At 56.5% G+C, this 113,333-nt stretch overlaps 5 protein-coding genes across 8 annotated transcripts in view; 2 read left to right on the plus strand and 3 right to left on the minus strand.

Moving 5' to 3' along the window:
• IER5L (immediate early response 5 like) overlaps positions 1-12 on the plus strand; it is a 1,786-nt gene extending 1,774 nt beyond the window's left edge. The window contains exon 1 of the mRNA XM_044264710.1: positions 1-12. This exon is cut by the window's left edge and continues 1,774 nt beyond it. The gene's annotated coding sequence lies outside the window, so the exon portion shown is untranslated.
• Positions 13-21,125: 21,113 nt separating this feature from the next.
• On the minus strand, positions 21,126-49,999 carry PTPA (protein phosphatase 2 phosphatase activator). Its single transcript, XM_044264711.1, has 10 exons — positions 49,716-49,999; positions 44,674-44,771; positions 41,579-41,665; positions 37,563-37,688; positions 35,777-35,894; positions 33,731-33,830; positions 32,681-32,805; positions 31,478-31,578; positions 26,616-26,723; positions 21,126-22,618 (listed from the first exon to the last, which is right to left on the minus strand). Exons 1-10 carry the CDS (start codon positions 49,744-49,746, stop codon positions 22,541-22,543), a joined length of 972 nt encoding a protein of 323 aa, XP_044120646.1. The 5' UTR covers positions 49,747-49,999; the 3' UTR covers positions 21,126-22,540.
• Positions 50,000-50,490: 491 nt separating this feature from the next.
• CRAT (carnitine O-acetyltransferase) lies at positions 50,491-64,242 on the plus strand. Of its 2 annotated transcripts, XM_044264713.1 has the most exons (15): positions 50,491-50,701; positions 52,263-52,401; positions 53,096-53,359; positions 56,107-56,225; positions 57,366-57,419; positions 57,972-58,137; positions 58,494-58,668; positions 59,482-59,660; positions 60,189-60,289; positions 60,658-60,777; positions 60,939-61,061; positions 61,176-61,311; positions 61,655-61,717; positions 62,447-62,584; positions 63,332-64,242. In XM_044264713.1, exons 2-15 carry the CDS (start codon positions 52,375-52,377, stop codon positions 63,545-63,547), a joined length of 1,881 nt encoding a protein of 626 aa, XP_044120648.1. In that variant the 5' UTR covers positions 50,491-50,701; positions 52,263-52,374; the 3' UTR covers positions 63,548-64,242. The 2 variants fall into 2 exon arrangements, with proteins under 2 accessions (XP_044120648.1, XP_044120647.1); XM_044264712.1 differs by lacking the exon at positions 52,263-52,401.
• A 2,251-nt stretch (positions 64,243-66,493) lies between these two features.
• On the minus strand, positions 66,494-75,837 carry DOLPP1 (dolichyldiphosphatase 1). The gene is made up of 8 exons (XM_044264714.1): positions 75,741-75,837; positions 72,144-72,244; positions 71,800-71,884; positions 71,604-71,703; positions 71,261-71,359; positions 70,601-70,729; positions 70,078-70,167; positions 66,494-68,020 (listed from the first exon to the last, which is right to left on the minus strand). Exons 1-8 carry the CDS (start codon positions 75,814-75,816, stop codon positions 67,984-67,986), a joined length of 717 nt encoding a protein of 238 aa, XP_044120649.1. The 5' UTR covers positions 75,817-75,837; the 3' UTR covers positions 66,494-67,983.
• An 8,211-nt stretch (positions 75,838-84,048) lies between these two features.
• Positions 84,049-110,346, minus strand: MIGA2 (mitoguardin 2). 3 transcript variants are annotated; one of them, XM_044264715.1, is made up of 16 exons: positions 110,312-110,346; positions 106,822-107,036; positions 105,703-105,913; positions 104,049-104,161; positions 102,850-102,967; positions 102,515-102,651; positions 96,388-96,505; positions 94,745-94,845; positions 94,050-94,165; positions 93,099-93,171; positions 92,865-92,951; positions 88,280-88,378; positions 87,833-87,967; positions 87,072-87,125; positions 86,206-86,322; positions 84,049-85,973 (listed from the first exon to the last, which is right to left on the minus strand). In XM_044264715.1, exons 2-16 carry the CDS (start codon positions 106,915-106,917, stop codon positions 85,767-85,769), a joined length of 1,782 nt encoding a protein of 593 aa, XP_044120650.1. In that variant the 5' UTR covers positions 106,918-107,036; positions 110,312-110,346; the 3' UTR covers positions 84,049-85,766. The 3 variants fall into 3 exon arrangements, with proteins under 3 accessions (XP_044120650.1, XP_044120652.1, XP_044120651.1); XM_044264717.1 differs by lacking the exon at positions 110,312-110,346 and adding an exon at positions 109,488-109,534; XM_044264716.1 differs by lacking the exon at positions 110,312-110,346 and adding an exon at positions 109,488-109,533 and having other exon boundaries at positions 106,822-106,990.
• Between the last annotated feature and the right edge of the window lie 2,987 nt (positions 110,347-113,333).

A 113,333-nucleotide genomic window follows, 5' to 3' on the forward strand; every position in this document is an offset into this window, starting at 1 on the left:
AGGGCGCCCGGGCTGCCGGGGCGCGCCGGGGGCGCAACGCAGGAGGGCGCGGGGCGCGGGACGCCGATTCCAATCAGTTGTCAGACCCGGCAAGCCCGGCACTCGGTTCTCCCGAGTCCCTCCATGGGGTGAGGAATGGGTCTTGTGAAATCCTGAGCAAAAACAAAGGCAAACTCTCTATCTCCGAAAGGGACGTTTGGGTCACATTTCCTCTCCGGGGGCGGCCTCCAAAGTTCTCAAAATGAGAAGGCAGAAATGAAAACACTTCAACTTTTCCCCCCACCCCGGGGCGGGTGTCTTGAACCCCTCCTGTCCCCGCCCCTCTGGCTTCGCTCTCTTCCCCTCCTCCACCCGTCTCCCGGATTCGGGGGTGGCGCCCGACACCCCGACACTCCCGGACACCGTTTGGGGAAGGGGTGGGGGGCGGGCACGGCTGACTACATTTCCCATCATGCCCAGCACTGCGGTCCTCACTAAACAAAAAAGGAAGTCGATTCCTTCACCTGGATCCCCCGCGGCCCCGAGGGAGGGAGGGGCGGGGACCGCCGACTGCGCTGGAGACTTTTCACTAAGTTCCCGGTCAGATGTGGTGTTTGTGTGTGTGCTTCTAAGTTGCACCGTCCTGATTGAGGCTTCGGTTGCATTTCATGAAACCAGCATTGTTCGAGGCTGTGAGAACCCTGTCCTGTGTCTTCAGCTCGATAGATTTTGTTTAATTTAAAGCCTTTTGTTGTAAAAAGGTGGGGTTCATCTGCAGCCCCTCTGGTTCTCTGCCATCAGCACCATGTGGACTCCAAAACAAGTTGCCAACCCTTCCTTTCTTGGCCCTTCTCCCTCATTCTTCTGTATTTTTGTGCATACTGAATTGTATATCACCGGGTAAAACTGTTCAGATGATTTGTTTAAATTTATAATCTTAATAAAAAGTCGATTATAGAGGATGGTGGTGTCTTGTTTTCAGATAGGTCTGGAGGTGGTGGGGAGATCAGGGGGAGGTAGGGAGACCCGTACCCGCATGCAAATCTCAGCTCTCTCCGGGGGCCTGGGCGGGCTGGATCTGCCCACTACGGCAGGCCCCGGGGTGGGAGCAGGATTGGGAATGGGGGGATGTTGGTTGCTGGGGATGAAGCTAGTGTTGTGCGCCTCCCAGGCCGTTCTCCCCTGAGAGGCGTGCCCCCCACGGGAACGGCCGCCCCCAGGGTCTCCAGCAGAAAGCCGAGCCTGCCTTCAGCACATTTCCTGCCCAGCCAGGGGCGGAGGGCCTGGTGGGCCTAGAGTCTGAGCTCTCTGCGGCTGGGGAAAGCAGCTGAGGGACGCCGGGGGGCTTCTGGGCCACCCACGCTCCCCGCCCCACGCCTCCGCCCGCTCGTCCGCACGTCTCGGGCTGCAACTTGGGGAAGTTTTTTCCTTTTCCTTTTTTTTTTTTTTTTTTTTTTTTTTTTTTTAAGTTGAGTTTGTTATCACTGCTCGGTGCCACTTGGTGGTGTGCTGGCGGCGTCTCCCTCCCTCCTCGCGCCCCTCCCCTCTCCCTCCCTCCTCCCTGCCGCCCGCCTCTCTTCCCTCCCCAGTGGATGGAGGCAGGAAGGCTCCAGGCGCGCTCTCCCCTCTGACCACCTACGGAATGACCTCAGAGTGGGAGAATGTGCCAAGGCCCCGAGGAAGCTCGCGTTCTCCCCACTGGAACCAAATTCACATCTGGAGCCGCAGCTCAAGCCCGGGGGCGCGCGGGGTGGTTCCAGCTTTGCAAATAGGGGATAGGGAAGAAAGCCTGGAAAAAAAAAAAAAAAAAAAGACAAGAAAGGAAAGGGGGGGGGAAGCAAAGTGGCAGCTTGCTCTCTGTTTGTTTGACAGTATTTCTCGCTGTCCCTCTGTCTCTGGCCGTCTCCCCAGTGTTCTCGCGCTCGCTTTCTCACCCCTGCGCTCCCCTTTCCGGCGCGAGCCACCCCGCAGGACGACTCGCGCCCCCAGCTCAGCCTTCACGCCTCCAGCAGCGACAGGAGGGGCCGCCGCCGAGAGGCCCCACCCCAGACTCTGGGAGGAGGACGCATGCCAGTCCCAGGCGCCCGCTCGGCTCCGGGTCCCCGTGTCGCGCGAGGCTTAGTACTCGGGGACACTCCAGAGCGCGGGGGGCCGCGAAGGTCCGCGACGGGGGTGGGGAAGAGAGACTACGGAGGCGTGAGTTACTGGGAGGAACGGCACCTTCACCCGCCCGCCTCCCCCCCAGGGCTGTTTTCTCGGCCTCCCACGGGAAGAGTCTGGAGCTGCTGGGGAGGGGGAACCGTGTGTCTCCCCGCTCCCCATTTCTTTCCTGCAAGTACGAGGAATAGCTGTTTGATGCTCGGTTTCGCTTCAACCCACCAAGCCAGTTGCCAGAGCTCCCCCTAGCGCCACTTCCCGGGCGCTGCAGCGGCTGCGACTGGGAGTGGGCGAGGCACGGCCCTGGCGGCGGGACTGCGGGGGGTGCAGCTCTGCGCCCACCTGGGGCGCAGCGTCGTGTCCGGACCCAGCCCCGGCTGGAGCTGGTGGCTGGGGCCACGTGCGTCCCCATTCCTGGCCTGCGTCGAGGAGGGGACACGTGGTCTGCCGCCTTTGTTGGGAGCGCCGACCTGGGCACTGGAAGAGACCGGCCAAGGGGCATGGGATTCCCATTACGTTCCCCACCTGCACGCCTAGGGCAGAGAGGTGTGGGTGGTAAGCTGCTCATAAGAGCTCTGAACCCAGCAGGACTCCAGGACCTGCGTTCCCCGCCCTTTTGCCAGGCGACTTGGGCACATTGGGATCTAACTGGTGGAGGGATGGGAATAGAGGGCTCAGAGAGCACCCAGAAGGGAGGTTCCCTTTCCCCCCCACCCCCCTTTTCTTTTCAGGGCCCAGACGTTTGCTCAAAGGGTTAATGCCCTGACCGTTATAGTAGGCAATGGCCCAAAACACAGCCTGCTAGCCATCTACAGCTCACGCAAAGACATTCTCGACAAAACAGTTAACTCAGGCACTTGCTACTATGCTGCATATCACACCAGGGGCCACACCCAGCCACACTGCCCCCAACACAAGACACTCTAAGCAGCATCTTCATTCCACTCAAACCCCTAGGGTATCTCACTGTGCACAGCATGCCTGCCCAGAACATCCTGAGAGACTAATATTCCCGTGCATAGCACAAGGGAAAGCAGGGGCGGCGGGTGTGGGGGAGCGGGGGGCATGACGGAGGATGCGGGCCCTGACAGTCCTCAGAAAGAGGAAAGGGGGCAGGCACTCAGTCCATCCAGGAGTCCACAGACCCAGATCCACAGATAAGCCCTTCTTTCTCCAGTAGAAAGACCAAGCCAGACCCCACAAGAGCCCTGAGGCACGGGTGCTGGAGGTAGGAGAATAGAAGAGATTGGGGGACCCAGGGAGTGAGGAGAGGAAGCTTCCAGAGAACAGCAGCTCTGGAAGCCCGAACTCCAGCAAGCCAGGCATCCCATCCCCCCAGGTTAACCAGCACTATCATCACTACCGCCACCCCTGCCCCCCTACACACACACACACACACACACACTCCCAGAACACTGCGGGTCCTGCTGCCCTTGATACATGATGTAGGGCTGAGCCAGGCTCCAAGCTGGGCTCCCAGCAATGTGGAGCTGCTGGGATCCTCAGGGAGCTGCAGGCTGCCCTCCAGAGAAGCCAGGGGCAGGGGATGCCCCGGGTTCCCATGAGAGTCACTGTGCAGGGCACTGAGATCTGAGTGCCGTTATCCAGTGATTGTGCGTGCACGTGTTGGGGGGGGTGTCCATGGTGTTCCTCTGGTACAGGGTGTGCACACCCAGAGCTGTCTTTCTACATCCCCACTCACTGGCCACATATGTTTACAGAGCAACCACTCGGTGCCTAGCCTGTACAGACTGCTGAGCAGACCCCCGCAAAAGATGCAGCAAATAAAAAGAACAGCAAATCCCTCTTTATGGATTCACTCGTTTGATTTCCTCTGAGATAGATACTATTAGCATCCCTGTTTTAGAAATGAGAAAACTTGCCCCAAAGTCACACAGTTAAGAAGTGGCTAGTCTTCCTACTGAAGTGCAGAATCTCGTAGGAAGGAATTTATAACATATGACACGGGGAGCCAGCGAAGGGCCCTGATGTGGTCTAAAGAGGAAAAGTGAGGGGCGCCTGGGTGGCTCAGTGGGTTAAGCCTCTGCCTTTGGCTCAGGTCATGATCTCAGGGTCCTGGGATCAAGTCCCTCAATGGGCTCTCTGCTCAGCAGGGAGCCTGCTTCCCCCCTCTCTCTCTGCCTGCTTCTGTGCCTACTTGTGATCTCTGTCTGCCAAATAAATAAATAAAATCTTTTTTAAAAGTATAAAAGTGATAAGTTACCGCCGAAGTTCAACTAGCAGGTTGGCAGCAACCCCCCCAACTGCTTCATTGCTTCATCCTCTGGGACCCTGGGCATTGCATCGATGGACACACAGGACCCACGCATAGAAACGGGTGTGTCTGTATCCCACCCCACCCAGGGCAGGGACTGACCTAGACCTGGTATATTTTTCAGGATCATTATGGTAGAGGACAGCAACCTTCCTGGAATCAGCTTGGGCAAAAGGTGGTGGGAGACGGCCACTCCCCCACGGCAGACCCACTTCTCCGAGCAGCTGTGGATGGCAGCTCCTGGCTTCCCATCTCATAGCTTTGCCACCCAACGGGGACTGTCCTTTTCTCTTATTTTTAACTCAAAAAATCTCAGGGAAGGATCCTGTCATGTCCCAAGCATATGTCCTCTGCCAAACCTCTGGCACAGGTTGGAGACCCTTGGTTGCTAACCCAGGGCACAGGCATGGCAGCTTTGGGACATGGTAAGTGCAGCCAGCATAGCTCTGAGGAAGGTATGTTCTCCTTGTTCCTAGCCAGGATTACGAGGCTCCAGGGCCATCTGGTACCTTCTAGGTTTGCCACTCAGGCAAGAGGTGGAGAGGCTGTGGCCCCAGGACAGGGGCGGGGTTCTCCCAGCAGGCTCCGTGGCAGGGTTAGTGACAAGAACAGTAGTCTGGAGCTCATATGTGGCCCCAGAAGGCACTCCCAGACACAACAGCAAAGGCTTTGGGGTTGGGGGGGGCAGGCTGATGAAAGGATGCTTGCTGCCTGGCAGGATGGAGAGGGAAGAGCCATGCCCAGATTATCGTGCCCACCTTTGTCCCCCCGGCTGGTGCAGTCTGGGAACATGTAGGGTATGGGTGACATTCTCTCTCCTCATGTGCAGGTCAAAACAGCTGGCCAGGAGCTCTAAAATGCTAGCGATTGCTACTAGGTGGGAACTTTCCAGACAACCTTTGCTTGATCATTCCTACGTTTCCATATTTTCCAAATTTTCTGCAATGAGCATGCATCACTTTTCTGTTTAGAAGAAAAAACGAACACCATATTTTTTCAGAGAAAAATGTGACGTGACAGGTGCTGTAATCGATGTACAGCCTGCTACAGAGCAGAGAGGGGGAGCCGCTGTGTTCAACCTGTCTGGGGCAAGCTCACCCCCGAGAAACAGAATACACACCGAAAAGCCTTGATTCACCACAATTCACCCTCCTGCGCTCTGTCTTTGTTAAAAGAAGCTTGAGACAAAACGACAGCTCATCTCAAGGATGTTGTTGAGGAGATGTTCTAGAGGGAGCCTGGTTCATTCTCACCTCTGACCCCTGGCCCAGCTCCGCCCAATCCTACCCATCCATCTTCACCGACTGGTTTGCTCCCAGTTGCTAGATTACCTGGCGAGGCGTGGAGGAAGAGGCAAATGGGCTTGAGAGAGGTTTTCAGCAGCTTAGGCTGAAACCAAGAAGCAGGAGGCAAAGCTCAGCCCAGAGAGCACTGGGTCAGGAGTCTGGACACAGAGGGGGCAGGTTCTGGCTCAGCCAGAGGCCGACCTTGACACCTGGGCTGAGTCACGTTCCTAGCAGGCCCACATTCCCACACCTGTTGAGACAGAGCAAGAGAAGAGAATCCCCAAAGTGGAAAAAGCAGCCATTGCATTCAGCCTTCCAATGATATGAGGTTTTATGTCCAATCACAGTAAGAAAAATGCAAGAGTCAATTATCAGGTTCCGGTACCTGCGAGCACGGCCATCTGCCTGTCTCATTCACTCATTCAAGAAATCCACACACTCAGGGGTGCCCAGGTGGTGAGGTCGGTTAAGCATCCGACTCTTAGTTTCAGCTCAGGTCCTGATCTCCGGGGTGGACAGGGGTCTGCTTAAAATTCTCTCTCCCTCGGGCGCCTGCATGGCTCAGTCATTAGGCATGTGCCTTCGACTCAGGTCATGATCCCAGGGTCCTGGGTTCAGACGCCGTGTTGGGCTCCCTACTCAGAGTGATGGCTGCTTTTCCCTCTCCCACTCCCCCTGCTTGTGTTCCCTCCCTCGCTGTGTCTCTGTCCAATAAATGAATAAAAACCTTTAAAAAAATTCTCTCTCCCTCTCCCTCTGTGCCTCCTGCTCATTCTCTCTCTCTCTCTAAAATAAATAAGTAAATATTAAAAAAAAAAGAAAAGAAAAGAAAGAAATCCATGCATTCCAGACATTCAAATATTTATCTAGTACCTCTAGGTGCCAGGCGCTGTGCTGGGCACCAAAGATGCAGCCGTGAACAAGACAGACAGGGGCCCGCCCTCATGGAGCTTACATTCTAGCAGGGACGACGGACAATAAGCAAAGGAACAAATCAACATTAAGTTACATGTCACAGGAACTAGGACTAGGGAGAAGGGGGTGGTCGGATTTGGTGGTCACGCAAGGCGACAATGTTTCAGCTGAGACCTGGATGGCTCAGCGCTCTTCATCAGGATAGGATAGGCTCTGTTGTCATAACAGATTAATCCCCAAATCTCAGAGATTTAACACGATGGAGATCAAGTTCTTGACCAAGCAATGTCCAGCTGAACTGCCAACTCCCGGAGGCTGCTGCCCTCCATGGGGTGACCGGGTGCTTTGGGAGTAGAGCCCTGCAGTCAGGAAGTGACTCCCCCTCACCTCTACTCACAGCCCGATGGCCCCAATTAGTCCCCTGACCTTGCCCGACTGCAAGGAGCCCAGCGGGGGCAGTGCTCTGGGGAGAGGGGGCTGGGGGGCTGGGAAGGAGAGGTGGAACCCAGGTGGGGGCACTAGAAGTCTCCGCCACCAGCAGCTGGACAAACAGCAGTGGAAGAGAGTTCCAGATAGGTGCAGCAGCAAGGGCAAAGACTAAACACGGGAAATCACTTTGGCGTGTTCGAGGACAGGGAAGATGGCTGGTGTGGCTGAGCCAGAGGGCAAGGGGCAGAGCGGCAAGAGATGAGACCAGAAGGGAAGGCAGGGATAGGAAGATGCTGTTATAACCCACGGAAGAACCGCAAGCTGTGTCTGGCACACGGCAAGCACTCAAGAAATGGTAGCCATTACTGGTCTTCTAGAAACTTCCTTCTTTTCCCCAGGTTAGTAGGGGGAGGCTGTCTGGGAGGGGGGCGGGCAGAGGGAGGAGATAAACCAGTACAACCACAGTCTGGGTCAGCTGCCCCAACCAGTTTCCCTGGTCATGCTGGGCAGGCTGGGGCTCCAGGCCAACTGGAGCTCTGTCGCTCTGCCTGATAGATTGAGCCCCACAGACACATGCATCCAAGGGACCCTCAGCTAAGAGCGAGGCTGGAAGGGTCGTCCCAGTGCTGCCTGAGGGGTTGTGTGGCATCTGCTCCCTGGAAGTTGTAACATCAGTTGAGCAAAAGTGGACCAGCACGCATAAAGCCGAGCAACAGAGGGCTCCCCAGGACCGCCCCATTGGGGGTGCCTGTCCACAGCCCAGCCTCGTGGCTCCAAGCTCAGCCTCCAGCGCCACCCAGACCTAAGTGCCAAGTGGACTCTGCTGCTTTCTAGGTGACAACAGGCTTTTCACTTCCCTGAGCAGTGAGCCTTCTATAGCACCACACCTGGCATACAGTAGGTGCCTAATAAATGAGAGTTGTGATATTGTCGCCCACCAGGCAGCTCTGCCCAAATAATAAATCTTCATTGCAAAATACAGGAGCATTTTTCTACCGACCCTCTCCTTTTGAACAAAACTGATGACCAAAAAGGTCAGGAGATGCACCTTCTTCCGGAGAGATCCAGTCAAGATCTTTTGAACTCTGGGACTGGGGGAAGGAGGGCCGAGGAAGCGCCCTATGAGCTTTGTTGAATTTTTTTTTGTCTTTTTTGGTCTTCTTATAATTGGCGCTCATGTTTTCAAAAAGGTTCCTCTCCAGGAACATGTCTGGGTATCTTAAGGGCCTGGCTATGCCTAACAGCCAACATTGACTCAAGGTGTGTTTAACAATTTCATTCACGGGGCACCTGGGTGGGTCAGTGGGTTGAAACCTCTGCCTTCAGCTCAGGTCATGATCCCAGCATCCTTGGATCAAGCCTTGCATCGGGCTCTCTGCTCAGCAGGGAGCCTGCTTCCCTTCCTCTCTCTGCCTGCTTGCGATCTCTGTCTGTCAAATAAATAAATATAATCTTAAAAAAATATATTTCATTCAGGATGTGCACTTGGAGATTGAATGAATGGATGGACAGATGTTGGCTCAGGTCAGGATGCCGGGGTTCTGGGATCGAGCCCCTTGTCAGGCTTCCTGCTTAGTGGGGGAGCCTGCTTCTCCCTCTCCCTCTGCCTCCTCCCCACTGCTTGTTCCTTCTCTCTCTGTGTCAAATAAATAAATAAAATCTTGAAAAAAAAATAGAGGCAAAACAGTTGGTGAAAGTTTGCTTGCCTGCCTTTGCCTAGTCAGGTCCTTCCCACCCCTCTCCCCCTCGATCTCTAACTCCTCCCCCTTCTTTCCTGAAGTTTCTCGAACATTCCCATGCACCCCCTTCCCACATTTATTCTGCCTCCCCCTCCTCCACCGCCCCCAGTTGCTCTCCAGGGCACTACACACACACACACCCACACCCACACACACACACACACACACACACACACATACCCCAAGGTGGAACTTGAAGTTCACCTTCAACACCCACATCACCCAGCCTGGGGAACGCTGGGAAGGCCAAGGAATGAAGCTTTCCCGGGAAAGAACCGGAGGTCTGAGACACATAAATGACCTGACTGAGAACAGCAGAGGTCCACATGGGGAGGGCAGCAAGAGCTCTTACGTGCAGACATTCCAACTGGATGGACAGTTCCAGAACTCTTTCAAGTCCAGACAGGAATCCAGGTGTCCAGATTGCCAGGCCTCGGAACCTCCGCTCCGGCGGCTAGAGCAGACAAGGCATTGACGGCTCGGGAACTGGGAAGTGCACGGGGGTTTAGCTGCAGACCCAGCTGGACCCAGAGGCTCGCTTGATGTCACCAGGGCCCGCCCGCTCTCTCTTGGTGCTTCCTGTCTCTCCTCGGCCTCTCCCGAGGTCTGCTCTGAGGCATGAGCAGGATGGCCACCAGCCAGGCCCAGCTTCACAGGCCTGTGACCAAGGGCAGTCCCCCAGGGCCTCACGTTCAAAGGACCCCATGCTCGGGGTGCAACGCTCTGCAGCTGCTGTCTTGAAATCCGTAACCACTCATCTCTGAATCTGTGTTTTGTACGTGAACGCTGATGGAACCGTGGAGTATGTGGCAAAGACCTGAGCTCCCAACCATGTACTATCCTGTCTCTTGCCACCTCTCTGCCTCCCTGGGATGGCTTCTCAGCTCCCCATCCCTTCCCCCCAGCACCGCGGCCCTGCCTGGCCTCCCTCTCCTTGTGACCGCTGCCACCTTCCACCCCGGGCACAGGCACAGGGAGGGTTGGGGACAGGGATCACAGGGCAAGCCAGTGGCCATCATCCCTGGATTGGCCACACTACTGCCTGTCTGGCGGGCACCCAGAGACCCTGTCTAGGCAGGGGCGAGCCTGTCACCTTCCCCATCCAGGGCCTGAGATCCCCAGATCACCTCTTGTAGGTCTGAGGCGAAGGCCTGTGGGTAAGAAAGGAGCCTGGTCAACTCCTCCAGGCCCCCAACCTTAGGCCAAGGCTAGAGACAGTCTGGTGTTTGGTGGGAGGAGTAATTCAGCAAGTGTCAGGCCCAAGGGAGCCAGAGAGCGTACACTTGGGGCACCCATGGCAGGGGTGGAGCCTGGAAGGTCCGCAGTATGCCCAGGGCCAAAAGCACTCCCTCGGGCAGCTCTGGGTGGGGGGTGGGAGGGCCCACTCCTCCTCCTCCTCTGTGTTTGTCTTCTCTGGCCGGCTTGGGGTACCCTCAGGGACAAGCCACAAAATAAAAATTGTATGATTTGGGGGATTCTGCACAGGAATTAAAGGCTCCGACATTTGCATTTAAAACTGGTATTCACAATATAGAGCGAAGTGGAAACATCCATGCTAATCATTTAAAGATTTTTATTTTTCTTTACTTAGAATGACATTAAGCAGCAAATAAAAAAAACACCATGACAAGCAGAGTGTAAGCCTGCGGAAACAAGTGACAGCATTCTATGTCCTTTTCATGGCACTTTTTCCTTCTTTCTGAGCAAGGGCCCTGCATTCTCTTTCGGCACTGGGCCCCACCACGACGCAGCTGGCCAGGCCATTAGCCTCCCCAGGACAACGCTGTCCCAGCTTAGCAACCCTGGCAGAAGGGGCATCGACCCACAGCTCCCACCCAGAAGTACCGGGGATCACACATCCTAGGCACAGTCCGGTCACGTGCTCATTCCTGAGCCAATCACAGAGGACGAGGAGGCAGGGGCCCTCCGACTGCGGGGGTCTGGGCATATGTCCGTCCCTAAGACTAGAGGGTTGGCCCGCCCGCCTGAGTCCTTTCCAGTGGGTTCTCCAAGGGGAAGAGGGATTCTGTTCCCAGAGGAATGGGGACTGCCTGGTCACCACCCCCCAATGTCCTTCCTCTACACATTCCTCATGCTTAGTTTAAAAAATAAAAAACAGGGGCACCTCGTTGGCTCAGTCACTGGCAGAGCACGCGGTTGTGAGTCCGAGCCCCACATGGGTGCAGACAGTACTTAAAAAAAAAATCTTTTTTTTAAAAAAAAGAGGGGCGCCTGGGTGGCTCAGTGGGTTAAGCCTCTGCCTTCGGCTCAGGTCATGATCCCAGGGTCCTGAGATCGAGCCCCACATGGGGGGGGGGTCCCTGCTCAGCAGGGAGTCTGCTTCCCCCTCTCTCTCTGCCTACTTGTGATCTCTGCCTGTCAAGTAAATAAAGAAAAATTTAAAAAAAAAAAGAAAAGAAAAAGAAAACAGTGGGCCAGAAAGCAATTTGGTTTCACTCTCCTGGCTCTTATGTCCCCAGTCTCCTTTGCTGGGTCCTTCTCCCATTCCACGAATGCCGCGGCGGTCCTGGGCTCTGGCTTTTGTTCCCTTCCCCTTTCCTGCCACCTTCTCCTGGACAGGCTCATGTAGTCCCCTCAACCCCTCCTGACATCTCTGTCCCCAGCTGGGACCTTCATGCTGAATGTGACTCAGGGGTCCCAACCCCACTTGACCTCTCTTCTTGGGGTCCTGGGTGTCGCAGGGCTCGCGTCTCACCCCAGCCCCTGCTTCCCTCGTCTTTCCCATCCAGTCAGTGGAGCACCCATGCGCGATGTCCCGGGACATCGGGACTTCTTTTCCCCTAAGCCCACGTCCAGCCCCGCCCTTGGCCTCCGGCAGCTCTCCTTCGGAAGAGATTCCCACCTGCCCTCTCCCTCTCCTCCCGGTGCCTGGAGCCCAGAGGACTGCGCGAACCTGCTCGCTGCTCTCCCCCCTCCTCCCTTTGGCCCTCCGACTGTCCCGCTTCCGTTGCAAAACCTTTAAGTCAGATCACAGCACCACCCAGCTCCAAACTGGCCGGGAGGGTGATGGTTGCAAACCGGCTGGGGAGGGGGCAGAGTTCATTGGTGCGTCGCTGGCCAACGTCCGGGCTGTGGAAATACGGCCACCCTGGCTGCTCCGTGACATCGCTGATGGCGTGGCAGGAAGGAGTGGCACACTGTCGCATCCCATAAGCCAGCCAGAGGAAGTCCCCCCACGTCCCTGCTCCTGCTCCGCGGGGAGTAGATGAACAGTGCCCCCGCTGGCCTGCGGGGCACCCCCGCCACAGCCTCGCTGGCCTTGCGCTCAGCCCCCCAGTCTCCCGACTCCCGCGTGCGTCGCCAGGATCTTCCCACCCCAAGGGCTGGGCCCTTGCTGTGTGTGGCCTGGGGCGGGGTGTTCTCCTCTCGGCCCTCTCCTGGCTAACTCTCTCTCCCTTGGGTCCCTCTGCCCCAGTGTCACCCTGACTGCCCCTCTAGACTTGTCGCCCTCTACCGCCCTCGCCGGTGTTCTTCTCGTAGCCCTTGTGGCTGGCGGATGTTTCACGGTCCGTTCCTTTGCTCACTCTCTGTCTCCTCACTAGGATGTAAACTCCACCAACCAGGGAGTTCACGGGCTCGCTGCTTCCGGAGAGAACGGAGCCTGGCACACAGTAGGTCCTCAATAAACTTCCGTTGGCTGAGTGACCCCGCCTCCCATGGGGTTGGGCAGGCATGGGGAAGGCAGCTGTGAATGAGCTCTGGCCCCCATCAGGAAAACAGAGGAGGCACCACGGGAAGGCCTCAGAACAAGGGGGACTGACTGTTTCCGGGGGGCGGGGGGGCTTCAGCACCGGGATGGACACTTGCCCTGCTATGTCGGCGGGGGGCATCTCTGTGTCCTCAAAAGCAGGACAGCTCCTGCTCAGTGTCTCTCTTCCTGCTCTGCCTCTCTGCCCTTGGTTGAGGGGTGGGGGGAATGTCCCTTAAATCCAGCCTACCCAGGGCCAAGTCCACATGGTCCACCTCGACGGTGCTGCCTGAGTTTGACCATGAACCACAGGCCTCAAGAGCCTGGCACAAGGCCTCAGAGCCTGGGACACTCGGAAGTCCTCCTGCCAGGCTGGCACTCCATGGGGCCCCAGGCTCCCGCACTGGAGCTGGAAGTTGGACAGCCTGGCTCCCGGGGCTCCATCCAGCTCCTGTCGTCCAGCTTTTTCTAAGATAACTCCAGGGACAGGAAGTCTTATTCCTTCCTTCCTTCATTCATTCAGGTCTTGGGCCCCTGCCCACCGTGGGACATTCATGTTCCAGGCCCTGGAGATTTCTTGTGACCACATAAACCTGCTTCCTGCCCTCCAACAAAGCTTATGTTCTTTTTTTTTTTTTTTAAGATTTTATTTATTTATTTGACAGATGGAGATCACAAGCAGGCAGAGAGAGAGGAGGAAGCAGGCTCCCTGCTGAGCAAAGAGCCCGATGTGGGGCTCGATACCAGGACCCTGGGATCATGACCTGAGCCAAAGGCAGAGGCTTTAACCCACTGAGCCACCCAGGCGCCCCCGAAGCTTATGTTCTATTGAGAGAAGGGATGATAACCAAGTAAGCAAATCAATAAATAATAAATTCTGATCATGATGAGTGTCATAGAGGCAGGTACAACAGAGGGCAGGTTGGGAAATGGCTGTCCTGGGGGAGGCTCCCTCAGCAGCAACTCAGAGAAAGCAGGGAGGGCCCCTAGGAGGTGGCGGCATCTGAACAGAGCCCTGAACAACCAGACAGAACCTCTGCTCACCATGAGACCCAAGCAATCCAAGCAGAGGAAACAGCAGGTACAAAGGTCCTGGGGCAGGAATGAGTTTGGCATGTGAGAGGACCAGGAGAGAGCAGTGTGACTGCAGGGCAGGAAGCAGGGGAGAGTGCAAGGGATCGGAGGACTCAGATGATGTGGGGGACTGCTCCGCCAGCAGTGAGACAATGATGGGAACTTACCTTTGAGCAGCTCAGTGTGGAACCGGCGTTTGGAGGGCAGAGTGGAGTCAGGAGACCAGAGAGGAGGCTGCCACACTGGTAAGAGCTGACTGGCTGAGGTCGAGGCGGCCACAGTGCAAATAAGGGAGAAGTGGACAGATGAGGGTTATACATTGGAGACGGACCCAATGGGACCTATCTGCCTGTTGAATCTGGGGAATGGCGGAGAGGCTGATGTGTGAATTTGGGGACTGATGGAGACTGTCCGCTCTGAGGGGACTTGGAGGACAACCGGGAGCACCTCGGGGCAATAAACAGTTTCTACTGGAGCAGAGAAGGCTTCGTCTTGCCCAGCGGGAAGTGCCTCGTCAGGCTGATGATGTAGGAGCCACGTCTGACAAACTGTTTCCATCCTGACTCACGGGGTGAGCTGGAGACCTTGCGCCATCCTCACCCCCCCCCACAGTTTCCTCTTCCCCGCAGTGGGAAAGGGATGCCATCTTCTCAGGCCAGAACTCTCACGCCGGGTGCTTGTGACCCTGCCTCTTCCTTGTCTTTGTGGGACTGGCCCTGCCTCCCGGAGAGAAATGGGGCTCTGGAAGCAGGTGCCTCTCCCACGGGGCCAGGGTCTGGGGCCCGTCCTGGAGAGACGGGGTCCGCGGTGGGAGGAGGGCCCTTAGGCCACCTCCATGGAAACCGAGCAAGGCAAGCAGGGTCACCCTGAGGTTTCAGGTAAGGCCCCAGGGAGAGGCCACGGGAGCTGCAGCAGGACAGAGACCAGCAGCGCCCTGTCCAGCCAGTGACTTCCCCCACCAGGACCTGTTTTCTCCTCTGTGGAATGGGGACATAGTCGGCCCGTGGTGAGGACGAAGGAGACATGCTTCCAAGCACATCACCCCAGGTCAGACACTCAGGCTGGGCTTAGGAAGCACCAGCTCCAAGGTCTCCTGGGAACACCTCAAGGACAGGCTACAGGCAGCTTCTGGGGCCTAGAGCAGCCGTGGCCGATGAGGACATAGGGGCCAGGGACATGCATGGAGGACTCACCAGGCCCCTCTGGTTGGGCTGGAGGTTGGGCCCGGGTGTCAGCAGGCAGCGGTGTGACAAGCCCCTCTGGCTATACCTCACAGCCTTCCCAGGGGTTCTCATGACTTGGGGTCCTCGTCCCACCCCCAAGGAAGCCTCCCCGCCCCTGTCCTCTTCAGTCCCCTTGTTCCCTAAAGGCTCTCATGTGTCGTCCTAAAACCTCCACGAGCGACCGAAGGCCATCACTGAGCTCAGCAGTGAGGACGTCTGTGTTGGGGCCCCATAGCCTGGGTGGGCATCCCTCTCACCAAAGCTGTCCTTACCCCTCTGTGCCTCCGTCCCCGTGAGCTCACCCCGGTGGCTGGTGAAGATTACATGAGATAATAATGCGAGAGAGAGAGAGAACGAGAATGCAGGCGAAGCCCGGTGTGAGTGCTTCCCCTACAAAGTATCATGTGGTCACCCCAATGTTTATTTGTCCCCACTTAGTACCTAAGGAAACTGAGGCGCAGATAGGTTAAGGAACCGGCTCAAGGTCACACAGTGGAAAGTAGAGCCCACACACACCTTGACTACCCCACTCCCCATGCCTTGCAGAGCTGAGGGAGCAGACTCCAGAAGGGTCGGCCCACAGAGCAGACAAACCCCAAAGTCCCCACATGGAGGTCTGAGCAGTCGGGTCCAGCTGAGGCCAGACTCTGGTTATCTGGGGATGGGGGCGTCTGCACTCGGCCTGCCTTTTCGATGTCCCTTTGGAACAGCCCCCACCTAGTCCCAAACACAACGGGAGGGAAAAGAAGAAAAGATGCGGACATGTAGAGGCCCGCAAAGGTCCAGCTGGAGAGGATACTGAGCGTCGCGGAGCAGTGGCTGTGGACAGGGGTAGGGCACTGGGACCCGAACCCGGGGCACGGCGGGCTGCCCGGGCAGAGGGATGCCCTTCCTGCCTTCTCTCTGCTCATGGAGTGCCAACTTCGGGCCCAGCACTGCGGATGCTATCTCTGTGCCCCAGTTCTGGGCTGCCCCGGCATCAGTGCCCCCCGCTCGGAGGAGGGTGGTGGATAAAGCTGGGACTTCTGCTCAGGCACTCTGCCCCCGTGCTGAGGAGGGAAATCACCTGCCGCAGCATCGCAAGCGTGAGGGAAATGGAGGGAAATGGAACTGTCCCTCCCTTGGTTTATCGGCGGCCACCCGCATTCCAGGCTGTAGGAGGCGGAAAGTACAGCTCAAGTCTGGGATTGAATTCAGGACCCAACCCATGTCTGCTGGGATCCTGAAAGCAGAGGCCGGCTCCCATCGGCTGCGGATGCCCAGATGCCCACCAGGGAACACAGCAGCCTTCCCTTGCCATGTCCAGCCTGCTGGAGTCCTCTTCACTGGTCCTCCGCCCAATACCTCTCCTCCCCCAGGAAGCCTGCCCCCATATCTGTTTAGGGCTTCTCTTCCCTTGGGTCCCTCCTGCCTCCCTGCCAGAGGTACACCAGACTAGGTGCTCTTTAGGGGAAAACCTTTTCTATCAGGTTTTGTTTTTTTGTTTTTCTTTTTCTTATTACAAAGTAACATGTGGGCACTGTAGAATGATTTAAAAACCAACTATGAAAACCAACAAAGTTAAAACTTACCCACAATTACTTTCTCTTTTTTTTGTGGTTCACTAATGTTTAGCATTTTCCTAACTGTTTTGGGGGATCAGGAAAAGCAATAAGGATCCCCACCACCCAGAGAGAAGCACGTCACACCTAAGAAATAGCCTTGTAGCCCTCAGCGCAGGTAGACAGACAGAGAAGGATGGATCAAAAATGCAGATTTTTGCTGTTTTACCAAAAGTTCTCCTTTCCGCACAGTCCTCGGAGCAGTTTTACCTGCTCAGCCACAAACCCGTCCTGAGCATCTTTCCAGAAACATGGATGAGCACGTCCTCTGATGGCTTGTGTACGACTGTGTCATCCTGCTTCTCAGAATCCCCAACTGCTGGACACACGGGGCATTGGGAAGGTTGCATTAGAAGTTGTGCTACACTGTGCTCCCGGAGGAAGGGCCCCGTCCGTCCTGTCACCGTAGCCTCCAGGCACCTGGTGCAGGGCTTGGAGCAGAAAAGGCTCTGGAGATGCTGGCCGAGTGATTGAGCCAACGTCAGCCCCCGGGAGCAGCTGAGCGCCGACCTGGGTCTCCTCGGCCCCACGAGAACTCCAGGGCCTCAGCTGCCGTGGTCTTCAGCTTCCCCAGGGCTTTCCTCTCTCTCTCTCTTTTTTTTTTTTTTTTGTCTCAGCCACTCTAACCACACCCTCACTTCTCCCCAGGCCACCCCACTTCTGCCTCGGCCCCAGTGCTGAGTGGAAGGGGTGGGCCTCCGCCCCAACCACAGAACCCCAAGTAAAGAGAAGCTGTATCTGCAAACAGTCCCTTACCACGCCCCACCTTCCAGCTGGGTGGCCACGCCTCCGACATCCCCCACTAAGCATCCCGGGGCGGCCGCTGCTGTACATGTCGCCCCCATAGCCAGGGCGTGCTGACTGCCCCGCGCAGGGGACACGTGGGTGGCCGCGAGAGGACTCGCAGAGGAAGTGAGGCCTCAGCTGAACTCTGAAGGATGACCAGGGGTTCTCCGTGGGCAGAGGGCCAGACCCTACAGTTGGGTGGTCCAGGGAGTCCAGGGAACGGAATGGAGGCCGGTGCAGCTAGGACCCAGGGTGCAGGGAAGGAGGGGAGCTGGAGCCCCGGCAGAGCCGGGGAAGGGGGATTCCTGGAGGCCCCTGCAGCCCAGTCCCCCTCCCCAGTCCACCAGGACTTGGGCCTCAGCAGCCCAGCTTCACCATCAGCGAGGTCCCAACGTCCGCCCAACGGAGCTCAGCTCAGCAGCCACTGCGGAGCTCGGCCACCCCACCCCAGGCACCGAGGGACAGTCCCCAGGGTCACTGAGAACTCAGTCCCTTCCCTTAGCACAAAACCCTATTTTAGTCTCGCCCTGCCCAGCCCGGGGCTCACTCTCTGCCCTGCACGGAGCCTTCAACACAAGCCCCAGCCAAGCCCCAGCCAAGTCCCAGCCCCACAGCTGGCGCCCAGCTTCTGACCCAGCACCCACACAGCTGTCAGAGTGTCCTAAAACCCAGCCTTGACGTCCTTCTCTCTCTCTCTCTCTCTCCCAACCCCACCCCCACCCCACAGGCACCAGTTAAACACCTTTCCTGGCCACGGATACGTTTACTGGGGCCTGCTGTGTGCCAGTCTGGCTGGCACTGGGATACGGCACCAGGTGGGTCCCTGCCTTCTGGCCGCCCACTGACTGGCGGACCAGACAGTTGTGAAGCACATACATTTCGCATTACAAACCTCACAATTCGGTGAGGTTGTGTCGCATCGAGGGGATGGGGAGTGTTATGGGCGTCTCGGCTCTGAGCTCTCCGCAGCCCAGCCCCCATCTGCTTTTCCAGCTCTGCCTCCTGTGACCCATACCTCCGCACCTCGGCTCACAATAGGCTCCCCCCCCAGGACGCCCTCTGTCTCTGCCCGCCATTCCAGGCCCCACTCAAATGCCAGCTCTTCCCCAGAGCCTTCCCTGAGCCCCTGCCCAGAGTCGATCATCCCGCTTCCCCCCACAGTGGGTCCAAGATCCCTCTGTTTCCACTAAGTTAGAAGTTTCTTTTCTTATTTTTAGGATTTTTAAAAGTCATCTCTGCGCACAGCGTGGGGCTTGAACTCACGACCCTGAGATCAAGAGTCTTGTTCTCCACCCACTGAGCCAGCCAGGTGCCTCTGGCTGGAAGTCGCTTAAAGGCAGGATTCTCACCTTTATTATCTCCACACACCTACAAATGCTGTGTATGTAGCATGTGCTTACTGCTTGTCAGACGCAAGGAGAACATGTCGCCCGACTTGGGTGCAAGTCTTGGGCGCGCCTGGTCCTCCCTTTTGTTCTCCTTCCAACCGCAGTTCTGCCACGGATTCTGCTAGGAAGGGCCTCTCTGTGCCCACCCCACACCCACCGCCACACCCGTGAGCACGACCTCGGCGCCCCCTGAGCCAGGGACACAGGTGCAAGGGCTCCACTGGCTCTCTGGGGCCTCTCCGGGCCAGGATGGTGGGCAGCCGACGCTCCTCCTCCAGAGCTGGGGGCCAGCCCCACACTCGCCTGCCTTAGAGCCCCGGGAGTGACAGCAACGCAGCCGTCCTCCGCTGAGCACTACTCCTCTGCCGTCCCATCAACCGGGCCCCAGCCCGCACTGTCCCCCCCAAGCCCCCATCTCCTGCCCGCCCCACCCCACAGGCAGCTGGGGACAGAAGGCAATCCAGAACAAGGCAGGAGGCACGAGTCGTTGCGAGGGTCCACCTTCCCTCTGCTAAGAAGGGACAAGCAGCCCGGCATCTTTCCAAGGCCTCGCTGCCGTCAGCCTCCCCTCTTCCGCACACAACGGACAGGGACTGCAAACACAACGATCATCACCCCCTTCGAGCCTTCCCTGACCTCGAGCCCCCTTCCCACTCTGCCCATCCCTGCTCCCTTTCCAGTAGAGCTCTGGAAGAGGGAAGTGGGGGCTGTGCGAGAGCGCCCTTGGCTCTGCGGTCCTCCTCCCAGACAGGTGGGCTTGGACCAGAGACCCCACCTCTGCGCTCCTGGGAGCCCCTCATGGGGCCTCAGGAGGACGCGGGAAGTACGTCCACCTCCACGTGTGATTCCCACTCCCGCCCCAGCCCTCTGCCACCCTGCCACCCACCCTGCCCAAGCAGCCCTCAGCAAGGCACAAAGACCCAAGGCTGGTTCCGTCCTCTTAGCCATGCGCCCAGGGCTCAGACCTGAGGGTGCTCCGGCCCGCCCCCTACTGGTCTGCCCAGAACCAGCCCGCCCTCCTCTTGCCTTTACACCCTCCTCCTGCCTCGGTGACCCCCAGGACCTGTCGCTTGCTGATTACTCCCTAGTCCGACAGCCCAGCCCCGCCCTTGGCTCGAGATCAGCAGACCCAGATGCCTACCCCACACCTCCTCTTAGACGCTAACAGGCACCCCCAGGGCCCCCAACAGCAAATCCCTCCTCCACGTCTGCCCCACCTCAGTACATGGCATCAATTGGGCTGCATAAGCCAAGAATTGGGGCTGCTCTGGGCTCCTCTGTTCCCTCTCACACCTTCCTTCCTGTTGGTGATCGCTCTAAACACGGCCAAAACAGGACCCCTCACCACCTGCACACTGAACCCTAACCCAGGCCACCATCCCCATGCCTCCTCTTGCCCCACATACTTCAGGCTCTTCTCACTGGCCAAAGCCTCCAGCAGCCCCCCAGAGCATACTCAGGAGACTAAACCCCAAACCTGGCAGTAAGGACCTGTGAGGACCCTGCCTCCCGACCCCCCCACCCCACCCCGCTCCAGCTTCCAGCTGCTCCCCGCCCCCCACCCAGCAGTCTCTGCAGGATGCACTCACAGTCCTCCAAGGGGGCTTTCCCAACCATGTGGCTCAAGCCGACCCCCCCTGCCCCGGTATCGATTTACCACTGGTTATTTCCTTCCTAATCCCCACCGTCACCTCACATCCCGGTACTTGGGGGCTGACGGCGGTCTTCCGCAAGAGAATGAGGAACACGCAGCCACTGGCCATCTATGAAATGACTGGGTCCTCACAGTCCACGGCCGGAGTGGCGTTACGCCCACTTTCCTGACTAGGAAGCCTGGCTTCCCAATTAGGGTCTCCCAGCTGGTAAGTGGCACAGCGGGCCGTTAGTTGGCTCGGGGGGTGGGGGCCGGCTTGAGCCAGGGCTCCCCACCACCAGGTCGGCAGGGTCTCCGAGGCCAAGAGAAGGGCCAAGGGCTCATCCTCCGAGGAGACTCACCTACAGACACAAGCCCATGAACAGGTGTGTGCCCACATCAGGTACGACGGCCCCCGACTCCCAACTCCGGCTCGAAAGGGGCAGAAGGGTCGGGGGAGGACAATACAGAAAGTGCACTCCACACGCCACAGCGGCATGGCTCGCAGCAGAGTCGGGCCCAAAGGCTCTCCCGTCAAGCCTGGAGTCCAGAAGGGCTGCCTTCTAGAAGGGCCGGGGCAACCACAGGCGTCTGCTCCGAGCCAGGCCCCGGGCTGAGGACCTCACATCCTTCATTCACTCCTGGCCGGCACCCGCTGACAGTCCCCACTGTGCAGATGAGGAAGCCAAGGCTCAGAAAGATTCTGTAACTTACTTCCAGCTGGGGGTGGGGACAGCCAGGACCCGCCAGAGCCTGCTTGGGCGACCGCTGCATGTTCACTGGCTGCCCAGGGAAGGCTCGGCCCAGATGCCGCCGAGCCAGCCAAGCCCCAGACACCTGGGCCTGCGGGAAGGGGACCTGATAGGGAGACAAACAGGCACGTGGAGAAAGAATCAACAGGTGGCACGAAAAGACACACCTCACACGGGTGACAGGTGCAAAACAGAGGCTTTAATCCAAACAGCAATGAAGGCGCATGGGACTGGAGTGGCACAAGGAGGAAGGGCAAGAGGAGCCAGGAAGGTGGTGGTCTGGACCCTGGGAGGGAGGCCAGTACTGGGCCTCTCCTAGGAAAACGATTTCCGTGACTCTAGTGGTTCCCGTCCCGGCCTCTGCCCAGGCCATCGGCCCAGATGTGAGGGTCAAGCCCCTGAATTGTGCTTCTTGGGAGCTCCTCCTTCCCAAAGGGATGTGGACCCGGACAGAGGGTGGGGTAGTGGAGAAAGGCAGGCCTGGGCTTGAGCCAGGGAGAGCCTGCAAGAGGCTAGCCCAAAAGCAGGCCTAGGAAAAAACTCAGGACCTGGCATGCCGGCAACCCCTCACCCAGCCCAGCCCCTGCCAACCCACAGAGCCAAACCTGGGCTTGGGGAAGGGGGGCACGGCTGCCTTGTCCTGGAGAGCCAGTCGGTGAAGTTCAGGGAGAGGAGAGGATGGGGGGGGGTTGCTGCCGAGCGCTCCAGCAGCCCCTGACCCACTGCCCTGAAGGGCAGGGAAACAGGGCCAAAAGACCCTGGAGAAGCAGCAGGGAGGAGGGAGCAGAAGCTAAGATTCGGGAGGAATCCAGGTCCCCCCAGGCCAAGTGGGCCCCAGCCTCTTCCTGTCTCGGCCACCCCCTCCCAGCCTGAGAAACTTCGGAAAGGCAGGCCTCACCGGGTCAGCCAGTGAGCAGGCCCCGTACCCAGTGCCTACCCAAAGGGCAGCTTCCAGAAGCCACCCTGGTAGAGGGCAGCAGGAGTGGTTATGGCCAGAAAACCCAGCAGAGCCAAAGGGCAAAGAACAGAGAAGCCAGGATGAGGCGCTGGACACAGGCACCAGCACGCCCAGGGGCCGATGCTCTTCGGTTCCCAAGCCCAGCCCAGGCTGGCCGCCAGCCTCAGCCTGCAGCCTTCAGAACCCCCAGACACCCCCCCAAACATGGCTTCAGTAACAGACCCACCCCCCGGGAAGCAACCGCTCGAACCCCTAAGAAGGCAACAGGACCTGGGAAAGGAAAGCAAACCGCAACCCCCTTCCCCTCCCAGGGGTGCAGACCAGCCGGGTCGGGTCTCGAGCGGCCCAGATGGGTAAGCAGGAGAGGAAGGCCAAGCGCAGGACTGGGGCCCCAGCACACCCCACCCCCCGCCATGGGGAAACGGGCCCCACTTTGGTCACTTCTCCCTTCACTTTGGGTCCTACACCCCTATGCCTTGAGCCTCCCTCAACCCCGCGCTCACCGCCCACCCCAGCAAACAGCCTCTCAGCAAACAGAAAGAACAGGGGGAGGGGGCAGGGAGTGACTGGAGCTGGGGCACGGGAGGGCAGGCACAGGAACGGTGGCGGGCCCGGGCAGCTCGGGCTGTTCCGCCCCTAGCATGAGGTGACCGGATGGATGGGCAGCAGGCTCCCGAACTTGAAGTGCTGGATCACAGGAAACTTCTCCAGGCACTGTGAAGGGGAGAGGGGAGAACAGAGGTAAAGACGACACTGCACCCATCAAGGGCCCACTCAGCCTCTCGGGCCTCCAAGGGACCCGGGCACAACTCTGGAGCCTCAGAGCAGCACAGTACCCAGAAAGCGTCCACCCAGGGCCCAGGAGGGGGCCATCCAAGGGGAGCTCTCAGGCCTTCAGGGAAAGGCAAGGCTTCCTACCTGCTTCTGACCACCCTCTCCTAGCCAAAGACTGCCCCCCCCCGGACTCCATGACAATCAGACCCACCAAATAATGAGTGAGGGAGAGGGAGAAAGGAAGGGAAAGAGAGGGCAGCCCAACCTCATGGGGGGGGGTATATGGGGGAGGGCAGGAAGTTGGGGACCAGAGACGAAAAGAACCTTCCAGGCCATAAGGGAGCCCCCTAGCCCAGGTCCCAGGCCTGGAGGAGAGGTGTGGGGACATTTGGATACAAGCCTAAGAAGGGTCCAAGACCCATTTTTCTGCAATTTTCAGTTATCTGGACTGAAAAAGACACCTTGGCTGGCACTTCAGAGTTAGAGAGTAAGAACCAGTTAACGTCCCCCAACCCCCAGGGCAATTCCCAGCAGCTCTGTGCGTGGGGCAGATGACAAGAACACCCAACAGGGGAATGGCCTGACTCCCTGAACCCAGGCCACACGGGACCTCAGCCCAGGGCTCCGGGGGAGACAGGGAGGTTGGCAGGGCCTGCCTGGTGCACAGGCAGCTGGTCCTCAAGCCACACACCTCGGCCCTCTCACCCAGGCATGGCTTAGCGCCACCCGGGACCAGAAAAGGGGGGGTGGGCCCCAGCTCCCAGCCTCCCTCCACCAGTCCTGCTGTGCCTCACACAGGCCAGGTCACTGGCTAACTCTCTCAGGCAGCAGCTCCCGGCAAGCGCGGACCGCCTTCTCTCACACCTCTGCCCACGGAAAACCACCAGAATGGCTGGGCAGGAACAAGACTTACAGCTTCAGATCGGCCGCGTCCTGCTCTGTGACTGTGGCCTCAGCCTCCTCCTACCTCAGGGGGACAAAGGTGTGCCACAACTGGCCCAGGTCCCCTCGCTTCAACAACCAGGTGCAGAAACGAGGAGGTCTTGACCAGCTGCGTGTATGTCAAGTGGGGGACAGTCAAGGCCTAAAGGGGGCCCAGGAGCTGAGCAGGAAAAGGACAAGGACAATCTTTCCATGCGACAGAAGAAGGACGCAGAATGAAGTCCAGTGTGGGAGCCGAGCTCCAGGCCACAGGCAGACTGCGGGGGGCCTGGAATGGAAAAAGTGGGGAGCAGGCAGGAGCCGGGTCCCCGGAGTGCGGGGAGGAGGAACAGCCGAGCTCCAGGCCAGAGGCAAAGGCAGCTGCCATTGTGCTTATGTCATCAAGGAAGTGGTGGGAGTTTGTAAAAGGGGGCCCCTAGGGCCCTGGAATTCCAGAAAGGGTCAAAGGTCACCCTGCTTCTAGCTCTCACTCAAGAGAAGCTGCAAAGGCTTAGCAGGAGGGGGCAGGGGCATTTCTCTGCACTTTGCCTTGGGGACCCAGAACAAGTCCCCCCAAGGCCCCAGCACAGGAGAAGGACTGGGCTCAAGGTAAGAGGCTACCTGGGGCAGAGGCAGGCCAGGGCTGCAGGACAACGGCAACAGTGGAAGGGAGCCTATGGGCAGGCCTTCTCCTAGCTAGCCGTGGCGGGGTGGGGCGGTGGACGGGGCAGAAGGGCGTCTTGGGCTCAGCCCACCCAGCATAGACCTTCCAGCTGGAGGCCCAGATCTGGAGGCCCTTCCAGGTGCTGGTGTTTCAAGGGAGAGAAGGGGTTCTCCAGGCCATGACAAGGCCCTCTGGAAGGGAGCGCCAGCAGTGACAGCCTTCGGGAAAGACAGGCCCCGCCACCCGTAAGGGTACCGAACACGTTTCCTCCTCACTTCGGAAAGGCAGGGGCAGAGATGCACACAGCGGGTCCCAAATCCTGAGGCTACCTAATGCTAGGCCTGGTCAGGCCTCTGTGGCAGCTCAGGGGACCAACTCCCCTCCAAGAGCCAGCTCTGGTGGCCCTGACCTTGCTAACCCTGCTCCGGACTTCAAGACTCGTGGGTCCTGCCCACTGACTGCAAGTTGATCTGAAAACACGAGTCTTTTCTCTGGGACCTCTGGGAAGGGAGCAGGCAATCCCACAGGCTCTCAGGGGCCAAAAGACCGAGGGGTACCCACTAGAACCTTATAAACGAGCGCCGAACATCCCAGAGGTGCGGGGTTCCTAAACCCGGAGTCAGGGGACCCAGCGCCATCCTACAGAGGAGTCTGGTCGCCACATAGCCCCCCGCAAGGCTGCCAGCCCACACCACGCCTGCTCGCATGCAGAGCTACAGCTTCCCCCAGGTTTGGGAAGGGCGCGCTGGGGTCCCCTGGGGACCCCCCGGTCTGGGCCTGAGCTGCAGGGCCCATGGTGCCGCAGCCGCAGAAATCCCACAACTTCTACAACTGTTCTGTTTTGCTCCTGCGACTGTGGCGCTGTGTGGAACCCTAGCCCATCAGGCGGGAGCTCTGTGAGGAGAAGGCAGGGGAAGGGGGCAGGGGCTTCTGCTCTGCCCTGAGGGCCACCTACCCCCACCACCCCCATAAGTTTCCAGTGAGTCATTCGAGGGAGAGCCATGCAGGAAGGGTAGCACTTCGGACCCCAAGCAGGAAAGGCCCAGAGCCCTGGCCGCCAGGAGTCCTGGCCGTGGCAGTGGCAGCCGGGAGCAGGGCTGGGAGGCCGGAGGGGCCAGGCGCTCCACTCCCGCTGCACAGAGCCCCCAGCAGTGGGGAGGGGTTCCCCATCGGCACCCACTAGGGGACTGGCGGGGGCAGGTGGGGGGTGTGTCAGGAACAATAGGACACCCAGAGGGCAGTGCCCTGGGAGCTCTCCAGGCAGGGGACAGCCAGACTAGAGGGCCCACTGGGCCAGCCCGGAAGGAGCAGCAGGGCAGCCCGGCCTCTCAGATTAGAGAGGTATGTGGGCTGGAACCTAAACACAGGATGTGAAGTCCAGAGGAAGGGGACCAGAGGGGGAGGGGGCGGAAGGGAGAGAGAGGGCCAGGCCTGGTCAGTTCCAGCACCATTAACCCTTTCAAGGCCATGCAGGGGGAACAGGGCCAACTGGAAGCACCTATACTACCAAACCAGAGCCAAGCCTCTAATGCCCTCTTCCCCCCGCGCCCCCTGCCTCCATTGATGGGGTCTGCGTAAGTGTGGAGCATAATGAAGTAGACCCAGAGAACCAGCCCCCCTCCCTCCATGGGAGAGGAATGGTCAGGAGATGGGCAGGGGACAACATCAAAGACCACCAGCCTGAGGGCGGAAAGAGGGGACTTGGAGAACTCGTGACTCTGGGCGAAGGACTTCACATGGAAGCCCTTCCCTGGCCAAGGTCACACAGCTCTGGCATTGGTGTGCACAGATGTGAAAGGAGCTAGCAAAAGGGACAGGATGGCAAGAAAATGTCTCCTCCCTACTTGGTGCCGAAAAGGTGCCAAAGGGGAACGAGGGCAGAGGACGCCCTCAGGAGCTGGGCAGTAACTCCCAGCGGGGGGAGCTCTGGGAACCCATGTCCTCACGCTGTTTTCCCACCAGAGAGCAGGAGGACCACCTGAAGTGGTTGCCAGAAATGTCAGCTTTGGGCCTTCCAGGAGACCCCCACCTGCCCCGGGATCAGACCCACCAATGCCTGAGGAGCACCAACTTGGCTGCCGCCTCCAAAGCCCGTCCGCCTACATGTCCCCGTGGGAGACACGGCTGTGAGGGGCCTCTGGCCATCTGACAGGACCCTGAGTTGCAGGGCCTTGACTCGGTCACAGGGCAGAGCCAGGCCTCAGAGATTCTCTGGGTGCCCATCCCACAGACGGAGAGAGACACTGAGGCCCGCAGCGTCAGAGAAGCTGGCCCAAGATCTGGAGCAAAGCAGCAGGGTGCGGGGTGCGGTCGGCAGCCCCAGGATCAGGAGCGCCGGCCCACCCTTCTCACCTCGGCCTTGTACATGCGGATCAGACCCTGGTTCACCTTGGACCAGGAGGGCACGGCGCTGATGTTCCACAGCTGGTTGGAGTGCTCTGCAAAGGGGCCTGTCTTCATCTGGAAAAGAAAATCCACAGCTGGAGAGGCAGGCTACCTAGGAGCTCATCCCCAGATCCCAGCAGCAAGGTTGTACACGTATGTGTACACGCGTGTGCATGCACACAAACATGCACACACACTAAAGCACACACGTGCATGCGTATGTGTACACACAGACACGCACACGTGCGCATGTATGTTCAGGGACTTGGCTGCACCACCTGGGAGGGAGGGGACACACACACGCATACGCGTGCACACAGAGGCGCCCTTAAGTATCAGAGACCGACTCTCAGTCTGAAAGACCCACAGGGAAAATATAACCTCCAGGGTCATCCTTTCTTCCATAGCCAAAAAAAAGGGAGCCCGATTCCCACCACCCACCACATTCAGCAGCCTCAGAAAAATAAAATCTCAACCCAAGCCCCAGCTGGGACTCCCAGCAATTCCCCCACAGCCACAGAACGCCCCACCAGCACAGGGACCTGCTCCCGTTCAGATAAAGAGCAGCAGCAGCCTCCCTGGCCCTCCGCGGCCCCACATCCAGGGCAGGCACTGCCCCCCTACCCCAGGACTCGGGCTGTACCTGCCACAGGCGAAGCTGCAAGAGCCAGGGGAGGGGGTGGTTTTGGGCGAAGGGCAAGGTGGGTAAGACCAAACCCAGGCATCCAACTGCCCTCTGCAGGGCAGGCAAAAGGGAGGGAGGAAAAGAGGGGGCAGACATGAGCCCTGAGCCGGGAGCACCTGCAGCAGATTCGGGAGGAACGTCTGTTCTGGAAAGCCCACCCAACCTGGCTGGGAGGTTAGGCAGGGATGGCACTGACAGCAGCAAGGGACAGGCCGGAGCAAGGACAGCTCCATTCCTGTCCCCCTCTTGCCAGAGAGCTTGACCCTCCAGGAAGGAAAGAGACTCTGCAGCCAGCCCAGAGAAGTTCCCACGACACGAGAAACCACAGCCCTGAGACAGCGAGGCCCTCCGCACCAGGCCGGCACGTCTGTAGCTCGAAGGCATTCCAATCCCCCTCAACACTGCCCCCCCAACTCAGAAACGTACTGATGCTGGCTGCGGGAATGGGGCTCAGCACCCTGAGCCCCAGGCTTCAGAAGAAAGAGTCCGAAAAGCAAAGAGGCTGAGCTGGCAAGGAAGCAGAGACTTGGACCCTGAGTGGGTGGAAGGTTCCAGAAGAGGCTGAGAGCAGAGGCGGGCCTGGAGGAGAGCTGTTCCAGGAAGAAAGGATGGACCCAAAGCTCCTCCATATTGGGCATTAGAAGAGGGGCCCAGGAACTCATAACACCCCCCACTGCTTGGCTGTGGACTCCCCAGGTGACCCACTCCCATACCATAAGGCCTTGTGTCAAACTGCAAGATTTAAATCCAAAAAGCTGCCATTTACTGCTGTTACCTCCCTCTCCTGGCTAAAATTCCCCCAAAGCCTGTCTCGACCCCCAGGTTCAGTAGCAAGGACAACAGACCCCTTCCTCCAGCAGTGAGGGCCACAGCCTGAGGCGGGGGACAGAAACAAGACCCACCCTGGTGGCTGCGGGGCTCTTCCTGGGGTCAGCGCCTACACCCACTATCTCCCCCACCTCTATTTCTAAGGCTCCCTCCTCTGGGATAGGGATGGCTGCTGATACCCAGAGCCTACAGCCGGCAGCCCTTCAGGAGCTTTGTACCCCCGCCCCACCACCTACTCCAGCAGGCTCCACCCCCAGCTACCGTCCCTCCCTCTCGCCCCACCCCTTCCCCCAAAGCTCTCAGACCCTTGGGGACCAGCGCTGGCTCCAGTCCTCTCCTGCACACTTCCATGCCCAGAGAAGTTTGGGGACCGCTGGAGTGGTGTCATCAGTTTCACTCTGGACAAGGCCTGGTGACCAAACTGCCCCCGAGGTGCCCTGCTGGCCTAGTCCCACAGCATAGCTCCAGAAGCCTGCTCGGCTAGGGCCCCGAGGCCAGGGCCAGCCCAGGATGCTGGGAAACCAGAGGCTCAGCCTCATGCGCCAGCCTCACCCACTGGGAGCACGGGAGGGGACCCCAAAAGGCCTCTCTGGCCTGCTGGCAGAGCCCCAGTGGCCCTGGCCCTCCCCGTGGAAAAGCCAGAGATGCTATTTCTCGAGAGGGGCTGCCCCACTCCCCCCCACCCCAGGCCTTCAGTGTCCCCAGGTCTCCCTAAGTCCTTCAGAAGGAGACTTTGCAACTCTGGGAAAGGAAAACAGACGAGGGGGATAAAAGGAATCGGGAGCGAGAAGACAAAAAAAAAAAAAAAATTAGCTCATTCTAGCCACAAAGGGAGAAGAGAAAGAGCGAGAACGAGCAAGCAAGCTGCAGTCCCGCAGTGACCCCAGGGGAATCGTGTGAGTCAGAGCAGCCATATTGAGCAGGAAATTACTCACAGACGCTGCGTTCCTGCCTCTCCACTCCCAAGAGAATCGGCCTTTTGTAAATGGTTCCTCTGTCAGTAACTGAGGGGGGATGGGGGGAGGCTCTGCACAGCGCCTTCCTGTCAGCTCCTTCCCTTCCAGCTGAAATCTGATCCCTCCCTTCCCAAAACTCCAAATTTAGAAGCCAGATTGAAACTGAAATTCTTTTCCTGCCTGCCCTGGGCTCTTAAAGGCGCCAGGGCTGCATTTCCTGAGCCGGCAGAAGCCCTGTGAGGTGGGGTCCCTCTTCTGGGATGCCCAGGGTTACGAGGGCAGGCCCCGGGAGATGGGGAGGAGATGCCCGGTTCTACTGCCAACTTCTGGCTGTTCTGCTTTTTCTCCTAGTTGCACCAGCCTCCTGATTCCCCAGTCTCCATGGGCAACACTGCCCCCTTCCAGCCTGAAGCGCACGGAACTCCGCAGGGGCCTCCAGGTCCCCTGTGCCCCACCCCTCAACCAGAGTGAGCCAGGCCAGGTCACTCATTCACGAACTGGGGGAACCAAGGGCAGGGACACCCTGGTGCAGGGTGGCAGGGGGCTTGGGGTGGGCGCAGCCGAGCCTGGAGCAACGGAGAAGCACCACAACGCAGCAGAGTCCGCTACGTGCCAGCCCGGGTGGATGAAAGGGAGCCCTCGGCCCTGCCGGCAGTCAGTGTTTACCACCATGCCCAAGCACCCAGACCCGGAGTGAGAAGCAGGCCTTGCAGAGAGGGTACAGAACAAGCAAAAACTCTAGGGCCGGCCTCTCCGCCTCTCCCGCAGTTAAGGTACGGGAACCTTCTCCAAGTTCCGTGTGCCTTTCGCACCACCTAGTGGCCATTGCAGGGTTTCCTCCAGCAGAGGAACAGGGTCCCAAACTTCAGAAAGCTTGTGGGTTTTTATACCAGTATAACCAACCCAACAAAAAAAAATACAACATTTTAACCTGGAATCAGTTCCCATCTTCCCTGCGACCCGGCCTGGCTTTCTTCCTTGTTAGTCACTGACAGGGACCCAGGGGCTTGGCCAGCCACCAGAGGGAGCCAGAACAGCTGAGCCTTTTATCCCTCCGTGAGCAAAGCAAGGGCTCAGCCTAGAAGGTGCACCCCTTCTCCCCACCCTGCTCCTCCCGCTTCTTCCAGAGGCCGCCAGGGCTCCCCAGACCCCCGCATTCCGCTCTGGAAAGAGCAGCACGTGACTAGCTCTCGAGGCAGTGAGCCAGGCTGCCCTGAGTCCTTCCGACCTTGGGCCTGCCACACTGCTGAAGGCAGCAAATCTGAGACTGAGGCAGCCGCCGCCCAGCCGTCAGTCCCGGCTCCATTTGCTGACTTGGAAAAACGTGTCCATTCCCCTCTGGCCTCTGGAGTTTGCCAGAGGCCCGAGCCGGATGCTGACCGTGAGGAACCCGAGGCAATGGCTGCTCAGCCAGGCTTCTCCATTCGGGGGGCTCAGAACCCGAGCCAAGAGAGCAGCCCCGGTTGGGAGGAGACCATGGCCGGGCCGGAAGCATCACCGAGCCCAGATGTGCGTGTGGGCATTGTTAAGAGAATGGTGGCGAGACCCTCTACAGACAGCAGAACCAGGGCATGCTTTCAAAGTTTGGGGGAAGGGGGTGAGGTATGCAGCAGCAGGGACGAAAGGTCCTGGCAGCTCCTGAGAGAGGCCCTATGAGCAGTGAGTCCCCAAATCCCGTGCAAAAATCACCTGGCAAGTGTATTTAACACAGGTTCCTGGCTCTTGTACCTAAGATTCTTGATTCATAAAGCTGGAGTTGGGCACAGAAACGTGGATTTTAACAAGCTCCCTGGGTGACCTTGAGGAAGCGGGAGACCCAGCCTCAGTGGGCAACAGCACCCAGTTACTAAATACCCCCTTCCCGGTGCGCTGGGGGCCTGGGCCTGCTTGGTTCACCTCCAGCACCTCATCTGGCCCGTGTCCTCAGGCGCTGACCGAGACACATCACCTCAGCAGAACTCTAGCCCTGCCGTCCGCCTGAGTGTCCCCGCCTCCTGCATGGGTTTCATCCTGCACAGCCACATGCGTGTGCCGGACAGAGCTCGTGGGCCCCACCCACCCCCTCAGACCAGCTGCATCAGTCACCAAGTGCACAAGCCACCGAGTCCCAGTCCCTCAGCTCGAGTCCCACGGAGTTCCCAGACCACAGATTTGGGGGAGGAGTCCCTAGACAGTCAGAAGCTGGCTTAACCTTTCACAGGCCTAGTGGGGCTTCCTTGTCAATAATCCCCCTTCGAGGATTATTGACCTGCCATCCTCAAGCAAGAGCGCCAGCTCCTCTGTCCCACTCCAAAGCCATCAGCCTCCGTTGATTTCAGCCGGAGGCCGCCATGGGCTTCTCCCTCACCCCTTCCCCTCACCTCAGTGATAAACAGGATACATTCCAGGAACATGTAGTCCTTGTGGTTCTCATTCACGGCCTTCTCATCGACAAAGTGCCTGGGCTCCAAATACGGGTGGTCTGGGAACAGCAAAGAGCCCCAGGGTTCAGAACGAGACACTCACACCGACAGAGTGCCGCCTCGGCCCAGGGCAGTCTACACCTACCCTGGAGCCATAGTCCCACCAGTGCGCCCTCAACACTTGACCTTGTGGGAGCAATAAATGACAAGTATGTGTATGTGTGTGTGCACGTGTGTGTGCATTGTGTGCCTGTGTGTTCTAGTGGAACGAGCGGTGGCTTTGCCTTTTTCTAGCCATGTGACCTTGACCCAGTGACTTCAGCTCTCTGAGGCTTGGTTTCCTCATCTGTGCAGTGGGGCTACGAACAGCCCCTCCCTCGAGCTGCCTGATGGTTGGGACCACTGGAGAGCCCCGGGCCTGGTGCCCACACAGGTTTACCCTTTACCCCTTGTCAAGGGTGCCTAGTCTCATGCAGGCAAAGACCCTTCCCAGGGTCACTGAGAAGGTTCTGGGAGATAATCTACCTAAAATGCTTAGAGCAGGGCCTGGCACAGAGCAAATGTGCAAACGCTTATGAATATTACCTTGTAGATAGTTCATCCTCCACTGTGGCAGAAATCACCACCGGACCCTCACCCACCGGAGACCCCAGGGAGCCGCCCCCGCCTGGAAAGCAGGGCCAAGTGAGGGGAGCCAGCACAGAGGGCCCACAGGAAGCGGCTCGCTGCCCCGCACTGGGTGGCTGCTCCCTGACGGGCCCCTTGCACACAGCTCGATAATAACGGCGGATGACGCCGGTCACCGAGTCAAAAGAGCCCCTCATTTTCAACATAAAACCCCACAGCTGCTGCCAGGAGCTGGGGCGCATTTCACACCAGTCCATTATGCGCCAGGCAAGCGCCCCTGCACCAGCCCTTGTCACTTTCCATTATCTCAGCACACTCTGCCTCCGCCTCCCCCGGCCTGCCACGCTGGCTCGCAGCACAAGGTCGACAGCAAACAGCCTCCGTCAATAGCCGGTCTAATGCCTGCTTTACAAGCTGTCACTGTCGGCCCTGAGCAGCAGCAGCGAGGCAGGAAGGGAGGGGGACGGACAGACCACACACACCCCACCCCGGGGTGTGCAGGGAAGGACAGGGGAGCAGGCGCCCCTTCAGTACCTATCAGCTGCGAGCTGCCCCAGATGAAGGGCAGAAACTGAAAGTCGTCCAGGCCCCACACGCCCTGGCTGCCGGCTGGCTCCATCCTGTATGTCTTCTGGAGTTTCCGCATAACCTCCAGGTACCTGCGCAGGAGGGAGCGGGAGAAAGAGGTAGCAGAAAGCAGAGAGACAGTCTCAACCCTTCTGCCACTGGGAGCACACGGAGGCCAGAAATAACCACCTAAGAGTGTAACTGGTCCCTATTTTCAATTAAAACCTACATGCGTAAGTTATGCATCAGCTGGTACTCTCAAAATAATGTCGCTTTATTTTTTCCTCCCACACAGCCTTCTTTTGGCCCAGGAAGAAAGGGGGATTTAGCGCCACCAACTCCTGACAACGGAGACCCTGAGCAGCAGCCCCAGGCTCTCTAACTCCGGCAGGCCCATCGGAAGGCTGGTGGGGGTCGGAGCCGATCACCTCCCAGGGCCTGCCGGCTCCCACCTTCTCTCTTCTCGGGGTATGTTCCTGTCTTCGGAAGCCCAGGCATCAACATCACCAGAGCGGGGCCCGGAACGGCAGGGTGCTGTCAGAGGCCTCTGGTGGATGCACACACCTGTGCTGCGGGGCAGGAGGGGCCGGGCGGAGCGGTCAGAGCCCGACTGCAGGGGGGCAGGGTTCAGCTGGCTGTGTGACCTCAGGGATCAGAAGACAGCTGATTTCTCTGGGCCTCCCTTTCTTCATCTACAAAACGGAAATGATGGTCACTGCTGCCTAGGCTGGTGGGGAAATCTAGGGAACTAGACACGCGTGGAGCGCTCGGGACACGGCTCGAAATGGCCAGTGCCGCGGAAGCATGAGCGGTCGGCACGTGACATTTCCTTCGCTTGTCCTTACTTGAATCTGAACCTGTCAGCAGGCTTTGTGTGCGCCCCATCCACAGCCAAAGCTTGGTTAGGACAGGCCAGAAGAAGCGACAACCACTCAGGAGAGTCCTCCGGCACCTGTCCCCAGCCCGGCAGTGAGGAGGAGCAGAGACCCCCGCTGCTCTTCTGGTCTTCCCACTCACCGGTTGAACACCTTGAAGACAATAGCTATTTGGTCATCTACCCGGAGCACCCCAATCTTGCAGAGGCAGCAGAGGAAAGCAGCGAAGGCTGCTTCATGTCCTGGGGGAGGAAAAAACCAGCCAAGGTTGACAGTCTTCCAGAAAAAGGAGCACGACTGTTCTTGGCCTCACCAGAGTCCAACTTACTGAGAACCGCCCCTCTATGGAGGAAGGTTAACATGGAGATAATGGGGCCTCTGCCTCTTCCAGAAAGACCCAGGCCCTTTTGAGAACTACCACTACTATAATTGTAAAAGGCCCAAGAGGCCGAGGCTGTGGACTTCTTAAACAGACATTCTCATTTTTTTTGTAGGTTTAACTCACTCGTCAGTCGCACTCTATCTGTTGGGTACCTATTAAAAGGGCAGCCAGTGTCCGTGTCAGGCACCAGGGAAACTCCACCCATGACTTTGCTTGAGAGTTTATGCTCTGTCAGGATGACAAACATTAAGTAGACAATCACTTCTATAATTCTAGCTCTGAAGGAGGAGGACAGGGTAATAACTGGAGGATATCACGGGGGACCCTGCCATAAGGTTCAAGGAGGTTTCCCTAAGGCAGTAATATTTAATCTGAAAGATGAATTGGAGCTGGTAAGGCACGGGGTGTGAGGGAACCAAGAAGAGCAATCTACCCAGCAGGAACAGCACATGCAAAGGTCCTGAGGTGAGGGAAAAAATGGGTTATGTTTGAAGAACACTAAGAAGGCCGGTATAGCTAAAGCAAAGAGGGCAAGAAAGAAAGTGTAAAGAGATGAGGCTGGTGATCAGACGGGCCTTAACTGCCATGTAAAGCTTAGACTCAGTATCCTAAGAATGACAGGAGCCACTGAAGGCTTCCAAGCAGGGAACACATGGTCACGTTACAGGGTCAAAAGGCAGCCCCTTCCATTGGGTCCCTCGCTGGCTCAGTCAGTGGCGCATGTGACTCCTCAGGGTTGTGAGTTCAAGCCCCATGTTGGGTGTCAAGATTGCTTAAAAAGAAAATCTAAAAAAAGAAAAAAAAGGCACCGCCCTTCCTTTCCCAGTCATGCCAAATAGGAATTCAGCACTACAGACCCTGGACTGAAATGGCATGGTTCATAGTATTATTTAAAAAAAAAAAAGTATTTGGAGGGACACAGGGACTTCCTGTCCCATCTCTGTAGAAAGAAGGTGCCTCCAGGGCCCAGGAAACTTCTGAGTGTTCCTCTCACCTGCGCTGTTTCTGACCTCCACCAGCCAGAGTCCCAGCCACCATCGCTCAGGGGCTCTCGCATACCTGACAGCGGAAGAAAAACCCACCCTCGGCTGACCTGGCCAGTCTCCCTTCAGGGTCCTTCCCTGTCGGTCTTAGTCAAAGCCCCACCCCAGGAAGTCTCAAAACACTTGATAAACTGCTCCCCAGCAACAGGGGAGCAGAAGACAATGCCTCCCCAGGACCCAGGTTCAAGGAGGCCCTTCTCCAGGCCTGCCTCCTGGCCTGTGATCATGTGGAGGAAACTGAGCCCCAGGCAAGGGAAAGGCCTAAGACAGCAGCCAAACTTGCACTTGCCACTTCAGGGCAGGCCAGAAAGGGGAGCCTACAACCGCAGGGTCCTCTCTCAGCCCCCACCCCCGCCAGGCAACCCTTCTCCTCCGAGGTGCCTGCCTGTGCCCTCTCCCAGAGAACTCAGCAGCACACAGACACTGGGCCGGGCAAGGAAATACCACAATGCTGCCAGAAGCTAGGCTCTGGTATGGGGTCGCCTTGAGATACAGTAAGTGCTCAATAAATTACTTTGCTGCCAGTGATAAGTTCACAGAGACTGAACAGAAACGAGCACCGCACAGAGCCACCAGGCACGTGGCATCAGCTCCCCCTGGCGGACCAAGACAGAACTGCAGGAGTGGCACGGGGCCTCCCTGCACCCCAGCAGACCCCAAAAGGCTGCCTGCTCAGAGGGCCCCAAGATACCCTGGAGCAAAGAGGAAGCAGCCCAAGGAAAGTGTGCAGTGGAGCCAAGCAAACGCCGGGAGCGGCAGATACCTGTGCCATAGTCGATGCGGGTGGAGTTCCCCACGGACTCCTTTAGGTAAACAGCCACCTCAGGCACGGCAGCTGCCAGATGGGTGGGGACCACTGTGGCCACCAAGTTTTCTGCTTCCTGATAACACAAGAGACACAAAGTGGAGGCAGCAGATTAGGCAGCATCCTGATGGGCAGGCACCCAGGAGCAGCACTTGGCCGGGGCCCAGCTGGCCACGCCAGGCCAGCCCGGCTCCCTGTGCTGACTGGCTACAGAAAGACGAGGTGGGAGACGCTGACTCTTACGCCACAGAGTGACGACCCTGGGGTGGCTTTTCGTCTGCTGGTCCTTCCTCCGGGGGACAAGAGTCTGGGACAAGACAAGAGGGAACTGCAAAGAAGCCGTTCAACTCCCTCATCTGTAAGGCTGCTGCTGTCCCTACAGGGGCCATCTCTCTCTACGTTCCCAGGGCAGCAAGACCATGTGCCGCATGTCCACCAAAACACGCCGCCCAGAATGCTCGTGGCAGCAGTATTCACAGTAAACAAAATGTGGGAACAGCGCTTCACGGCAGTGCCCCCCGCCCACAGGCCGTGGCGTGGTTAGAAGCCAGGACAGCAGACGGCTACGGAAACGCTCCGCTGCTCCGCACAACACAGGGACTCGCGGAGACAGGACACCGAAGCAGGACACAGCAGCAAGCTGTGATGGATCATTTTCCTGGAAATTCTAACTCAAAAACAATCTTTAAAAAAAAAGAAAAAAAGACCCTGTGCCGCAGGTGGATCTTACGCAGGGACAGCATTTTGCTGGGTCCTTGGGGCTCCCTCTGCTCCAGGTGGAAACACTGGCCCAGAGAAATGAGGATCCAAGTTTCTCTAGGTTCAGTCTACAGGTACCTGGCAGGAAAATCTCCAGACCTGAGGAAAATCTGGATTCCTAGGCCCGACCTTAGACCTACAGACAAAAGGCTTTTCTAAGGACAGGGCCCAGGAGCCTACATTTTTATTTCTTGCTTGCTTTGAACAGGTGTCACTGCTATAGCATTCAAAAACAAAGACATTAAAAAAATAAAAATACCCTGAATTCTACTCCAGAAACCAATACTGCACTGCATGTTAACTACCTGAAATTTAAACAAAAATTAATTAGTAAATGAAAAAAATCAAGAAAAAGAAGCACAATGCTAAATTCATTGGGATTTGCCAAGAAAAATATTGAAAAGTAAAAAAGTAAATAAATACACACATTCCAAAGGGATGCCCTGAGAAGTTTGTCCCTTCCCCACTCTCCCCTGCCCTCAGAGAAGTTACGGCTCTAACTAATATGCCAGGAAGCCTCTGGCATATCCTTCCACTGATGTTCCTTTATGCAAACTGAGCAGCACAAACATATCTTGTCATTTTTCCCTCTTTCCTACCAAAAAGTAGCCCACCATGTGTCAGACCCCAGGTTCCTCTAACCCACCAATAAATCCCAGGCTGCCTCCCCGCAAGCTCCTGGTCTTTCTCCAGCCGCACGGCACTCCGGGCTCGATCTACTAGTTCATCCGACTGACCCCCTGCACACAGACACGTGGGACACTTGAACCTGTCTTTAACGCAAACGATGACCTCAGTAACAGCCCCATGCAGAGGACTGGGCATCCACAGTGGGGATTCCCAGAAGATGGCAGGGGCAGAGAGTAAAACCATTTGTCCTTTAGGTAAGCGAATCATCATGTTAACAAACTCCCCGGTGATTCTGAGATGCCTGAAAGCTCCTGGACCCTAGCCCAGGTCCCAAGCATGTCCTGTGGCGCCTCACCTCGTCGAGTTTGGCATACCAGGTCCTGTAGGCCTTGTTCCCAAATCGAGAGGGCTGGTCCACCGGAGGGGTCTCATCAATCCACCTGTCCAGAGTGTTGAGAAGGGCGACCAGTTTCTCAATGGCCTGTAGCAAGCAAATAGAGGGGCCCAAGCCACAATGACTAGCGGCCCCCAGCTAGAGCCACAAAAGGAAGTCCCAGCTGCTGCTGGACAATGACCCGTAGGCATGGCATTAAGTGGTAAGTGCTGGGGAGATCACACACTCCTACAGGATTGAGTTCTTAAATCCAACTGTCTGGGGGTGTCCGGATGGCTCAGTCAGTTAAGCGTCTGCTTTCAACTCGGGTCATGATCTCAGGGTCCTAGGATTGAACCCAGCGTCGGGCTCCTTGCTCAGCAAGGAGTCTGCTTGTTCCTCTCCCTCAGCCCCTCCCCCAGCTCATGCTCACTCACTGTCTCACAAATAAATAAATAAAATCTTTAAGACACGGGCCCCAGGCAAGCACTGTTTTGTAGCCTGCTCAATTTCCTCATGAGCCTCATTCCATGTCAACGTGCAAACGTAATTCTACAATAGCCTTTAGTAAGTTCATAGGACTTCATCATGCCAACATACTATACTGTTAAATGTTTGGGTTATTCCCAACTGTTCCCTCCCACAAACGATCTGGGCGGTCCCCCTCTGCAGAGCTGCTGGGTCAAAGGTCCGAACCTGTGTAACGCTTTGTAGGGTCACAGTGTCAGGGAACCCATGTCCCTACACCTTTCCCACAGCAGGCAGGAACCAAGGAATGAGATCAGTGTCACAGGCCAGGGCAGCATTGGCACAAAGAATGTTACTCAATGAGGAAATCAGGTGAGGCTGTTGATCCAAAAACACAGGGCAGCTAGGAGAGGACTCCTTCCAGGCGTGGTTTGTAAAAAAAAAAAAAAGCCAGAACGAAAGGCTGGCGGAGGGCACAAGGCAGAGGGAGGCAGCCCTGGAAAAGTAGCCCTTGCCAAGAAGCAGGTTTTGCCCTGTCCACTGGGCACGAGCAGCACAGACAGAGACCTCCAGGAGCCCCTGACACTGGGTAGGGCCCAGCAAGGTGGTGCCCAGGTGAAAAGCTGCGCGGAGGAAGGCGAGGCTCGGAAGGCCGAGGCTCGGGGAGGTACGGGCCAAGAGCTGTGGGGGTAGGGCACACGGACTTGAGCTAATGGAGTACCTGTCAGCCAATGTCCAGCTCCACCACACACAGCTCCGGGAGGCACGAATCGCACCACAGGCCACATAATCAGCAACCCCGGCATTGTGCAATGGGACACTGGCCTTAATGTTGCCATCCTTCGCCTCCCCTTTCTCTGTGCTTGGGGTGTGAGAGCGAGGAAAAGTCACCTGTAAGAGGGGAAAGCTCCCGGGGTACCAGGCTGAGGCAGAGGGCCCGGGTGACAGAAAGCTGCCCAGTTGAAAAGTGCCACCACGGCCCAGCTTTGCGAAGAAGAGCTGGGTCACCAGGAACTGATTAAGGACAGAGCAAGCCCGGCCCCATGCAGCACCCGGGACTCCAGAGCGATGAGGCAGTAATTCTGGCCCCAGGAAGCGCCAGGCAGGCCCAGTTCCCTGGCCGTCTCCGTCTTGGGCAAGGCGCTGAAGGGGATAAAGAAGGTGTGGGGAAGCCTCGGAAGCCGGAAGCCAGCTGGAGTCATGAATAATTAAAAGGCTCCTAGCTTCTCTTTCTGGAGAGGGCTTTTAGAATGCAGGGGCGGCCTCTATTGTCTGACTGGCTGGGGCTGAGGGGTCTGCCCCTCCGCTGGGGGCCCAGCCCTCAGGGAGCACAGACAATCATTTGAACTACCCTCCTGCTCCCTACACCAGTGCTTCCTTTTACATTTCATGGTCCAGTTAAATTTTTCTCCAAACCATGACTTGCAGTGTTTTCTTTCTCTTTGTCCCCCAACTTAAATATCAAACGAACAACAGAAAAAAAGAAAGAAAAAAAAAAAAAAAGCCCCTTATCTACTCACATTTTGCAAAACCCCAAAATATGAACCCAATATAATCTCAAACTCAAGGAGAGTCTTCTAAACATGGGTCTAGATGGTCTCATGGTGCCCTTCTTCGTTTCATTCGCAGCTGGTGGTCTGGAAGCTGCCACCTAGGGCCGCTCTGGCTGCCCCTCGCCAGCTGCCATCCCTGCAGGAGGCGGCAGGAGTGAGAGGAAGCAGGAGCCCCCAGCACCTGGGCCGGGGGCCCTCCCCCATCTGTGGGCTGAGACCACAGGCGGTGAGCCCTGCCTTCCTCGGCCCTGCCAGCTGTGGGCAGAAGCTGGGAGACCTCTGGAGACGAAACTAGTCACTTCTGCCCACCAAGTGATCGCCCTGGCACTGGGATGAACCCCAGCTCTGGAAGCACCCCCAACTGAAGCAATCACACCACTACTGGAGATGAGAACTTAAAAATAGCTCACCCTAACAGAAACTAGTCACCTAGTATGTCTGAGGCACTGTCCTAACAAGCCTATGTGTGGGATCTCACTGAATCCTCCCCAGGGGCTATGAGTCGGTCTGCTGGCTCCTACACTCCACAGATGAGGAAACAGAGGGTCAGAGGGGATGAAGCCAACAGCCTGGAAGGGAGAGGTTATCCAAACCCAGCCAGCCTGACTCCAGCACCCAAGCGCTTAACCATCCTGCAATCCTGTCGAGAGAAGAGCTCCTGAGCTGAGACACCTGGCCGGAGCGGAGTCTACGACAAGAGCGTGAGGGGAAATTACGGAACCTCGGGATCTGCTGGGGTAATTAGAACATCCCCCTGTAATTAGCCTTTCCCCACCACACTCCCTGCCCACAGAGCACAGCCGAGCTTCCCTCCCCACAGGCTCCAGGACAAGCCCTCTCTCCCCCAACCCACGAACTCAGTGGGGGGCCAGCCCCCAAGAGAAGGAGGTCTATCCCCAGCACAGGTCCGGCTTCCCTCTGGTGACAGCATAAGACCTCAGCCACCCCACAGCCAGTCAGGGCCCAGGAAGAGACAGCTCCGCTGGAGCGGGGTAGGAGGGTCCGGTGGAGAGCCCGGGCTGCGACAGGGCCAGGCCTTACCCAACAGGGTGGAATAAGGCGCTGAGAGGCCTCTCAGGCCCTGGTGTCTGAGATAAGAGTCTCAAGGTGACTATGAGCCAACTGGGCTAAGAACCCAAGAGGCCTCTGGAGGCCTGGGACCCAGCCCTGGGGGATGGTATCCACCAAGGGCCAGCAGCCCACGAGCGCACGCCTCCCCACTGCTCTCGTCCTCTCTCTGCCCTCAACTCAGCATCCCCACTTCCAGGAACGACTCCTCAGGAAAGAGTGCCCACAGATCCCTAGGTAAGGATGTGCAAAGCAGCAACATTTAGGGACACGACCTAAAAGTCCACAGTTGGGGCCTGTTGAAACAAATGAGGGCTGCCTCAATGAGGCAGAATTTAGAAGGCGGCGGGGCAGCAGGAGTTGCTCAGAGAGCAGGTCTGGGTGACATTCCCCAGACTATTCCCAGGGCCGCCCCAGGGAGCTGGGCAGGATGGGGAGGACAGTGGGAGGGCGGCTCGCTGTTAACACACTTTTACAGTGATCCCTTCAGTGAAGCCCACTTACTTCATCTGTAATCCTTGTTCATTTAAAAAGGTACATGGGGCACCCGGGTGGCTCAGTCGGTTGAGCGGTCGCGTCTGACGCTTGGTTTCAGCTCAGGTCATGATCTCGGGGTCCTGAGATGGAGCCCCGTCAGGATCCGGCGGACCAGTGGGGCTCTGTGCTCACAGCGGTCTCAGCTGGTCCCTCTCCCTCCCCCCACTCATGTGCGCTCTCCCTCTCTCTCTGTCTCAAATAAATAAATATTTTTTTTAAAGGAAAAGGAATACAAACACCGAAATGTCAACTACACATGTGCTTGGCGATCTTATTTCCTGCCTCGGCCTGTTGGGGGCCAGGACCACACAGGACTCTCTGGACCTATTCCGGGAAGAGCCCTGCTACAGCGGGCTCCCCGCCGGTGCCTACCTCAGAGACTTTGTACTCGAAGGTCAGCTTCTTCCCCTTCACACCTTCATTGAGCGTGAGGATGAATCCAATGTAGTCAGCGTACGCCTACCGAACAGAGCGGGGAGTGGGGGTCAGGAGAGGACTGTCAACCCCTGACCCTCCACACCCCGGCCAGCCCCCAGCTCCACTCAGTTCCCAAAGGGCTCCAAGCTGTCCCTGGACCCTGGCCTGCCAGCAGGAGAAGTAGGACAGTAACGCCAAATACCCAACCCATGCCCTCCAGCCTAAAGAGCTGGCAAGCCAATGACCTCTGTGACACCAGAACCCTCAGTCCTTTTGCTGTGTACTCACTATTCCTGCCAGTGGCTTCTTCTCACAACCTCACAAGGTAAACACTGTCACTATACCCATTTTATAGATGAGGAAACCAAGGCTTCAGGAGAGATGACTTGCCCAAGGTCTCCTAAGACCAACATCTCATTAGACATGGAGCTAGGACCCCACAAGTCCTCCAAGTTACACTACACCACCAGGAGTTCAAGGAATACCAGTGAAGGTTCCTCCCCTGCTAGTCTTCCAGATGTTTCCCCCACCAGACAGGCCAGGCTATCCGCCTGCAGTGCAGACCCCCTGCTCCCAGGAGAAGAAACTGTCTTCTGCCTGTGGCCAGGTCCCCCAGCACAGCCAAACCCAGCTTCCAACTGGGCACTCTCCTCCCTGCTGAGTTTCAGGTTACAACGAGCACAGGGATAAGAAAGCACTGAGTTGCAGGCCCCGGGAGCAAGTGACTTCTGTTTGGTCTTGTTTCTTCCTCATCTCTGTTGTCTCTCATTCTCTTCCTCCTTATCCAAGATGCCAGCAAGAGCCACAACAAGCCCCAAGAACTGACCATTCTGTATCTAGAAGGGACCATTCTTGTACCAAGACCTTCCTACAGCCCATGGAATGGCCCCAAGTGGAAATAAGGGGTCACAGAGCAGGTCGGAGCCGTCGGGCTGCCTGCAGCCAGCGTTCACAGTCATTTCTACCAACTACACCAGGATGCAAAGACAGGAAGCAGCAAGGGGCTGCGTCATCCTCCGTGGTCCGTGCTCCCCGTGGGCCCAAGTCTCTTGGTGACTAAAGCTCAGGTCATTTTTATAAACGAAACTGTGCAAAGGCTCCACCAATGCCACCATCCTCATCCCTGTGACAGTGACAACCATGCCCACAGCTCAGGACAGCTCATGAACGCCTAGCACCGGGCCAAGTACTTTTTGGACTTTGAGTCATTTAAGCCTCCCAACAACCCATTTTACGGTAGAAGAAATAGGATTGGCCAGCGTAGGCACATTGCCTAAGTCACAAGAAGAGAAAATGGCAACCCTGGGCTTCAAGCTTTGACCTCTCTGACCCGAAGTCCATGCTCTCGGTTGCCACGCTCTGCAGCCTAGTGAAACTGTGTGGACCATGGCACTGAGTCACTTGTCGGGCCATGAACTTGAGTGGTGAGCTTTAGAGCAAGTGGAAGTCTTCTGTCCAAAATAGTTCAACATACACCCCATCAGAAAAAGTAACCAACACTTCCCAGAAAGCGTTGGTGCCTACAGCAGGATCAACAAACTGCCTACAAAGGGCCAGATAGTAACTATTTTAGGCTCTGCAGGCCATCAAGCCTGGTCCACAAACTCTCAACTCCACCCAGCTCTGCCAGTTGGTGTGAAAGCAGCCGCACACAATATATAAATGAGCCCTGCTGTGTTCCAATAAAACTCTACTTATAAAAACAGGCAGAAGTCCAGATTAGATGAGCAGGCAGTAATGTCCTGACCCATGGCCTAACACGGCTCAACCCATGGCTATCTAGAGACAGAGGACCTGGGCATGAATCTTGAATCTCATCCCACCCACTCGCCAACTGGGCCATTTTGCTACATGTCTTTATCTCCTGGCCTTACTTTTCTTACCCTCGAAATGGAGATGAATCCCAAGCCCACTTCCCAGAGTTTTTGTGAGGATTTAAATGAGCTAAAATACCTGGCACATCGTAAACACCCGCTCCTCCTAGAAAAGGACCCAGGCGGAAAGCAAGGAACTAAAGCCACGTTTGGATTCAGCCAATCTGCAGGTTCAGGGCAGACTTGTGGTTCTCGACCCAGGCAATCTGGCTCCCAGGCAACTTCCCACAAGCTCTGGAGACATTTTTGGTTCTAAAGGCTTTGCGGGGGGCAGGACTGCTGACATCTAGCCGGTAGAGACCAGGGAAGGCACTACATGTCCTCCAGTGCACAGGACAGCCCCTACAACAAAGAATTAACCACCCCCAAACATCAACAGTGCTGAGGTTTAGAAACCTTGAGGTAGGCAAACCAAGATGAGGAAAGGACTCAAACTGTGTCCTCAGAGCGGCTGCAGGGACTATGGTGTTTATCCTGGGGAAGATTCAGGGAGAGAATATAACTCGGAAAAGACATGATAACCATCTGCAAATATTTAGGAGGCAGGCTTACGAAAGAGGAGCCAGAAAGGCTTGCATGGCCCAGGAAGGAGCCACGGCAATTGCAGGACGTGGGCTCGGTGTCAGCACAGCAGATTCCCTGAAGAGAGGCTGCCCTTCTGTACAAGTGACCCCTCACCGCACCCCAGCCGAGCAGAGCAGGTGTGGGCACGTGGCTGGAGCTGGGACCAAGGCTTTCCCTGGGGTTTTGAAAGTGGCATTCTTTTTCTTGGTCCCAATCTTTCCACAGCCTATGCCAGAAGCCCAAGAGGTAGAAGCTCCTGTTTTCTGCCCGCCATCGGACGGAGCAGCCCGGGAAGCTGGTCTGCACTTCCCCTTGCTCTAGGCCCCAGTTCCCAGGTATTTTTAGGCCCAGCCACATCCTTGGCCTAGGTTTCCATGAGACAGACAACCTCTTCTCTCTCAGACACATTGGCTCCAAGACCAGCTGTAACTCACCCCCGCCCCGCCCCGCCCCGCCCCGAGAGAGGGACAGCAGCTCCCCTGTCAGCTCTCTCCCCAGCTCCTAACAGCTCTGGTTCCAAGAGCAGGAAAGGTCAGGAGCTCACTCACTGCCTATGAAAAAGCCCCAGTTCTTCACCCCCCTGGGGCCCTCCGGTGCAGATGCTACCGGTACCTGAGAGCGCTTCCATTTGCCCATGTCGGGAACTGTGTGGATCTCCTTTTTCGGAATGATGAAGTTCTGAGTGGCCGGAGGGATATCCTCCGAAGAATCTTGACAAAGAAAGTGAAGAGGCAAACAGATAAATAGAATCTTCCCCCCAACCCAACCTTCTGCCCCTCTCTGTCTCTCTTGCCACCCCCACAATGTGTGTGTGTGTGTCTCTCTCTCTCTCTCACACACACACACACACACGTTTAAACCAAGACTCCAACCCCCCAGTCCCTAGGGTGAACCAGACGCGTACCCCCAGGACAGTCAGCCCAAACCCCTCCTGCCTTTCCACCCCCAGCCCGGAGCCCCGCAGGACTGGCGAGCCCCTCAACAACGGACACGGTCAGGTGCTCCGGCTCCTGTGTCCTCACCTCCTGCTCCCTCACCAGAGAATGGTTAGAAAAATAAAACCAAGTTGACCTTTTAGACAGAAGCAGGCAATTCAAAGAGGGGGGTGTGGAAAATACAAAAGGCCACTGATAAACATTGGGAAAAAATTGCCAACCTCTGAATAAGCAAAGAAATGTAAATGAGACGAGATGGCTTTTCCAGATCCAGGTGGCAGATGAAAACCATCTGGCAGGGACTGGGGAGGGGGAAGCCCGAGCTCTCCTGCACCGCTGGTGGGAGACTGGGTAGAATCTGCCGAGGACGCAACTCAGCACTGACTTCTGAAATAAAAAGCCACAGAGACCCACCAAGCCAACAGTTCTACGTGTAGACAGCGACCTTGCAGGTGCCCAAAGAAATACACCGAGATAGATACAAAGGCCCTTACTGAACGGAAGAAAGGTAGAAACCGCGTACGTATCGACTGACAAGGCAATGGGTAGATAATAATATGGCCATTGAACGAAAATCTTCATAGCTTTTTAAGAAAATGAAGCCTAAATTATTGCCATAGGAAAATAGCCCAATTATTAATAAGTGAAGAAAGAAAATGAAGCTATGTTATATATAATATAATCTCATTAGTGCAGAAAGAGCTATACATACTTGGTATAAATAACACGTCTATCAGCATGTGCATTGGAGAAAATCTGAAACCCCAAAGTTAGTTAACAGTCATCTCTAGGAGGTAAGATGTGTAAGAGACTTCCATTCCTAAGCTACTTATTGCTATTAAAAACTAGCATTCAGTACGGGGCACCATACTGAATGGCTCAGCCAGTGCTCGCTTCGGCAGCACATATACTGAATGGCTCAGCCAGTTGGGCATCGAACTGCTGATTTCAGCTCAGGTCATGATCTCATGACCTCAGGGTCATGAGATAGAGCCCCACATCGGTCTCTGGGCTGGACATGGAGCCTGCCTAAGATTCTCTCTCTCGGGGTGCCTGGGTGGCTCTGTGGGTTAAGCCTCCGCCTTCCACTCAGGTCATCATCGCAGGGTCCTGGAATCGAGCCCAGCATCAGGCACTGGACTCTCTGCTCAGCAGGGAGCCTGCTTCCCCCACCCCCGCCTGCCTCTCTGCCTACTTGTGATCCGTCAAATAAATAAACTCTTAAAAAAAAAAAAAAAAGATTCTCTCTCTCTCTCTCCTTCTCCCCCACCAACCCCCCCCCACATTCATGGGCCTGCATGCGCCCTCTCTCGCTCTCGCTCTCATTTTTTAAAAAAGCATACAGTAATTTTGTAATCAGGAAAAAAAAAACCTATTTCAAATGGAGTTTGCATACTTGCAGAAGTTGGGGGAAAGGAAAACAGAGGGCAGTTCCACGTGCTGACCTAGAAGTAAACCTCCCACCAAAGTGGACTGCTTAGTATGAGTGGCCTCCTTTGCCAAAAATATCCAGCACACACTGCAGGATTCCCTTTACTTTGTGACACTAGGAAATACATGCCCTCAGTCTCTTCTCCGTAATTCCAAAATCCAAAAAGTTCTAAAACCCCAAAGTTTTTAAAGTAAGTTTGGCATAAATTCATTTGGTACACGGGGCACCTGGGTGGCTCAGTTGCTTGGGTGACTGCCTTTGGCTCAGGTCATGATCCTGGAGTCCTCGGATGAGTCCCGCATCCCGCTCCCTACTCGGCAGTAGGGAGTCTGCTTCTCCTGCTGACCCTCCACCTTCTCGTGTTATCTCTCTCATTCTCTCTCTCTCTCAAATAATAAAAATCTTTTTAAAAAAAATTCATTTCATACAAAAGTTACACCTAAACCAGCATGAGGACATTTCTATGCTTTGCAGATCCCTCTTAGGGAATTTAGATTTTGCTACAGACGTATTTTTGTTTGATTATGGGGTGCTGCTTTCTGAAATCTGGGAATACTCCGAATTCCAAAATATACCTGGTCCCAAGGGTCTTGGACAGGGGCTGTGCCTGACTCTACTGTTGAAGATCTGTTGTATTAATTAACACCTTCCTTGAAAAGCCCAAACTCTCCAGAAGGAGTCATTCACGACACACGATAAATTTGTCCCCCTGCTGTCTTCCTAAAACCTAGCTGACATTGCCTGAATGGAGAAAGGGGCCAGGGGCCCAAGATGGTTCTGGACCATGTGACATTTGGGAGAACGGAGCATGCCTGGAGAGGCCCTGAGGAAAGGGAAAGCTCTAGGATACCTGGAGACCTGGGCTGATACCTGCTATCTGTGCTGAGACCAAGGCAAACTCTGCCTAATTTAAAATTCAAACTACAAAGCCCAAAACACAAATCAGAAACTCTCTTCCTCCTCCCACCTGTTCTATAAGCCCTGTTCCCAGAACCCAAATTGAGGCCCCTACTATTAGTAAATTACTACTTTAAGATACTATTAAATAGGGGTGCCTGGGTGGCTCAGCCGGTGAAGCATCTGCCTTGGGCTCAGGGCTCAGGTCATGATCTCAGGGTCCTGGGATCCAGCCCCACTTCCAGCTCCCTGCTCAGCTGAGGTCTGCTTCACCCTCTCCCTCTGCCTCCTCCCTCTTGCTCATGCTCACGCTCTGTCTCTCTCTCTTCCAAACAAATAAATAAAATCTTAAAAAAAAAAAAAAAGATGCTATTAAATTAAAAGCTTTATAAGTCAGGCTAGTAACCTAACATCATTGTTTTTATGGGAAAATGTGTTCCACATTCCAAATAATCAACTTGCAAATGATCATTAGGAACAGAGAGCACTTCTGTAAGTTCCCTGCCAGGAGACAGCCTTTCTGAATTTATTTCACAGGTGGGAAACCCTCCAAGTCAGGCCTGCTGCTGAGGGCAGGTGGGGGGGGGGGGGCGTGTAATGGCTACTTTGTAGGAAACACTGCAACAACCACTGATGAAACATACACACATGTTGTTACCAGAATACACAATCTCAAATCAAAAAAACAAGCCTTCAAACTGGGAGCTATGATAACTGAGTTCCTCTGGCCTCAGACTCTTATCTCTGACAAAGGTGCCAGTGGATACCCTATAAACTCACAGTGTAAGATGGAAATATCTAGAGTTTTAGAGATGTTTCCTAACCTCCTCCCCAACAAAAGCATAATGTAATATCATCCGTCATTTGAGAACCAACCTACATGTTCAACCTGTACCACCTTTTAAAAGGACAACAGCAATCAACATTTCCTGACCTGTCCCCCAATGCCCCATGTTTTGCCCTCATCGTCTATGGAACATATACTACAACTCTGCAGAGAAGGTATTTAACGCCCCATTTTCAGAGACAAGCAAGGCTAGGAGAACGGGATCTGCCAGGAAGAGCCAGGTCTGTACAACTCTAAAATCCAAGGTTTTCATCACTACACTGTCTGAGTGAAGTAGTTCTTTCTACTTGTTCCAAAACGTCCTGTTTCAAACTTCAAAGAAGGACCACCTCCTGGCACCTGGCTCTCTCCAGCCATAGATATCCCCCCTGAGCCTTCATCTTTTTCAGTGCATGGGCTGTCTCCCCAGCCACCCAACTCTGGAAACACATTCATCTCACTGAGAATTCTGGTTGGCTTCTATCTCACAGGCAATACCAGAACTTCTGAGGGCACAGGTACAGAAGTTTTGTACTAAATGAAGTAAATGTCTGGTTTCAGATGCCATAAGAGACCGTACCCAGCTCTTTGTTCATCTATTTGATGGGGGAAGAGGGAAATGCTTTTTTTGATCTTCATACTGTCTTCTTCCTGAGACCTCTCCAGATCCCCAAATGCAAGACAGTTAGAAGGGAAATCCAATGCGTTCAAAACATTAGCTGTGTTTGGCCAACCTACTGGCCCTGTCATAATTTTAAAATTATCTGCGGTCAGTCCTTCCTAGTTCGGGTGCGGGGAGGTGCGCGTCAGCAAACAGTCTTCCCCTCCTCCAGGAAATGGGTCTCTCTGTAAGATCATTTCCCTAGTATTTCCATCCCAGTTATTTGAGATGAACTAAAGCCAGGCCACAGTGTAAATAAAAGTTACGGATCGTGATGCCAGGGAGAGACTCATCTTGCACAACCAGCTTTTTAAAATTAGTGGTTTACACAAGCAAGGGCAGTTTCTCTCAATAAATATTCAGCCACTGAAACAAACTGCACAGCCCCGCCTCCAGGAGGGAGAGAGAGGAGGTGGATGAGGGTGGGCAGGGTGCGGAGGGGTCTGGAAACCGGGTGCAGGCAGGCCCAGGCCCACAGAGCAGCACCCCTCACCCCGGAGCAGGGGCTAATAAAGAAGGCAGCCACAGGAATCACTGTCGCCCCCATCCCTAGCAGCTTCCCCAGCAGCTCAAGAGCTGACTTCAGCACGCACAGCCCAGATGCGGAAAAGGCCTCCCCTTCTGGCCACGGCGCTGCCCACCGGGCCCTCGGGCAGCCCGGGCTCCCCAGGTTCAGGTGTTGCGCCCCACCCGCCATCCCTTCGCAGCCCCGGGTCCGCTCCCCAGATCCCCCCAACACGCCCTCCTCCCAGCCCAGCAGCTCCTGCCACTGGAGTTCCTCCACCTCCCGACCCGCCCCCTACCCCGCCGCCGAGCCCCCCACACCACACCCCTTCCCCGCCCCCGCGCCGGGCACCGCCCCCGCGCCCCTACCCGACCCCTGTAGGGCCCGGCTCGTCCTACCTGACGGCGACTGCCGCTCGCCCTCAGCCATCTTCCTCCCGCCAGGAGCCGGCCCGGATGCCTGCAGTCCCCTCTCACCTTTCACCCCCGCACCCCTTCCCTTTCCCCGGCTCCACCAGGCGCTCAGAGCTTTCTGAAAAGAAAGGAGCACCAGCCGGCTATTACCGAAAACCGAGAATTAAAGTCACCCCCGTGAAGACGACCGCCATGCTGGTGCGGGGCACGCAAGGAGCATGCCCAGCAACGGCCGGCTCGCGGCTGCGGCGCTCACGGGGAGCCGGCCGCCATGTTGGTGCGGGGCAGCTGGGAGCATGCGCGCCAACGGCAGGCTCGCCTCCCTACCGGCCCGCGGGCGCCCGGCCGCGGGAGCGCGGCAGCCATGCTTGTGCGGGGCACGTCCCACCTGTCATCTTTGACCCTGTCCCGAGGCACATGAGAGGCCGTTCCCTTATTGACATGGTCGTGTTTTCCTGCCGCTCTGAGAGTAGCGCTCAAGGACACCAAGCGGACTGGGAGGGGTGCATGCTACTGTCTCCAACAGCTTAGAAAGCATTTGGAGGGGGGAGACGGCGAGTTGGACAGGCGCCTCTTTCGCCCCTCTTCCTGGGTTCCACTGCCTCGCGGGGTCTCGCGACCACTAAGCGCGCCCTCGGCCCCGCCCCCGTGCAGCCCCGCCCCACGCTGTGGTCCCGCCCCGCGCTCGAGGCTAGCTGCCCCGGCCCGAGACCGGCTGGTGGCCCCGCCCCGAGAATCCTCCTCCCGGTGGCCCCCAGCCCGCCGCCCGCCCGGCCCGGTGGGTGGGCGCCGGGCCGCCTCTACCGGCCGGTGGCTGTGACGCGGCGACCTTGGCCCGGAGGCACTAACGGGGACCCACCAACGGCGGCGGCGGAGGCGGCGGCGCGGACTTTGCTCAGTGCGGAGGACCGAGCGGACTGTGTGTTCGCGGGCGAGCCGCGGAGATGTTGGCTTTCGCGGCCAGGACCGTGGTGAGTGCGGGGAGGAACCCGGACTGACGGGCCCTGGACGGGGCGGGCGGGCCGAGAGTCGGGCCAGCCAGACACGCAGCTGCGCCGGAATGGAGAAACGGGCCTTGGAAGCGACGCGGCCCGTGGCCACTGCCCTGCCCGGCCAACAGCTGCTGGGGTGGGATCAGCAGGTGGACTAACCTTGCTTGGCAGAGGAGGAGACTGAGGCTCAAGGTCAGAGATCCGATCGAACCCACATCGTGTGGCTCTAAATTCCAACCACCCAGGAAAGATAGCGAGGACCCTGGCTTCAGGCAGCACCTCCACCCTTCGACCCAGGGCCAAGGAGCGGAGAGACCGGCAGTCTCTCCCCGGTTATTTCCTGACTCACACACCTGTTGCATGGTCAGCCTGAGCCCTTTACGCCCAGGCCTTGCCACTTCTCCAACCACATCCAGTTGGTCGGTCTCCTTGGGCTTATCAAATGGCCCTTGGAGAATTTTGTGTGGCCGGAGAAATGCACGTGGAGGCCTCAAGCTGGGCTGCTCTGAAGGTCCTCTGAACTGGCAAGAGGCAGCAGGTGGCAACCCCATACCCTTTGTCCCCACCAGTCCGTCCCCCCCCAGCTTGTCCATGTCTACCCCAGAATCCTCCCCACAGGGCAGCAAGAAGTGCTGCCGCTCTAATACGACTTCCTTTCCTCTCTACTCCAAGCATATCTCTGCTTGTATCTCCTTCTGACTATGCCAAGAAGGATGTTCAAACAGACACGCCTAGCCCGGAGGGCACAGGGTACCCATCCGCTGTCCAAAAGGCTCTTCCAGGTCTCCCAGAACCCTAAGGCTCCACGTCACCCTTGCCACTGACACCCGACTGGTGCCCCCGTCTCACAGACAGCTTCTAGGTCATCCTCCAGGACCCACTTGGTGGCCCGGTCAGTTTACTACCTGGGAAACTGAGACAAGGAGAGACTTGGCCAGAATTCCCCAGATCTGGAAACTCGAATCAAGCAGAATCCCAAAACCAGCCTCCTCCTTCAGTTTATTTTTTTGTGGCCGAAGTCCTTCACTCTTGGCCCCCAGCTGAGTGAGCCACAGCTCAAGAGAAACAGGCTTTGGTGGAAGGGAGGCCCAGAAGGGCTCCAAGAGTCCTGGAGGGAGACGGGATGAGCTCTTAGCAGCCACTGTCCACGTAATGGCTCTTTCCCAGCATCTGCCCTCTTGTATCAACCCCAATTTACAGGACCGATTTCAGAGTTGTGGTATAACCTCAGTAGCCAGGCAGCTTCTGCCTCCAGCCAAGTTTTCCATCATTAAACAGACCTGTGCAGATTCCAGCAGGTGGATTTTTTAATTCCTCCTGGCACCAGGCCCACCCGGAGAAGAGAGAACACATTCCAGGTTTCCTCCTACTCGGATGCCTACTGCCGGCCCCTTCACCTGCTCCCTAATCCTCCACTTCTGGCCGCTAGGGAAGGTGCCTGCCACAGCCGCCACCCAAGATGCCACCCTAGCCACCGAAGCCTTCGGCACTGGCCCCTCTGCCTCCCCCCTGAACCTTGGCTCTTGTCTTCTCTTTCCAGCCCGGGCAAGTGGCTGTCTCTTGCTAGGTTCTGCTCGCCCACTGGGTAGCACAGTTAGGCTTAGAGGCCCAGCCCAAGTCAGACAGACAGGGCTCAGAACCTCAGTCCTGCCATGGAGGACGGGCAGCAGAAAGAGAAGGTATGGAACGATCCTCTGCCACTTGCCTACCCATTACTGTCCACAGCCTCAGATCTCCTCTCTCTCATTCTGTCTACCACCAGAGTCTCCCAGACTTTCTCTCTCTGCCACCTCTCACCCACCTATCAGGCCATTTAGCTCTTGCTTGCCCCAGCGCTGCTCCTATGCTGCCTCTGTCCCCAACCCACAGACAGATACCAAGGCCTGGCCCTCACCCAAAGTTGCTGTCATCTGCCGGCTCTTTCTGACTTTTTCTTTTTGCCTCTTATTTCCCAGCGTGGCAAGGGTGGGAGAAAAGGAGGTGGGGGCCCCTGGGCGGGAGCAGTCGCCCCACGGCTTGCTGGCCAGCTGTTGTGCCAGAGTGAAGAAGGCGGGGCCTTGTTGCATCCAGACAGGTGAGAGGTCACGCTCAGCTCCGCCACCCCCAACAAGTGCTGTTCATCCTGACTTGGTTCCTAGGAGCCTAACTGGGATCAATGGCCACACCTCCTGCCCCTCTCCCTGCCTGCATCTCCAGGCCCCAGAGAGGTGGAGACACCTACAGATTGAGGGCTGGGTAGCCAAGCAGGCACCACCCAAGAGGCTGGCTCTGACCCTGGGGATCGGCACATAAGGGCCCGGGACCCTAGCTTTAGGACTGCCAGGGCCTCCGAGAGCCGGTGAGAGGATGAGCAAGATGTTCTGCTGCCTGCAGGTGAAGCCCCTGAGCTTCCTCAAGCCCTCGTCATTGGTGAAGGTCTCTGGCCGTTTCAAGGCCCACCAGGATTCGCTGCCCCGGCTGCCCGTGCCCGCGCTCCATCAGTCCCTGGACCGTTACCTCAAGGCACTGCAGCCCATCGTGAGCGAGGAGGAGTGGACCCAAACCAAGCAGCTGGTGGAAGAGTTTCAGGCGGCCGGGGGTGTGGGCGAGCGCCTGCAGAAGGGGCTGGAGCGCCGGGCCAGGAAGACAGAGAACTGGGTGAGTTCTGAGAACGGGGCCCTCTCGGAGGCTCAGGTCGGGAGAGGATCCCTTGCTGTGGCCTGCTGGTGGCCTCCTGCAGAATTTCTGGCACATTCTTCCGTGCCACGGGCTTTCTTGAGTGCTTCCTCTGTGCCTCGAACTAGGCCAGGCCCTGAGTGAGCGAGGGGACGGGCCGTGGTCCCTTGGGGCTCACATTCAAGGAGGGTGGGATGCGAGGTGATGAAACAGCACACAGGTGAGTGGATGAGTTTCTTTCCGGTGGTGAAAATTGGCCGGGAGAGAAAAGGGAGGGGGGAAAGGGCAGTGTCTTTGTTCTGCGTGGGCAGAGAGGAGGTGGTGTTGGATCTGAGACAGAGACAGCTGGGGCGAAGGTGGCAAGAGCCTAGCAAGAGCCCAGCAAGAGCCCAGCATGTTCAGCAGCAGAGGTTGGAATGTAGCGCGATGGCCTGGCGCTGGGGTTGGGGGGGTGAGCATCAGAGGAAGGAAGCCGGACTTGAGCTCAGTGGGAGGGGCCGCAGGGTGGCTCCAAGCAGGGCATTGGTGCTGCTCAGTGACAGACCAGACCACCCCCGCCCCGTTCCTTGTCCCCATCTGTCACACAGGTGTGCGCAGCTCATGAAAACGGGTCCCCACGGATGCTCCGTGTGCTTTTTCTATGCATCTGCCACCTCTTGACGCAGTGGGGAAGGACCACCCTGTCTGCTGGGAAGGAAGCGGGCGTGGGGGTGGGAGCCATGGGATGAGACGGGCGCCGGCACTCCAAGGGGGACACCGGCAGGGAGAGGGCGGGTGAGTCAGTTCTGTCTGCCCGGTGTATGTTCTGGAAGCGCCACCAGTGGCCCTTGCTGATGGGGGCCGCGGGGGCAGCTGTCCTGACCTAAAGCAACCGCGTAGCGGGAGGGAAGAGGGAGACCGGCCAGGACAGGAAAAGCCGAGGGGCAGCAGGTTTGTGGGTGAGAAACAGAGCTGGGTTTTGGCCAGATCAGGTGGGAGATGCTCTAAGGGCAGCAGGTGGAGGGTGCGGTCTGCACACAGCAGGTGGGAGTCATCAGCGGGCAGGTGGCACGTCCTGAGCTTTGGCAGGGGCTTAGGGGGTCTGCGGTCTGGCAGTTTGCCAACAGTTTTAGCCCATTACTCCTTCCCATAGAAGGAGTACCTTCTAGCTGAACGGGTAAGGGTGTCCCTTTCTGCACTCACAGGGCCCTGGTGCCCAGCAGATTCTTAGCGGGGGGCTGCCCACCTCTGTAGGATGTACCTTTATTTCCCAGCTCTGGTGAGAAGCCCTGAGATCCCTGGTGGAGTGGGGGCCTCTGGTGGAGGGCGACCCGGCTGTCCCCAAGGGGAAGGAATTCCTGTCTGCCCCTCCCTGATCTATAGATGAGGAGGCTGAGGCCCAGAGAGGTAGACGGGAGGCTCAGAGCCACACAGCCACTCTCAGGGAGGCCCTGAGCTCCACAGGGGGGTCTGGCTGACCAGGAGTGCTGTCCTCAGGCCACAAGTCAGCAGAGCGCCGTTGCTCACTGGCACGAGGGCGCGTGGTCCGCAGCTGATGGCCTGGTGCTTCAGGCCAGCAGTTCCCCGAGCAGAACCCGAGTGGAGAAGAGGCAGGTCCCACTGCTGTTTGAGAGGGGAGAGGAAACACAGTGGAGGTGGCAGGGCCCCTGGGGTGGAGAGACCGGCCAGAGAGGGGTTTCAGGCCTGTGCTTGCGGGGGCGGAGTGAGCGTGTATGACAGTCAGCAGGTAAGGCTCAAGGATGATAGGCGGTGGCAGTCTGCGCAGCCTGGGGACAGGAGCCTTCAACACCCTGTCTGTGGCGGGTCCCCAGAGAGACTGCTCACCCGATGGAAGCCACCCCCCTTGAGCAGAGGACAGAGCACCAGGTGGAGACACAGGAGGTGGCGCCCACGTCTGGGCACTCGGGCAGTGTGATTCGCCCTCGCAGGGGGCTTTCCGCAGATGGCCCTGACCTTGAGACCCAGGAGAGTGTCTGCAGCCTGGTGTGACACCAACAGAACCCAGGCCAGGGAGGACCAGGGTCCCAAGGGCTACACTGCACTGAGCCCTTCTGCTCCTGGCTGCCTGGATAGTGTCTACATGGGACAGTCAAAAACACGATTGTCGGACTTTATAGGGTTTTTTCCTTTTTCCCTTTTTTGTCCACCTGGCATATATATATTTTTTTTCTTTCTGAAAGTAGTAAGATCATTGACCAAAAGTGTGTAAGAGGGACGCCTGGGTGGCTCAGTCGGTGAAATGTCTGCCTTCAGCTCAGGTCATGATGCCGGGGTCCTGGAATCAAGCCCTGTGTCGGGCTCCCTGCTCCGCGGGGAGCCTGCTTCTCCCTCTTGCTCTGCCTGCTGCTCCCCCTGCTTGTGCTCTATCTGTTAAATAAATAAATAAAATCTGGGGGAAAAAAAAGGGGGGGGCGTGTGTAAGAGAAAGGAAAATGATTCCCACTTCTGCCTCCACCCCTCGCCCCACCTACACCCGCAAGTTTCCTGCCCCATCTTTCTCTCTGGAATCTTTGGCTTGGCAGTATTGTCTGATTTCTCTTGCTAAAGCGGATTGTCTCAGGCGAGGGGGAAATGATGGCGTGCTGCCGGTGGGCTGAAGGGGGCGGGGAGGGGGCTCTGGATCTGAGCATTCACTGTGAGGATCTGCGCTCTATACGCTCTATAGAGGGGGTAGGAGGGACCCGGCCAGGTCCCCGCCCACGCCTCATAGGCTCTGGTCCTTTTCCCAGCTGTCCGAATGGTGGCTCAAAACAGCCTACCTCCAGTACCGCCAGCCCCTGGTCATCTACTCCAGCCCCGGTGTGGCCCTGCCCAAACAGGACTTTGTGGACCTGCAGGGACAGCTCCGGTGAGTGGCTCTGGCTGGGACAGGGCTCCGGGCATGTCCAGGGCCCTGATGTCCAAACCCCCCCCCCCACCACCGAGAGTGCAGGGCCCCAGTCCTAGTCATTGTCTTCCATCCGCACACGTAGCCTTATGAAGTCCGGAGTATCGTCCCTCTTTTACAGATGAAAGGACTTGCCCAAGAGCACCTTACAGGATTCGCTGATCCGGGCCAGAAAGCAGGGTCTTCCTGGTTTTGAAGCTTCATAACGGGTCACTGCACTGTGGACCATGTCCCCTCCCTCCCTCTAAACCTGAGGCTGTCCCTCACCCTGGTTCTGACACCTCACCCCCCCCCGTCCAGCTGGCCACAGGGGTGACCTTTATACACAGTTCCCTTTTCCACATTCAGCCATGTCACTTGCCCTGGCCCCTGTGCCCAGACTACCAGGGATAAAAATACCAGTGACAGGGATCTCCTGCCCAAGGACCAGCCACTCGGGGCTACCACGGGCTTCTCTTAAAGGGACCAGGGCACCCCAAGAGTTCTGACTCAGACTCCAGTCCCCAGTCCCCATGTTGGCAGCCAGGGGCAGCCCAGGGGTCAGGCGTGATTGGCGTGGCCCAGACCATCCAAGGAAGAAGATCAGGTTAAGAGAGGTGGCCTGGGAGACACAGAGGCCCTCAAACAGGAAGTTACCTATCAGAGGGGATACCCTGAGCCACTGCCCTCCCATTCACACTCCCTGTCCCGCAAGGTCCCAGCTCCCTCTCTAACTGATGCTTCAGGGAAGGGTGGCCTTCCGGGCTCCAGGCTGTGGTTCAGGCCCTTTGTGGGTAGAATCCGCCAACAGTGACCAGGAAACCAGCAATAATTCATTCATTACACCTACATCTGCCAGAGCTTGGCCGAAGCATCTCCCTGGGCCCTCTAGGAGTCCTCCTTCTAGAGATAAGAGAGTTAGCTCAGAAAGGCAAGCCAGGACTCACGCAAGACTGGTCTTGCACTTGAACTCCTTCAGGCTTACAGCAAGCAGTGAATCAGGAGTGAAGCAATCTGTCTCCTCCCTTAACTAGGCCCCTCCCTTCACCCCACTGGCGTCCCTGAGTGGGGACCTCCGGCAAGGAGTCCACACAGCTTCTGATCGCTCATTGGTCCCCCCAGGTTTGCTGCCAAATTCATCGAGGGCGTGTTGGATTTCAAGGCCATGGTTGACAAGTGAGCAACCCGCCCCTGCCCCGCTTTCATTGCCACGGCCGCTCCAGCCTGGGCCCGGGCAAGTCCAATGACCAGACCCGTGCTGGGGCGGCCCAGAGCGCCTGGCTTTCACTTCCTGTTGGCCCAGACTCTGTAGGGGTTGGGGAGACAAAAGTGTGGGGATTGGGATGCTAGGTCCTCTGCTCCAGCTGCAGAGACCACCGCCTGGTGACACGGTCCCGACAGACCCCCGGAATTGGTGTCCCAGCCAGCCAGAGAGGACCCCAGAGGCAGACTCACCATTTCATCTGTTCTGTGGCAAACCAGAGCCTAGAGAGGGAAAGGGGTTTACAGGACGACCCAGCAGGGCCCACCCAGGGTGGAATACAGGCCTCCCAACAGCAGGCCAGCCCCTGACACACCCCGGGCTCCTACCGAGTGGGGATCAGGACACCACTTGGGTGAGACCCCTTCTCAGCCATGCCTAGCAGCAGTTCCCCGTCGGTGTCATCCTGTCTCCGCTTACTTGCTTGGTGGCCCCCTTACTGTCCCTCTGCCCCCACCCCCCTGCAGCGAGACCCTGCCCGTGGAGTACCTGGGGGGTAAGCCGCTGTGTATGAACCAGTACTATCAGATCCTGTCCTCCTGCCGCGTGCCAGGCCCCAAGCAGGACACAGTCATCAGCTTCAGCAAGACCAAGAAGCCACCCATGCACATCACCGTCGTCCACAACTACCAAGTACGTGGGCTCCCAGCCTGCTGCAGGGGAGGATGGGGCAGGGCCGAAAAGCAGCTTCCCCTCCGCCCGTGCCCACAGGCCCCCAGGAAACTGGGCATCTCCACCGCCTCCCTAATCCCACAAGCCCAGCCTGAGGGCAGCCAGGAGGGGGCCATGGTCCTGTCCAGCCTGGGGGAGAGCCAGGCAAGGTCCTCCTCCGCTCTCATACCCGTGACCTGACTTAACCCCTCGGTGGGGCCTGGGCTGCCAAGGCCAGGAGGAGGCCAAGGGTGCGAGGTGACTGTGGCCAGTCTGAAACCTACCTCCACCCCCGCCCCACCCACCTCCCTTCTCTCCACTTGCCTGTGCCTGGATAGTTTTTTGAGCTGGACGTGTACCACAGCGATGGGACGCCCCTGACGTCAGATCAGATCTTCGTGCAGCTGGAGAAGATCTGGAACTCGTCCCTGCAAACCAACAAAGAGCCCGTGGGCATCCTTACCTCCAACCACCGCAACTCCTGGGCCAAGGCATACAGCACCCTCATCAAAGGTGCCCTGGTGGGGGTGGAAAAAGGAGGAGAGCCCCCCCCCGACCATTCTCACTGAATGCGCTCAAGGCAGAGCGGCTGTTGTTGGCCCGTTTCACAGACCAGGAGGCTTGGATGGGTTTAGTTTCCCTCTGTTAAGTTGCAAAGTTATGGTAACAGTCCGGGTCCTCTGGCTGCGGACCCCACCTCTGCCTCCGTGTTCTTTCCAATCCTGTGTGGGTCAGGCGCATCGCCCCCAGAGCCAGACCCCTGTGCTGGCCCCCTGAGCCACACTGGCCCTCCACATGATCTGGGGCTCCTGTGCCCTCATTTTTTTTTTCTTTTTGGAGATTTTATTTAGTTTTGCACAAGAGTGGGGGGAGGGGAGGGGGGAAGGAGAGGGACAAGCAGACTCCCCGCTGAGCCCTGGGGCTCCATCTCAGACCTTAGTACCCTGAGATTCTGGCCTGAGCCAAAATCAAGAGTTGGGGGCTTAACTGACTAAGCCACCCGGGTGCCCCCTCCTCCTTTTTTTTTTTTTTTTTTTTTAGTTTATTTTTATTTTGTTGGTAATCTCTACACCCAGCGTGGGGCTCAAACTCACAACCCGGAGATCAGGAGTCGAGCCAGCTGGGTACCCCTGTGTTTCCTCGTTTCTAACATGGGTCCGGTATCGGGCCCTGCTTCATGGGGTGCCAGGGGGCTGCGGGGGCCCTGTTGAGTTTGGAGCTCTGACACCCACACGTGGCACTAGGCAAATGCTCTAGAAGCCTCCAAGGCCTCTCTGGGGCCTAACGTTCAGCCCCGTCCCTCCCCCCTCCTGCCTGCCTCTGCAGACAAGGTGAACCGGGAATCCGTTCGCTCCATCCAGAAGAGCATTTTCACGTTGTGCCTGGACGCCCCCATGCCTCGGGTCTCCGAGGACGTGTACCGCAGCCACGTGGCTGGCCAGATGCTGCACGGGGGCGGAAGCAAGCTTAACAGCGGCAACCGCTGGTTCGACAAGACACTACAGGTGGGGGCCCCGTGGGGATGGGACTCCCTGCCCAGGACGCCCACCCAGGCTTGGCCCACTGCAGCCGCAGGACTTCCGGCCCCTCACCTGGGCGTCCCTCGCCTCCCAGCTCATAAAGCAGGCGGGAAGCCAGTAGGGGGATGTGGCTGTAATTACTGGAAGGTCAGCCTGTCATTACTGGGCCTGGCCCAGAAACCGCTGTCACCCCTTCAGCACATCAGAGGGAGCCTGGGCTGTGGGGCTTGGCAGAGCGGCGTGGTCTTGGCCATGACTTTCCTTCTCTGCACCTTTAAGACGACTCCCGGGGAGGGCACTACAGGGACTCAGTGAGGTGTATGGGTATGGGACGAGGGCTCGCTGTGGCCTGGAATGGGCCTGAGGCCCCTGCTGAGCATCAGCTGTTACTAATGACAGTAATAAGTCAGCCTAACCCCTGAGATGGCTTCAGAGAGGCGCTTCCCACAGCCCCAGCCAGCACAAAGTGGCCCCAGGGCCCCGGGCTTGACGGGTCCCCGCTCCCCTCCATAGTTCATTGTGGCCGAAGACGGCTCCTGTGGGCTTGTTTATGAGCACGCGGCGGCGGAGGGGCCCCCCATCATCGCCCTTGTGGACCACGTCATTGAGTTCACGTGAGCATGCTTGGCCTACCCTCCACCCAATTCCCCAGCTTCTGGTGAGAGGTGACACACATGGAGGAATGCCATTTTCCCTTGTGCCTGGGGAATCTGTTTCTTCAAAGGAATCCAGAGGAGGGCAGGCCTGGGCTTGGAGCCTGTCACACCTGGGTTTGCACTGTGGCTCTGCCACTTCCCAGCTACGGGACCTCGGACAAGTCCCTTGCCCTCTGCAGGCCCCTGGAAACTGGAGTGAAGGCAGTTTTCTAAGGAGCAAACCCAGGGTCTCCCTAGGCTGGCTCCCTCCAGCCTTGGGGACCCATGCCCCCCACCCCAGGCCCAGGTACGGACCCAGGCTCCCGAGGCCCCCATGTCCCATGCAGGAAGAAACCCGAGCTCGTGCGGTCCCCCATGGTGCCCCTGCCCATGCCCAAGAAGCTGCGGTTCAACATCACCCCCGAGATCAAGAGTGACATTGAGAAGGCCAAGCAGAACCTCAGCATGTAAGCACCAGGCATGGGGGACTTACGTCAGGTTAAAGGCCCAGGGCCCTGGGGCCTGCCAGGCTCCTGTTCGCAGCTGTCATCCTACAGGGCTGTGACCGAGTGCTCTTGGGCCGTCCCTGCCCTTCACCCACCTCCCTCCTGCTGCCCTCCCGCCCCAGCATGATCCAGGACCTGGATGTCGTGGTCATGGTGTTCCACCACTTTGGGAAAGACTTCCCCAAGTCAGAGAAGCTGAGCCCGGATGCCTTTGTCCAGATGGCACTACAGCTGGCCTACTACAGGTGTGCCCCACCGGCACCCTGCCCGCGGAGGAGGCTCGGGGCCTGGCGGGTGGGGGATGGGTGGAGGCGGGGCAGCCTGCCTGTGGGGGTGCTCAGCCCCCTCTCCCACCCCAGGATCTACAAACAAGCGTGCGCCACGTACGAGAGCGCCTCCCTGCGGATGTTTCACCTGGGGCGCACAGACACCATCCGCTCCGCGTCCGTGGACTCTCTGGCCTTCGTCAAAGCCATGGATGACCCCAGTGTGTCGGTGAGAGGTCTGGGGTAAGGGTGGGCAAGCTGGCCTCCTCTCCTGTACCTTCTGTCATTCCACATCGATCGAGCACCTACTGCCTTCCCACCCTCTGGTGGGCCCTGGAACTCTACCAGGGGTTGGAGTCACGAATTTGGCCCTGAGCTTCCCTGGGGTCAGACACCAAGAGGAACTGCTCTGCAGCCAGCAACTGCCCTGGGGCTCAGGCCTCGGGGGAGGACATAGGAGAGAGGCAGTAGTTCCAGTTCCTGCTCTCAGGGGGCACGGACACCAGTGCTGGCTGGGAAGTGGGCGGCCGGCGACGGGGAAGGAACTTGTACTTCGACTCCCTCACCCCTAGGAGCACCAGAAGGTGGAGCTGCTGCGGAAGGCCGTGCAGGCACACAGAGCCTATAGTGACCAGGTGACTGTGACCGCGTGACCTCGTTTCCCGGATCTCCAGGGCTGCTCACCCTTACCATGAACCCCTCCTCTCCAAACCTTGAGACCTTTGGGGCACCTGGAGCCAGGCTGAATATCCCCCTTTTAAAGCTGGAGAAATCGAGGCTGAGGCCAGTGACTTTGTTGGTCCCGGGTTAACCCCCGGATCTTGGCGTCATGCTCTCTCCTCGATGGCCCCGGAGCCCAGGACGCTGAGGGTTTGCAGGGTCTGGCCAACAGCGCCCGTCCTGCCCTCTGACAGCTTGAGCGGCAGTCAAGGGGGTGAGGCCTGGGTTCCCATCCGCCTCTGAGCACCTTGTGTGCCAGGCTCTGCCCACGTGCCACACAGAGGTCCATTTCGGTCTCAGTGACACCCTGTAAAGGGAACTTCAGCGACCACCCCCATTTTATAGATGAACACACTGAGCCTCCAGGATGTAGAGGAACTGCCAAGGTCCCATAGCCAGAATAGGGCCAGGACACCCAGCTATAGGCCTGTGTTCTTAAATCCTGCCCTGCCCCTCTCTGGGCAGTTCCCTGGGTCTCAGTTTCCCCATCTGTAAAGTGAGGGCTGTCCTGCCTGGACCCTCTGTTCTCATGAGTCCAAGGGACCACTGCATGGAAGAGGCGCTGCGGCCGTAGGCTTTTGAGGAAGGTCATGGGCACCCTCTGGGCCTGCAGCCGCTGTGCCTGATAGCTCCCCCTCTCACAGGCCATCCGGGGGGAGGCCTTCGACCGGCACCTGCTGGGCCTGAAGCTACAGGCCATCGAGGACCTGGTGAGCATGCCCGACATCTTCATGGACACCTCCTATGCCATCGCCATGCACTTCAACCTCTCCACCAGCCAGGTAGGCCACTGCCCCAGAACCATCTGGGTGTTCCTGCCCTCCGGGCCCCTGCCACTGCCGGAGGTGCCCTGGGATGGGACAGGACAGACCCTCGCTGGAGCTGGACAGAGGCTTTCCTGAACAGAGCCAAGGTGCAGAGCATGGCCAGACCTTTGTAGTGGCGTGACCCTGAGAGGGCACCCCATGTCCGCTGCCAAAGCAGCTGAGTTCCAGTGGAAGAGCTGGGGTCAGGGGGCTACGCTGCAGCTCGGGGAGGCTGAGAAGGAGTCCGAGGTCCCCCCGCATGGGAGAATCGACTTCATCCATTCACGGTTCAGACACAAAGGAACGTCTGAGTCCTGCCATCCAGTGCTGGGCACTGGGACACAACAGGGACACATCCCTATCCCTGTCCCTTGGGGCTCACAAAGTAGGCTGGAAGCACAGGGACGGGGACATTGGTGCCCCTCCCACTCTCCCACCTCCACCCCCCACCCTCCTCCCGCCAGGGAGTGCTGGGGTTCAGGGAAGGCTCAAGGAAGGAGCCCTTAAAGCTCCCTCGGGAATGGCAAGGAAGGCTCCATAGAGACCTGATTCCAGAGCTGCACCCCAAGGAGGAGGAGAAGTTAGGCATCCGCTGGAGAAGAGGGGGCATCTCGGGCAGAGTACAGTGCGTGTGGAGATGCAGAAAGGCTGGCTGGTACCCCTGCGGGGCTGGAGGGGAGCCCGTGGGGTGGGACAAAAGCCTTGGTCCCGTGCTGTCTCCAGGTCCCTGCCAAGACGGACTGTGTCATGTTCTTCGGGCCCGTGGTCCCCGATGGCTACGGCATCTGCTACAACCCCATGGAGGCGCACATCAACTTCTCCGTGTCGGCCTACAACAGCTGCGCAGAGACCAACGCCGCCCGCCTGGCGCACTACCTGGAGAAGGCGCTCCTGGACATGCGCGCTCTGCTGCAGGGTCACCCCCGAGCCAAGCTCTGAGCCCCCGGTGCTCAGGCCTGCCGGCGTCACAGCCCAGCCGACCCCGGCAGTGGGCTGCCCACCGGGGTTCCGCTCCCTTGCCCCCACCCCGCGCCAACCCCAGACCCTGTGCATCTGATCACACAGGGGTCAGATCACGCAGGGCCTGCGGGTGTGAGCCAGTACCTTCCATGGCTCATCCCCAGCCTGCACTGGGGCCCAGGGCCTGGGCTGAGCTCCAAGGCTGAGTAGGACAGAAGGCCCAGGTGCCCGGCGCGTTACCCATGAGCCCACCTACAGGGAAAGAAACCAGAAGAGCCTGTCCCTCGCCAGGGGAGCAGACTGGCAAGTCCCTTTCTTGCGAGCTCAGCTCTAGCCAGCCTCCTGCCCTCTACGCTGCTGGGCCAGTGTCTGTACCCCGATCCCCAGGCTCCCGAGGATCTAGAGACAGGACTCTCTAGAGCCGGGGGTCTCCAGGCCTCCCTGAGGCTGAGGCCAGAGTGCAGGGTGTGCCGGTAAGGGAAACCCAAGGCCTTGACTCGGCCCACCCTTGCCTGGCAATGCCGTCTTCCCGGGGTGCTGCTGTGCTCTTTTGGGTGATGTGGCCCGTGAGCCCTGACTCGCTCGCTTCCACTCAGCTCGATTCCTGAACCACATTGATGGTTGTGTAACAGTAACATGCAAGGTGATTAATAAAGGAGAAATTTGTCGGTGGAGATGTGTAGATCCTCTGGCTTCCTCCATTTTGCAGATGTGGAAACAAGGTTAAGAGGTTAAGGTCACCCAGCCACTAAATGGCAGAGATTTCCAGAGGAGCCCTGGTAGCTAAGCAGCCAGCCCTAACACCCCACCCACTCAGACAACCTGGGGCAGCGGGTAGAGGAGAAAGGAGCCAGGGTGGAAACTGGCCCAGACTCAGCCCCACAGGAGGAGGACAGAGGGCCCCAGCCTGGGACGCACAGGAAGGTGCCGGCTGGCCCAAGGAACAGACCGGTGGAACTGACCTGTCCTAGGCACTGGGGACTGTCCAGCCCGAGCCTGTTCACAGCCACACGGTTGGGTTCCTCATTCTCTGATGAAGCCAGGAGAGGGTATGCCCCTTGCCCAAAGTCCCAGGGAACAAGAGATGCGGCCCAGAGAATGGGGCCAGACCACCGAGGGCCCCATACAGGGGGATCCTCCCAAGACAGTGAGGAGGGTGTTTTAGGAAGATGCCGAGGACTGGGTTGAAGGGGGCCTGGCTGGGCTGTGGATGAGGGAGCCATGGGCGGAGGCTTCACGGTCTCCAGGGAGGGACTGGGGGGGCCCTGGACCTGGAGTGGCTCGGCAGGTGGGACGAGCGACATTTAAAAGATGTTTATCATATATGAAGTGGTCAGCTAGGCTTGGGACAAGTTGAGCTGCCTGAAGGTGGGGATGGTGGGCAGGGGCAGGGGACTGCCAATGGGGGTGAAGGCAGCGAGTCTACCTGGGACTCAGGGAACCCCCAAAGCTCACTGGACAGCCCCTTTCCTCTCTCCTCCCTGCCTGCTGGATTTTTGTCCCACCTGTTTAACAGCTCGCCTGTTCTCAACTGCGTCCGGTCTGCCTTACACCTACCTATTCTTTTTCACTTTTGATTCATTTCAGTATCTGCCAGATCTCACTTTAGTTTCCTGTCCCCTACAGATATTTTCAAGATTGTCTTTTATTTCCTTAAAATAGTAGAACAATTTTGTCTGTGCCTGATCATTCCGGTAACGTCCTGGTATTTACGGGTCTGCCTCCATTGCCTGCTTTCTGCTGGCTCCTGGTTACGGCGCCACTTCCTTTTGTACCTGGCCATCTCGGTTTGTATTTTGTGCACTGTGATTTAAAAAACTTTTATAGGGGCACCTGGGTGGCTCAGTGGGTTAAGCCACTGCCTTCGGCTCAGGTCATGATGCCAGGGTCCTGGGATCGAGCCCCACATTGGGCTCTCTGCTCAGCAGGGAGCCTGCTTCCTCCTCTCTCTCTGCCTGCCTCTCTGCCTACTTGTGATCTCTCTCTGTCAAATAAATAAATAAAATCTTTTAAAAAATAAATAAAACTTTTATACATGGCGGGGGGCGGGGCTGGTGGCTCAGTTAGTTAAGCATCTCCTTTTGGCTCAGGTCATAATTTAGGGTCCTGGGATCGAGCCCCATGTCAGGCTCTGCGCTCGGGGGGTGTCAGCTTGTCTCTCTCCGTCTGCTCCCACTCATGCTCTCTCTCTCTAATAAGGAAAATCTTCAAAAATTATGTACACAAATAACTGAAGTCTTGGATGAAGTTTTCTCCAGAGATTTGTTTGCTTCTGCCACGTACCTGGGGTGAGGTCAAAGTGATTGAATGTCAAGGTTCTGTAGACCCAACAGGGATCCAAACCCAACCTCCAAGCTCACGGGACAACAGACAGTTCTGGTTCACCCTGACCCTGACCGAAGGTGTGTTCGTTCTGCATCTCTGCTGTGTGAATCAAGGAAGAAGCCTCCCTACCATGGGCCAGCCCTTGGGGGTGACCTGTGCCCACGGCACTCCCACGAGGCCTCCAAACACCCAGCTGTCTGCAGCTGGATCTCCCAAAGCAAGAAACTCACTGAATTAAACAGGGAGAGGCGGCCAAGGCTTAGGAAGGGCTCGCTTGGTCCTCAAGGGCTGTCCTATGCAGAGTGAAGCTGAGCGCACAGCCAGAGCCAGCCGGACCACACAGGGGGGCAGAGCAGGACCACCGAAAGGGGGAACTTGGAACTGAACAGCAGGCAGCGAGATGTCCTCAGGCTCTGGGGGGAAATATCACAGAGGCTGTTCAAACCCCAGGTTTGGGGGCTGGAATGGACTAGATGTCTTGGAGATGCTCATGATTTTATGGTGTTAACCACATTCCTGCCCCTTAGAGTGGCGTGTCCCCACAGCCACACTCCGCCCCTGGCTCCTCTTATGAGTTCAGGCAACATAGGCTCAAGCCGCCAGAGTTCAAGATTTTATTTTAAAACAATAGTAAACAATTTCATTGATTTTTCTTAAATCAAACCACCTCACACTTGGCTTGTCTCAGGCAAAAAGTAAAAAATAAAAATAAGAAAGGAAGGGGAGGAAAATGTGGGGACTGACCAACCTTCCCCAGAAATAGGCCCCTGGTCCTGGCATCTGGAATGGCTTTTGGACACTGTCTTTAACAAAGGAGAAAAGAAAGCACCGAAATATTGTGCTTCAGCAGCAGGTTAGGAACCTCCACAAAGAAAAAGGGTGGTGGGTTAGGAGGGTGTGGAACACAGGTCCCGAGCAGCCTGGTTCAGTTCTAGAAACTTCCAAAGAGTCTGGAAGCATCTCTTCTCCACAACGCCATTCAAGAGTGACTTAAGAGGTTGGGTCCCCTCAGGAGCAGCTGCCCTCCACACTGGACAGTGGGGGTCTGTGCAACCACACCCCGGACACAGGCTTAAGGATGCCTGAGCAAGTACCCAGGCTCTCAGGAGGGTGTCGAGAAGGACGAGGGAGTGTTCAGAGCACACGGAGGCAAGGGGAAGGGACAAGGGAGGGGAGGACAGTGACGTCAGGCACCCACAGCTCCGCTCCCTCACCCGGCTCCTGGTTCCTCTGCACTGTATTTGGGAGGAGTTGACAACTAATGGCTACGGGAAGGCAGGACAGGAAAAGAGCTGTAAACAGCCTGGGTTCGCTCACCCACATGTGCAGGCTCTTTTGTCAGAAGGGGACCATCGTCTTGGGGACAGGGGACCAGAAAAAGCCCTTGTGGTGCAGGGTCAGTAACGGGTAGAGCACAATGATAGCAGCGGCCAAAAGCGCGCTCTCACGGGGCCCTGGCCCCCAGACAAGGAACACTGAACAAGGTTCTGGAATGGCATCGGTGGCAGGGAGGGCGTGGAGGTGCTCCCCTCCTCCGGGGCCCCCACGCCACCTCTCTGGCCCAGGGAGAGGCGGTGTGTCCCCTAGGCCCCAGGCAAAGGGCCCCCGGGCGGCTGACCTCGGCCCCTCCCTGTATGCAGGGCAACCGCAGCAGGCAGGCAGGCTCCTTCGGGCCCATCTCCAAAAGCCCGTCTGCCTTTGACAAAACCCAAAAATAAATAGTGTGTATTGTTCACGCCACCCGGATCTCCTGGCCCCGCGACCAGAGGTGCAAGCCCTCCTCCTCTACGCCACCCCCCGGTGCCCATGCCGAGGGCACTCTCTGCCCGACCAGGAGCTGGCAGCAGCACAGCGAGCGTCTCTGGCCGTGTGGCCCCCTGGCAGCAGGCCCCCCAGGGTCCTGGGTTGAGGGGCTGCCTCGGCCCTTTGGTCCACCTTGTTCATTAAAATTAAAATAAGAAAAAAAAGGCTCCACTTGGTGACTTGGGTCTGTAGAGGTCTCTGCTTCATCCCTCTGTCTGTCGTTCTGTCCATCCTGCAAGGCATCAAGCAGGCCAGATCTGGAGGCCGGACCCAGCCTCACTCACCGGTCACTGCAGTTTCGTTCCCAGCTTACGCTGTCTGTTCCTACAAAGTGGGGGTGGAGGTCACAGGTCAGGATGTTTGGGGGTCAAATGAGGGGACCCCTGGCATTCATGACCCACGCCCTCAGCTGTCCCCTCCCTATCCACAGTCCCATCAAAATGGGTGACTGCCCACTCCGGTAATGACTACCCATGTAGCAGCCAGTCGGAGCTCCCTGCCCTGGGACCTGGGATTTGGAATCCCAGAGAGGATCAGTGTCTCAGGCTGGGCCTTATCCAGATGTCTCAGTTCTGGAGCTCAGGAACCCAGCCAAGACACTGGGTCAGAGGTGGGCCAGGGATGAAGCCTGAAGCTAGAGGGACCTGGCTAGAATCCAACAAATGCTGCGGATTAGAGATAAGCCAGCAAAAGCAGGGTTCTATTATCACTGACCCAAGCGGATGAAAGACAGCTCTGCACCTGGAGCTATGTAGGCAAAGGCAGAACTACTGACGGACGTTCTACAGAGGATCTGAGTGTCTGGTTGGGGGAATGGCTATATCCACGATGAGCCCTGCAACCTGAGGGAAGCAGGGACAATCTCCCCCATTTTCCAGAGAGGCTGACTGAGGCTCAGAAAGGAGAATTTAAAACTCAGAAAACTGGGGCGCCTGGGTGGCTCGGTCGGTTAAGCATGTCTGCCTTTGGCTCAGGTCATGATCCCAGGGTGCTGGGATCAAGTCCCACATCAGGCTCCCTGCTCAGCGGGGAGTCTGCTTCTCCCTCTCCCTCTGTCTGCTGCTCTGCTTCCCTGTGCTCTCTCTCTCCATCAAATTAATAAGTAAAATCTTTTAAAAATATTAAAAATAAAATACAGAAAACTCACTGCGCCCACACGTCCTGCATGATGTCGCCCCAGCCTCATCCCCTGCTCTGTCCCCTCGTTCCTGGGCTCCAGCCACACCTGCCTCTGTCTGTTCAGTGGACTCCCCCCGCTTTGCCCTGCCTTAGAAACTTCGTGGGTGCGGTTCCCTCTGCAAAGGGCACACTCCCTGCCACCTCCACTTCATCAGGCCCACTCTCTCCACACTCAGGCCTGCCTCCCCACGGCAGCCCGCACAACTAGCCTGCCCCCTCCCTCCCCGCTCAGGACCCTGCCATGAGCTCTCAGACCCAGGACACACACCACACAGACAGGCGCTTCACTCCTCACGTCTCCCCTGCCTGCCGTGAGCCGCTCCCTCGGTGCTACCCCCCAGCACACGGGCTGGCCCAGAGCAGATGCACTGGGAAATTCTGGTTGATGAGAGCAGGTGGGGGCCAGCCAGGTGCGGCCAGCTGGGGCTCTGCCATCGATAATGGGATTGCCCGCCCTAACCCCCTCAAATCTCCTTTCCTCATGCATCCAGGGCTTTACCCTTAAGCTCGTTAGGATAATTTGGAACATGAGGCACCAGACACATTTCCCGGATGCTGGAACACTCCGCCGGGGCCTGGCCCAGGGTTCTTCTCACCAGCGTGTCAGGAAACCTCCCAGGCTTACTCTGGAGTCTCACCTCACCTCAGCTCCCCCTCTGCACCTGAGGAGAAACCCAGCCTTCCCCAGCCCAGCTGGCGCCCAACCCAGGATCCGGGGTGAGTGGAGAGGGACCGTGGAGTCAGGAGGCTCCCAGGCCTAGCTGTGCCCCAACCTGCTATGCAACCACAGGCAGCCCCAACTCCCCGTGCCTCAGTTTACCCATCCGTAGGAGAGTATCTGGACCACACAACGCCAAGGGCTAGCCACATACAGCCAGCCCAAGAATCACGGCCGCCCAGTTGTCTGGCTCTGGGCTACAGAGGCTAAAAGCACAGCTCTGGGCCAGACAGCCGGGCTCCCTGCACAGCTCCCACACCCATCAGCTGCAAGTCCCCAGCCGAGTCAGTCCTCTTCTCTGCTCTGAGCCTCAGTTCCTCAGCTGTAAAATGGGGCTTAGGGAAAGGTGCAATGAGGTAGTGCAGGAAAAGTGCTGAGGCAAGTGGCTGGCTACTGGGGAGCCCCCCAAAAAGGGGGGACAGTAGCCGCCACGGGGCTCTGCCCCCCTGAGCCAGGACCCCGTGACTGTCGGCACCTAACTCACCTGGCTTCTGCCCGGGTTACCGTGTACTCAAACCAGAGTACGTTGGGGATGAGGCTCGTGTCTCGGATTAGGAAGAACTCAGAGACAGGCCTGGAGAAACAGACATCCAGAAAGCCAACACCGCATGAGCGCACAAGCCTGCCACCAAGTCAAACTACCCTCCCCCCCCGTGCCCAGGGCTGGCAATGCACCCTCCCCCACTGTTCAGAGTCTCTGCCTGGCCGGTGACCCAGGAGCCACTAAGAGACCCAGACGTGTCGCCTGTGTGACACTCAGGCAGGGGTGCTGCCCCGCGGTACACACAGCCCGGCGGGACTCGGGCTGCTTCCCAAGCCCCTGAGAGCTCAGATGCAGAGGATGGCCCCCTGGCTTCTGGGCCTGAAGAAACACCAGAGGGAGGAGGATGCCAGGAAAGTAGGCCTGCAGCCCATACCCTCCGAAAAGGGGGACACGAGGGCCCTTCCAGGGTGCTGGAGGCCGGGGGCATAGGCAGGTGGGGCAGTCACGGGCAGGAGGCAGTTACCAGGCTGCTATCCTAGGGAACAGTGGGGTGAGGACCTCCTGGGTGAAGGCGAACCAGGCGACGGCCATGAGGCTCCCAGCAATGCCCCCATAGAGCACCTGGCTCCAGGTGTGGTACAGCAGGTAGACCCTGGGCCAAGGACAGAGGGAAGTTCATGAGACCCAGATGGGAACAGGCCCGCATGATCCCCCCATGCCCAAGCACTGGCTTCCCCGGAACTTGCGTGTGCACGCAGGGAGACACACACAGATAGGACAGACTTCTGTGAACACACAGCCTCCAATCTACTTCCAGAAGGAGCTGCTCCTTCCAGCAGTGGCTCCCTCAATCACAGAAGGGAAGGGATGGTTCTGTTGGGACGTGCGCCTCCCTTCTGTCCAGCCTTCAGCTCTGAGTCTGTCTGCACGAAGCTCCTCCAGGACACTGGGAACATGTGGCTGATGTGTGCAGGTGTCCCCAGAACCGTGGGCTCGGCCACGAGGAGAGAGAAGGACCAGGCTGGAAGGGGGAGCAGAGCCCTAGCCCTTAAAAATGAGAGGCCTGGAACCCCTTTCCCAGACCTGCTCTACAGGCCTCTACATGGGGAGGTCCAACAGGGACCACAAATGCAGCAAGACCCCAGGGGGCAGGGTGGGGGTGGGGCTCTCCGCCCCTCCATACCTGCTATAGGAGACTAGAAAGGCCGCAGCGAGGAGACCCAGGGAAAGCACATGCCTCCATAGCAAGTCCAGGAACCTGGCGTTGTTTGTTTGGTGCATTCTGGGAAAACAGGCCCGTCAGATGGCCTCGGCCCGCAGCCTGGACCTCAGGCCTCCCTGACAGCCCCGGTCCCATCCAAATGCCACCCGGGCACCTTCTCCGTGGCTGCAGCTCCTCCCACCCCCAACAGAGGCCAAGCCCCAAGGATGTCCAAAGAGCTAAGAGCGAGTCCCTGGCAGAGGCCAGCCTGGGCTGCTTCAGCCCCTCCCCTCCGTCCCCCACCCCGGCCAGGACAGAATCTCACCTTAAATACAGGAAGAGGAAGGAATAGACGGAGAAGAACCACATAAACTGAGAATGGCTGGAGGGCATCCCGTACTTGGTGCCCACTGCCATGTGGGGGCCTGGGAGAACGAGAACACAGCAGGATGGGGGGATACAGGCCTCCCGGTCACATCCCGACCAGGGGACCCCCCCGGACCCCACAACCCAGACCCCACCTCCACAGGGCCGTGGCTCCTGGATGACGTGTTTGATCAGCCAGTTGACCCCCTCGTTCAGTGCCAGGCCCCCGAGGAACGAAATCTGCCAGGAAGATGTGCAGTCAGCTGGGCTTCAGTGTGCCTGCTGGCCGCCACCCAGGCCCAAAGACTGTGGCCCAACTAGCGAACAGCCCAAACCGGCTGGGAAGCTCCGCCCAAGAAAGGTGGAGGCAGGGAAAAGAGAGCAAAGCACCTGGGATAAAGAGGTGTGCCCCCAGCGCCCCCCAACCCCCCCGCACCCTTCCCCAGCATGGGGGCACCAGAGGAGCAGTGCAGGGATGGGCAGGGATAGACTTACTCACCGTGTGCAGCTCCCGCTTGAATATGATGAGGGTCACGAAACCAACAATGACAAAGACAGGGCTGAGGCTCAGGTAGGCAAGGAGGTGGCCAGAGAGATCACCTGGGGTGGGGCAGGGGGAGGGGTGGGCACAGGGAGAACAGGATGAGGACAGAGCACCACAATCACAAGAGGGGCAGGTCAAGTGGGGCCTGAGCCAGAAAGAAGGCCCCAGGAGGGCCCAAAGGGCAGGACCAGGCAGCTGTGGCTGCCTCAGTCTACCAGGTGACCACACCAACTCAGCCATGGGCACGACAGACCAGTGTCCAATCACTGAGCCCTCATGTGCATAGATCGTAAGTTTAAAGCTGGTGCCTTCGCTGGCCCCATTCTGTAAAGGAAGAAACTCAGTCCCACAGGGGTTGTGTGACTTGCCCAAGGACACACAGCCAGAAGGAGGTGGGGTCTGACCTAAAATCCAACTCTCTAGCCTGGTTCAGGTAGTAAGCCCATCACCCTGCCGAAGCAGGAATTTGAACCTGGCCTGACCTTCAAGGCCAGGTCCGGGAGGAGGAGGCAGCCAGCAGGCACACAGGCGCCTCTGGAACACAGTGCTGTGCTGAGGCTCCCCCCGCCAAGCCCTGGGCCGCCAAAGGAACCTGGAAATCTCTGGACCTTGCAGAAAGAGTCTGTCAGGGACCAAGCAAGGGGAGGGGAAAGGCTGCTCTCGCCAATACAGTAGCCTCTCCATTGGCAAGACATTGGCTACCTACGACCTGTTTTTACCCTCTTTACAGGCCCAGAAAGGAGGCTGTAAGGGAATCAGAAGCCCCTTTGAGAGCTGAGGACTTGGAAGCCAAGAGACAAGAGCCACGTTCCCTCTCGGTCAAGGGCAGGGCTGACAGAGTCCAAAGACTGCCCTCACCGTTAGAGACAGGGTGGCTGAGGGGCCGCTCTCATGGCAGAGGGCATGCAGGCCTCGTGGTTCAGTTCCTGAGCCAGTGAGAAGGGCACCCACGCCCTGCAGCGGTGGCAGCTTTGACGCAGCAAGGCCCATGAGACCAGCTCAGCCCCTAGCACTCAGGACGCTTCCATGTTGGGAGAGCTCAGCATGGAAAACGGCCCACACCACCAGCCTGGCCTCATACAGGCAGCAGAAAGTACCCACACAGGGCTGAGCCCAGATTCCAGGCTGAAGAGACGGTCACACACCTGGCCTCACTCACATCTACCCACAGTAGGACTGGCTGGCAGAACTGGCATGAGGGAAGGGGCCAGCAACCTAGGCGCAAGGGCCACTGCTGCCCTGGGCCCACTGGGTGACACTGGGTGAGGCCCTCCATCTCATCCACGTGAGGGCCTGGTCCCTTCCAGCTCTGAGACTCTGGGTTTCTCGGCTGCCCAAATGATGCCCCAAGCACCAGGTTGTAAGGACAGGGAGTAGTTGGTGCCCCCAAAACCTCTGACCATCTCCACAGCCTGTCCCACAGCCAACGCTACCCTTGGGTCTTCCTGCAGATGCTGCAGACACTCTGGCCTCATCACTCTCCGATCTTGGCCCCTGTGTGGTTCCCTCTGCCCCTGGGATGAATCCCACTTCAGCCCAGCTCATCAGGCCCTGCCCAGACCTGCCCCCGCTTCCCTCCCACCTCTGTTCCAGTCCCCAGGAACATAACTCAGAGCATTCCCTGAATGCCACCTGCCCTGTCCCACTTCTGGACCTTGGCACACCCAGGCTCCCCCAACTGAAATGCTGTCTGTGTTAATGCAACATTAATAAATGAAGTAGCCACCACAGTGGGGGGGGGGGGCACGTTCCTGCCATCACAGAGCTCCCGGTCTGTGGGGGAATCTGTAACCAGGGCACTGCTCATGATACACTCGCTAGTGTAGCTATGGGGCTAATATCTGTCCCTCTCTCTACACGTTAGGCTCCAGGAGAGCTGGGACGGGGTCTCTTACACCCTGCCCAATCTCCCAAGCCCAGCACAGCCCCTGGCACTTACCCAGGCTCAAAAACAATGCTACGTGAGTAGAGAAGGGACGAAGGAAGCAAGGATCAGTGTGGTGAGGGCACAAAAGGGGCTATAGAAGAGTGAGCAACGGACTAGACCTCAAACGAGGCCCCCAGGTTCACCCAGCTCCCTCCTCCAGGCACTCACAAAAGGTCCCTTGTCACAGCCTGTGCCGTGCTGCTCCCGAACACCAGGCTCCTTCTGGTTTGTGAGCACTCAGAGAAGCTACTCTGAGGCCACAGAGAGGAAATATGAAAGCACGGAGGCCTTCAAGCCCCTTCCCCTCTCCAGGCCTTGGTTTCCCTCCTGTCAGGAGCGAGCCTCCTGTAAAGCGGTGTTGTGTTTTTTGTTTTTTGTTTTCACAGTCCATAGGGCAGAGAAGGTATGGGCCTGTTCACCATTCTAAACCAGACCTAGCCCAGGGCCTAGCACTCGGGAGGTGCTCGGTGAATACTGGCTGAATGAATGAGGGATAAATGGTGGGTAGGCAGGCAGGCAGGGCACAGGCCTGGCAGGGCCACCCCACTCCCAATATAACCAAGAACACCTAGGGTCAAAGTTCCGGGCATCCAGCCCTGAAGCCCTCAGCAGGGCCAGGTACTCATATCTCTGCGCCCGAGAGCAGCATGCACAGGCCTTTCTTGGGGCCACCAGGGCTCAATGAGAGGCCCCCAGCCTCACCCAACACCCAGTCGTCCTACTCAGGGAGGGTGGGGTGGGCTTGAGACGGTCGTGGAAAGGTGAGATGATATTTACGGCAGTTATATACTGAAAGTTTACTGTGTGCCAGGCAACGCACTCAGCATTTCTCACATCACCACTGGAAGGAAGGCACTGTGATCAGTCCCACTTTAGAGACGAACTAACCGAGGCACAGAGAGGTGAAGTCATTAGCTCCAGGCCTCAGCCTGACCTGGAGCCCAGATACTTTAAGGCCCAAGATCTGCACCCCTCTACTAGCCTCGGCAAGGGTCGCTACAGGACCTCTGGGCTGGAAAAACCTGCACTTCTAGAGACGTATCTGATTGGGAAACTCCAGAAGTCAGATCCCAGGGGCTTCCAGTCCCCTAACCCGGCCCGCTCTGTTGTGGGGCAGTGCCCTACTCATGGCGTGGCCCAAGTACTCAAACAACGAATAGCTTCCCGGCCTCGGTTTGCACACTCCCAGCAGTGGGGAGCTCTCTGCAGCCCCAAAGCGCTGTCTGAAGGAAAGAGGCACTCCCTGCACGCCGAGGAGGGAGTCTGGCCTCTCGGCCTCCAGGGAGGGCAGGGAACAGGGCCTCAGGTCCAGGCGGGTCATCCATACCCGCCTCACGCAGACCCCAGCCCCATTACAGCCCACCCGCGTCCCCGGACCCGGGGGAGCGGCCCGGCCGCGCAGCCGCACAGTGCGCGAACGAGCCGCTCACAATTTCGCCCAGCTCATCGCCGCACCACTGCGCCTGCGCGGCGCGCGCGCCGGCCGAGCCCCTCCAAGGCTCACTATTTGACAGTTCCCACCCGGGTCCCCCGGCACCCCCTCCGAGAGCTCGCGCGGACCGGAGCGCCTGGGGCTGACGGGCCGACCCCAGGAAGGCGTCCTCCGAGGCGGGGCCGCCTTTTACCTGTAGGATATTCGACGTGGGTGAGGGTCACCGGCCGCCATGAAGCGGGGAGCGAGCACTGTCCGTCCGCTGCCATCTTACCCGGAGACCGGGCTTCGCCGAGCAGCCAATGGGGAGCCAGGGGGGCGGTGGTCCTGACCTATCACGCCGGGGAGGCGCCGCGTGCCCAATCGGAGGCCGATACAGGTAGCGGCGCAGCCATTTAGCGTGCCGGCCCTGAGGCTGACTCGAGCGGCGAATCAGAGAGCGGGGCCCCGGAGCATGCGAGCCGACCGAGCCAGCGTCCAATCCAGGGCGAGCACAGGTAGGAGCCTGGCCAATCAGAAAAGAGGAGGGTCCCAGCGCACAAACGAGAGCAGAACAGCCAATCACAAGGTGAAGCGGGCTCACAGTGTGAGCAGGGAGGACCAATCAGGCGCTAGCGTGGGGGGCGTGTTGAAGTTTGGTGGGAGCTTTGGTTTGGCTGGGACATACGCGGAGTGGAGGCTTCCTACGTACCCCAAGCCCGGCCAGAGTTGGCGGGAGCTGGGCTGCGGTCAGAACGCACGCTCGAAGCGGGGAGGCAGCCTCAGCTCGTTGGGATCTGAGCCGACCCACTTTTAGTTATGAGTAAACTGAGGCCGAAGACCCGTGTACTGACCGGCGACAGGCCAGGTCCCACAAAGCCGACAGTCCCGTGGTAGAAGGATGTGGGGCGGCGGACGGAGCTGCCCGGGAGGGGCGCGCAGTCGGTGCCCTAAATGCTTTACAGAATGGAGGCTTAACTCAAGTTGAGAAAGACTCCTTCCTTCTTTCATTAAATTAACAAAGATGTTTTGATTCAGCCACGTTTGGGGAGCATTTTAAACAAGAAGCCGGTGTCTCACCTACGCCTCGGTTTCCCCGAAACATTCCTCTCGGTGGCCACAGGGCCACACCTTTCCACGCACCTCCCAGTCTCCTGCCCGCCCCCCCCCCCCTCCGCCCCCGTCTCTCCGGCTGGATTGAATTACTAGCCCAGCCAGGATGCCCGGCCCCTCTTGTCTCCCAGACTTGGCACAGGCTGTTCTGCTGCCTGGAAAGCATCTCCCCTCCTGCCCCACTTCGCCTGGCTCAGGTGTCTGCCCCAAGTCTGGCTCAGGTGTCTCTTCTCACTTAGAGTTTTCCACGGGCAGGTCAGAGGCCTCTGCTGGATTCCCGGTTGTGTCTCCTCTTCTACCTCAGCGCTGACCACCCTGGACCATTACTGGTTCCTTGTCAGTCTCCCAATAAGCAGTGGTTCTCTGATTTCTTGCCGCACCAAGATCAGCTGTAGAAATGCAGGTTCCTGGGTCCCACCGGGGCCTGGGTTGCTTCAGTAAATCTGAGTCAGAGCCGTGGAGTCTGCATTTCTTTGTGCTCTGGGGGTTCTGACAAAAGTAGGTCCAGCCGGGGCACCTGAGTGGCTCAGTGGGTTAAAGCCTCTGCCTTCCGCTCGGGTCATGATCCCAGGGTCCTGGGATCGAGCCCCGCATCAGGCTCTCTGCTCAGGAGGGAACCTGCTTACCCACGCTCTCTCTGCCTGCCTCTCTCCCTACTTGTGATCTCTCTCTCTGTCAAGTAAATAAATAAAAATCTTTAAAAAAAAAAAAAAAAGTAGGTCCAGCCACATGGGGAAGCTTGAGCCACATGAAGACAGGGCCTGGGGGCCCCTGCGTCACTCAGTCGGTTAACCACCTGCCCTCTGCTCAGGTCATGATCCCAGAGTTCCAGGATGGAGCCCACATGGGACTCCCTGCTCATTGGAGAATTGGCTTCTCCCTCGCCCCTCACCCCGCTCTCATGGGCGCGCACTCTGTCTTTCAAATAAATAAAATCTTAAAAAGAAAAAAAAAAAAGGCCTGTTACGGGTTTGAGCCTGACCCAGACTAGTGCTAGAACAAGTGCTCAGTAAGTATACTGCCCAAGTCCCTGTGTGAAGTGAGAATAACGCCGAGGGTTTCACTGCCCAAAGTGGCTCACTCTGCTGCAACCATGGGGTTGGGCTGAGGAGTTGGGTGGAGGGGGATGGTGGGGACTCAACCCACCCGCGAGCCAGGAGGCCCCCCGGGCCCTCTCAGCTGTTCTCAGCCCCCACCCAGCCCAGCCTGGGCTTGTGCGGGTCAGCTGGCTCCCTCTCCCTGTCACCTGCGCTCAGGCTCCCTCAGGCACTGCCATGATTAGCCTGTGAGAAGCAGGAGGTGTGAGGAGGGGGCTGTGAGTTTCCCAGAATAATTCCCTGGCACGGGGCATCCATCCTGAGCCCGGCTACTTTGCCCCTCCCTGGCTGGCAGCCCTTTCACTGATGAGCAAATAGGCCTAGAGATGCAGAGCCCCTGAAACCCAAGCCTGTCTGACGCCAGAGCCCTCTCACCTCAGGGAGAGTGTTGTGGAGGAAGTGACAAGGACAGGGGACTATAAAATGAGAGGGTGGGGGCACCTGGGTGGCTTCAGTGGGTTAAAGCCTCTGCCTTCGGCTCAGGTCATGATCCCAGGGTCCTGGGATCGAGCCCCACGTGGAGCTCTCTGTTCATGGGGGAGCCTGCTTCCCTCTCTTTCTCTGCCTGCCTCTCTGCCTACCTGGGATCTCTGTCTGTCAAATGAATAAATAAAATATTTTTTTTAAGATTTTATTTATTTATTTATTTATTTGACAGGCAGAGATCACAAGCAGGCAGAGAGGCAGGCAGAGAGAGGTGGGGGAAGCAGGCTCCCCGATGATCAGAGAGCCCGATGCAGAGCTCGATCCCAAGATCATGACCCGAGCTGAAGGCATCGGCTTAAAAACCCACTGAGCCACCCAGGCGCCCAAATAAAATATTTTTAGAAAATAAATAAAATCTTTTTAAGGGGCGCCTGGGTGGCTCAGTGGGTTAAGCCGCTGCCTTCAGCTCAGGTCATGATCTCAGAGTCCTGGGATCGAGTCCCGCATCGGGCTCTCTGCTCAGCAGGGAGCCTGCTTCCCTCTCTCTCTCTCTGCCTGCCTCTCTGCCTACTTGTGATTTCTCTCTGTCAAATAAATAAATAAAATCTTTAAAAAAAAAAAAAAGAAAAGAAATAAAATCTTTTTTAAAAAAATAAATAAATAAAATAAAATGAGAGGGCGTTCTCCTGAGTGGGATTTTCCTGGCAGAGGCAACAGCATAAGCAAGTATTCTGACCCCCTGGAGTGTAGCGGGGTGGGGGGAGGGCAAGAGAGAGGGAGAGGGGACAGGTGCTGGGGAAGGAGGGCCGGCGGGGGCCTGGCTGTCCCAAACTTTGAGGGTCACCACCGGTGGTGAGGACAAAGTGGAGCTCTGAAGGGTGGGTTGGATACTTGGATACTTGGTTGGGCTTTGCTTCTCAAAAAAAAAAAAAAAAAAAAAATTAAAATATAACATTCATATAGGAAATTCCAAAAATCGGGTGTGTATAAGTTGAGGATGTTTCACAAACTAAGCCCATCTATGTGAGCAGCCCCCAGACCAACAAGCAGGACCCGAGGAGCCCCGGACACCCTGTCTTGTCACCCTCTGGTGACCACCATCCCAATTTCTAACACCCTGCATTAGCTGGATCTGAATTTTGTACTTTCTAGAAGCGGAATTCTACAGTAGGTACTTTTTGCCCGGGGCTTCTTTCACTAGCATTGTGTTTGTGTGATGCGCGCTGTGGCCTGTAGTTCTAATGTGTTCACTCCCGCTGTGCAGCATTCCCTGGTGTGAACACAGTTCACACACCACAGTTTATTTCCCATTCGACTCAGTGGACATTTGGGGTGTTTCTGGGTTTGGGGAGTTATGAACAGTGCTGCTCAGAACACTGTGCATACCTTTGGGGTACCAGTTAGGACATTTCTCATGGAGATGTGCCTGGGAGCCAAAGCAGGGTCCCTGAGATGGCAGAGATGACAGGTCCGACCTGTCAAGCAAGCAGACAAGAGGCTGGGCAGTGCAGACGTGCCTGCTGTGAGGAGCCCCCCGGGAGCCTGCAGGAACCACCTGCCTCCTCCCTGAGCTGAGAGTTGAACCAGCAGGGCCCCTGATATCGCTCTGAGCAAACTGGGAGGTGCCCCAGTCTCAGTCACTTGCACAGTTGTCAGGACAGCAAGGCAGCGCTGAATGCTCCCAGTTTATAGCTGAGGACAAGTGAGACTCCTGACTGCCCCCCCCCATTTGCCAGGGCATCGTACCCCACCTGCACTTGTTTGCGCTCAAAGTTCTTTAGGAAACTCCCCATCTCTGAGCCTGTCTCCCCAAAATGTGTCTGCTGCCGCCCACTGGATGAGAGGTTCATTCGTTCACTTTAGACCCAGAGTTCCCAGCCAGTGCCAGGCCAGGAACGGGCATCAGGGGTGAAGAGTGAACGTGACCAGTGACGCGCCACCTGCAGGAAACTCATTCCAGGGGAGGTTGTGGGAAGCCTGGAGCCCAAAGATGCCGGTTACAAAGCCACATCATCTCGGGGCGCCTGGCTCTTGACCTCAGGGTGGTGAGTTCGAGTCCCATGTGTGGTGTACAGTTTACTCAAAATTGGGGGGAAAACAAAAAAAAAGACCCAGGGTCTCAAACTAGAAGTGACATTTTGGTAGAGAGGACCCATTCTAGAAGTGATGTTTGGCTTTAAAACCTCTGGGAGGAGCCATTTATTATCCGTCTCCAAGAGCAGAAGATTCTAGAAGCCAGGGTTTGGAGTTACAAGCACCAGGGTGCCAAGTCCTCGAGACAAATCATCTGGCTCATCTCTTGTGCTGGTGGCATTTTCTGATTTCCGTGGTGTAAGTACTCTCTCCTGTGGCCACTTTCAAGCTACCACTGGGACGTTCCTGAATGGAGAGTGGACGTGCCCGCCACACCGGCAGCTCTCACATCCGCCACTGCCCGTGCAGCTGGAGGAGAGCTTGGCACACAGCAGGTGCACAGTAAATACTCTGAGAACAAGTGAATGTCCTGTCCCCTTTGTGTGTACATCCGGGAGCCACTTCTGTTGTAATTCAAACTACTGTTTTTTGAGCGCTTGGCGTGAAGCACATTGTGAACCCAAAAGCACTCTGAGATCTCGCCCTCCACACCCCTCCTCATGCTGTGCAAGCATCAGTCTCCTGTAAAAGAAGCCCGGAGGCTGATCATGACCTGATGTAAATACAAACAACTCCAAGGTGAAGGACAGAGGGCGTGGCTTCAGGAGACCTGGGCATCCATCCCAGGGACGGCCGCGGACTCACTGTCTGCACTGGGGTAGTCACCCCTCCCCTTGTGATCTCCCCTCGGATCCACAAGGGGTTTAGACCCTGTTCTCCACCACTGTGTATCGAGCCAGCCCAAAACGTAGTACTGTAAAACCATCACCATTGTATTGCTCAAGATCGGCGAATTTGGGTGGGCTCAGCTGGGCAGTTCTGCTGGGGTCACTACTGGGCCTTGTGTGGTCCAAGCAGCCTCCTCCAAGTCTGGGAGTTAGCTGGGGCTGCCGGCCAGGGTGCCCACGCCGTCCTCCACGTGGCCTCCCAAGCAGAGGAGACCTGGTCTCCTTCACGGCAGCAGCTACTTTCCACGAGGGCGAACCCCAGAGCTCCTGTGCTCAAACCTCTGCCTCCATCCCATTGTTCTTGTCCCACTGGCCAAAGTAGGTCATGCAGCCGAGCCCAGAGCTGATGTAGGCAAGGCCCATACAAGGACACGGATTCCAAAAGTCATGGTTTGTGGGGACCGTGATTCTTAGAGTCCACTGTCCGCCACAGAAACGGACCAGCATTCCCCTTGGCCTTCCCAGCTCTGGTCTCTGGGATCCTGAGCTTTCTGGGACATCTTACACTGGGAAGGGAGTGCTCGGAGACTGATTGGGGCAGGGGGTGTCAAAAAGACCGGGGAGCCAGCTCAAAGGTCCTCCTGGTGGTCAATTTTGTGACCATTTGAGCATCTCCAGAATGACTGCAAGTGACTGTAAGTTACCAAATAAGTCAAAACTCATGAATCCATACTGGTGTGCAAAAAAGAAGGGGGAAAACTCACTGCGGAATGCTGCTGAGTAACCGAAAAATAGAATACTAAGACGTGCGGTAAAATGGATGGATCTCAAAAATGTGGTTCTATATAAAGAAGCCAGGCACAAAAGACCACACACTTGATTCCATTTACAGAAATGCCCAGGAAAGGCAAGTGGAGAGAGAACATAAATGGGTGGGGTCCCGGAGGCCGGGGAATTTACTGCAAATGGGCACAAAGGGTCTTTTTGGGGTGATGGGACTCTTCTAAAATTATACTCTGATTACAGTTGCCCACCTCTGTAAATTTACTTTAAAAAATAATTAAATTTGGGACATCTGGGTGGCTCAGTTGGTTGAGCATCCGACTCATATATATAAAAATTTTTTAAAGATTTTATTTATTTATTTGACAGAGATCACAAGTAGGCAGAGAGCGGGCGGGGGGCGGGGGGTAGCAGGCTCCCTGCCAAGCAGAGAGCCTGATCCAGGGCTCGATCCCAGAACCCTGGGATCATGACCTGAGCTGAAGGCAGAGGCCTCAACCCACTGAGCCACCCAGGTGCCCCTAATATATATAATTTTTTTTTTTTTTTTTTAGATTTTATTTATTTGACAGACAGAGATCACAAGTAGGCAGAGGCAGGCAGAGAGAGAGGGGGAAGCAGGCTCCCCGCCAAGCAGAGAGCCAGATTCGGGGCTCGATCCCAGGACCCTGAGATCATGACCTGAGCCGAAGGCAGAGGCTTAGCCCACTGAGCCACCCAGGCGCCCCTAATATATATACCTTTTTTTTAAAAGGTTTTATTTATTTCACAGAGTGAAACACAGTGAGAGAAAGAACACAAGCAGGGAGAGTAGGAGAGGGAGAAGCAGGCTTCCTGCGGAGCAGGGAGCCTGATACGGGCCTGGATCCCAGAATCCCGGGATCATGACCTGAGCCAAAGGTAGACACCCAACGACTGAGCCACCCAGATGCCCCTAAATATGTACTAAAAATTTAAAAAATAAAAAATAATTAAAGCAAGTGCACTTCATAGCATATAAATTGTGCCTTAATAAAACCATTAAATGCAAACTTATTTGCCAGCATTGGAGGTAAGGATCAGGTCCTCACTCAAGTCAGCAATGGGAACAGTAAAAGAAAGCATCTGTACTCTTCTTCAGGTGGAACTGAAGGCCACCTCCAGTCCATCAGGAAAAGCTCTTTTTCAGAACCCTAGCAGATAATAGTTACCAATAATATTTTCCTAGGCATGATTATGGCGTTATGGTTATGCCAGAAAGCTACCTTATTTAAGATTTTTGGTTCAAGTGTTTAGGGGTAAAGTCCATGTCCCACACTCGGAAATGTTTTATTTTTATTTTTTTAAGTTTTTATTTATTTGACAGAGAGATCACAAGTAGGCAGAGAGGCAGGTGGAGAGGGGGAAGCAGGCTCCCGGTTGAGCAGAGAGCCCAGCGCAGGGCTTGATCCCAGGACCCTGAGATCATGACCTGAGCCGAAGGCAGCAGCTTAACCCACTGAGCCACCCAGGCGCCCTGAAATGTTTTACAGAAGTTTTACACGATGTAAATATGACAAAATGTAAATGAATGATTCAAGGTGTTGGTTTGATGAGCGTCCTTTCTAGGATTTTCCTTTTAACTTTGCTGTACATTTAAAATTTTCAAAGTGAAGGGGTTTTTTTTGAGTGCCTTTCCTATAAACCTCCTGAGGTCTGACTGTGAAAACACTCGATCTAGCCAGCTTGGATGTGGTCCATTCTTACCCGTTCCAGCCTTTGGCCCCCACTCTATAGTGACTGAACCTGAGACTGCCCCCCCCCCCGCCCTCACAGCTGGGCCAACACCTGTATCTTCTAGATATGGACTCTGGGGCCCAGAGAGAAGAAACATTACTCAGATGCTGCCTGAACTGGATCCACACCCAGGCTGCCCCCATCTGTGCCCTTAAGCACTGTGCTGACACTCGCCCACTTGGCCCCCCCCAAACCTGGGGGCCCTCCCTGCCTTGGGACCCATTGACCCTGCCAGGCTGCCACGTGGTCCCAAGGGGGCTCACAGCCCCCACCAAGCTTCCCTCCACCTTTGCCCTCTTGGAAACTCCACCCACTGCACCCCAAAGAGCAAGTCCCCAGTGGAGGCCCAGGAAGCATGGCCACACATGTACCCATCAGCATGGCCACATGGAAGGGCATTGTTTTTAAACTTTTTTTTTTTTTTTTAAGATCCCGCATTTTAAGAGACAGAGAGAGAGAGAAAAGCAGACTCCCCACTGAGTAGAGAGCCCAATGTGGGACTTGATCCCAGGCTGAACTCACTGAGCCACCCAGGCGCCCCGGAAGGTCACTGTTTAAATCATTTATTTGGAAGTCGATGCACACACACTCTACCATACAAAAGTTGGAAGCTGCAACAAATACAGTGCCCGAGGCAGTGCATGGACGCGTAAACAAAGACAAAACCAAGATGCCGCTCTGAGTGATTCGGGAGCAAATCAGAGAGGCCGGGGCCCGGCCCAAGATGACACTCATAGCGCAGGGTAAGTGCAAATGAATGGAATGCGGGGCTGGAGGGGAGGAGGGCCACCCCGGGCCTCCCCACCCAGGAGGCTGCTCCTTCCTGGGCACCAACCTTGGAGAGTGGGAGCCCTGGCTCGACACAGGATCCCCCAGCCTGGGGAGCAGGAGGGAGTGTGCAGAGGAGTGGGCTCAGAGCTGATGGGCTGGGCCCACACGACCCCTCTGTTTCTCCTCTCTCTCCCTGCCAGGACCCCTCTGCCATTCAGGGGCTAGGGGCCCTGGTCTGGGGAACCGGCCTCCGGAGTGCAGAGACCAAGGAGGCCTCTGTGTCTCCGGGAGGCTTCTCAGCCTGATAGGGGTAGACCTCAAAATAAAGTGTTAAGGCAATAAATAAAACATCCCACCTCCAGTGAAAACACTGTGAGATAAGTCTGCAGGGCTGCTGACACCACCCCGCAGATGTGGGGACAATGTGGGGACAACGTGGGGATGGCTGTAGACCAGCCACTGCCCAGCTAGAGCATTTATGTGTCGAGCCGAAGGCAAAACGCCTGGCTTAATGAGGGCCGGGGATTCGGTCCAGCCCTGTGTGTCCTCTGACCTTCCTGACGTGGTCCCTGGGCCCCTCCACCAACGGCAGCACAGGCGACAGGCCTGAGATAAGCCCTGGTTGGAGCCTCCGGCCGCCCTAGCACCACCCAGGGGTTCCCGGCTCACCGAGGCAGGAGGGTGGGGTGGGAGAACCAGCCCCGCCTCCCCTGTCCGTCTTTGGTGGTGGCAAAGGGGAAAGAGAGATAACTCTTTGGCTGGACAAGGGCATGTCAGAGGACAGCATTCTGGTTTCGTGCTTAGGTTTGCCAAGGGCCCAGTCCCTGCCCAGACTTGAGCACAAGGAAAGTCGACCTGCCCTGTCCCACCCTCAGACGGTCTAGGCATGCCACCCCCCAAGGGGTTCCCCTGGCACTCTGTGACCCCACCCTCCCTTTCTGAAGCTGTCAACACTCTGGGTGGTGGCCGGCGGGCCTGGGCAGCCGTCTAGCCCAGGTTCCTTCTGTCTAGGACATTGTGGCCTTTGCCGCAGAGCCCTGCCGCCCCATCTTCCACAGCCTCCTTCATCAGCAGCCCTGGGGTCAGGGGAGGTTGTGGGGTCCCACACCAAGGCCGTCCCAGCTCTGCAAGTCCCACCTGTCCTCACGATACCACTCCCTCTCCCCCACCACCTTACTCTCGCTCGGGCCCCACAGATCACTGGTCCGGCAGCCACTGCCCCCAGGGATAGCTGAGGGCAGTCAGGTGGGCTCCCAGGGGCTCTAACCCTCTCCAAGGCAGTTGGTGGGGATTCCCAAATGAGGATGAGGGACAAGGTCAGGGGCAATCACCCTTGGCCATCAAGGCCCAGGCTCTGCCGCTGCTGATGGCCATGGATCTCCAGGCCCTTTCATGCCAACCCAGAGGAGGGGAGGAAAGAGCCTTCTCTCTGAGCTCGCCCTCACAGACGAGGCCCTGGCACCCCCCCGCCCCACTGCAGGCCTGCCCCCACTGCTACTGCAGCTCCCCCAGGGGCCCGTTCTCTCGTGGCAGTGCCCCATTGAGGCCCACGCTGCTGGCCACGGGTGCCCCCAAGTAGCCCAGCAGGATTTCGCTGCGGCGCCGGGACAGCTGCAGGATGTCATCCGCCAGCGCCGGCACAGACGTGTAGCGCACGTTGTCCAGGTCGAACATGTCCCGCAGGTACTGCACGATCTGGTGCTGGGGGGCCGGGCGGGCGTCAGGCGGGGCTTTGGGCCCCGGCTCCCCCACACAGACCCTCCAGGTCCAGGTCCCTCCAGACCGCCCCAAGCCCCTCCCTGGCTACCGGAGCGCCAGCCCGTCCATAGGCTCCGCAGCCCACCCCGTGCTTGCTGCAAACCCACGTGGGCCGGGCTCCCGCCAGGCACTCCCATGCACCCAACAGCCCAGGTGGGCCACGCCCCCTGTTTACCTTGAAGAAAGCACAGACTTCTGCGAGCTGGGGCTTGGGTCCAAGGAAGCCAAAGGCTAGGACAGGGCTAACGTGCTCCGATACGGAGTAGAAATGAGAGATGAAGCCATCGGGCACCTGGAAAGGTGGCGAAGCTCAGAGCTGAGACACCGGCAGGGGGCGGCGGCCGGGCCCAGGGGGCCTGGCAAAGAGCTGGCTCAGTTGTGGGCTTGCTGGGTGACCCCAGGCAAGGGATAGGGCTTTCACCTCTGCAGAACGGGGGTAACCTCGAGGCTGCTGGGAGGACTGCATGAGGAGGGGGCGGGGTGGGCTCAGCATAGGAAGTGCCCAGTGAACATGGCAGTGGCGGTTGGTATCTGCCAGGCAGCCGAGCCTGGCTGGCAGAGGGGAGCCAAGGATCGCAGCCCAGATAGAGCAGCCAGTCGCGGCCCGGGGGAGCAGATAACAGCAGCCTGGGGGTGGGAGGGAGGCTGCTCTGCCTGCTCCCGGGGCGCCCTGCCCCCACCAGATGCATTGACCAAGCCAGGAACCTCCCCTCCCTCAAGGATGCCCTTTCCCCGTGAGTCCTCCCACAGTTCCTGGTGGCCTGTACTGTGCGGGGTCCTGGGGAGGAGAGGAAGCACAACTATGTGCATCTCTGCAGTCACCCTGGTCAAGGGACAGAGAACAGCAAGACAGGGGGCCAGTGCTGTGGCAGAGGACAAGAGGTACAGCAGGGCCTGGGGCCTTAGCAAGATCTCCCTGCAGCAGCCCCATTCCTCTGCCCACCCCTCCCCACGCCACCCTGCCGCTAGAACAAGGGCTAGTGCATGCCCATTGGTCATCTGAGGTGGGGGTCACGCCCGGGGCCCAAGGGGGTCACTCACCATCAGCAGTCTCCTCTTGGCTTTCAAGACTGACCAGCAAGCAGTGGCCAGAGCCTAAACCAAAGATGGGACCCCGGCCAGGTTTCAGAAGGCCAGGCCATGCCTGCAGCCCCGAGCTATGTGCCCCCAGCTCCCATCACCCCAAGCAGGAAGACAGGGCTTGATGCCTCAGCTCCGCTGCCTCCCTCTCAGTCCGGAACTGGCCACACCTAACCCGGAATCCTGATGCCAACCCTCGTGGCTGCAGGCTTCTGCACTCACCATGGAACTTCCCCAGACCTCAGTTTCCTTCTCTGTAAAATGGCCACGACCCAGCACGCCCACCTTACTCGGAGGTTGTGCGGACCCGCCAACTGCATAAAGACCAGCCCCAGGTCACGCCTGCCCCACGGGGCCCACACTCAACTTCTCCCGCTGTTCCTTTTTCTTTCCTGTGTCTTAACTCAGTAAGATGCATTGACACGGAGTAGAATTAACGGAGACCCCGATGCAGAAGGAAAACACCCACCCTGTGGGTTCTGAACAGGCACAGAGAACAACGGGGTCCCCTGGGAAGCTGGTCCAAAGCAGATACTTGGTCTGCCGAGGTTCGGGAGCTGCACATCATGTGGGGAAGGGGAAGCTGCCCAGAGGGGTGACTGCTGCCTGATGGGTGGGGGGCCCAGGCTTGGTGCTCAAAGCCAGGGAGGGGGGAGAACGGAGTCTGGGCCAAGGCATGGGGTGATGGGAGTGCATGTTGGACGCGGAGGGCAGCCACCCACCGTCTCCTTGAAGCTGTCTGACAGCCACCGGTTCCTCAGGACAGCGAGCACCGAGGATGGGGGGTTCTCCAGGTCCTCGAAGGCGTCCATGAGGATGAAGTCCAGCACAATATCAAAGAAGCTCATACACACCACCTGTGAGAGGGCAGGGATGCTCTGAAGGCTGCAGGCCCACTGTCCGGATGGGAAGACCGAGTCCAGAGAGGCGCGGGTGCGTGGGGGCCTGGGTGGGAACACACGGGTGAGTGGGCACCTCTCCAGGCCACAGCGGGGCACAGCTGGCAGAGCCTGGGCCCGTGGCAGGGCAGGACCCGAGGGTCAGCAGCAGTGATGGGCCCATCTCAGGCCTCGGAATTAAGGTGGAGTTCCGCACAGGCACCCCCTGCCCCCAAGGATCTCGGGTACGAGGGACCCCGCGGCCCCGGGGCTCAGCATAAACCGACTCACCCCCCGGCCCTCCAGCTCCAGCCGCGTGGTAGCCCAGGTCTCGGGCCGTAGGGCATAGCCCATCATCTCCTCGTAACTCTCCAGGAAGCCTTTGGGGCTCTGTGGGGAGAAGCAGAGCCCGTCGTGGTCATGAGAGAGGCTCCACGGCTCACCTGGACGAGATCCACAGGAACAGGCAGAACAGGCCCGTGGAGGGACGAGTCAAGGCGAGGCTGAGGTCGATGCTGGAGCGGTGGCCATCGAGAAAATCGGGCAAGAAGTGTCCTCTGACCACCGCCATGTGCCTCACAGGCCACCAGGCCATGTGTGGGAGAGCTCCAACAACAGCATACCCCACGACATCTCTCACCAACTCACAACCGGGAACCAAACGCCGCCCGGGAGATGCAAACACCCCACAGCGTGAGCTCACTTTGCAAAGATGCATGAGGACAGGAAGCTGAGTCAAGCAGCCAAAGATGAAAATCTTCGTGCCCCAGGGGGTCCCTGATGAAGCGGGAGAAGCTACGGCCCACACTCCTGGGCCTGCTCTGGGGGAGTCAGTGAGCTCACGCACGGAACGCCATCAGCCCAGCGCCTGGACCTAAGTGATGAACAGCGTCTAAGACCTGCTGCTGCTCTTGGCTCACGGGATACATCGCGCGCTCTGGGGCCGGGAGGTGGAGCTGGGGCGCGTGACGTGACGCGCACACGCAGGGATGTGCACACACAGGGGTGTGCACAGACGGACCTGGGAAGCTGGGGTGGGCCACGGTCTATCTTCACACGGATCAACATATCTAACTCGTGGTACTAAGAGGGACGGTCCGGCAGCACACCCACTCTACAGAAAGGCATGCTGAGGCTCTGGGACATCAGTGATGTGGCCGAGAGCCCGGCAGGATGGAGCTGACACAGAAGAGCACAGGCGGGTTGATGCCGCTCATGCAGAACCCTGGGTAGAGGAGCCACAAGACAGGTGTTCACCAAAGTGGAAATGTGGTGGAGTAGGGGACGAATTTTCTTTTTGCTTTTATGTGTCTGTTGGGTTTTGCTAAAATGAATATTTTTGTAATCATTAAAAAAAAACCCTATTTTCATTAAGTTTTGAAGAGAATTTGCTAGAATGACCCCAGACCATGCCTTAATCCCTGAGCCTTAGTTGCTTTACCTGTAAAGGGGGACGATGAAGATGAAGGCTTGTGGCCAAGCACGTCTGACACGCTCTCCCCAAGTCCCCAGGACACACTCACGAACACGTTAGTGAGGAGGCTCAGAGAGGGCACATGTCTGGCCCGAGGGCACATGTCTGGCCCATGGACACGCAGCAACAACAGGGGCTGATCTAGCAAGAGCCTAGGTGCTGCCCACCGAACGAGCACCCTCCCGGGGTCGGGGATGGGGTGAGGGTTCACCTGCCACCACCTGCCTGCAAGGGTCTGACAGGGCATCCGTGCCTGCCGGGGTCCCAGGGCTTAGTGCAGGCCCCGCCCTCAAGAGCTGCCCCCCAGCTCTTCATGAAACCTACATCCCACACTGGGATGAGCAAGGACAGCCCCACCTCCAGGCCCCTTGGGGAGGGCCACGGAGAACGGACACCTGCTAAGCACCTGGTACCCACTCGGCCCGCACCTGCCCTTCCTTCACATGTTCATTCCTTCCCTGTGTTGGGAGGCCACAGAGAACAGGCCAAGGGCTAGGCTGAGGTCAGGCCAATCTGGGTTCAAAGGCCAACTCTGCCCTTCCCTGGCTAAGGGACCCGGGCAAGCCCCTGGCCCTCCCCTTATCCACCCAGTGTTTCCTTATCCACCGAGCAGAGACTGTGGTCAGGACCAAATCAGCAACCAGAGGTAAAAGACACATGATAAAGTGCTGAGCTCATTGCGGCATAACATAAACAGCTCATAAACAGCAGCTTCTGGAAGAATAATCAGGAACACTTAGGGAGCACCTGCCCTGGGCCAGGCCCTGGGCCGGGCACACACCTGTTGTGGGGCAGCTGTGGTCCTGGCCCTCGGGGAGCTTGGCAAGTAGTGAGAGAGCAACCTGCCAACAGGATGACAGGTCATGGGGCGGCATTGGCAGGGTCAGCCCGAGGACTCTTGGCAAAGCCCTCCTGGGGAGACGGTTAGCAGGGACTTAAAAGATGGGGAACCCAGGAGAAGGGGAAGGAATGGGGACCAGGGAGCTTCTAGACGCTGGTGTAAGTTCTACTTCCTAGCTTTGGTGCTGGGTATGCAGGGGTTCACCTTTTCACTCATTAAATCCTATAAATACATTTCATATTCCCATGTGTGTATTTACAATAAAGCAGCTGACGACAACAGCACTGGGCGGCGGTGTTCCGGGCACAGAGGGAGCAGCATAGGCGAAGGCCCAGATTGGGGAGAAAGTCTGGTACAGGTATACACTAAGAGCCTGAGCCCTTCGGGGCACCCAGGTGGCTTGGTCAGGTAAGCATCTGACTTTGGCTCAGGGTCCTGGGATCAAGCCCCAGAGCGGGCTCCCTGCTCAGTGGGGAATCTGCCTGTCCCTCTGCGCAACCCCCATTTGCTCTCCCTCTCTCAAATAAATAAAATCTTTAAACATAAATAAATAGGGCGCCTGGGTGGCTCAGTGGGTTAAGCCTCTGCCTTCGGCTCAGGTCATGATTTCAGGGTCCTGGGATCGAGCCCCCACATTGGGCTCTCTGCTCGGCAGGGAGCCTACTTCCCCCTCTGTCTCTGCCTGCCTCTCTGCCTACTTGTGATCTCTCTCTCTGTGTCAAATAAATAAATAAAATCTTTTTAAAAAAATAAAATAAGGGGCACCTGGGTGGCTCAGTGGGTTAAAGCCTCTCCTTCGGTTCACGTCATGATCCCAGGGTCTTAGGATCGAGCCCCGCATCGGGCTCTCTGCTCAGTAGGGAGCCTGCTTCCTCCTCTCTCTCTCTGCCTCTCTGCCTATTTATGATGTCTGTCTGTCAAATAAATAAATAAAATCTTAAAAAATAATAATTAAATTAAATTAATCAATAATGCCTGAGCCCTTCAGTCTGGACAGGGCAAAGGGTGTGTGGCAGCCGGCCACGAAACAAAGTTTGGTCTTTCCCTCAACGGCGGTGGGAACAAGGGAACGTTTTCAGGCAGTTGGGTGATGCGGTCAGAGGCGTGTTTTATTTTTTATTTATTTGTTTTTAGACGTTTATTTATTTAAGTCATCTCTGCCTCCGACGTGGGGCTTGAACTCATGTTCCCGGGATCAAGAGTCTCATGTTCCTCCGACTGAGCCAGCCGGGTGCCCCCAGAGCTGCATGTTAGAACCACTAGCTGGACGGGTGAGATGAAAAGGACTCAGGGGAGGGGTGTTCTCAGGGGCTTCGCTCCAACAAGTGGCCTATAAACGTAAAAACTCACACAGCCTTATTAATAATCAAGGAAACATGAAAGGATGCATAACATAGATTAAAAGGGTTACTAACGTCCAATTACCGACGCCTTACATTTGATGTCACATAAGGACACACGCGATCACGCTCCTGGCTGGCAGGGCACTTCGAGAGCAGACTGGCAAAACCCAGATGTGCCCCAGACATGGTACTGCCACAGCCGGGCTCTGCCCCACAGAAAACCACAGGTCCCTAAAGAGGTCTCTAACAGACGGATCGTAATAGCGGTGCGACAGTGGAAAATCACAACCCAAACAGCCCTTGACCGCAGGACCAGCTGAACCATGGTGAGCCGGCCCGGGGAGCACTACACAATCAGTAAGAGTGACTGCATCCGCCAACACGAGCCGATAGACAAGATATACTCTTACGCAACAAAACACAGCTGCAGAACAGTCTGTAGGGAACTTAGGAAATTCAATAACCATGTTCAAGGTTAGTCCGTGAACCCGGGGAGGAGAGACACAGCCGACTGGGGTGGTAGCTCCCCCTGGCAGGTTCAGGGAGACCTAAGGTTTGCATTTTGGAAGTCACTGAACTTTAAAACTGAGTGACCATATCATCAGAAGTAAGAGCAACACACAATCGTATTTTTCAGAATCAGCACAGGAAACCCCTCCTAAGCCTTTCCCAGCACCCCCTGAGCTTTCAGGATGAAGTCAAAGCTCCTCAGCTTGCTTTCAGATTGGGCTTTTTTTATTTTTAAGATTAATTTATTCAGGGGCGCCTGGGTGGCTCAGCAGGTTAAAGCCTCTGCCTTCGGCTCAGGTCATGATCCCGGAAACCTGGGATTAAGCCCTGCATCGGGCTCTCTGCTCAGCGGGAAGCCTGTTTCCTCCTCTCTCTCTGCCTGCCTCTCTGCTTACTTGTGGTCTCTGTCTGTCAAATAAATAAACAAAATCTTAAAAAAAAAAAGATTTAATTATTCATCTGAGAGAGACAGAAGGTGTGAATGCAAGTGGGGTGGTGAAGGGCTGGAAAAGGAAGCCCAGTCAAGGGTTCAATCCCATGACCTGGAGATCATGACCTGAGCCAAAATCAACAGACAGACGCTTAACTGATTGAGCTGCCCAGGCATCCTGGGCTTTTTTTTTTTTTTTTTTTAAACAGAACCAAATAAAAGTTACAAAAGTTAAAATTAAAAAAGCCAAGGTAGGAAGAAAACCTGAGAAAAGCTACCTTCTCGGCTTTGGTCATCAGGCCCGTCACCATCTGCCGGCCAACCTCCCCGAAGAAAAGTTGGTTGCTCTTGTCTTCTAGAAGACCCTGAGGAATGAGGAAGGGAGGGGAGCGAGCTGGCGGCGAAGTCCATATAATGGGGTGGGCCCATGACCCATCTGCACAGGGGAGGCAGGTGTGCCCGACGGCCCCCCAGCCCAGGCTCGGTCCTCTCCAGGTGCCCCCGACACCCACCTCGAAGGCTTGCCGCACACAATGCAGCTTGGCCAGAAAGTCCTGGTCACTGTAGCAGCCTAGCAGCTCAGTCCTGAGGAGCAGCACAGTCAGTCACGCCGGGATCGGGGGGAGCCCTGAGTGGTCCTACCTCAGCCGGGCAGTACAACCGTGGGTGAGTGCCTGCCTTCCTCTAGGCCTCGGTGCCCCCCCAAACCGAAGGGAAGTGGCTGACTGGACACTCTCTGAGGATGTCTTGTCCTCAGGGGCACTGAGCACAGCTGGCAGGTCTGGGCCCTGGGAGTTGGGCTGTCCTCGGGCTCCTTCAGGCCCCAGCCAGCCAAGGATGCAGAGGACTGCTCCCAGCTCTCACCCCTTCTGGGGCACCTGCAGGTCCCCCGGGCTGGCTCCCCTCATCCACACTGGGGAACCAGGACTCTCAACCTTATTTTCAGTCAGTGAACTTTAAACACACGTATTTAAATCCGGAGTCATGGCCAAAAGCCGAGTTCTCTGTTTCACATCAAACAGCAAAATTAACTTAAGATGGATCAAAACCTAAAAATGCCACAGATGTGGACGCTGAGGCCAAGGGGGGTGAGGGCCTCATGCTCTGAAGAGACAGAACTTGGAAGGAATCAGGTGTGTCCCCGGGGCCCGGCTTCAGGGCCGCGGCGGAGACAGATTACTTCAGGGCACGGCTTTGGAAGAAAGCCCACTGTATTTCTGTGGTTAGATCCCTGTGATAACTTAGAATAAGTAGAAACAACTATTATTTCACTAATTAATTATATTAATTTGTGATTGTTAGTTGTAGGCCTGCCTGTCTTAGAACTCCAGGCCTTTCTAGACCCTCCCTGGCTGGGCCACGAGCCGCTGCTGGGGCACTGCTGGCCTCTCTGGCCTCCGGCCGCAGGGGGACAGGGCCCGCCCCACCTGCCCCTGCTCCCCGCCTCCTCCCCACACACTCGCCTGAGGGTCCGGCACGGCACCCTGCCCTCCTTCACGAGCTGTAGGGCCTCTTCGTAAGCGGCAGCCGGCCTGGAGAGTGGGATCAGGTCATCTCCCGCCTGCAAGGACTCAAAGAGCTGGGGGAAGGCAGGGCGCACAGGAAGAGGAAGGTGGGGTCACCACCTGTGGAGTGTGGGTGCCTGCCCAGGGGACACCCTAGTGGTTAGCCTCTCAGACAGGCTGCTGGAGGGAACACTGACCCAACAGGCAAAAGGCCTCTGAGTCCAGCTCTGACTCTCAGCATCCCCACCTCCGCCAGGGGCCTGACCCAAAGGGACCATCGACTGGACAGGTGCCCACATCTCACGCCAGGCAGGTGGCTGGGTCTGACACACGTAGCCATGGCAGGAGACTAATGCCAAGCTGTGGGCACACAGTGTAAGACGGGAGAGGTCGGCATGCGCCGGAGCCACGGGGGTGGAGACCCCAGCCCTCCTCCACAGGACCCAGGACCCCGGCTTCTCATGCCTCCCTGTCTCCAGCCAGTGCATGGGGTCCCTGGGGAGCGGTACTTGGAAACTGCCAAATTTTGCTCCTGTCAGAGGAAATGCCTTCACTTTCCCACGACCCAATGCTCATGGTGATGGTCCCACGGGGTCCGGGCTTCACTCTCCCCGCCGCCCTCCCTCTCTGCCCCTCGACCCCACCCCCCTCACCTCAGTAGCGGAGAAGAAGGAATCCTCAGAGGTCAGGCTGTCCTCATCGTCCGCCCGTAGATGCAAGGAGCCCTCGGTCAGGGGCAGCATGAGGGTCCTCTCTGGCAAGAGCAGGAAGAGAAGGGCTGAGCTGAGACTCCGAAATCACCGGGGTTTTTGGAACGCAGCGCGCAAAGCGACCGACGCCTGATGACGGGCTGGCTGGGGCCACCGATCGCACGGCTGCCGTGTACTGAACACATATGCGAGAAGATTCCGGGCTCAGTGCCTCAAAAGAAGGGCTTCTTTCGATGTTCCAGTATTGCTGGAGGTGGGCACAGTCAGGTGTGGAATTGGGCTGCTGAGGGGGACTGCCCACGGCCACAGAGCTGCAAGGCCCGAGGGCTCCTGAACTCTGCTCAGGCAGGCTCCACGGTGGCCCTGAGCGACCGGACTCCCCTCTCTGACAAACTGAAACTTAACCACTGATGACAGAGAGCTCAAGGAACGCATCGGTTGTGGACTCGGTGTTTCTAGCCTCGTCTGCTCAGGGGCTGCGGGGTTCTGGGCCTTCAGGGCATTTAGGAAAGTTCCGTCGAACAGATAACCAGAGGCCATGGCCTTAAAGGCCCCACCAGCCCTCTCTGCCACATGGGGAGGCCGGAGGATGCAGGGTTCCTCTCTGGGGAAAGCCACTGGGGATAGGCCGTGGGAGGACGTGTCACTGTAACAGGCCCTCGCCAGGCCTGGGTCACCACTGGCTGAACTGGAGAGCTGGACACAGGAGTCTGATGCTCTCCCTCAGAGCTGACAGCTCCCAGAGAAGGGTCCTGGGGTCCACTCACTGCACAGGGTCTGGCACACCTTGGGCACCGGCACACTGTCTGTCCGGGCAAACAGCTTCATTCTCTCTCCCTGAGGTCACGGGCCTTGACCTCAGTCGGGGGTTGGGGGACCAGCAGTAAGACCTGTTTTCAACTAACCTCCAGATGAGCCATCCCTTCTGCCCGCCTGGTGCCCACAGAAGAGGGCTCGAATCAAAGGCCTGGAACGCTTCAGGGGAGGTGTTGAAACACATGCCTGAAGGCCTGCTCCCGAAGGGATGGGCCAAGGCACAGTGGCCGGAGACTCTGGGCCCCACCAAGCCCTGCTGCTGCCTACCACATACAGAAGAACACTTCGGAGCACCTGGTTGGCTCTGCTGGTACAGCATGTGACTCTCAATCTCCGGTTGGGGGCGTAGAGAGGACTTAAAAATAAAATCTTAAGGGCGCCTGGGTGGCTCAGTCGGTTAAGCGGCCGCCTTGGGCTCAGGTCATGATCTCAGGGTCCTGGGATCAAGTCCCACATCGGGCCCTCCGCTCAGCTGGGAGTTGGTTTCTCCCTCTCACTCTCCCTCTGTGCTCTCTCTCTCTCTCTCTCTCTCAAATAAAGGAATAAAATCTTTAATAAAATAAAATAAAATCTTAAAACAAAGAAACAAACAAAACAAAGCTTCTGTCCCTTAAGGCCTGTTCCCCATCTACATATAAGGCACCAATCAAATGAGGTCCAAAGGCTCTGAGGATTCGGAGGGAGCCACACCCCAGTTCCCTCGCCACCTGCTACCTCCACCCTGTCTCTCAAGCCCCGCCCCACCCCAGTCTACAAGGAGGCCAGCTCACCAAGGTCCAGCAGCACGCTGTCGGCCGGGAAGGTGGACCCAAACTCCTCCTGCAGGTGGTAAGCCCGGTGTAGCAGGGACTCCAGCTTCTCTGCAAACTCCCTTCGCTGGGACTCTGGCTGCAATTAAGACAATGAACATCAGCCCGGGCCCTCCACACTCCCCAGGCAAACGGTCTCCCCTCACCAATGACAGGGGCGGGAAAGGGGAACAGGATCTGGGACCTAGCAGTAGGAGCAGACATCTGGAGCGGAGCTGCCCAACATAGGAGCCACCAGCCATGTATGGCGAAGGAGCCCTGGGAATGTGGCCTTCTATACATGTCCCCTAAGTATAAACACACACCCATCGCAAATGCTTAGTACCAAGAAACCACGAACAAAAATACTCTAAAACATCTCGAGACGCGTGGGTGGCAAACTCAGTGAAGCGTCTGACTCTTGGTTTTGGCTCAGGCCATGATCTCGGGGCCGTGGGATCGAACCCCCCCATCAGGCTCTGTGCTCAGCAGGAGTCTGCTTGAGCTCGGCTCTCTCCCTCTGCCCCTCCGCATTGCAAGCGTGCGCACGTGCAAACACACTCTGTTTCAAGTAAATATTTAAAAAGAAATAAAATAAGGGGTGCCTGGGTATCTCAGTCAGGTAAGCATCTGCCTTCAGCTCAGGTCATGATCCCGTGGTCCTGGGATCAAGTCGCACGTTGGGCTCCCTGCTCAGCAGAGAGCCTGCTTCTGCCTCTGCTCCCTGTTCATGCTCTCTCTCACTATCTCTGTCTCTCTCTCTCTCTAATAATAAATAAATAAAATATTTCAATGATGCTCCACGTTGATCACATGTTGATATGGTAATATTCTCCATATACTAGATTACATAAAATGCATTATTAAGGGACGCCTAAGTGGCTCAGTCAGTTGAGCGTCTGACTCTTGATCTGAGCTCAGGAGTCAGCAGTTCAAGGCCCACATGGAGCCTACTTAAAATAAATAAACAGATAATAAAATGTATTATTAAAATTGATTTTACCAGTTTCTTTTTTGCTTGTTAGTGTGGTCTCTAAGAAATTTTAAATGAGCTATCTGACTTCCTACTGAACAATGCTGACCTGGGCTCTGACCCCAGCACCACCAGCTCCAAATGGTATGACCTCAAGTAAATTACTTCCTCATTCTAAGCCTCTGTTTCCTTACCTATCAACTGAGATGAGAGTACCTACTTCCAGGATTTTAGGGGAAGCATGAAGGAGAGCAGGTATGCAAGGCTCTTCATGCAAGCCTGGCCTGTGGTGATGGCCAGTAAGTGTTGATTATTATAATCATCATTATGATATAATATATAACATACATAACACATAAACTATAATACGTAATATATAACATGTAATGTACATATATAACATAGCATGTACGGATGATAATAAGATCATTATCATAAAAGCATGGTCAGGATCCCAGAAAGAGCTGGGTTCAAATTCCACTCTTAATACAAATTGTGCGTGCTTGGGAAAGTGTTGCCTTGAAGACACAACAGCCTCCTCCTGCCCTTGGCTTCCTGGCTGGTATGTGCAAAGGAGGAGGCACCACACCTTTGATCCCACAGCTTCTCGGCCAAGAGGCCAGGCATAGGTAGGCCCAACTCCATTTTCTACCAAGGCTGCCAGAGCCTGCACCTGTATGTAACCAGACCCCAGGGAGGAGCCGAAGGCCAGCTCGGGCCTGAGGCCTCTGGGGACAGAGCTGGAAGGGCTCAGAGAGGACGGCAATGCCGGAAATGGTTCTTACACACAAGAGCTCGTCTAGGATCTGGCACCTGCTATTCAGCCTTGCAGCATCCTTGAAGGCAGGCATGGCCGTGACCGCGATTCACAGAGAAAACGCAAGGATGTTAAGTGGCCCAGCTCACTCAGCTAGCCCCCCAGTAAGGCTCATGGAATGCCGGGACCCCATCCGCTTTGCTCAATTCCCCGCCAGCGCAGCCGGCACAGCCCCACAGCTTTGGCAAAGGTCTGTGTACTCTTTCTCAGTCAAGTGGCCTCGGGTTAGGGATCGGTTTCTTGGATGTCACACCCAAAGTGCAAAGACAGAAGAGAAAAGATACGCTGAACTCATTGAAATTAAAAACCTCTGTGCTTCAGGGGTGCTTGGCTTACTCAGTTGGAGACGCGAGCGAAAGATGAAGAAAACAACAACTTTTGTGCTTCAAAGGATGCCATCAAGCAAGTGAAAAGACAATGTGCAGAATGGGAGAAAGTATCTGCAGAGCCTCTCTCTGATAAGGGACTTATATCTAGGATATACAAAGAACCCTTACGATTTAATAATAAAAAGACATAACTACTTGTCTGTGGATAGACACTTGGGTTGCTTCCATATATTGGCTATTGTAAATGCAAGTATCCATCCAGAGATGAATGGATAAAGAAGTGACATATATATATGTACACACACATATATATATACACATATATATGTATATATATATATCACATATATGTGTATATATGCCATAAAAAAGAATATTATTATTCTTTTTTATTCAGCCATAAAAAAGAATGAAATCTCCATTTGCAGCAACATGGATGGATCTACAGAGTATAAAGTCCAAGTGAAATAAGCCAGAGAGACAAAACCCATAGGATTTCACTCATTTGTGGAATTTAAGAAACAAAACGAATGAACAAACTGAAAAAAAAGACAAAAAACCCCACCAGACTCTTAAATATAGAAACCAACCTGGTGGGTGCCAGATGGGGGAGCTGGCTGGGGGGATGCGTGAGACAGATAAAGGGATGAAGGCGGCCTTCACCGTGATGAGCACCGAGTAATATATAAAATTGCTAGATCAGGGGGCGCCTGGGTGGCTCAGTGGTTTAAAACCTCTGCCTTTGGCTCAGGTCGTGATCTCAGGATCCTGGGATTGAGCCCTGCATCGGGCTCTCTGCTCAGTGGAGAACCTGCTTCCCCTCTCTCTCTCTCTGCCTGCCTCTCTGCCTACTTGTGATCTCTGTCTGTCAAATAAATAAATAAAATCTTTAAAAAAAAAAACCTGCTAGATCATTAGGAAAAGATAAATAACAAAATTAAAAACTGTAAGGATCTGTACAGACATTTCTCCCAAGACGACATACAAATGGCAAACAAGCCCATGAAATGAAGCTCCAGTTAGCCCAGGGAAATGCAAATCAAAACCACGGCGACATAACCATTTTGCACCCAGTAGGATGGCTAGAACCGAAAAGACAGATGAACACAAGTGCTGACGAGGATGCAGAGAAACCAGAAGCTTCCTACACGGCTGGTGGGAGTGTGAAGCGGCGCAGCTGCCGTGGCCAACGGTCCGGTTCCTCCAAGTGTCAAACAGAGCGTTACTGGAGGACCCGGCACTTCCGCTCCTACTGGGAACTCCTGAAGGAGTTCAAAGCAATGCGTCCACACACACACTTGCACACACAATGGTCACAACAGCATCACTCAGAAGAGCCACAAAGTATAAACAACACAAATGGCCATCAGTGGACGAACAGCTAAATGAAACGCGGTCCGGCCACACCACTGAGTAAGACTCAGCAATACAGAGAAACGATGCGGTAATGCAAGTTACAAGAACGAACCGTGATGAGTGCTGGGAAGTGTGTAAACCTGGCGATTCACAGACCTGTACCGCTGGGGCGAACAATACATTATATGTTTCTTAAAAAATTTAAAAAAAAATAAAAGAAGAAGAATGAACCTTGAAAACATAATGCCCCAGGAAAGGGGCCAGTCATAAAAGGCCACTAGTTGGGGCGCTTGGGTGGCTCAGTTAGTTAAGCGACTGCCTTCGGCTCAGGTCATGATCCCGGGGTCCTGGGATCGAGTCCCGCATCGGGCTCCCTGCTCAGCGGGGAGTCTGCTTCTCCCGCTGACCTCTCTCCTCTCATGCTTTCTTTCACAAATAAATACATAAAATCTTAAAAAAAAAAAAAGGGGGGAGGGCTACTAGTTATGAGTTTATGTATAGAAATGTCCAGACCAGGCCAATCTGTAGGGATGAAAAATCGACGAAGGGTTTCCCGGGGTTGGGGCAGTGTCTGACCGAGAGCATCTGATGAAGTGTAGGGAACTCTATGGGGACACGAGATGGAAATGTTCTAAAATTAACTGTGGTGATGAACACCCAACTCTGAATATATACTAGAAGCCAATTAATCGCACAATTCAGAATTGAGCTGAAATGAATTTTATGGTATACGAGTAATATTCCAATAAACCTGCTAAAAAACATCTTTAGGATAGAAAAACGCCCGGAAGGATACCAGGCGGTTGTGTCTGGATGAAGGGTTAGAGGTATCGATAACACCAAGAACAGAGATCATTTATTGAGCATCTACTTTGCGCCAGGATCCTAGGGCTGGCAGTGGTGTCCCGCCAAGGGCTCCCCCCACCCAGTGCCCGGGGAGGCCGAGGGCCTTTGCCCGCATCACACAACACGAGCCACCTGATCAAAGACGGGAGACTGGGCCTTTTCCTCCCCTGCTCTTTTCTAGTTCTGTAGTTCTCACTCTTCTCTGAGTTCTCACTCTTTTTCATTGCTTTCATGATACGAACAACGAAAGTTCTAGAATTTTCAGATGTAGCATTAGCAATCAATACTGTTTTGGAAACAGAGCTGCCTCTCTTCCTTCCCACGACCTGAAACCCTCCTTCAGGAACTACTATCTGCCCATAGAAAGGGGAGACCTGATGCAGCTGTGCCCTTGGGCACCAGAGGCTTTGTCACCCTCCAGGGCATTTCTCCAATGTCTGTCCTGTAGCTACTTCTCCTGCTTGGGAGGCAGGCTCTGAGCTGATGTTCCCAGCTAGGGTACAGGGCACAGTACCCTCAACTTCCTACCCGCTGCGCCAGGCACGTCCTCACCCTGGTGCTGCAAACTGTTTCCAGGCTCCCCTGCCAGCTGGCTCCTGGCCCACAAAGGCACAGGTGGAGAAAGAATGGGATGGAACAATGGGAAGACCAACTCCCCTCCCAGTCCTGCCTCACACCCTATCACTGCCCCACCCGACCTCAGCGGCGGGGACACCTGCCGGCCGGTCAGTCAGCCCCGAGCCTGGTTCTAGGTTCTGCGGCTCCTAAAGGCTGGCCTGGGTTAACACCCCATTGTAACACCTGAAGTTGACCTTGCAGACTCTCCAGATACCGTCAGAGTACTCCCTGAAGAGCCCCGACTTTACCCTCACTCCAGCAGAGGACAGGAGCTCATAGGGCTTTTTTTTCTTTAAATACATAAAAGCGTAAAGACTGAAAGAGAAACAGTCCACAGTCCTATCACCTGTACAAACCTTGCCATTAAGCATAGCTCAAAATCAGGAACGCCACAAAGTAAAGTACAATAAAAGCCTTTTTCCACCTTTCCCTTTCAGCCCAAGGTTCCTCACAGATCACTGTCAACAGTTTCCCGAGTTCTCTGTCCAGAGTTAAGTAGAAATGCACAAACACCCCAGTTGCCCCCAAGCACACATATGCAGGGATCCTGTCCTTTTGAACACGTACACACGTGGGTCCCCCTACACACATTCCACGTCTCGCTTTTTTTCACTTAATGACATACTGTGGCGACAGCAGCCTATCAGCCCAGGCAGATTTCCCGCATACTGGACTCCGGACCCCTGTGGATGGACATATAGATCGTTTCTAGTTTTTTCTGATTTCTCACTGTTAGAAGATAATGCTTCAGTAAACATCCATCCAGGACACACACATTTTTTATGTTAGCTTTTTTGCTTTATTTCTCTTTCCTGATACTGAAATAAATACTGACAGTGCCCCAAAAAATGTGTAAAGAAAGGACTGGACAAAGGCTGTGTGATCCGCTCCGCTGAACGAAGGCCATTTCCCACCAGTCCTTCGTAAAAGACATCTTTCCCTCACACAGTTGGGACCGGGGTGTGAGGAGCCTCCGGATGACTGAGTGAGTACTGAGCGCCACGTATGTGCTAAGCCCCTTGGGTGGACTGACATCCCGGTGGAAGGGGAAGCTCACAGCCCAGCAGAAGGCGGGGTGCTACGCTGCCTCCCAGAGGCTGGCTGCCTCTCTGCCCCACCTCCAACCTCCTCCGTGACTGGGAAAGAAAGACGCAGGAGAGGACCACCTACCTCAGAGAGCACCTCCGAAGCAGTCTCGGGGTTCCGCAGGCTCTCCCCTGGTGTGGGGGTGCTGCCGCTGTCCCCTCTCTGCCCCACGCTCAGCGCCTGCTCCCACTTCTGTAGAGCTTCCTCGAACAGCTCCATGCCTGAGCACGGGCAGGAAGACAAGGGAGAGAGTCTGACCTCGGCGGACCCCACAGAATGAGGGTTTTGGGGTCAGGAGTGGGGTTGCAAACCAGCACCTGGGAAGGTGTCCTGAGCCCAGCCTGGGCTCCTGGGAGGAGGCCGTTGGTCCCCCAACTCTGCCCCAGGGGAGGCCCCACGGCTGACCTCCTGGCCCGTACCTTGCATGTACAGACTCTCTGCGTTGCCGTCACTGGTGGTCACGGACTCTTCCATCCCTCTGGCGTCCCATGGTCCTGAGCACGCAGCCGTGGGGCTGGACGAGTTCACGGCTACTGTCTGGGCACCAAGCAGCACAAGGATCCAAGGGCAAGGGGTTAAGGCCCTCCCAGGTCCTTTGCAGGACCCAAGCCCCTCCCATGGCCTGGTCCTGTGTCACACACCCTCTCTGAAGACCATCCTTGAAGCGAGCCCACAGCACATGGCCAAGCCCTCAGCGGGGCCCAATCCCCCAAACTCAAAGCATTGGACAGCACTTCACAGAAGCTACAGAAGTGGGAGGAAAGAGGCCGGTGGCCAGCCCAGGAAGCAGCAGCCTCCTACAGAAGCCGCCCTGGGCCTGCTCCCTGCTCTGGCACTCTGCAACTAGGTGGGGCTAGGAAGGCTGAGGGAGCTCCCACCACCACACGGCGGGGCAGGGCCCACTTCGCGCCCTGCTGGGATGTGGGCTCCTCTGGGCCACCAGCCCTCTCTTGCCCACCGCTGGGTTCCCAGTGCAGACCTGGGCTCAGGGATCATTGCACGAACAGGTCACTAGATGAGCGAATGAGCCCAAAGCCACTCCCCAGGAGAAAACAAGCTTCTCTTTGTCTCATTTATCTCTTTATCTGGCACGAGGCAGTCCCTGGCACGAGGCAGTCACCTGCTCTGTGTCTGATGAACGAACGAAGGAACTTTCATAGACCAGTATCTTCCCCGCAAGAGGCCACCCACCTCTCTTCTGCCCCATCCACCTCTCTCACCGAAGCCTGGCCCTCGGTGTGATCAGTGACAGTCTCGGAAAGCCCGTGTGGATGGATGAGAGACCAAAGGAAATCTCTCCTGTCTTCCTTCCGGTCTGTGAGCTCCCTGAGGGCAGAGACTCGAGCCTCCTCAGAAGCAGGGCCTAAGCCCTGAGCCCGCTGGTGTCCTCCCTCCTCTATTTTTTTTTCCTTTTTTAAGATTTTATTTATTTATTTGACAGACAGAGATCACAAGTAGGCAGAGAGGCAGGCAGAGAGAGAGGAGGAAGCAGGCTCCCTGCTGAGCAGAGAGCCCAATGTGGGGCTCGATCCCAGGACCCTGGGATCATGACCTGAGCCGAAGACAGAGGCTTTAACCCACTGAGCCACCCAGGCGCCCTCCTCCCTCCCCTATTTACCGAAGCCAGGCTGTGGGAGGAGCCCGAGTGCTTGCTGGGCTCGAGAGAGGAGATGCCACTCAGCGTGTCGTTGCTCTTGCTGCTGGGACTCTGGATCCTCCGGCTGGAATAGCCTGTGAGGAACGGGAGGGCCAGGGGACGTGGCCGTGGAGGTCAGCCTCTGCACAGGCTGTTCCCACCTCCAGACGACCCTCCCCCTCCTCATCTGGGCGCTTGTTCTACCTCCCCTTCGAAGGCAGGGGGATGGCAGAGCGCCCAGGGGCATGCGCCTGGCAGAGTGCGACGCTTCTGCCTGTCGGGCCTGCTCACTTCCCCATCCCTGTCCTCTGGCACAGGGCCTGGCCCAGAGGGCCCCGGCCCTGCCAGATAAGCCGGAGAAGGAGGGCTGGCGACTTCTCTGCCTACTTCTCACTCAGTCTCCCTGTGTTGCTGACTGACTGATTTGGCATTCTCCTCCTTCCAGAAAGAATTTGAGACAGCGACTTCTTGAAATATACATCAAACTTTTCTTTTGAAGTGAGAAAAGTAGGGAAGGGAAAAGAGGGTAACCCCAGAGGTGACGGCAGTAGGATGGGGAAAGCAAGTGAGGGGCCGGCACAGGGGTGACTCCAGGTGCCCCCCGGGGGCCGAGGACACAGAAACCCAGCTACAGCTGCACTTCTCAGGTCCTGTTCTAGACTAGTCTTAAAACTTCTTTTTCCAGATGTAAAGAGAAAACTTTCCTTTTGTGACGATAATTCACAATGAAAATTCATTTTTGGGTAAGGGGATTTCTTCCTTCCTCCTCTTCGTTTTTTGCTTTTTGCTTTTTGGTTGTTTTTTTTTTTTTTTTTTTTAAAGGAGGCTCCATGCCCAGGGTGGGGCTTGAACTCATGACGCTGAGATCAAGAGTCGCAAACTCTCCCGACTGAGCCAGGCAGGCACCCCAAGGGGGATTTTTCCTTCCTAAACCAGGTTTCTCCCCAGATGGGAGCCTGTGAGGACTTCCTGCCTGGGGAAGAGATCCACAGGACATTTAGGTGTGGCAAACACGGGGTTGCTGGGTTACAAAATGAAACGGGGTCTATTAGGGTTTTGAAAGCCAACCAGCAGGCTCAAAATGGCTTAGAGGCTACCAGGGCCGGGGTGTGGGGGGGGGGCTGACTACACAGGACAAGGGACTGAGAGCATGGTGGTACGGTTTTCGATGTGATGTAAATACAGGTCTCTGGGTGGCCCACGAAACGGCATCAAGAACTGTATGCTCAAAAGGCTGAGCTGAACTTAAAAGAAAAAGGGTGCAGGGGGCGGGGGATGGGGAGAATACCATCTGGCTCAGGAACCACGTGGTCCTTCTTGCTCCTGAGCCAGGGGACTTCCCTCCCTGGGCAGAGAAGCTGCGCCCCGCCAGCCCCCTCTGGACACAGCTGCTTCCAAGGGGTCTGCGGATATCCAGAACTACCACCACCAAGAGGACATACGCATCGGGCTGCATCACCCACCAGGACCCTGACTTGGTGAAGACTCAGGGAAAGGTCTACTGCCAACCCTGCCTCCTGGAGGAGGGGAACTTGGCTTGGAGACAGGACATCACTAGCCTAAGATCCGACGGTGACCGGGGGCCCAGCTGGGACGTAACTCCAGGTCAGGCCCTCCCCGAGTGCCTCATACCCACCTTTCTTCACCGATGGGACCTTCCTGGCCATGAGGATGGGCAGGGGCACGGTGCCCAGATGTGCACCTCCCATCTCGGGGCCGACCTGCTTCTTCCTCCGCCGTCGCCTCTTTAGCTGGTGGGCGGCCAGGGCCAGGGCCACTGTGCCCAGGGCTGTGGCAAAGAGGACCTTCCGCAGACCTGGTGTCAACCGCAGCTGGGAGAAGGCGGACTGCAGGAAAAGAGGGAGGTGGCTGCGCTACATCTGAGGCGGGCAGAGCTGTGCTGGGGAGCACATGAGGGACACAGGAAGCCTCAGGCACTCAGGGAACATTTGCTGACCAGCAGCCACCCCCTGCCCCCACCCCAGGGAGGCACCCGGCCAGCACCTCTGAAATGTGGACCACGCAGACGTAAAGAGGGGGATTGGGGACAGCAAAGCGACAATGCTGAAGAGATCACATCTGGGCTCTAATAGGTGTCCCTAACTCCGTCGGTCGTGACTCCAACAGCTGCAGTGACCGAGTACCTACTACACCAGGCACAGGACTAGGATTCTATCTGCGCTACCTGGCTGAATGAATGTCTGTCCTTTTCCAGGTGAGACTGTGAGGCTCACACAGGTTAAGACATGCACTCGAGATGACAGGGAGTCTGAAATCAAACCTAAGCCTCTTGACCCCATTTCGTAACAACTCCTTGATGTCGATAACATTCACTCCACCTAACTGCCCCCTCTGTACAATTCCCTACTCTTCATTCTCTGCCTGCTGAGCTGGGAGCCCTTCAAGGGGCAGCTGGGGGTGGGGGGAACGTACATGGCATACAGCAAAGCTTTAGGAAGTGTCAAAAGACCTGGTCAGCCACAAACATCTGAGGTTGGCAGGGAGCGCATTATTGACCCCTTTTTAGGCTGAAAAACTGAGGCCAAGAGTTCAGATAGCCCAGAGTGAAGACCAGGCTTGGGGCCCCAGACTCCTAACCTTGTCCTTCCTGCTTTGCTCAAAGAGGAGACCCCAGAAGCCTGGAGCTATAATGAGGGATAGGCTTTCCCAAATACTAGGGACCCTGGGATGAGTGGCTCAGTATTTCAGAGGCCGGAGGGATAACGGGAGGCCCACAACCCACCCCAATCTCTACCTGCCCAAAGGTCGTGTATAAGAACACAGGGATCTCAGCCACTGTCATGGCCAGCGCCTGGATCATGGACATGCCCTCAGTCCTCCGGAACGCCATGGCAGGACCAGCACCCTCGGGTCTCAGAGCGTCCAAGGAAAATGTCTTCAACTGGCTGCTGGCTGGGTCCACGCTTCGAAAAGACAGGAACACACATACCAGAGGGTCCTTGCAAAGAGCTGAGAGACGGATGACCAAGTCAGAAACAAGGATATGCTCATATGAGCACGCGAAATGCCCATAAAAGCACCCCGGGGGATGAAGTGGGAGCACAGCCTACCTTTGGCACGCCAGGCCTGGATTCAGGCAGGAAGGCAGCCAAATGCCCCACGTACCCTCTGCCCACCCAGAGCCCTAGGAGCAGGAGACAGCATCTCTGGCACTTTGGCCCGAGAACAGACCCAAGGCCTGGGAGATGCAGAGGTCACTCTCAGACTTGGGGCTCTACAGCACACTTGCACCATCTTCTTAAACCCATGTTCCACTGGCTACACAAAAACCCCAGGCCACGAAAGGGCCAGGCCCGTCCATCTCCCATAAAGCCAAGAATGCTTTTCTTTCCCATGGACTGTATTACGAAAGCAGTGGGGTGCTCGCCCAGATAACGAAAACCATGACAGTCTGTGGGTCTGTTCTGCTCTGGGTTCTTTAGGTACGTTATTTCGTGGGATCATTACAAGTCTGTGAAGGAGATGGTATCTGGCCCCGCACCCCATCTCTGCCAGTTTCCAAAGAGAAAAGTGAGACTCAGCGGGGTTAAGCCAGGAGGAGTCCACAGTCACACAGCTAGTATGAGGCAACCAAGGTCTCCTGGACTTTAGACTCTGTGCTCAATACAGCCCTTTAGCAAAATCTAACTTGCACCAGGAAGTGACAGCCCCAGCAGAACTACAAACTACAAAAGCAACTTTCCCCTGAGCCTTTAAGACCCCCCAGGGTACCCCACTGCCCCATTCCAAGGTCAGCAAATAAGCGACTTGAGCACACGTTGCCCAGTCCTCAAGATCCTGCACAGCACTCCCCAACTGCCACCACAAAGACCAAGGATGCCTTCAAGGTCTCCTGGGACCTCAAGCGGAAGGAATACACAGGCCAGGACAGACCCTATCAACCTGGGACGGCGGCCAAAAATCACTGGAGCAGCACAAGAAACAGCTTATCCCCAGTGAGTGGGAAGGATGGACGAGCCTACCACTGTAGCTCCAGCACTGGGCTGCGTGCATGAGGAGGGCAAGCGGGAAGAGCCAGTCTAGGGCCAAGGAAACGGTCATGCTGTCAAGATAGGAGACACCCTGCCAGGAGGCTGTGAATTGAGCTGTGACCTCCAGGGGTCAGGGCCCGGGTTCGTATCATAAGGCAGCCCTCTCATCCCCCCAGCCTGGCCCAAGCCTCAGAACGCCCGAGGATCAGCAGCCACTATTTCCCCAGCACCTATCCTACAGGCCAGGCTTCGAAACAGGCTCTGGCTGGGAGTTTAGTCCACTGCTTATGATGGGGAAACTGAGGCCATGAGAGCTAAGCGACCTGACTGAACTCGGTAACTGACCAAGCTGGGATGGAACCTCAGCTGCAAGGGATCCTGGAGCTACGGTGTTTCCACTAAGGCACCTGCTACAGCTGCCACAGCTCCCTCCTGGGCACGTGTGGCTGGGAGGCCTGGTTACTTGCCTGCAGGAGCGTCAAGAACAGCCTCTGCTGCTCCAGATGAGAGGAAGACTGGCAAGTCCAAGGTGACAACACTGGCCCCCAAGCCTGCTTCACTCCAGGGTTGGATCCAGACTCAGCTCAACTGTGCCCCCTTCTTTCCCACTGACGCAACCTGGGGAGAAGCCTCCTCTTCTCCATGATGACGGCCTGCAGCAACATCTCCCATCCTGTGCACACACTTCCAGCACCATTTCCAGCTGGGAAAGTCACCCTATAACCTTGGGCAAGAACCCCCCTCATTCCACCCCCGCTGTGGCACTTACAACACCCTCAGCCTGGATGCCCACACTTTCCACAGGGGCACCTCCTCCCTTGCCCTGGGCAATCCTATTAATGCCTCTGGCCTGAGCAGCCCATCTTTCCTCCCTGACCCCAGCAATGCCCCTGGCCCAGGCACTCCTATGAAGCACCCTCTGCCCCGTCTCTGTTCATTCTACTTTCCAAGTCTGACCAAGCTAGGTACTGGGCGCTCACTCCCGTACTGAACCTCAGCAATATCCCCTTATTCAAAATCTGCTCATCCCATCCTGCGCAGCCCCAATTCAAGCCCCCTTTTCTCTTGTCCGACCCCTGGAATATCCTTGAGGGTCGTCCAGGTGCCCACTGGCGCCACCCACGAACGGCACACCTGCCCCCTCCATCTCGAGTACTTTGCTAGCCTAGGTTCAGGTACCTGCGACCCTGCAACGTTCCAGGCCCCGGGCATCTCCGCACTGACCTGGCACCTTCCGTTCCACCTCTCGCGCCGCCCACGGCCCGGGTACCTGTTTATTCCAACCCGGGCCCCTCTAGTCCCTCTGAGCCCGGACATCTGCGCTCCCACCCAGTTCGTTGCTCAGACCTGGCACCCACCCGCCGCAAGCCTCAGTCCCGGGCCCTGCCGCATCGCCCGCCGCACAGGCTCAACCCGAGGAGCCACTCACCCAGGATCCCATCGCTGCGGAAGGGCAGCGTCTCCTTCCCCGGCACCCGCGCAACCAACCTCGCGGCCACCGCGGGGGGCGTGGCCTCATGCAGGGCCAACCCTCCTCTGCCCAATGAATGTCGCCGAAGCGTTCCTCACGGCTCCAGCCTCTGGCCAATGGGCGGAGTCACGTGACCAGCCTGGCCCCACCTTCCTTGGCCCCTGCTCCGCCCCCTAAGTGCGGTTGAGGCGCGGAAGTGATCTTTTCTCCCCTACCATTGGCCATCGGGATTCGATGGACTGCGTTGGCTGAGTGGGGCGGGGCCATCCTTAAAGAGACTGAGGCGGAGCTATCAGGTCTCTGAGGGTCTTTCTGGGAGGGACCTGTGATCCGTCTGAACCTTATTTGGCTTCTCTGCTCCTCCCCGTCCCCTCGCAAATTCTGCCCGCCCTTCAAGGGCCCATGCCCTGCCTCTGACTTCCCACAACATCTTCTTCTTCTTCCTTTTTGAAAAAGTTTTTATTTATTTATTTATTTGACAGAAAGCGAGAGCAGGAACTCACGCAGGGGGGAGTGGGAGAGGGAAGGCAGGCTTCCCGCCAAGCAGGGAACCCGGTGTGGGGCTGGATCTGAGCCGAAGCAGACGCTTAATGACTGAGCCACCCAGGCTCCCCACACAGCATCTTCTTAAACCAAACTTGGCGCTCTCCACTTTCTTTTGGAGCTGTTTGCAAACCTCCCCTACTAGACCTTGTCCCGCGGAGAGTTGAAGTCAAGTGATTACGTTCCGACGGCCCAACGGGTGCCGTCGAAGGAAACACTGGGTTTGGACTAGGACTTACCTGAGTTGGAATCAAGTTCTTCCACTTACTTAAGCTCGCTGGAGTTCCCGGGGTTTGCCGAGCCCCTGTAAGTGGGCGTGACTTGCCCAAGTCACAAGGCTTTGGTGAGGCTTGCAGAAAACAGTGTGGCAAGTCCTTTCATAACGGCGAACAGCTGTTTCTGGTTGGTTGGTTTTTGTTTTTCAAGATTTTATTTCTTTACTTGAGAAAGAAGAAGCAGAAGCGGGTGCAGAGGAAGAGGGAGAAGCAGACTCCCTGCTTAGCAAGAAGTCAGACACTGGGGCATGCTCCATCCTGGGACTCCGGGATCATGACTGGAGCTGAAGGTAGATGCTTAACTGATTGAGCCACCCAGGCGCCACTGCAAAGAGCTGTTTTTAAATATAATTATCAGCAAGGTCACATTTCTTCATTCATTGCACAACTAATATATCTGTGTGCCAGCCTTTCACAGGTGCACAGTGGTGGGGGCAAGATACGTGTGGCCCCAGGGAGCTCAGAGGAAGCAGATACCTAATTACCATGTTGTGTGATAGTTGCTCTGTTGGGAGAAACTCAGGAATGTGGGGAGACTAAGGAGACACTTGGGCTTGCAGGAGGAGATGAGAGACTCCTGAAAGAAAGGGAAGTCCAGATGCAAACCCGAAGGATGAGCAAGGACTAGCTGGGTAAAAGGGAGAGGTCAGAGCATTCCAGGAGCAGCATGGACTGTGACCCCAAGGCAAGAGAGAACCTGGTACCCAATGAGCCAAGGAAGAGGGAGCCAGAACAGAGAAGAGTGGTTTCCACAGTCGGATTGCCTGGATTCTGGGTTCAGTCTGCCACTCTCACTCTGTGCTCTGTAACCTTGTGCAAATCAGTTAACTTCTTGGACACTCCGGTGTCTCAGTCGGTTAAGCATCTGCCTTCAGTTCAGATCATGATCCCGGGGTCCTGGGATGGAGTCCTGCATCAGGCTCCCTGCTTGGCAGAAAGTCTGCTTCTCCCTCCACCTCTCCCCCCTGCTTGTGCTCTTGCTCTCTCTCTCAAACAAATAAAATCTTGAAAGAAAAAAAAAATCACTTAACTTCTTTAAACCACACCTTCAGGGCACCTGGGTGGCTCAGTGGGTTAAGCCTCTGCCTTCGGTTCAGGTCATTATCTCAGGATCCTGGGATCAAGCCCCACATCGGGATCTCTGCTCAGCAGGGAGCCTGCTTCCCCCACCCCCAATCTCTGCCTGCCTCTCTGCCTACTTGTGATATCTCTCTGTCTAATAAATAAATAAAATCTTAAAAAAAAAAAGAAAGAACAACTAAAAAAAAGGATGGACTTTAAAACAGCAACAAAACAAAACACACATTCTTCACCCCTAAAATGAGGAGGAGGATGGTTTCAGAGCTGTTATGACCATTCTGGATGATGATTCACTTAAAAGTGCTCAGTGCTGGACCTGGCATAGTCTCAGGACATTTGGGCCATTTGGTAGTAAGAAAACGGCAATAGGCAATTGTAAACCGAGATAAGTAGATGAAGCGTAGGTTCATTGGGACAGGTGTAAGTAATAATTACTGTCTACTGTCTCTCTCTCCTACTTATTTATTTATCTTACTTTTTTAGTAGGCTTTATGCCCAACACAGGGCTTGAACTCCCAACCCTTAGAGGAAGCACTGCATGAGCTACCAACAGAGCCAACTAGGCACCCCGCTCTCTCTCCCCTTTATCCTCCTGTATTTTTCTTCTCAGGACTCATCACTTGACATGTTACATATTTGTTTGCCCAAGAGGGGCGGGGCCTTGTTGTGTTGTTGTTCTCTATCCCTGGAGCCTAGAACAATGCCTGGGTCACAAAGACTTTCTCCTTGACCAAACCTGAATCAGGCTCCTCTGAGCACTCTGCTCAACTAGATTGACCTTGAGCTTCCATCTGTGACTTGTAGAGTCCAGTTTTAGCAAGAATCCCGCCCTTTTCCCCCCGCCCCCACTGTTGTCTGATCACCCTCCATATTTAAACAAATTCCTCATTTTCTACCCTCAATATCTTGGCCTGCCTTCAGGGAGAATCCCGTTAGCCTTGGTGTTTCCACTTAGTCATTTTCGATCCATGGACTCCACCCTGCTCTTTAGCTCTAAATCTCCACTTGCCCTTGTTGTATTCAAAGTTGAGCCCCATTTCCCTCCCCTACCGCAAACCCCCCACTGCAGTGGTCCCTCTTGAATAAAGTCTTCCTTACCATCTTTAACAAGTACTTTTTAAAATATTTTTTAAAATATTTTAAAAATATTTTACTTAAAATAATTTTTAAAAAATTAAAATAAAAATTTTTAAAAATATTTTATTTATGAGTCGCCTGGGTGGCTCAATGTTTTAAAGCTTCTGCCTTCGGCTTGGGTCATGATCCCAGGGTCCTGGGATCCAGTCCCACATCGGGCTCTCTGTTCAGTGGGGAGCCTGCTTCCTCCTCTCTCTCTGCCTGCCTTTCTACCTACTTATGATCTCTGTCTGTCAAATAAATAAATAAAATATTTTTTTTAAAAAAAGCTGTGCGTGCTGTCTCCTGGCTGCTGGCACACTTTAAATATATATATATTCATTTATTTATTTATTTTGGGAAAGAGAGAGAGAGAACGAGCAGGCGGAGGGTAGAGGGAGAAGAAGAGGGAGAGAAGCAGACTCCCGTTGACCTGAACTGAAATCAAGAGTCAGACATTTAACTGACGGAGCCACCCAGGCGCTCCTGAATCTTTTTTTTTTTCAAACAGTGTTCAATATGAGTTATTGGATGAGTGAACATATAAGGATAATTGATATATGCCTGTTGAAGATGATAGGGCTGGATGCTGACTCAATGAATGATATAGACCACCTTAGACGGACATTGATAAATAAATGAATGATCAGTATAGAGTAATAAAAGCACGTGGTGGTGGTGGTCTGCCCAGAGAGACCCAGGGCAAAAGAGGCAGACAAATAGGAAGACAGAAGGCCTAGTAGATGAATGGGGTGCGAATGGTCAAAGGTACACGAAGAGGCACAAATGG

The sequence above is a fragment of the Neovison vison genome, chromosome 9 (assembly GCF_020171115.1).
Source record: "Neovison vison isolate M4711 chromosome 9, ASM_NN_V1, whole genome shotgun sequence".
In the NCBI taxonomy this organism is placed as follows: Eukaryota; Metazoa; Chordata; class Mammalia; order Carnivora; family Mustelidae; genus Neogale; species Neogale vison.

Excerpts from the sequence above, each read along its gene's own strand:
- MIGA2 (XM_044264715.1), bottom strand. The coding sequence starts at position 106,917 with ATGGCGTTCCGGAGGACTGAGGGCATGTCCATGATCCAGGCGCTGGCC. Across the intron at positions 94,846-96,387 it reads CAGCGTGCTGCTGGACCTTG|AGAGGACCCTCATGCTGCCC; the intron begins GTGAGCTGGCCT and ends TGCTCTTGCCAG. Across the intron at positions 94,166-94,744 it reads CCTTCTTCTCCGCTACTGAG|CTCTTTGAGTCCTTGCAGGC; the intron begins GTGAGGGGGGTG and ends GCCTTCCCCCAG.
- CRAT (XM_044264713.1), top strand. The coding sequence starts at position 52,375 with ATGGAGGACGGGCAGCAGAAAGAGAAG. Across the intron at positions 52,402-53,095 it reads ACGGGCAGCAGAAAGAGAAG|GTGAAGCCCCTGAGCTTCCT; the intron begins GTATGGAACGAT and ends TGCTGCCTGCAG. Across the intron at positions 60,778-60,938 it reads GCCAAGCAGAACCTCAGCAT|CATGATCCAGGACCTGGATG; the intron begins GTAAGCACCAGG and ends CTCCCGCCCCAG.
- PTPA (XM_044264711.1), bottom strand. The coding sequence starts at position 49,746 with ATGGCTGAGGGCGAGCGGCAGTCGCCGTCAG. Across the intron at positions 41,666-44,673 it reads GCAAATGGAAGCGCTCTCAG|GCGTACGCTGACTACATTGG; the intron begins GTACCGGTAGCA and ends TCTGTTCGGTAG. Across the intron at positions 22,619-26,615 it reads TCCGCATGTACAAGGCCGAG|TGCCTGGAGAAGTTTCCTGT; the intron begins GTGAGAAGGGTG and ends TCCCCTTCACAG.
- DOLPP1 (XM_044264714.1), bottom strand. The coding sequence starts at position 75,816 with ATGGCAGCGGACGGACAGTGCTCGCTCCCCGCTTCATGGCGGCCGGTG. Across the intron at positions 71,885-72,143 it reads TCAAGCGGGAGCTGCACACG|ATTTCGTTCCTCGGGGGCCT; the intron begins GTGAGTAAGTCT and ends TCTTCCTGGCAG. Across the intron at positions 71,360-71,603 it reads TTCCTCTTCCTGTATTTAAG|AATGCACCAAACAAACAACG; the intron begins GTGAGATTCTGT and ends CTGTTTTCCCAG.